Source organism: Aulonocara stuartgranti (assembly GCF_965226115.1).
Source record: "Aulonocara stuartgranti genome assembly, chromosome: 18".
Classification (NCBI taxonomy): Eukaryota; Metazoa; Chordata; class Actinopteri; order Cichliformes; family Cichlidae; genus Aulonocara; species Aulonocara stuartgranti.
Genome location: NC_138954.1, coordinates 31,537,688 through 31,681,866, shown reverse-complemented (window position 1 = coordinate 31,681,866; position 144,179 = coordinate 31,537,688). Strand labels below are relative to the sequence as shown.

At 42.1% G+C, this 144,179-nt stretch overlaps 3 protein-coding genes across 6 annotated transcripts in view; 2 read left to right on the top strand and 1 right to left on the bottom strand.

The window, feature by feature from the left end:
* The window catches only part of ca8 (carbonic anhydrase VIII), a 19,686-nt gene extending 2,229 nt beyond the window's left edge, over positions 1-17,457 (bottom strand). Inside the window, exons 1-8 of one of the 2 annotated variants that reach the window (XM_082513816.1) lie at positions 17,072-17,457; positions 11,209-11,400; positions 10,832-10,956; positions 9,571-9,666; positions 8,108-8,170; positions 7,951-7,999; positions 7,599-7,711; positions 3,924-4,132 (exon numbers count right to left, since the gene is read on the bottom strand). In XM_082513816.1, the coding sequence (XP_082369942.1) occupies positions 3,998-4,132; positions 7,599-7,711; positions 7,951-7,999; positions 8,108-8,170; positions 9,571-9,666; positions 10,832-10,956; positions 11,209-11,400; positions 17,072-17,144 (846 nt within the window). In that variant the 5' untranslated portion in view covers positions 17,145-17,457 and the 3' untranslated portion in view covers positions 3,924-3,997. The remainder of the gene's footprint in view (positions 1-3,923; positions 4,133-7,598; positions 7,712-7,950; positions 8,000-8,107; positions 8,171-9,570; positions 9,667-10,831; positions 10,957-11,208; positions 11,401-17,071) is intronic. The other variant, XM_082513815.1, reaches the window with a different exon arrangement.
* Positions 17,458-29,244: 11,787 nt separating this feature from the next.
* On the top strand, positions 29,245-58,433 carry rab2a (RAB2A, member RAS oncogene family). Its single transcript, XM_082512427.1, has 8 exons — positions 29,245-29,465; positions 39,416-39,487; positions 41,113-41,180; positions 42,881-42,963; positions 44,930-45,022; positions 46,368-46,479; positions 52,480-52,548; positions 57,438-58,433. Exons 1-8 carry the CDS (start codon positions 29,420-29,422, stop codon positions 57,531-57,533), a joined length of 639 nt encoding a protein of 212 aa, XP_082368553.1. The 5' UTR covers positions 29,245-29,419; the 3' UTR covers positions 57,534-58,433.
* An 8,898-nt stretch (positions 58,434-67,331) lies between these two features.
* On the top strand, positions 67,332-139,599 carry chd7 (chromodomain helicase DNA binding protein 7). 3 transcript variants are annotated; one of them, XM_082513534.1, is made up of 42 exons: positions 67,332-67,672; positions 85,038-86,618; positions 87,020-87,351; positions 96,638-97,092; positions 106,027-106,168; positions 107,988-108,119; positions 108,728-108,793; positions 109,794-109,849; positions 110,738-110,852; positions 111,146-111,229; positions 111,320-111,457; positions 113,127-113,248; positions 114,320-114,563; positions 115,509-115,685; positions 115,832-115,975; positions 116,058-116,156; positions 116,310-116,484; positions 116,565-116,781; positions 117,263-117,458; positions 117,596-117,763; positions 117,915-118,094; positions 118,183-118,293; positions 119,407-119,618; positions 121,475-121,674; positions 121,968-122,127; positions 124,583-124,672; positions 126,327-126,430; positions 128,070-128,199; positions 128,469-128,584; positions 130,304-130,504; positions 130,616-130,706; positions 130,818-131,026; positions 131,118-132,101; positions 132,461-132,627; positions 133,600-133,854; positions 134,028-134,198; positions 134,572-134,805; positions 134,905-135,120; positions 135,266-135,406; positions 135,512-135,616; positions 135,700-135,880; positions 135,982-139,599. In XM_082513534.1, exons 2-42 carry the CDS (start codon positions 85,157-85,159, stop codon positions 137,040-137,042), a joined length of 9,843 nt encoding a protein of 3,280 aa, XP_082369660.1. In that variant the 5' UTR covers positions 67,332-67,672; positions 85,038-85,156; the 3' UTR covers positions 137,043-139,599. The 3 variants fall into 3 exon arrangements, with proteins under 3 accessions (XP_082369660.1, XP_082369658.1, XP_082369659.1); XM_082513532.1 differs by having other exon boundaries at positions 130,304-130,706; XM_082513533.1 differs by lacking the exon at positions 67,332-67,672 and adding an exon at positions 75,625-75,758 and having other exon boundaries at positions 130,304-130,706.
* Positions 139,600-144,179: the final 4,580 nt, after the last annotated feature.

Genomic DNA, 144,179 nt, shown 5'->3' with positions numbered 1-144,179 from the left:
GCTGAGCTAGTGAGCCAAAAAGAGGCACATGTTGCAGCAGGGTGGGAAGAAAGTACATTGCCAAAGAGAATTCAGAACAACTTCATAGTGTTGGTCAAAAAAGAAAGAAATCTGGCTGCTAAAAGAGAACAAACAAACAAAATCATCTCTTGGTAGTCGAACATCAGTTTCAGAATGATATGAAATCGGTTGTTTGGTAGCGGATATGTACTATTGTCTTAACTCAGCTCCAGGGTTGCTTTGTTTTCACTGTTCTGACAAATGAAGTCAACTCAGAAGTTTGAAAATAATATTGTTCATGTCGCCCCAAAATCAGTTCAATTAAATTTTATCTACATAGCACCAAATCACAACAACAGCTGCCTCAAGGCGCTTCATATTTCAAGGTAACGACTGTACTGTTATTATTTAGTCTGATCCCCTACTATTTTCCTAAGATAGACAGGCTGCAAGGCAGGATCTTTATTTGCTCAACTAAATCTATTAAATACTTACTCCCATGCTGGTTCAGCATTGGTCTCTGTTTGCGTAGCTCTTTGATCACACAACTGAACAAAAATAACACAAACACAAAGAAGAGGAGGAATTCTGGCCCACTCGTTTTTGCAGAATTGTTTTGATTCTGCCACCTTGGAGCGTTTTTAGCATTGAAGGCCTGCTTAAAGTCATGCCAAAGTATCTCAATCTGGTGTGAGTCTGAACTTGACCGCAGAATTCCAAAACCTTCCTTTTTAGGCTCCTATATGACTCTCAGACCTGTCCAAGTATCCACTCCCTTGTGTTTATTTTACCTTTACCTGTCTCTGTCAAGCTGGTCTGGCTGATTCAAATTTTCACCCTCCGGACCTAACGGGCGATCGTGGCTCAAGAGTTGGGCGTTCGCCTTGTAATCGGAAGGTTGCCGGTTCGAGCCCCTGTACACAGTCTTGGTCGTTGTGTCCTTGGGCAAGACACTTCACCCGTTGCCTACTGGTGGTGGTCAGAGGGCCCGGTGGCGCCAGTGTCCGGCAGCCTCGCCTCTGTCAGTGCGCCCCAGGGTGGCTGTGGCTACAATGTAGCTTGCCATCACCAGTGTGTGAATGTGTGTGTGAATGGGTGGATGACTGGATATGTAAAGCGCTTTGGGGTCCTTAGGGACTAGTAAAGCGCTATATAAATACAGGCCATTTACCATTTACCTGCCTGCTCAGCCTCCCATTGATCAAATTTGAACAGCTCTGACCATTGGCTCCCCCACAGTTTGCTCGTCAACTCACAGCTGAAGAAATTACAACTCAATTGTAAATCAAAAACTCAAATCACCACTGTGCCACTCATCCATGCACCCATACTAAATTCCCTTGGAGAAACCTCCCTTTGTAACAATAAAACCTGTCAACTTTGAGCCGTTGTATCCCGTGAGCTTCTTTGGAGTCTGTTTCATGCTTACAGCTGTCATGGTGATAACAGAAGCACAATGACCACAGCTTCTGCACCAAAAATGCTGTTCCAGATGGTTCAGACCAACTCTAACCTCAACGCATACTCCTATGAATTATGCATGCATATGCATATGTTTTAGCCTCTTTCCTCTCTTTGCTTGTCGATGCTTAAAGACACATAGTGACATGAAACACAATGAACTTGAAGAAAGAAGCCTGTTTTGAGTACAGATATTTGTGTAGTAAAAATGCATAGATTAAAAGCAAAAAGTCATCAAAAAAATAAAAACCCAAGTACAGATACCTGAAAATCCTACTTACGTATAACACTTCATACAAATATTTTTTTAACTCCACCTCTGGGGCTCTATTTCCCCCAGGGGTTGTCTTTCCCATAGTCTGAACTCTTGTCTTAGGTGTGTTTTGCTGGTGGGACCAGATCAGTATCTGTTTACACCATAGACAATAGTCCTCTGTTGTTTCTTTCCATTTTCTTCCCTCTGCTCGCTCACTCCTCTTTCATCCCTCTGGCATTTTTACCTCCTTTCACCAAGTTACCCCTCTACTTCCTCGCTCTCAACAAGCCCTCACTTTTTTGTCCTCTGCTTCAGTTTTTACTCCGTCTGTTACTCTCGTCTGTGTCCTTTGACTTTGGCCTAAGTGGACGTCAGTTCAGATCTTCCACAGCATTCTATGGTATCACAGGGCTATAAGAGTTATATGACCCTGAAGAGCTCTACCGTGTAGCCTTCAGAGCGTAAACACTAGCTGGGAGTTCACTGTTAAGCTGTTACATCTGCAAAAATAGCTGTTTTGGGCAAAATGACTCAGTTCAAATGAAGCCAGTAAACTGACAGTTTTACTCATTATGTGATCACAATTCCCAAAACACCATGACTACATGGAAACACTCAGTTTTCCTCTGGACATTTAACGTGACACACCACTGATTTTACAGGTTAGCTCATGTAGAACTCTCTGTAGTATCATTCCATGTGGTTCTGCAGAAGGTTTTTCTGGCATTTCTTGGCTCGGCTTACAGGCTTTCTGTAAGCTGAGCCAAGCCCGGGACGTGGGCATGAGTCTTATCCATTCATGTAGGACTAACAAAAGTTGGAAGCTATTTAGCGGCATTATAATGTAAGATCCCACGCATGTGGCAAAGCATTACCCAGACTATGAACTCAAATTCAGCATGTTTTACTTTCTGATTTAAAAAGTTACAGACGCTACATCGATGTCAGATGAGATAATTTACTGCAAGGCAGACACTGTGTTCCTGTCCCTGACATTATGTTGCAAAAGGCTAACTGATAGTGTAGAGATGTGAGAAAAGGTTACTGCTTCTGCCCACCGTCGCTCATTTGTATTTAACACGAGGCACTTGTGCTCTTACCTTTAACACTGAGCCAGAATGAGGTCTGAAAAGCTACAAATATTCCTCTTTCTTCTTCTTCACAACTTCAAAACAGCGTAGAAACACCATAAGAATGAAGGAATGCAGACTCATAACCAATAACGCAAAAATGTTTATCTTCGAAAGTGAAGCATTTGTTTTGATCTAAACAGTACTAGGTGACCTCATCTGTAATTACGCAATGTTTGGGGAAAGTGACGTACCTGCTTAATATTCGTGTTTATTTCACATCAGCACATAAAAAATAGTAAACAAGGTTGTTTGTTTTAGCCTTACACTTTTACAGTCGTCGCATTTTTAAGCGTCCTGCTCTGTTCTGATGTCCTAAAGTTCTGCCCTGCCTTCCTCCTGCAGTGCTGCTGAGCTAAATCTGGGATCTCTCCATGCACTTTGTGCTGTATATAGGTTGGTCCCACATTAGTAACTAAACTGGGTTAGTTCTTCCAGGGCCTGATCTATTATGTGCCATGGATTCTGAGGGCCCAAATACCTCAGGGACAGTATGCCTAGTTCATTAAAATTCTGTCCCTCATGAGGAAATGTGCTGAACTGACTAAAAATACAAAGTGTTTGGTGGTAAGTAGAGCAAGTGATAGTTACTTTTTCAAATATCAGTCATCACATCTACAGATAATTATTGATTCCCCATCTACAGTGAGCTAAACAGCATTTTAGAGCTGTTCAGCTCACTGTTTCTGAGTTTAGTTACATCAGATTTGCTGTTGTAGTTTGATCTCACTGAGGGCATCAACAGCTGTTTGTCAGGGTTTTTTTACAGCAGTAGGGAGTTGTCAGAAAAATTCACTGTACAACAACACGCTCAGAGGCTCAGAGTTACAATGAGCGTAAATATCATCTTAAACCATCTTGATTAAAAAAAATTCCTAATAATACTTTGTATTTGCTATTGTACTGTCACTGTTTCCTAACAAACTGCTATTATCTGTCTTGAACCCTCTGCAAGAAAGGTGTACGATACCAGGCATGCGTTCCATTAATAGGTTTGACCTTATATGAAAAGACAAACCCTTTTCCTCAAAGTAGGACGTGACCACCTCAGAACACTGTATTGAAGTGTAACTCACTGTGACAATGCTACCTTCTTTGATTGTATCTGTAGATCCCACAGTTTGTCTGAGATGGCGGTGGAAAGTGGGAGTCACTGGAAGGCAGCGCGAACTGTCCGGTCACTGAGCGGCTGGGTGGGACGGAAGTTGTCCCCCAGCATCCCATCATTCCCTTCTGGCAGCTCCGCACCTTTGACGTGGGACCGTAGTCTCCGAAACTCCTCAATCTGCAATGACAAAGATGTTTACACAGAAACTGAGGGAGTCTGTTGAGGTCTTGGAGACACAGGGCTACTTTTTCACCAGAAAATCCTCCTTTCTGAATTTTAGAATTATCATTATTTACTTTAATTTAATTTAAAATGTTCTGATGTCTTACCCTGTAGTAGAATAGCAATCTTCTTTTTTTTCCTTCTTTTTACCACAACAAGAGGAGCACTGTGGTGATTGTGGGTTTAGGTTCCACTGTGCCTTCACTTTATATTGCATTGTGTCGCTGCAGGTATTTATTCATGTCTAAGGAAAAGAATCTGACAAACTGTCAGCTGTATAAAGTCTTCAGAGCCTCACTTTCACCTTCCTAAAAACAAGCTTGTGGGTATAAAAAGGAAGGACTAAAGTTATGTGTGATTCCTCATAACAGAGAAAGTGGAGGGGTTATTTCTGGTGATTTCACTATTTGCTTTGGTTTAGCATGTCAGATGGACAAACGAACCATTTTTACTCATCTCTGAATATAAAAGCTCGACAGGTCATCTACAAAAAAGAGCATTCTGGGCTTTTTATAATTCTCAGATCAGAATAATCTTTCACCTGACTTCCTGTTCATGAGAAAATGCTGCAAGTGCAGATATGATCTACACACACATACTGTGCAGGGGGTAGCAATATCAGGCAAAACAAATATGAGGCTTTTTATGCAGCCGTGCAGCTGTGTCACAGAGGAAAGCTTTATAGCACGCTGTCAAAGTGCATTACAACATACTAACAACATAGTAGGCATAGTAACTGCCTGATATGTATACACATTCACTGAGCACACACACACACACGCACGCACGCGCACACACACACACACACACACACACACACACACACAGAGTCAATAATAGCCGGATGTTTGAGGTGTGTATTCTAGGTAAGAAGGACCTGCTGTTTTAAAATACTTGCTGTGGTTACAGAACATGTTACAGAAAGAAGAACAGTAAAGTGCAGCACAGTACATGAGTAGGCATAAAAAACAGCATACAGGTCAGTGTGCTGGAGTTAACTGTGTTTTTTTACACTTTGCTTTTTTACTTTAAAGGGATGTAGAGAGAAGTGTAATGGAAAGGGTGGCAGGCAGAAGGTCGCATGTATAGCATAGTTAAAGGACTATATTATTCTAGTGTAACCCACTGCTTGGGCCTGCTTATCAACTGGTGAGAAACTAGAGCTGCTGTCTGAACTGCCTAACACTTGGCAGGTTTTATACTTACGCCCCTCATAAAACCAGAACCCAACTGAAGATTTTTCTGTTTTAGTGTTTGCTTTTAGGACTTCTATTTGTACGCTGCAAACAAGAAGCACTAATAGTTGCGGAAGGAGCCATAAAAATGGCTTAACTTAAAACTTTAAACACATACTATATACCACCTGTTTGCAGGATTGGCTTTGTTATCATCTAAAAATAAGAAAATTTATCATCTTTAACCCATTGATACTTTCCAGCTTTTATTATTCACAATAGGGCATGGCCTGAGGGAGCCTGAAGTCATCCTTTCTGTTGGCATTTCTGCAGGTTCAATGGAGCAGAAAGCAGGGAACATGAAAGCCTGAATTAAATGTCAGATGGTTACTGTCATCATCCTTTACATCAGGCTGCTGGAGTAAAGCATGAGAGACCCAAAGGCTAAATTCAAATAAAAATGTATCAAAAGAAACTCGACAGACTTATTGATTGGTAGTGAGTGTAAAGGTTTCCTGTACTGTGAGTAACTGCTAGAGAGCTGTGGACTAGCATTACTGTGCAATTTAAAAATACATACAGGGCTGACATATTGATCATATAAGACAGGATGTAGAAAATGAGAAACCCCCTCAAACATGAACAATACAGACACTGAACGCAGTAGAAGAGCCACGCCAGTAAAAGCAATGTAACTGATTGGCTTACACTTGCCATGGGTAGCCGTTACCATGTATGATTCATGGCCTATAATTTTGCTGATGTCTACTTTATTTTACTGCTGCAGCAGATATCTACAAGTTGTTTCATAAGAGAAATAAAATGTGTTTTGCCGATAAACAGACTATTCACTAGTAACAGAAATTTTGTATATCAGTGTTAGGCTAATATTCTTAATATTCACCACTTAATAGATCTTGATGCATGTTCAGCCATCCAGGTAAGGAAATACTAACAAGTTGATTCTGTTTATCTAGATGTGAAATTTTCAGTGAAAAATAAAAAATAAAAAAAAAGACAGGTTAGCCTTGTTAGACTGTGAGATTTCCATCAGTAATGGGGGACATTTAAAAGTTGGTGTGTACCGTAAACCTACGAATACAGATCAGTATTTAAGGTTTCATCATCCACTGCTGCACAAACTGGGTGTCATCAGGACGCTGCAACATAGAGGGAACACCATCCCAACAGACTCAGCAGCCAGCGAAGCAGAAGAACAGCGCTTCAAGAAGGCCCTGAGTAAATGTGGTTATCCCAGCTGGACATTTGTTAGAGCACCTAAAGAAAGCTCCAGCTGATCCAGGAGAGAAGGGCAACCGCTGCTTAAGCGAAAACCTGTGGTCATCCTGTATGTGTCAGGAGTATCGGAACAGCTGAGACGCATTTTCTCTAAACACTGCATCCGTGGCTTTTAAACCCCAAAACACGCTGAGCCAAAAATTGGTCCACCCCAAGGATCAGGTCCCCTGACACAAACAGAGTAATATACTGTACGCTGTTAAGGAGGATTGCCAGGATTTATACATTGGAGAAGCCAAACAACCTCTGGCTAAGATGGCACAACACAGAATAAGTAACTCGTCAGGCAAGGTCATTGATCAGTGGTTGTTGATCAATGGTCATGACAATTTGCTTACTAATGATCAAGAAACAGACCTCACAGCCCATTGTTCATTCAGTGGTGCTAGTTTAAGTCATTATGCAAATCTACTGTATATAAGGTTGGAAACCTGCAGTCAGCTGAGACTGAAGAAGTCACCTGGATCAGTGGCGAAACATTTCTCTCACTGAAAACGCTACGTCCAGATGACCAGAATCAACTTTTTGGGACCACTTTATAAAGTTCCTGAAATGCTTTTATTGTGAAATAGCAGCAGGGTTTTGCGGTTTTGCAGCTTTCTGCATCTAGGGTTTTTTTTCTTTTCTTCTTATTATGAAAGATTGACAATTATACATTAACCCTTTACTGTATTCACCATTATATTCTCCACTGATTTCTGGCAAAATATATCCGTCTCATCAGCAGCTAAACACTCCACTACCATCAGCAGCTGATGCTGTAGCTTCTTCTGAGAAAACAGCTGCCTGAGGACTTTGCCTGTCAGGAACCCAAAACACTGAGCTGAAAGGGCCTTTAAGGCTGAGATAATAATTCTGGGATTAAACAGAAGAAGAAAAATAAATAAAACAAAAAAAACCTTAAAAAGGCAGAGGATGCTTTACTTTGCCTGCTTTATTTGTTTTACCTGTAACTGTGAGATGGTGAGAGGGTAACGATAGAGAATCCAGGTCACATTCTCACTACAAGGTGGTGTAGTCAGAGATCCTTCATACACCCAGTAGTCTCTCAGTAATGGATCTGTGGGCAGGTTTTGTGGAAAAAGCAAACATCAGTTATACTTTGATGATATTGTTTCAGCTCTCAAGGCTGAACAAAAAACAATTTCTTCATCCCATCATGCAGTTGACTTTCTGAAATGAGGACATGATCTGCATTTTTTTTTCAACTTTATCTCACACCCACACAAAAATCGTATGGGTGTTATCAGGAGGCAATAGCTACAAATCTGCATCGGTGCTCAAGACATCCTTGCTTACCCGGTAACAGAGTGTTGGGATTAAAGCAGGGGATTATCTTGCTCTTCCCCTGGTGGCATTAACACAAAGATAATTATTCTCATTGTACATGCATCCTACAAATCCAGCATTTTAAAATGCTTTCATCTGCTCAGATTTTTTTTTAATTCAGTCACACCTTGTACTGCAGGTCCTGGAGAACTTCAGTGATGGCCTTCAGTCCCAGATGCTCTTTACCAATCTGATAAAAAAGTAAGCATGTTTGGTTTCACAACTGACAAAGTAGTCCTTATTTCAGCTTGAACTAGTTGATAACGATAATGCTACCAGTGATTGTGTTTAAGCAGGACTTTTATACTTTTATGTCTGCAGGAAGTAAACAGGGAATGAAGTAAGAATTCTGTTGAGAACAGGATGTGTGTAGTGTTAGGTCTGAGGTCAGGAATGTTTTGGGTTGAAGAAAGAGTGAGATAGCCACTGTTTTTTGTCAAGGTTTTTGAGCAGGTTTCTCAGCAGACTAGCTTTTCAAGAGGTCTACTGAGAGTTCTTGAAAACCCGGTCTCATTTCATGAGCTGAGGATTATTCCTTATGGAGTGCATTAAGCATGTAAATCAGGGGAATTTCACAGGAACGTGGCAAACAATACATTCCAAACTGACTCATTCTCAGGCCACACCAAGCATATCTAGAATTTATCTGATCAGTCATTTAGGAAAACAGCTTTTACAATGCTAGGAAGGAAAGTACATTAGGGCTGATAAAAGCAAATGTTTATAAAAATGCATGTCAAGACTAGACTTAAAACGGGCATTGTGGCTCAGTCCCAGTTTAGGGAGCCAGCATATAACTTAGAACTCCACAGAAAGACAGCACCTTTTACTTTGTGTTTAACTGAGCATTCACAGGCTGCATAAGATGTCACCAAACACTCTGTAGCTGGATCATATACATGGAAAATGGGACAGCCTTTTTAAATGGCACTTCCCCTGAGCTGCACTTAACAGGGAGAAATGGTGTGTTTAAGTGTCTTTTTTTAAGCATGGAGAAAAAAATGCATCTGTTTTATGAAGAAATGTATTTAAATTTATGTTATTATTTTTTTGGGGGGGGGGGTATCTGTATTTCTTTCTTTCTTTTAAAGTTCTTCAGTGGAAGCTTTACAGACATTTTCAAACATTTAAAAAATGCAATATATCAAGCAATAACTAGTTTTGACAATGTCTGTCACACTGGGGACAGTGTGATGATTTTCTGCTGGTAAGCCTCAGTTGCATTCATGTAGATGTTGCTTTGACCTGCCTAAACATTACTGCAGAACACGTATTTCTCTGTGGAGAAAGTATTCATTAATGCCACTGGTCTTTTTCAGTAGGATAATACACACAACACTTGACAAAGAGTTCAAAGTATTGGGCCCCCAGATTTCCCAGTTCACAATAACAAGTGTATGTGGAATGTGCAGGAAAAACAACTTCATTCCATGAATGCTCCACCTCCTAACTTCCAGGACTGAAAAGACACTGACTTTAACGATGTTTCTGACTGACATAGAAAATAGTTTCTTGGCTATGAATAAACAGACATTGTAAATCAATCCTTTATCAGGTCACTTTGCCAGCCTTTTGGCTCTGGATGCTTACCTGCACAAAAAGAGCTATGATAAGTACTCCATTCTTCTTCCCTAGAGCATCCTCCAATGTGTTAAACAGAGTGCTGTTCCAGTGAATCAGATGAAGCTGCACACAAAGAAACAACACATTGCAATCTGTGATTGAGTGGCATTTGCTGTAGAGAGGACAAGTTGTGAGTGAGTGAGAAACCATCAGCTTGTGGTGACTGAAGGCTTTTTGTAAGGGCTTTCACATAAACAAAGGGACGTGTACAAAGCTTCGACCCTGAAAGCAGTAAATACAAGACCAGACTGAAGTTACATACATGATAAGACTTACAGCTGCCATGCTATGTGTCTTATTATAACAGACACAGTGGAAAAAACATTAATGTATAATATCTTTGTGATCTCTGAGCTGCCTGTTTCATTATCAATAGCCTTCTGCACTGAGAACTGATAATGTGTTTTGTAAAAGGAAACATAAGCTATCGTAAAAGGGTAGTTCTGCTGCTACAAACAGGAATGGAAAGAGACACTGAGCTATACTGAGAATAATATCTGCAGTAGATTGAGCTCAGTACAATCGGCACAGTAAACTGTATTTACCACTGTCTTCAAATAAGCCAAGCTCTCTTCACACAATTTTCCCTTGTTGACTACGGACAAACACTAAAAATGGGAAAATGGGACATTTGTAGACCAGCAAGTCCAATGTTCTGTTGTCAGATTCATATATTTTTGGTGTCCTAATAATTAGGAATTTATTAGGTATTTACCTTGAGGTCCAGTAAAATGCCAGATATTATATTGTGCAGGAACGTTATCTAAGAAAGTTCACCAGAATTTATAACATTAGTGTTTGAAGATGGAGTCCAGTTTTGGGAAATGCAAAGTTGTTGTAGATGACAAGATAAAAATGGGATTGACCTAACGTGGAGTAAAAACCAAAGTAGAAACAGCTCACACATTTGTAAACAAAAAAAAAATGAAAATATAAATGTAGGTTTTTGGATGGAGTGGTACAGTTTCTTGATGAACTGTCAGAGAACGCACCGTAAAGATTTCACAGACACACGGAGTCACAGAATGTTTGATTATGACTGTGGAACAATGCTATTGATATCAAAGCAGATACTTTTCAAAGAAAAAAAAGATTTTGTCTTCAAGGACTCATCAAACTACAGTGTTAGCTGAAGACAAGTCTAAACAAATCAGTGCATTTCTTTGGTGTTTGGGGTGTGCTTCATGGTTATGGCCTTGCTTTTTTCTCTTTTTTCTCCTTGGTTTACCTCCATAGGGAAAGCCTTGAAGTTGACCGTGTGCTCCGATCCTCTTTGGTTCTCTTTGCCCCAGTGGAATCGAACCTCATGAAGCTCATACTCGTGATCGCTTGGCAGTGGACCTCCAGTAACCACTGTCACAGGAAACCAGAGGGTTTATGATCAAGCACGTACAGGAAGAAGGCTAAATAGGTCAGAATAATAGTCGGTGTGAGAGAAAGGGGTCATTTGTGATGCGATGCAACTTTTTTGCTTTTCCCTTGTGAGAAAAATATACATTAATCACCTCCTACCAAATCTCAAAAACTATTCATACATCCTGTTTCAAAGCAGTTTAGTCAACAATTTGTGTTTGCTGATATGATGTCATGGCTGCTGGGAGTTACCTGACTTGGACCTGAGAATAATACGGACAGTGTGTCCATCATTGATGACCTCGCAGTCTCGACACACCACGTAGTTTGGTGACAATCCAACATCCAGGAGTGACGGATCGTAGTGAGCCTCCCTGGAGTTTAGATTAATGGGAGACTGGTACTCGCCATTGGCTGCTGGGAAATGAAGTCCCCATTCTACACCTTTATGAGCAAAAATAGGCATAAAAATGCACATGAAATAGAGCATACATTCAGATTATTGTTGTAACATATAGGCTTACTAAGAACATGACCATTAAAAATGGTTGCACAGTTTTAAGTGTTCTGCCAAGTCACACTTAAAAGTAAAGGGAACTGTTGCACCAGCTGTTTCAAAGTTCAAACTTTGACTAGCTGTAATATGTTACCAAAGTCATCATCTACACTTAATTTAAACAATATACACCACATAAAACAGCTCTTATGAAGGGCTTGGTCATTGCTAAATAGGCGTCCATCCTGTGCCTCAAATCAAGTACTTCCCTAAGTACCATTTGAGGTAAATAATGGCTTTCACTGACAGCTTTATTCAGAGCAGTCATAAGCAGCATCAAATATTGTTTAAGGGTCAAAAAAATGAAAGCAGCATGGAAGTGGCTTAATCTGCATGCCATATGAAGGGTACGAGGTTGCAATAAGCCCTGCAACAGACTGGCGTCCAGGGTGTACCCTGCCTCTCAGATGAATGGATGGATGGATTGGATAGATATCTATGGTTACAAAAAGACTTCCGGTGAAGTCTAGAGGGAAAATCTGTAAAAACTTCCCAAATGAGTTCATGGAATCGGTCATAAAAATAGCAACACTATTTTTCTTCTTCGCTCAATGACATCAGTTTCTAACTTTCTGCAGTTTCGCTTCTGGATTTTTGGTGAAAGTTTGTACAATCTGTGATCAGATGCTGACAGCAGGCAGAAATCCAATCACAGTCAAAGGTTTCAAATGCCATACTCACAACTCAAGTTTTAATTGGTGAACATGCAATCAGTCTAAATTCATGTAGGAAGGAAATATGTTGTGTACTTAATGTTGTGTGCCAGTAACACAAGTATCCAAATTAAGATACACCTTTAGAGATTTATTTTACCAACAGCTGGTCCAACCCAATCACTGACCCTGAAACTTAACCATCAATTCAGCTGTCATTCACTTTGGTCTTTTTCCCATACCAGAAAAAATCCCCTTCATGTTGTTAGCCATGCTAACAAAGCTCACTTGCATGGCTAGTGCTTGCTCACTAGCCTCGCAAGTGAGCAAACATGTACTAGACAGGGAATTGTATGTTTAGAGTACAGTTACCAGTTAAGATTTCAACAAGTCATCCAACTTGACTGGTCATTTGCTCTTCCTACTGGAGGAACGTGGGGGGGCTGTTTTATATAAGAGGGGAGTCAGAAATGTTTTTTTATTAGCAAGTCTACAAGCAGTAAAGTCATAACCTGTAATTATTATAATAAATATGGCAATGGTAGCCTAGTAACAATGAAAGCACATTTTATGGTACCATAAGTGGCACAACACAGACAACTGTTTGATTAGTATGAAGATGGATGGATAGTTATTTACTGGAGTTTGCTGCTCTCTCTCTCTCATATATATATATATATATATATATATATATATATATATATATATATATATATATATATATATATATTAGGGGTGCAACGATATTCGTATCGATATTGAACCGGTACGCATATGTATCGAACAATACAACATTTGTAATTTATTTTATCAACTTTCCTTCTGACGATGCTGTCTGTGTTGAGCGCTCAGTGAATCTGCATTCGACTACTCCGCCTAGGCTGCACTGTCGAGCGCAGATCCACTGAGTGCTCAACACAGACAGCATAGTCAGAAGGAAGAGCGCAGGGCAAGCTAGCAAGACAGAAGTTAAGCTCTCCAGATCTGGCGTTTGGAATTATTTTGGTTTTCATGTGACGTATGACCCTGAAGGTAAGCGAGTCATGGACTAAAGTAAAACAGTATGTTGGATGTGCCATGCAATGCTCAATTACATGGGTGGGAGCTAGTGTGTTAGCGCAGTTAGCTCGTTAACGTGTTGGCCGTCTAGCCCCATGCACGGGGCGATCGGCGGTAGCTCGTTAACGGAGATTTGCCGTGTTGTGGCGTTAAGGTCATTTCAACGAGATTAACCTGAAATCACTAGTGGGAACACAACGAATATGACTGCACATTTACACCGACATCATCCTAGTGCAAAGACAAAAACAACAAGCATGCTACTAACTTTAGCCGAGTCATTTAGACAGCTGTTAGCACATGATTCTCCTTATGCTGCTGAGAATATAGCCCAGAAGAAGCGGATAGTATAGCTTTTATTTTGGAAAGAGACATTTCTCTGTAATAAACTCTCTTTTCCAAAGATGAGTGATTCCTCAATCAGATACAGGGCTTGCAATATCGCTAGCCCGACGTCCTGGGGCTAGCTATTTTTTTCAGTCGGGCTACCAAAATCTATCTCTTCCCTGCCCGTCGGGCTATTGTAGGAAGAAAAATATATGTCAATGCTTTTGCATTCTTTCAGAAATGTAGCTGGGTAATTATGTCATTGGCATCGGTGAGCCACTGTCAATATGTGACATATTGAAATCGCGTTTGAATTTGCGCTTGTTTTTTTGCTTTCACTTTGCAATCGCGCGAACTGTGTATAGAGAGCGACAGCACTGATCTGTGAGTGATGAAAATTTGTGCACCAATTCCTCTGACATCGTCTTATTAATCGTTAGCTCACTATGCAAACATGACAAGTGAAATCTCCCGCAGCAAGCTTAAACATGTGAGAGGTTGAGGATATATATTTCATTTCTTCTGAGCCAAATAAGACAGGTCAGGGTGAAGAAGTGACAGCCAAAGAAAAGCTTACCACAAAACGGAGAAGTTATGACAAATCAGACTATAAGGCAAAAAGAAAGTGCAGCTTCATGGTTTCATGGACAAAAGAATTTCTGTGGCTGCAATATGACGAGCTAAATAACCAGGGCTGCACATAAGTGGTCCGCAGGTGCGCATTCGCTGTCAAAATAAAAAACGCGCACAAGGGTTAGGGTTAAATTTAAAAACTGTACTTTTGAGTTAAAATATATATTTATAATTGTAATAAATGACAAATTAAAAAGGCATGAACATTTTTTTGTATCGAAAAAATATCGAACCGTGACACCAAAGTATCGAACCGAACCGAACCGTGAATTTTGTGTATCGTTGCACCCCTAATATATATATATATATATATATATATATATATATATATATATCCAAACTCCAATAAATAACTATCCATCCATCTTCATACTAATCAAACAGTTTAAATAGTAGTTGTGGTTTAAATTGGGGTTTGTCGCCACAAAATCAAAGTCAAATAATATCACCTGAAGTGATATAAACAGATCTGGGTGTGTGCTTGAGAGGAAAACGGTGGTTTCAGAAGAACGTGTGGGGACACGAGACTGGCTAAAACTGGTCTTAAGTCCCTCTTCCTCTTTGCCTTGTCCTCATTCTGGTCCTGAGTTTCTTTCTGCTTCCTCTCAGTGTCTAGTAAACAGGACTTCTTGCAGTGAGTGTGACAATGAGATTACTGTTCATAAAAACAAAATTAAGCAGACTGCAGTTGTAAAAACAGGGCAAATCTGTCCTAAATGAGACAGATCACCTGTTCACAGCACAACACTAGTAAGGCCTTTGCTATCAGTTTAATAGAGTGTGAAGATAAACAAGTGTAGAGAAAGTGATCCCACTGAAAGACAGAATTTGCTTCACTTTTCAGCTGACTGCAACAGTAAGAGATGTGTACAATGTGCACAACCTGCTGTGTTTTTAGAAAAAGGAAATACACACTGGCAGTATCGTGTTCATGGAAAGTCCAGTACACCCATCTGCCTCCAAGACAAGGAGCTCAGGCCTCACAGTGTGCCTTTCTGTTGGGACTGCAGATAGACGGTCCTCACTGGCTGACTACTCACACCATAGCAAAGAAGCATGGGGCAGTGGTCACATTCTCGCTTTCCTCAGCAACTAAAGCCTTAACAACAGTTTACTAAAGGCAGTGAGAATTTCAGTGGCACTACTAAATTGCGGATTGTTGCTTTAATGACCTCAAATTAAGGACTTAGCTTTGTGAGTAATTACGGTTTTTTTGCTTCAGCCATTGGAAAAGAATTTGGTGTTGTTAACTTTAGTGTTAGATGATATCATTCTTATGTGTAAGCTAATCAAGAAATGACTGTGCCAGCTTGTTAGCCACACAGGCGTTAGTTGGTGGCCATCTGATAGCCACCACTCAGCAGGGAAAATGTGCACCTTCAGTGGTTGTTGGAGGTTCTGGCAGGCTCTGTGAAACCAACTGATCAAATCGCAGACCAGTTAGTCAGTGACCTTGTAATTCACTGGTTGCAGCAGAAAGATGTGCTTTCTTTAACTGGTTGTGGGTGGTTGCTGGAAGTTGCTGGCTGTTGTTATCAAGAAAGTGTTTGCAAGCAGATGTAAAGTGGTACACCAAAACCCTTCTTTGAGAAACCCCCTTTGCTTTACTTGATAGCAGGCTGCCACCTTTGCAGCAGTTTATATGGAAGATGCTGAAATTTCTGTAAACACTTGCAAACTACTCACCAACTGTTAGTGAAACTAAGAGTGACGAAAATGAGAAATTGAGAGCAGTCAGAGTAAAAGTTAGGGTTAGCCCTAACCCTAACCCAATTTATACTGCACTTGTTCCACTTTGACTAAAGCTTGTGGCGTAAATGACAACTCGTTGTAGAAAAGTCTGTCTTCAATGCAAACTGCAGGTGACCAAAGCTATCACAAGCAGATTCTTGGTGTAGCTGATTTCACCTGGCAATAGCAGCAACAATTTGCCAGCAACATTTTTCCCTGGTGACCAGAGGTTGTCAGGGGGTCAACCAACCTCTAGGTCTATGTGACTGACACCTTAGCTAAGTCCTAAGAAAGGAAACTTTTGCTTATTACACAGCAGTGAGCTCTGTCAGCTCATGGCAAGGAAGTTCTGTACTTGTGCTTATAAATTAAGATGAAGAATTTCCTGTGGGAACCTCTCATCTCCTCTTAGCTAACCAGGTATTTGCATGTCAAATATTAGTGTCTTAGATATACATGGTATTCCATATAATTTAGTATACTTACAGTAAGAATTTCACAGTTCAGTGTGACAGTATATCCCTCGATGCTCAGTAAAAGCAGCATTAGCAGAAAGACAAAGTGAACACATAACTACATGACATACTGAAAGTATGACAGTAATGTTTGTAACCTATGTTCAAGTGTTTATGTGCTTTATTCAGTTTCTCTGTAGACAAAGATATATGAGTGATATATGAGTGACAGCTCTTAATGCCAAGTCATTTTTGAGTTTTATTGTATGAATTGTAGAGTCCAAGGAAATCTTTGCTCTGCTGTAAGTCTCTGACCAACAACTGTCTGTTGCAAGTCTCCTATACTTTTAGCAGTGCAGTGATAAACAGCTGTTTGCTGGCAACTTGATATTGTTGCCAGCAAAAAGTGATATTGTTCTTGTGATATTTTTCTATATGACTGACTGTAAATCATGCCGTTCGAGCAACCTACAGCATAGGAGATGAGAGAGTAAAACCATTAGTGGTGTTTTAAAAACATATTGGTCTGACAGATGTTGTACAGTGTATAACCCAAATCCAACTAAAGAATCAAATTGCATTTTTTTTAAATGTTTTGAAAAAGTGTAAAGTTTTGGGTTGTCCCCCTTAAAACTCCTCCTGATCCTTAGCTTTTCACACATCTCCAGCATCCCTTCACATGCTGAGAGAGCCCAGCCTACCTTCCTCATAGCCCCAGTCCAGCTCATCTTTCCCCGGAGTATAATCCGACTCCTCATTCACATTGTCAGCCATGGTGCTTTGCAGTCTACTCCCTGTGGCTAGAAACCAGTCTGTCCTCCCACTCACGGCTCCCCGTCACTCTGGTTTTAACTGGTTTTGGACACAAACTGAAGTCTGCTGGATGGATTCCCTGCTCAACAACAACTCTCTCTTTTCTTTGATGCAGTTTCTCTTTTCTTCCTTTTTTCCGTCTGTCTCTTCTTAACCCACTTTCTTACTCTCTCTTGCTCTCGTCCTCCTAAAGAGACAAGCTGATGATGTGTGCAGACTGCTCTGCCTCTGTGAGCAGCTCTTTACTCTGTGTTGCTCCACCTCTTTTCTCTCGCTACTTTGCTCTACTCTTATCTCTCTCTCTTCCCCTCTCTCTCTCTTCCTTTCTGTGTCTCTGCAGGTGTGCTTGCTCACCCTGCCATAAAATGTCAGAACAGTGTTTCTTTTTCATCTCCCTGCCCTGTATGCTCCCTGTGTTCAGAGGTGAAAATAAACTGTAAAGCATATCGGCTTTAATTATTTTTTCTTTCTTGATTTATTTGTTATGATCGTTTACCCTTTCTGCTGTTTTCGGAACCACAGTGGTTGTGTGTATGTGTGTGTGCTGGAATGCTGGCAGGAAGGTCGAGCTGGCGTTTCTGTTGGAGGTCACAGATCCACCCTTGGGTGAAGGAAACAGCAGTGGTTGAGAAAACATGCAAAAAGTAGCATGAGGGTGAAAGTGAAAGGCCAACTCTACTTCAGACTTGATGACTTCAAGATGGACAAAGAAAATGGCTCTCAAACACCCACAGAAACCTTTGGCTACAACTTCATGGCCTATCACAAATGAGTTTGAACACTGAACAGTGCTTTATATTTCACCCTGTTATACATTCTTTAATTACCAGTTGTTGTCATTTGTAAGTTAACTATATATTTTTCAATTTTACTGTATTTTGGGAGGTGGAGTCTCAAATGGGACAAATAATTCATAGTATTGACATTTTTTCCTTTGTTCATTCCCTGCTTTCCTAATCCATATCCTCCAGGCTGCTCTCGTTAATTACCCTACATTCTTTATCAGGAAACTGTCCTTGGAAACTGTCCTCAGAGCAAGCTAAATGAAGAAGAGCTCCCTTGATATGCAGGAGCATCAGCATTTAAAGAACAGCCAACAGGAGTGTCCTCCCGATCTGAAATTCCCAAAGTTACCAAATCATGGGATTTGCTAGATTTTCCAAGAGCCAAGAGGAAGTGCAGAAGTCTAATTTGCACTCAAATTTTTAAATTACACAACATATCATTTTACTTAAGTAACAGAACAGGTTGTTACCCTCTGACTCCCAAAAACCTTATAGGAGTTCATGCTGAAATGACATATGAGCGTTCTTAAACTGTAATAGTATCACCCAGGAAGAGCAACTGAATCTCTGTTTGGAGACGGAACGTGTGGTGGTTGTGTAATCAAACACAAGACCTTAAGCTATGAGCGGAGGTTTTTCTTTAGGTAGGAACACTGTTGCATACTACTTTGAGTTTTGTTTCCTTTACCTTTTATTAATAATTAAAGCAGTCAGTGGCTGCATGCCTTCCACCGCCTTGTAAGTCGGAAGATGAAGAACCCCTCTGATATATTCTACTTCAGATGTAAAGAAATGACGACAAACTAATCGAATGTAGAAATTTCATAGATTATAATCTATGTGATTACCGAACAAGTTTTAATCTCTATTCACCTTTGTGCTGCTAAAGGTTATAACAAAACTTTGATCTTGTTGTGCTTTACAAAGTTTTACCAAAAGAATTCACAGTCACTTTCTTGTGGTGATACTCAAATACAATGAAACTGCTGAGATATTACTCAAAACCAGCAGAATTTAGCCTATAATTATTCTATTTAATACTGGCATTTCAATCAACCTGATGGACTTACCTAGTGACACCTATTCACATCTTTATTGTATGTTCTTTATCAATGCCAATGTCTTCTCCTGTCCAGAGTGATTTCCTCCTGTTGTTTTCTGCCATCAAACACATCACATTCTGTCAGATTACTTTGCTCTGTAAGAAACAATTAGTTACTACAGCTCAGCATGTCAATAATGAGTATTTAATTAGCTTTTTGGAAAAATCTTTTCATGCTTTGCATTTACCTGCTTGCTTGCTGCCACCAAGTGGTATTGTGTTATATTTACCCACACAGCAAAGAAGATAGAGAGCCTTGGATCTTTTTTCTTTTTCTTTTCTCAGTTTTGCAAGTGTCATCATAGCTGTATCAAAAAAAGCAAATCCTCTGACATATGACAATGTTTGTTTTGTTTTTTTTATTAAAATAAGCTAACATTAACACTTTGAGCCTAGCGACAGTTAAAATTCAATATAGATTCAAAAAATTAAAAATGTATTTCTTGTCGTCAGTAGCAACAATCTGTGATTGTGCCAGAACATATTTTGAATCACCATCATGGGCATTTCAGATTCAGCACAGGTGGCTGATTGTTACACTCTGGAAATTGAATGAAGGTGAGTGTCATAACCCAATAAATCATAAAAAAAAACAACTACCTTTTGGTGAAAAACTTGGTCATGACAGTGCAGATTCCTGACATTTTGTAAGCATGTAACAGTTTGATTATTTTCTAACGCAAGAATGTGAAACTGAAATTAGAAAAACTGTATTTCCAACTGATCCACCTCATGTTGTGTAGTATTCTGGATTTTATATTTATTGAGCTACATCTTTATTTAATCAAAATGCACATTTTTTATGTAACGGAAATGTTTTATTATTTGGCCTAAAGCCAATAAGAAGGTTACTGACCATGTTTATATGAAACATGTGTATACTTACTGCATTTGGTGTATTTTAAGCATATCTAATAAATATTACAGAATGTAACACCTGCACATTGATTTTGCCACCCCATGGGATTTCCACCCTCACATCATCCCTAGGACTATTTCTCTAGATCCACCCCTGCACGTCAGGGCTTACTGGCTAGAACTGAAGGTAGATCCTATTCTATGTTTCTTTTTTACTCTGACTGGGGGCATAATAATATCATAAATGAGCACTGTGTTCTATTTATTAAAGCTTTACTTACAATCTTAAGTATAACTGAGGTTACAGATTAAAAAAGTGAAAGGCCATTTTCCTTACACTTATCTACAATTAGAGGAGTCGCCCTCTGCTGGCCCGGTGCTAAAAAGAATCCAGGTTTAAGGCACTACAAAGAGCCACTGCTCTTCTGTGCAGTGAATAATGGTCACAGAGTTTCCTTTCAGGCTTTTACATGGTTGAATATTTGTTTTCTACAATACAATGATCCATTTAAAGTTCAAGGACTAGGACATCACTGCTTTTAAAATGTCCACCTGTAACCGGTTGGTTTAACTCTTGAATACATGGTGTAAACACAGCTGTCTGTTGAGCTTGGAACTTAGATGTGGGCTGGAATCAAAGGTAACATTGTTTTCATTGTGTGACTTTAGTTTTTTGTTTGAGTCAAATTTATTTTCTGTGTCCCACTGTGAGGACATACAAAATGTCATGAGGGCAAAAGTAACTCTGAACATAAATTGTTACATTTTGGGATTACAAGTAGATAAAGACAGGTCTATCCAGAAAATGAATGTCCTAAAACATAACAGCTGTCAGCAGAATGGTGCACAATTTTGAGAGTCTGCAATTGAAATAAGGCTGGGTCTATTTTGTGGAAAATTGTGGCTTTTTGAATTTATTGAAAGAATAGCTGCATAAGATGATGCTTTTTATTTTCCAGCGGTTGCTTTTTACAAATGTGAAAAAATCACATTTGAATTAAAAAGAGATAACACTTTATTTCAAGATAATGTTAAATCAGAAAAATCCCATTTAAACTGATGTTAAAGCATTGTAAAACTATTCAAGGAGTAATGGCAAAGTAAATGGTTTTCTTACAAATGGATGTTTTGGGTTTGTTTGGGGGGGCGTTAAACTTACTTACTGTCATATTATTTCCAAGCCTTTCAGGCTGGTTTTCTGAACATATTGATAATTCTGTCTGCACAGATTTATGTTGTTTTGCTTTCTTTAGATTTATTTTTGTACGGTCTAATATTTTGCACTGATTTACTGTAATAACCCCTCCATCCATCACCATCTAATCATGTTCCCAAGACCTGTGTTGTCAACAGAAACTTTTTCTGGTGGACCTCCCAACACAAAATGGTCTTCAGCGGTGGGTTAGATTAAGTGTCATTCAAATGAGCACTGAGTGGCCGAGCCTTAGCCCACTGGGCCAGGTCAGGCCTACCCAGAACAAGATTCATGCGTCCACCCTCCTGTGTGGGCAGAGAGAGCTATAATGGTCTGGTGCTTTGTAGATCAAGTAGCAGTCAGTGGCTTTGGCAGCCACATCCCCAGCTGCCCAAGTTGACTTCAGGAACATAGAGACGAGTGAGGAGCTTGTTCATCTAGGATGACTCAGAGTAGAACATCTGACGAGGATGGATCCTGCATGTGTAACTGGGAGAGAACGTGCTGGAGAGATGACGACTCTCACTTGCCTTGGGAAAGCATTGGTGAAAAACATTTCTGCTGGATAACCTAGAGGCTATAGCCAGGTAAGAAGTGGGTCTAAGCATCTTTTCTTAGTCTGCTGCCTCATAAATGTCAAAAAAAATGGCCCTGGTCCTGAGCAAGATTATACATGAAAGCCAGGTCAAAGAAATCTGACAGCAGTCTGGCTGGACTCGCCTAATTCCTCACAATCTTCTCAGAACAGCACTGAAGCACTATCACATCCCAAACCATATCAAGGGAATAATCAGCAGTTACCTGAGAGGGTTCAAGCGTCACTTCAAGGCCAAAGACTACCTACAGAAAGAGATGGTCACCATTCCTGTTCGCTATGAGCATTAACTTCAACGTAACGTCACTATCATTGGAGCAGTGGAAAACGTAAGACAACTGGCAATAAGGGGCTTCATACCTTACAGTCACAACATCTTCCAACATGCAGCCAAGATGATTTCTAGGTTCTAGGTTAACATCGCTGACAAGTGCAATCTGAGAAAGTGGTATGACAATTCACCAAGCGACAGAAACAACATCCACAACACAAGAAGCAGCACAAGCAGAGGGACCATTGAAGGACACTGATAAATCTGACTACCGGGGAGGCTTAAGGCATGACTGTACCAACACAGCCTGCTCCCGAGGTAGATGTGACTCATCATAATATATGAAGTCTCACAGTGGACAGAGAAGAACTGAGATAAGAAACCTGGAGGAGGAACAGAGGAAGTTAGAAATGGTGGAGGTTGGATCCAAGCCGTGACTGCTGACCTGCCAGCAGGAGACTGTTAGAGCATCAAAACACAATCGTGGCCTCAGTCATAACATTTCAACCACTGTGGGCCTCAAAGTGGCTGTCCACATCTTATTGCCATTTTTTTTGTTTAATGTCATGACATTGTCTGTTTCATGCTTTATTTCTAACTATAGAGATATTAACATATTTGACTTACTCATAAACGTTGTCGTCCCAAGTCAATACTTGTGTGATGAATGGCTCCCAGGGGTCCAGGCCCAGGTTACCCTGTCCTTTCAGCTGACATGGACCTTGGGGAGTCTGTAAATTCATATATATGTCTTTTTGAAACTAAAAAAAAGCTCATGAAGCATGGTCTCACTTGAAACTTGAAAGGCATTTGCTATGGGGCATAGGTGAATTAAAACTGTTTTTTGGGGCTGCTCAAGCAATTGGGCTTCAGTGTTTGTTTACAGTACAGCTCCAAATCCATATGCCTTTTATTCACTGTAACATTTAAGTTTTAAGACTGAGAGAGGACAGAGAGGGAGAGAAAGAGAGAGCGCAGGGTGAAGACAGCAAAGAGAGAGAGCAAAAAGAAACTGGTGAGAGTGGACATGTAGTCAAATTCACCAAAGATTATGTAGCTGTAGCTTTACCACATTTATTGACTGTCGCAACACTTTTCAACCTCACACTGGATACGAATAAAATTCCCTCAGTATGGAAATCAGCTTTTGTTATTCCACTATTAAAAGGGGGCGACCCAGCAGTGTTAACTAATTACAGACCAATATCTAATCTATCTGTGCTGACCAAAGTTCTTGAAGCTCTTGTGTGTGAGCAGTTAAAGGAGTTTTTACACACCAATGCCATTTTATCTGAATATCAATCAGGCTTTAGGAAGAATCACAGTACTATCACAGCTGCAATTAGAGTGGTAAATGATATTACTATTGCACTTGATAAAAAACAATACTGTGCATCCCTTTTTATTGATTTGGCAAAAGCATTTGACACTGTTGATCATTGTATTTTAAAACTTAGACTCTTCCAGTCAGGACTTTCTGAGAGAGCAGTGGCATGGTTCTCAAACTACCTCAGTAACAGGACTCGGTGCAATAAATCTGACAGTCTATGTTCTGACTTTGTTACAGTGCACAACGGAGTGCCACAGGGTTCTGTATTAGGTCCCCTTCTATTTATCATTTACGTAAACAATCTTAGTCTACATGTGCCAGATGCAAACTTGCACTTCTATGCTGACGATACAGTTATTTACAGCTGTGGTTCAACTCTTGTCCAAGCCATTGACTCCTTGCAGAAAGCCTTTTTTGCTGTCCAGCACTCATTATTTCAGCTTAAACTTGTTCTCAACGCAAACAAAGCAAAGATCATGTTGTTTTCTAAATCAAGGAGACGAGCCCAAACAATCCCATCAGTAACCACTCTTGAAGGTAATAAAATAGAGTTGGTTCACACCTATAAATATCTAGGAATCTTAATTGATGACTCGCTTACCTTCAAACCACATGTAGAGAATCTTGTGAAAAACCTGAAGTTAAAACTGAGATTTTATTTTCAAAATAAGTTGTGTTTCTCTTTTAATACAAAGAAGCGGCTTGTTGCTGCAACATTCTTGCCTGTGCTGGATTATGGTGATATTCTATATATGAATGCTTCTGCTCAATGTCTTCGAATGGTTGATTCTGTGTGTCGTGCTTCTCTGAGGTTCATCACTAACCGTAAATTTCAGGCTCACTGATTGAGAGACTGGAATAATGTTGTGCATGTTTCTCGTCTTCTCTGCTTTGCCACAAATAATTCAGAAACGTCTTTAATGACTGAGCCTTTGGCTTGAGTTTAATAACTAAAGGCTTCACACTAAAATGGTTCTTTCTCTCACCCTCTCTCTCTCGCACTTTTTTTTCGCTTCACTCCGCATGCCAGCCTTGTGCTTTGCGCTGGGAAGAGGGGGGAGGGGCGGTAGTTGCACAGAAACAGAGTGGGAGGGAGAGACAGAGAAAGAGAGCCAGGGACAACAATGTCACATTAGAAAGGTATAGTAATCATCCACAACTGAAGGACTCAGAAAGTTTATTCATGCATGTGACAGAGAAGGTGCATCTTCTTGGGGACGATCGTGGCTCAAGAGTTGGGAGTTCGCCTTGTAATCGGAAGGTTACAAGGCTTGGACAGTCTCGGTCGTTGTGTCCTTGGGCAAGACACTTCACCCGTTGCCTACTGGTGGTGGTCAGAGGGCCCGGTGGCGCCAGTGTCCGGCAGCCTCGCCTCTGTCAGTGCGCCCCAGGGCAGCTGTGGCTACAATGTAGCTTGCCATCACCAGTGTGTGAATGTGTCTGTGAATGGGTGGATGACTGGATATGTAAAGCGCTTTGGGGTCCTTGGGGACTAGTAAAGCGCTATATAAATACAGGCCATTTACCATTTCTTTTTGTTTTCATATTTTAATTTATATTTAATTGTGTTGTGGTTTGCAGTGTTTTGTGTTGTTTCACTTTAAATGTATTTAAAAGAAGAAGCTGAAAATTGAAATAGTTAAAAGTGGAACGTGAATAGTTTGTTTTTGTATTATATGAGTTATTTATTACATTTTATGTGGAGTGAATAAATAAAAGTATATTTACGGTGGTCCCTAGAGACAAAGCACATACAAACTTCAAAACAGGTACGAACTCTGAAGCACGTATAAACCAATGACTGTATAAAAGATGGTCGATGCGACAGCACCCCAAAAATGAAGCCAAAACGTCTCTATCGCCCCCTGGTGTCTGACTGCAGTATATGTCATAAACCCCGCCTCCTCTATGTTAGCGGATGGGACTAGGGTCAGACTAAAATAAATTAATTCTCCTAAGATAAACTTTTTCCAAAGATTCTTTCTTTTGTTATCAATAGTTCTCACCACGCTGATTTATGTCCAAGGGGTCTCCTTTCCCATAAGTTTGATTCTAATTCCTACCGCGGTGATGTTAAATTGGGGTGTAACGTCATCATAACAGCTTTGACTGACAGCTGCAGTTACGGAGAAACTTGCGTATCTCTGTTCGGGAATAGCAGATAGAGCTTAGGCTCTGAGAGGACTGCCAGCGTTTACGTTACGAAAACACGCCTGATTGTTTTAACCTGACAGCCTGAGGTGTTTTTCAGTAAACTGGACTACCCGACCGACATAAGGACCCGAGGCCCCGCTGCACTTTTTCGGTAAGTTAAACGTGTTTGTAAGCTAATCCGTAACTACCGTCCTTAGCTAGGTCTCAGGACCTCGCTAGCTAAGATGAGCACTCGGCTGTCGGGGAAACTTGTTTTGTAAAGTTCGTTTAGCTAACCCGTGCAGGTGAATGAATTTACCCTGACTAAAGAAATCAAGAGAAACGTCAGTAACTAATTATCGTTACTGTACTTTCATTACAAGTGTTATACTGTAAAAGCAACAGGCTGCACTCTGCTTCAGCTCCTGTGCAGAGCTGATTATTAAATATGTGGAAACAACAGCATGTTTTCAGTCTCCACATGTGTTAAGACAGTAACACCATTTTTTAAAAAATTTTTAAGATTGTACCTCAGTAACTCCTCATTAATCTGTAACTGTGGATTAAACTGTAGAACTGAAAAAAAATGTAAGAGAAGAGCTAAAGATCCTGAGTGTGTGAGGACAGAAGGATCAGCTTTATTTCAGATTTAAGAGATAAATTTTATAATTCAGTTTGTGATGATTCTGTTCTATTTGTGATTACAGGAGCTGCCCTCAGATTCAGACCTCAGCACCACCCAATGACAGCAGACAGATCATCCAACATGTTCACATGTTAACTGCAAAATTAACTGATGAAAACAGTGCAAAGGTTAAAGTACCACATGTGCTGTAGTGAAAGCTGCAGCTGTTTTATTGATACATTTAAAGACAAAAAGTCAACAGGATTAATCACCCATGTAGCTGTGTCACTGTATATCAGCATTAACAGGACCTGTTTGGTGTTTCAGAGAGCTGCTGATCTCAGACCTGCACAGCTTCCATTTTAAACACTTTATGTACTCAGCTGCATGAAGAGCACGTTTGAGTTTCTCTGACACGATTAAATAAAACCTGATGAAGGTCAAAGGTCGTCACTTGTATGTTTAACTATAAACTTGTCATCTGGAATTCTTTCAGTTTTTTGCAGATAATGTGTTATTTACCATAAAGTGATTCAGAGTTATTCATACCAGAGTAATCAGAGAGGATAATATATTTTTAAATATATAACTTTCTACAGGACTGAATATAATATCTTTATGTAAAAGTCCGGAGACTCTGGAGAGTATCCGAGTATTTATAACGTTACACAAACCAAAGGTCTCCATCACAGTGTTCATGAAATGCTGGGTTTATCCATCTCCTGGGGCGGGCCTACAGAGGAGTGCTGACGATTTCCCTGTGAGGGAGCTGCTGGTGAAGATGATGAGTCCCGCTTGATCAATGCCATGAGCTTCGGTCTTCCTGGTGTTTCTTAAATGAAGACTCTCAGTTGGTCAACAGAATATCTGGCACAGGACAGCTGTGATGATGAAAGAAAGGAAAGACCTTTCTCCAAACCTCTGGTCCCAGAAACCCAGCTTAGTCCTCATGGTCTGCCTCACTAGTTTCTCTCCAGGGTGAATGTAGCTGTTGATATAATATAGACTATTATTATTAAATGAAAAGAACAAATTAGTTACTGAAATTACTGAAACCTTCTGCTGCTGTTTTTAGTTTCAATGTCACCTGACTGTAGACGGTTCTGAAGATTTAAACAGTTTTAGATCCATTACACTCATAGTCTTAAATGCTAAAATCTCAAAGGACAGCATTACATTTTTTTATATTAACAGTAACTCTGGGCCTCTGTGGAGTGTGTAGCTGATCTTATCGCTGTCTAAAAATGTATAACAAAACCTAAGGAGTGCTGAATCATTACATAATACAGACTAGAGTAACAGGTGTGTAGCATTGCTAACTACCCTGAAGCACGTACAAACTCCAAAATACGTAAAAACTGCAAAACACGTAAAAACTCAGAAGCACGTAAAAACTCCAAAACACCTACAAAAGACAACAAGAAGTGCTCCAGAATTCTAGGCACAGTGTTGAGCTTTTGTTACCTAGTGGCTACACAAGCCAGCAAGTACCAACGACTGGATTTGGTGTAGTAACAGGTAAATGAACTTTTTAAATTATTTGTATATATATGAGTGCTTGTGTATAAATACACAAACCATACAAGTATGCTTTCAATTGTGTAATTTAAGTGATCTAGGTAGCTGTGTTTTGGAGTTTGTACGTGCTTTGCCTCTAGGGGCCACCGTAAATATTTATATATAAACATATATAAATAAAACACTTTTTTTTTTACATTTTTTATATTCCTTTTGTGCATAATTTTATATTATTGTTAATTAAATTAGCAGCGGGAATGAGGATCAGCACCTCCAAATCTGAGGCCATGGTTCTCAGCCGGAAAAGGGTGGAGTGCCCACTCCGGGTCGGGGATGAGTTCCTGCCCCAAGTGGAGGAGTTCAAGTATCTCGGGGTCTTGTTCGCGAGTGATGGGAGAAGGGAGCCGGAGATCGACAGACGGATTGGGGCTGCAGCTGCAGTAATGCGGACGCTGCACCGGTCCGTCGTGGTGAAGAGGGAGCTGAGTGTAAAAGCGAAGCTCTCAATTTACCGGTCGATCTACGTCCCTACCCTCACCTATGGCCACGAGCTGTGGGTGGTGACCGAAAGAACGAGATCGCGGATACAAGCGGCAGAAATGAGCTTCCTCCGAAGGGTGGCTGGCCTCTCCCTTAGAGATAGGGTGAGAAGTTCGGCCATCCGGGAGGGGCTCAGAGTAGAGCAGCTGCTGCTCCACATCGAAAGGAGCCAGCTGAGGTGGTTCGGGCATCTGACAAGGATGCCCCCTGGGCGCCTCCTGGGTGAGGTGTTCCAGGCATGTCCCACCGGGAGGAGGTCCCGGGGCAGACCCAGGACACGCTGGAGAGATTATATCTCTCGGCTGGCCTGGGAACGCCTTGGTATTCCCCCGGATAAGCTGGAGGAGGTGGCTGGGGAGAGGGAGGTCTGGGCCTCTTTGCTTAGGCTGCTGCCCCCGCGACCCGGCCCTGGACAAAGCGGATGAAGATGGATGGATGGATGGATGGATGGATGTTAATTAAATTAAATTAATTAAAGCAACAAAACAACCTGAAGAGCCGGTTCGGAGCCAAAAGAACCGGCTCTTTTTAATGAGCCGAGCCGAAAGAGCCGGTTCTCTAAAAAGAGCCGGAAATCCCATCACTACTCTGAATTATTCTTTGACACTACAATTGATCATCCAATTATTAGGCTGCTTTTGAAGGTAAAATTGTAATGTTTATCCAGTCGAATAGAGGTTTGCAACTGTAAAAGGGGATTATTATATTTGTTGCAAACACCATATTCCATTAATACTAATTACACTGCATGCATGACATGATTGGGAGCTGAGTCCCCCTAAAGGTTTGAGCCTAGAATCGCCATTGCTATGTGGTACTGTTTATGGTATTATGCATACCGCTTCACGGTGTTGTGTCATTTACATTGTTTATCCTTGAATTTGTTTTATATGTTGTGAAGGTGGCAGCAGTGATCTCTGCTCCCTTTTTATTTCATTTTTTATTCATTTAATAACAAAGTGAAGTGATTCTAATACCTCCTGAAAAATTTGTTTGACTTTTTTTTTTTTAAAAAGGTGATTTTTTCCCCCCATCATTTCCACTAAGAGTGGAATTAGTGAAATGCATCGTAAATTTCCGAGCAGACCCTGAAGACCTCATTGTGTAGCGTGGCGAGGGCGGACCGTGTGACGTCGAGCCGAGGCTCTGGCTGTTTATTGTTCCTTCCTCAGCACGGACAGAGAGAAACGGGCTAACAGTCTGTCAGCCACTTTCTTCACACGGTAACGTTCGATTTTACGAAGGTGTAACGGGCTAGACAGCTAACTGCACAAACCAGGGGTCATGGCGTATGCGTACCTCTTCAAATACATCATCATCGGAGACACGGGTAAGTTACAACAAGTGCCAGTTAGACTGCCAGTTAGCATTTACCTAGCTCTTAGCCGCTAGCTAGCGGCGTATTTCCGCAGTGTTGGATAGTTCAATGACGTGGTAAAAGCAGAGACAGAAGGGGTGGGATGACAGCTCCAATCCTTCTCTATTAACATATTTAGATAACAATAAGCGACCCCTGGCAGTGTTAAAAATCTACAGAGGAATCTTTACACAAGCTGCCTTGGAGTAGCTTGTGTCAAGGTTGATAGCGGCTGATAAATGTTTGGGCCTTTTGTCCCTTTGCGTCGAGGGTGGGGGTGTTAGCCACAGCTTGCCAGCCCAGCTAAGTAGCTTTTCCACCAAATATTTAGCAACCGACTGTCACGACATCCAAATAATGCTTCACTCACTGCAGCTACATACGACAGACAACCACACTACCAATTTCTGTTGTTGTTCATGTCTTATAATTACTAAACATTAGCTTAGCTTCTTGTCAGAGAAGGCCAAGACGCCAAGCTGCACCTCTAATATTCCCTGAAATGGCGTAGAGCAGATCTAATTTCTGGCTACATATATCCATGCGATTTGGAGTCGTTGCATGGTTCCATGTTTTGCGCTTCATTTACCAAAATATAGGTTTGTATATCTTGTGCTGGAAACCGCTCAATTAGCCGGCGGTGTTGTCATCTGTTTACTTTTAGCAGGCTGTACTGATGAGGGGTACCGCTGTGTAGTTGCAGGTACATTTCTATATTATACTGTTACAGCACCAGTTTTAGAAAAGGCGGCAGGTCTTACTGTGAGGTACAACGAGAGCTTTAGTAAGATAAACTGCCAGCGATAGTAAGAGGCAGCTAGAAAATTTTCAGAGTAAATAGATATTGGGGAAAGACTCCCATTGTGCGGATATGTAGTTTTGTCTTAGATGATGTACACTGTGGTGGGTTTCATGTTTACTACACTGTTATTGCCAAGCAGGGTCACGTTCTGCCTGCTGCTGTTATGATTTCGTACAAGTATGTTGTTTATCTTCAGTAGTGAATGTTGAAAAGGTCCCAGCTTGATTACACAGATGTCTACACCAGAAATACTCCATCTGTGCGCCACTTACTTTTGCCTCAAGAGGCTTTTTTAAGCACACACGCGGGCATTGCAGTGCTAGCCTCGTTTTGTTTTTCAAGCATATTTCCAGGGGGAAATAGTATTTATTTTTTAACTAAAATATCTGGTGTCCAGGACATAACATGTAATTAATATTAGTGTCAAAAAAGCTGCTGGGCCAAATGTTCCATAGCTATCATCTTCTCATCATATGACATTACAAATTTAGCGTGGGGTGTTTGGGATCACTTTCAGGAATCCCTGGAAAGAAACCTAACATTAGTCTGCCAGGTGAAAATCTAATTGGCTCACTGATTTGTTGTTGTTGTGATCAGTAGAAAGGCTTCTAAATAGGTTTAGGGGCAGAGTAGTAGTAACTGTATACAACAGTAAATAATTGTAAAAACATCATTTTCTGCATGTAATATGTCATTTTAATACAACGTTACATAATCCCAATATATCTGACTGTTCTGTCTGGCTCAATTCATCTGGGGCTGAGAGATACATCAAGAGTGATTTTCAGAAGTAAAAACCTATCCAGCGATTGCTTGAGTAAAAAATATTTTCCAGCATTGTCAATGATGAGACTCAAAGGTGCAGGAGTCATGATGTTTACTTATACTAGGTCATGTGATTTCTGTCAACAGAAAGGTCAGCAGTTACACTTATGTATAGGAGACAGGTCATTTTAAGTAAGAAACTAGCCTGCAATGTTGTTATCATACTATGATGCAAGTCAGACTGATCAGATCATCTTAAACTAAGGTGGGTTGGGGAGAAGGGATTTAATCTTGCAAACAATGTATGTAGCACTGTTCATAAGCTACAATGCTTATTGCTAATTATGTAGCAGTGACTGGGAACAGCGAAGCTGCTTACGAGTTGCTGCATGTAGATGCAGGGAGAGAGGGGAAGGAGACAGTGGGGAGTTTATCTCTTGCTTACCAGCATACCAGCAGGATGGCACCCAATCATATTTATTCAATACAGAAATAAATGATTTAGCCTACCTTTATTAGTGAACATAAGTCAATAGATGTTAGCTGAACAGGTATAACAGTATGAAATATTTGTCTGGTTCTTTATTCCCTTGCTAAAATTGAAAATTTCTAGAGCTATATTTTATCTGTAAACAATGTTAATACCAGGCTATAGCTTAGGCAAAAAACAACAAAAAGCCCAGTGCAAGGCATGTAATTCAGTGGGTGAATCACTGGTATGAGTAGAACTTGCTAATTTTTGCCACCACCTAACTACTTAACTAACTAGTTAGACAACATCAGCTTGGCTTGTGGCAACTTTGTGGACAAAGTGTGGGGCGATTTGCCTGCCTTTGAATGTGAAAAGTGTGTCCGAAAGAGAAAGGGACATCTTCTGGAAGAACTCTTCTGTTTTCTGGAAGAACTCTTTTTGACTGTGATCGGTTTTTGTATTTTCATTAGGCGGTCAGTTTTTACACTTTTGTATGACTGTATTTAATAATTTTATTTTGGAATTATTTGTTTCTTCTATGTTTAATTTTATAGAATATAACACATCTTATCTTGGTCTTATCTTCACCCTAAAGGAGATATGATGGTTATTAAAATCTAAAACCAGTCATAGACTAGTAGTTGGACAAGTTTAACTTGGGTGTGTCATCTTGTTACCTTGTAACTGCTTTGCTGAGTCAAAGCAAATCCACAAGTTTAAACACCAGAAAAACCTCCGATCTCCAGGTTAATCAATGTTCAGTGAGGCTTTTATTGTGAAAAGTAATCATTAAGGCTTCCATCTTCCCCATGTGCCTAGTATGATGGTCAGTACCAGTAAGATTGGCAGTCTTTTAGTGCTGTAATCATTCATCTACACATGAAGACTGAGGAAGATGTATTTCCAGTCAGTGAGTTTTAGTTGGGTTTTAAGGTGTGATGCGTAGACATCATTTTAGTCTGAGGAAACATTCCCAGCTAATGTCTGTGAAGGTTCTCAGTCATCCAGGTCATCGTAGTCAAAGGAGCTTAGAACTGAAGAAGCTTCTCGGATGAGAGGTGAAACGTCTTCAAGCAACTTAAAGAAGTCCAGACGCTTTTCTTTGCAAGCTCCTTTGATTCCCAGCTAATACACTCATGCAGCTGGTGCTCTTAACCCCACCTGCCAGACATGTATTCAGAGTTGACACTTTTTTCCTTTGGTTGAACTCAATAGTTCAACTAGTTTCTCACAGAGATTTTTCTTTAAAATATTAACTATAATTAATACAGAAATACAGCTGCAGTGTATGACTTTCTAGGGGGAAAAACACACAGAGACAAGTCACTTTGTCCAGTGGCATCCTACCTTTTTTGGCATGTAGTATGTGTTTTGGTAGTTGTTCACCTTAGGTGTAGATTCATGGCCTGCTATTAATTTTCTTGACCTTTATCTAACTTGTCCATGTGTCATTTTAATTTGGCTTCTACCCATTGTTGCTCTAATGCCTGCATCCTTGCTGTGTTGCTGATGCTTTCTGAAATGTGACATTTGTCAAAACTTACCGAGGTGTTTTTTCTTTTATCAAACTGTTCTCCCACTAGGAGCTCAGTCTGAGTGGAGTTTTTTTTCTCCTCCTCTTACCTCATGTAGTGTATTTTCGTTGTTTTTTTTCCTATCAGCCTACCTTCTGACATGTCTGCCCAATGTGATGTTTGTGTAAAGTTGGTCAGAAGGTTCCTTTGTGAGTGCGCATGCGCCATTAGCGTGCTGCCTGCTGTAACCCCTAATTTCCCTCGGGATGAATAAAGTATTCTGATTCTGATTCTGATATCATTCCAGGTGTCATCACCTCTCTCTCCTCTTATTTTCTCTCAACCCTTCGTGGAGTGTTTGAGAGGAGATGCTTTGCTTTATGACTTAAAGGAGTAGCAGGGACTTGCACAGGCGAATAATGATAAATTGGATTGACTATTCTGAGACATAGGAAAAGGTTAATTCAGTGTTCACTGTCTCTCTGACCCATGGCCAGGCTGTCCTCAGATATAGCTTGCAGAAGACAAACTGCATCTGAACAGAAATTATAGCTTCAGTACAGATTGAATGTCCAAAAATAGGCTCTGTCCTACTGAACACAGCCTGTAGATCTCCAGCTTTTCAAATTTTAGAGTTTGACCCCATTCAGAGAATTTGAGGTTCATTGTTTCACAGCAGTTTTCATTATGAAAAGCACAGACAGATTTCAATATGCACAGCTATAGTTCGTTGGGATTTTTTATGCAATAATATCCGGTCTTTGGCTAAAATGAACAAATCCTTCATTCATGGACCTTTTGTTAAGTCCTGCGTGTGTATCTGCTTTGACTAAAGTTTTTTTTTACAGGTATCCTTGGGAACTTACAGTGGAGTTGTGGTAAATGTTTGTGTGTAGTTTTCCTGTCTAATAATTATGATTATTAGCTTTCCACAATTCACCCCCCCAACAAATGACGTCATTTTTTAAAACTCTTTAGATGTGTTCATGAGAAAGGCTGCAACTAACACATTTTCATTAGTTATTAATCACCTGAGTGTTTTGCTTCAAATATTTGGTCTATGAAACCTTTGATACCAAAGAAAATTGCTCAAGCAAACATTAGTAACATCTATGTTAGGTCATACAACCACCTAAAACTGTAACCAGGCAGAAACATAACTTAAACAGAAACTACCTGTCCTTGACTTGTTTTATCATTAATCTTTTTGCGGTATACAGAGTACGGTGTCCCATAAGCCCTAATTTAAAAGACCTCTTCGCAGTAATGACCAGACTGGAGTGTGAACTGAGCTAAAAAGTGTGTTATTCATAGTTGAGGTGGTTTTCTGATGACAGTAGTGTTTGAGGGATAACATTGCGTTCATGTGTGATTAAACTGGGTTAATGGGGGACCTATAACAGTAAATATTAACTATGTGAAATCTGCCTTGTCAGGATTGTGGGACTGCAATTTGACCAGGTTTGATTAACAAATAGTCCCACAACTTGGGATCTAATAATTATTGTTGTATATAGGGTCCGTCATTCAGAATAGAATGCTGATTGAGTTTAAGTTTTAAGGATCTCTAAAACTATAACTTCAGCTATTTTATATTGTTCTCAACTTCTGAAATCCCCTGCCGACAGCCTATGGGGATGACAGCTTCAGATCACACTTGAATGCACTTGAGTAATACTTAATGTGCAAAAAACTGTTCCCGTGGACAGTTCCTGTCAAATTCCTCAGCAGGGATTGTGGTGCAGTCTGCTGACCTAGCCAAGCTTCAAGTTACTGCTGTAAATGAGCAGAGCAACATCTCACTGGCTTGCTGGACACTCCTAACACATCGGCACCAACCATGTGCAACAAGGTTGTGTATTGTGCCTGCTTAATGTCAGCGTTTTCTTGTCTCATTTCAGACGAAATAGTAATTTTTTCGCTTGTGTTATACTTTAATTCTCAGCCCACATCATCTCTTCATAAAACGTAATTGCTACATTTCTGAGTGCTAGAGATGAAATGGTATCAACATTTGACGTTTTTAGTGACCAGAATAACAGTATCAGGAATAAGTGAGTAGGGCTGGGCCATATCATACCGTTCACGGTAATACCGGTATAATGTTGGGCAATGATAAGAAAATGAAATATTGCAATAGAATATGGGTAAAACGCGCATGCGCAGTGCCTTTGTTTTCATATGCACATGGAGGAAAAAGCGTGCCGGCGACAGAGAATGAGAAGGGCGAAAGAATGAAATGGATGAACCAGAACTGGTTTGTAAAAATGCTGCAACTTCAGTGGTGTGGAACTGGTTTAGCTTTTGTCCATCAGATACACAACAAAGCACTATTTTTGGTAGCGCATGCTAGCGGGCCGTCGTTATTACTGTGTTTTTTGGAAAATACGGCGCGCTTAAAATCAATCCTTTGATTTTTCTGAAAATCAACAGCGCCCCTTATAATCCCGTGTGCCTTATGTATGAACTCTGGTTGTGTTTACTGACCTCGAAACGATTTTATGTGGTACACAGCGCTCGAAAATCTGTCAGACGTCTTTGCTAAGCTACGAAGCCGCACCGCTTGATGGATTGTCGGAGCATTACGGCTATCGTAGGCAGGAGCCTCGCGGAGTGATACGTACTGTGCTTCAGCATAATATTACCATATTGTGTGTGTATAAGCTCTTTTTAAGTTTTGTGGGTATTATACATGGTTATGCTGAGGACATGTCGGCCAATTTCCACTGGAAATGCCTTTTGGTTAAACTGTCAGCGAGGAATTTGCACTGTTAAATTTTTATATAACTTTAATGCACATAAAAAAACAGCTGCTTGTTTAAGTGAAAATACATTGATGGTTTTTTTTTCACTAATAAAGTTGTGGAGTTGTAAAGTATTTTGTCTAGTGTCAATTATATCGTCAGTTATATCGTTATTGCAAATTTTCAAATGTATATCGTGATAAATAGTTTTGGTCATATCGCCCTGCTCTATAAGTGAGCATATTTACACATTTTCATGTGTTAGAGCCTCGACTTATTTTTCAGCAGATGAGGCCTGGAAAGGGATGTAATGCTCAATTTGTCCTGCCGGATTAACAGTTTCAACGGTTTTTGTCTGGAATGGGTAAGCAAAGACTGCAGTCATACTACATGTACAGCAGCACAACAGCATCCAATGTTTTTACATGAACAGTCACACAGAAAACTTCAGTTGTGATTATTGATAAGCTGTGAGCAAAATAAAAGGGAAAAGTCATTACATTTGACATTTCTCTGCTCTCACTATAATATTGTTTGTGGTGCTCACAAATCAGCTCACTTTCTGCATCCTCTGTATAAAACATGAACACAGACATCATGACGTCACTCGCTGATTTGTGCCCTGTTAATGTCTGTTATGGTTTTGTGTTGGTTGTGTCAGAAGACCTGACGTCATCAATGCCTCCTCACCGTTTATACTGGCACTGAGGCCATGCAGTCCTCCCGTGGACAATAGGTGTCACCACTGAAGCAAAACGTCAACTTCAACATCAATACTGATATAGGACTAGAAGTTGAAAGAGGAAGCACAGTGATTGCAGTATTTTTGTTTTTGTCTTTTTCAACGTTTTCTCCAGAACGTCTTACTCTTCAAGCCGTCCAATATCTCCTTCTGTACAGTCCAAGATCTCTGCACTTTAACTGGTGGTAAAAATGGACACAATCGTACACTCTTGTTTTCAACCTGGCCTCACCAACTGGCTGGGTTTACAAAAATTGAGTGGTACGTGACTGGCTGAAACCACACCACAGCGTGGTTCATACTAGCAGACTTGTCAGTCACAAGTTGTTAGTCAGTGACCATCTTTTTAGCCAGCACTGTTTTTTCCCTCTTTTTACAGTTAAAATGAACAGAATTTACAAATGTGCTATTCATACCCAAAATGAATGACTGAGCCCATAAACCCATAATCCCATTAGGAAAGTATTTACAGAGATGGAGTTCAAAGGCAGTTTTCACACAAACATCTGTAGGAACCAAAAGTCCTTTTGCAGTTGTCACCCCTGATGGCCATTAAAAAAAAGTATGTTGCATTATCCTCACTTTTCAAACCCTAAAGCGATGTCAGTCTTTTGTACTGTCTGGTTTTCAATCGATTTTGGTTGAAGTGTGTTAGCTGTGATTTATTGTAATTAAAAACAATTTGAAATAGGTATCAAATAAAGGTAAGAACTAGTTCAGTCTGGGAAATTGCCCCATGGTATGAGACAACTTGTGAGGTGCTCGGCCATGATGGACCTGTTACTATGACAACTGTTGAAGTGAGCTGGAAAAGGATACTTTTTTACAAGGTATCCTTGTCTAAAGAACAGGGCCGTGGTTTATGAATCATTTTGTCGAATGCATCCTTTTTTTTTTTTTTTTTTTTTTTTTAATGTTGCTAAAGGTCAAAGCTCCACTGTTCAGGCTTTTGTGAGAGATTTCCCATCAGTGTGTGAATGGGTGGATGGGTGGATGACAGGTTGTGTAAAGCACTTTGGGGTCCTTAGGGACTAGAAAAGCGCTATACAAATACAGGCCATTTACCATTTACCATCATTAAAGATTTTGTTATTTGCCACAACTATGGGAGGTGGATATTTTTACTTGTTAGTGGATCACATTTGTTGAGTCATACTGGTGTTTGCTCAAAAAGCGCAATTTAATTATTCCACCTGTCAGTAATCCAGTCAACATGTTCCTTTTGTTGTCTGACAACCCAGCATGTATGTCCAAATTTTCCTCTGTGTGACGAGATCTGGTGAGAGCTAGACTGTTTGAAAGCACATTCACAGAAACCTATCACAGTCACTAATTATGACTCCAATTGTAGCCATGCTCTGCATTTAAAGACACAGCATGCTTTGATTCTAGGCCCCTGTAGACAGGTTGCTTTTGCTCTGAGGTAACAAGAGGTAACAGCCATCAAGCTGTTACCTCTTGTCAGAAATGAAAGGTTCTGCTATGTTAAAATGTATGTTAATTGCATTGTGGCTAATTAGAAAGATTGCTATTACTGTTTTGTTGCTTTAGTAGTGCAAGAGTGGCTATGAGCAGGTGTCTGTTGACTGACGGAGGTAACAATGACTTCACTGTTACACCTTTATTTAACTTTCTCGAGATCCCTCCATCCCTTACTAGCAACAGCGTCATCGCACAGGCCCTGCTTAGCAACTTGTGACCCGTGGAAACCATGGAAGAGGAAGACCATGTCGCACCTCCTTGAGTTTCTGCCAGCTACTGTCTCCTTAACGTTCTCTTTTATTCTCCTGTGGTCATCCCTCCCCCACTTCCTCCTCCTGTTTTTCTTCTTACACACACATATGTTCACACACTCCCAAACCCTTTGACTCCAAAGCCTTACTTACCATATTTGCTGAGTAAATCATTCTATACCAGCATTCTCCATTTTCTTGAATGTTCCTGACACTCTTGGTCTTTTTATAAAAGGGTTAAAATGGTATCAGGTTGAGTTAAAGTTTCTTTGCTTTCAAATGCATCTCTTCACCAATAGGCATCGATATTCTTAAGGGATTCCTCACCGTAGCATATTAGCCTTGGGGGTGGCAATGGGTTCAAGGTGGCAGGAATTACGGCTGTATTTATTTATTTTTTTCTTTTGTTTCCTTGCTTTCGTAACTGCTCTTCACTAAAGGAAATTTTCTTTTTACTACACACTTACACACTTACACACACACATCTCAGTGACAAGTGACTAACTTTTTTTAAATGTTGTAGAAGTACTGTGGCACCAAACCTGTTGAGTGTGTTTGTCATGCTTCTAGATATTTGTGTTGAGGAAATAACAGCTCGCACTCTCTCTGAGAATCTGCTCACCATTTCCATCTGTAGTTTGTAATGCAGTTAAGTCAATGTGTCTTTGATTTAATGATTGCATTTGCAAACACCTGTCATCTGACTTCCTAACTCGCTGTTTCGCTTTGGGGTTTTTTTTCCAGTTGAGAATAAATTACCTAAAACAGAATTATGAACAATGAAAGTGTTGCTTTTGTAAGTGTTTGTGTATCTGTGGGAGTTTGCCACATTCAGAGCTGAAGGTATGTGTGGATTGCCATTGAAAATAGGCACGCTCATTAGTGCCCTTTTGGCTACATAAAAATTAGCCACCTTTTATAGCTCAGTTAGCTTGCTAATAGTTAACTGGAGCAAAGCTGATGAAATGGTGTGCTCCCTGCTGGGTCATTTGAACATGATGTTGACTCCAGTTGTCTTATATTAAAAATATAAGAGTTGTAACTTGGTGTTTTGCCAACCTACAAACAGCAGTGGCTCTGACTTGTAGTATTTTATTGTCAGCATATGAATGAATCCCCTTTAATTCTGTTTGTGTACTTTTTCTTTTCAGGTGTGGGAAAGTCATGTCTATTACTACAGTTCACAGACAAGAGGTTTCAGCCAGTTCACGACCTCACCATCGGTAAGACCACCTGCATCATTTATAATAAAAACATAAAGCATAATTAGATGACTTTTACTAATTAAACTTGATAGACTAGGTCAGACTAAAGTAAAGTAAAAGCAATATAGCTGATGCTATGTTAACAACATAAAAAACTAAGTAAAAAGTAATTAGATGCTGAGTTAACCAAAACCCTTCTGATATTCAGATAATTCAGATTTTACTGTGTACAACTCCAGTAGATTTGACAGAGAGGAGTAACCTCTTACAATTGCATCCGTTACAGAAAATTGCTTAATTACTTTGTGCAGTATGAATGGCCATAAAGCCAGCTCTCAGCTTTGCAGCCTCCAGTATTATTGAAATGCAGATGCTGCTCATTTTACGTTTTCGCTCGCTTCTTCATTTTTCCTCGACACACTTGTGTACCTGGTCTGTACCACCACAAAACGTCTGCCCCCTTCCTTCTTTCACACAGCCCTTCTTTGCATGTGATTGGCTGCACGGTGTGCCCATCAAAATAAAAACCCACCCCTGCCCTGTATGGATTCTCAGCAGTGCTGAGTTCCATAGTGCTGTTTAAATCCGAGTGGGTCAGCGGCCTAAGCCATATACTGGATCTCTTGCCAGCTCGTGTGATCTATGTACAATGAAAGAATGAGTTGGAAATCACATGCTTTGTAAAGCAGCTTCAGCCGCAACACCACCCCTGCTACAGGGGAGGAGCCACTGATAAATAAATAAATAAATAAAATATAAAGCCAATATTTACATCCAATTTTAGCCTTTGGCCTAAGAGCAGATATGTGATTTCAACTTCAAATTTGATCTTAAGCACAATGCAATGTATACTTTTTTGTGTCTGTGGGGCAATTTATGTTGGGCTCAAAACACAGATGACCCAGTAATTATAGCAGCTATAATCCTTATCAAGTGTTATGTCATGTAGAAATTCAAACCTCAGATTACACACATTATGCATACCACTTGCGATCACTGGTTGTGTGACAAGAACAGCATGAAGCCATCACACAAGCCCCACAGCCTCCATCAGCATTATTTAAGATTGTAGATAAGATTGATTAAGGTTGTGTTTACATTGTGGTACTCTTCATGGTCTGTATAAAGGTGGATCTGGAGAGTATGAGATAAGTCCAAGTGGGTCCATCTCCTCAGCTTTGCTCATATTTAAAATAAAATGTCTGGCATCAGACCTCTCCACAAATCTCTCTTCCTGTGAACTAGGCTGAGGGATCTATACGCTTGTGCAGAAAGAAAAGCATAGCTGGGTTTGACTTCTCCAACAGAAATTATAAATGGATTTTCATCATCTCGGTTAAAATCAACAAATGGCCGATCTGCAAAGCTTTTGAGGTGTTTCAAGTGCTTACTTGTCAAACTGTGATTATGTTAAGGACATTATCCATATCCTGCACATTGCCTGCAGGCAGATGATAATGGATATTATATAGAATCGACCTCTAGCTTGAATACAGACGCATGTCTTTTTAAAAGCATTTGATTGCTATCAGAATCCATCAACAGATAATTAACAGTTAAGAAAAAAGTCTTCTGTGTAAGATCTGTGTAGCTTTTATTTAGAAAGGGTTATTCACCCATCTTCTGTGATTGTGTCTATGCAGGTGTGGAATTCGGCGCGAGGATGATCACTATAGATGGCAAACAGATCAAATTGCAAATCTGGGATACGGTAATACATATACTGTTTTTCTACCTTTTTCTTTTTCAAACAGAAAATATAACTTGAATTTGTTTCCTCAACTGTAAGTGTATTTAAGTCTTATAAATGAAGGTTTCAAGCTTGTTAGTATAATGTGGCAGGAATGTATTGAATTTTGTTTGGCTTTTATTTTTTCCAAAAACTGCAACATTATTATTCTTTTATTATTATTTAACTTATGTGCAGCACTGCAGAGCAAGGACCCTTTTCGTTTGTTTATCTAAAATGCATGCCTGCATTATGGGACAGTCCCAGAAAATGATGTAACATTGTGACTTTTGGATTGGTGGACTGTGATTTTTCACAGCTTGCACTTACAGCTTTAACCAACAGATGGCGTTAGAGCTCTTTGAATACCTGTTCTCTGATCTTAAGGAAGCAGTGTGAGAAAAGGGACCAGCATTTCAGTCCTGGTTCTCTGGTCCCAGGATAGTGCATTTTGGGGGGCCCACCAGTGAGATTATTGTCTTTACCTGGTTTTCTGGGTTTGGCCAAAGTGAAAATCTCAGCAACAAATTTGGATTTGTATAGTACATAATCTCCGAATAGTTAGAGAAGCCACTTGGGTTATTGTGCAGGCTGCACTTGCCACATGTATGCTTGTGTGTTTCTTTATGCACGCCTGTGTGCCAGATGGCAGACAGGCACAGCGTTCCCTCTCTTTCACCCTTATTTATCATTTATTCACTAATAGCATTACTGGCTGGTTGACTGCTCCTTGAACATCTCGCAGACTGCTCTAGTGACCAGCTAACTTGGTGTTTGCTGCACTGGCTGACCAAACTTCTGAATGGCTTTCTATCTGGCTAACTTACCCAGCTTGTTGGCTGTCCTCACTAGTTTTCTGACTCACAAACCAACTGCTTCGCTGGGTGAGACGTTGACAGCCTGGTCCCCTGACTGGCTGAATGATTCACCTCCCTGTCTTTCTGACTGTCTGGTGTTCAGATGAGGTCAGAGCAGCATGGGACTTGCAGCTGCTAGGATAGAGTGTCGTTTTGTTTTCTGCTCGGGCTTGGACGAACACAGGCGACATTGTTACTGTACATTGAATAGCAAGAGAACATGAATAGATATTGCACTGGGGGGGGGTTGTAAGAATACCGGATGATGAAAATAATGAAGGAAAGATGTCTTTCTTCGATCACTTAAAAGATGAGTGATCGAAGAAAGACATCGAAAAAGTGAGATAACGAGGGGATGATAATAATGTAGTGGGGTTCACTGAACAAGGTGACCCAGAGAGCCAGCTTGACTAGCAGAGCTAGTCCTTCTGTTCATCATAAATATGGAGAAACAGCAAGGTTAGACATACAAGCAGAGAGAAAGAAAGGGATTGTGAAAGATAGATGGAGAATGAAAGAGAACTCTATTGTATCCGATTACAGGCTGTGCTCTGTCCTGTCCTCTCCCCAGCTGACTGAAAACCCAGAGCTGGACTCTGCTAGAGAATCAGGACTGATGTATAACATGTATTAGGACTAGACAACATGGGAGCTTGCAGAAGAGCTCAGCTGTTTGAATGAATTGCAGAGCTAAAAAAGCAGACCTGTGAAGCCAAAGTCTTTGTTGGGGCCCTTGAAAAACCGACAACTCTGCAGGTGTCTGCAGACATTTCAATTATTCAGCTTTCAATTTCTGTTTATTAATATATGCATGTGTTTCTCCAGGCTGGTCAGGAGTCGTTCCGGTCCATCACCAGGTCTTACTACAGAGGAGCGGCAGGAGCACTCCTAGTCTATGACATCACAAGGTAACAATCAGTCAGTCAATCATACACATGCTAGCTGAGTGTTTATAAGACACAATGCAATAGAGATGAACCGCAGTAGAACTACAGTCATGTTACAAGCATCCTTTCCTCACTATGGATAATCTCCACTTGTATGTTATGAGCATGTTGTGATATCATCGTAGACTCTATATAAATGTCTGGCGTCACCCATTAGTTGCTAGTGTTGAATGCTAACCATTGTCATCTGCTGGCTTACCAGCTATCCCTGAAAGTTAAATTACAGCACTGATAAATGGAAGTGACCTTAGCGAGCTAAGAAACTAGCAATGAGGCTAGATCAGATGTTGTTGAAAGAGGTATCCCTAATACTTAATTTATCCAAAAGTTATAAAGATACTAGTGTAAAAATCATCATGCTGCTGTTGAAAAAGAAAGGATGGCCAAAGTCAGTAGCGCATTTTAGCCGAGCTGTTTAAAACCCACCGGCAGTTCAACACTGTGAGCCATAGAAACATATATATTGTCATTTACTAGTTTAATTACCTTTAATTGTGATGATTGAGTTTCATATTCTTAAGGGGTTAAATGTTTTCTGTCCCATGACTTTTTGTCCAGGGTAATTCATTCAGGATTTCCACTCCACCAACTCATGATAATCCGTTTTCTTTGGAATATTTATGATCCCCAGTGGAAGAATCCTACCCTTCATAGCTCTGACATTCTATATGCAGTTGCAGTCAGTTGACTATGGAGTCAGCCCTTTTGTAGTCTTGAATTTTCTGTTACATAAACACATTTGCAATGGTAGACGCTCACATTAAACTGGCAAAAGTTTTGAGTAATGTTTGTGACAATATCCCTAATACACTCATCTCAGGCATATGTCCACCTGCTGTCCAAACCTAATGTTTACAAGGGTCAGTCAGAAAACAGTTGGCTTTAAGGGAGGGTGGCTGTAAAGGGGGAAGGGTTCAATGCTTGTTTTAGACAAAGAATGCACCAAGGCCTACTACAAGCTGAATAAGGATCATTTTGAATGTTGAGTCTCACAGAGTTGCTATAGTAGAGTGAAAAATAAAATGCTGGAAATGAGCAGAACAGATTTTGTTTTTCATTCAAGTATTATTAAGAACTGGGAAACTGGAGTCCACTGAAGAGACTTCAGACATCAGAGCTCGCAAAATCGCGAGCCCTGGAAATTATAGGATGAGCTGGGGAAAAAAGGCCAGTGTGGGGTCAGATATGTAATGACATCCTGTCAACTGTGATACAGTGATAAAGATTCATTATAGCAGTAGTTTATAGCTCACAGTCTTAGTGCCAGTTGTACTGTCTCGAAGTGTTTTTGTTTTTTTGTTTTTTTAAATCAGAACATTTTTATTATATATTAAGTTTTAATTCCAACCCTGTTGATTGCATGAATGAAATTTTCTGAAATTAAGAAAAGAAAATTCATTTATTAGGTGCACTGGTGTGTTTTAAAGGCCCTGACCATTAACTGCATTGTGTTTGAAACCAGCTGGCGAATCGAGCTTTGATGATCTGTCTCTCTTTCGTCTCTTGTTTCCTTTCATGTGTTTGCTGTAGATACTCTAATAAAAGCAGCAATCCTAGTGAATGACAATTCATCCGTTAGTGCTCAGGTATATGAAGAGTTGAAAACTGTCTGGAGATGTATTCCCATCACATTTGTCACCTGTAAGAAATTAAACTGAAGCAATAATTATTGCGATTAATGTGCATAAAGGAGTTACAGAGGTAGATGTATATTTTTCAGGATGAGGGAGTTTTCTGTTTAAATAGTTGGCATAATTGCAAGAGGAAGTGGCACACACATCAGTCACCAATTTAAAAGGAAACGGCAGATCTGTAAAATCAGTTATGTTTATGCGTCTGCGTGACAACAGCTGCTTTATCTGGCATGCTTTCAGTTTGATCTCAATGCAGTCATAGTGAAACCATCAATCTGTGCTCGTTTGAACAGAAGGGACACTTTCAACCACTTGACGACCTGGTTAGAGGATGCCCGCCAACATTCCAACTCCAATATGGTCATCATGCTCATTGGCAACAAGAGGTAACATGTTTTTTAGTTTGTTAGTTTGCCCCCCTCCCCCCTTCTACGGTGATGGCTGCCCACTGCCCTACATAACGCTGTACCATTAATAGTGTGTTTTACAACATGTTGCTGTGTAACGATGACTTGTCTGACTTTGTTTTTTATGGCTGAGGCTGGTCATAATTTTACACTGTCACTAAGTGTGTAATTCAGTCACTTCTGCTTTTCTCCCCCAGACACACTCTGTGCTCAAGCTTACATAACACACCACCATGTAAGAAACTTGTCACAACAAGTGACGTCCATTGCTAAATGTGCTTTAATATTTACAACTTACATGAGGAAGTTTCTTTCCACAGTTCTCTTCAGCTGGTATTGAACAAACTGCTTGCTCACTCATATTCTGTAAAATGACAGTTTCCAAAAAATGTAGCTTTTGATACAATTACAGACACATTGGCATTAACTCTGCCGTTTAAAAAGACATTTACTTTGTGTGATCTGAGGTGGAATTGTTGAATTTAGAAAACGGCAATCTACACTAAGCTAGCAGTAAGTTAGCCACCTAAAAGCAGAAGGCATTACTCTCTTACTCTCTGCTGCTAGACATTTCCCAGTCAAGACCTTAAAGTAGCTTCATGATATCATGAAGTAGCAATTCAATTCAATTTTATTTATATAGTCCCAAACCACAACATCAGTCACCTCAACGAGCTTGAGGATAAGTTTTCAAACAAGAAAATGTTAATTTGATATATGTTATATGTCCGGTTTTGCCGTGTGTTTAAAAAATAAAATAAAATCCTTCCAAAATGTCTTGGATCTTTATCCAGATCAACTCCAAAATCTAATCACTTCTGAGTTGTTGGGCTAATCCCAGTGTCTGGTAAAATGTTTGTGTAAATCCATCCATGACGTTCTAAATAATCCCACTAGTAAACAGACAAGCCAAATGTAGGTACAGATTTCTTGGGATTTACAAAGAGAGCATAAAATGTTTAATTTGTTTTTGTTTAATTTATATTTCTCATCATTTTGATGCAGAATGGAAATAATGGCTTTAATTTTTCTTAAATGAGTAGTTACCAGAAGTACACAAAATACAAGCCCCTGACAAGAATGGACCCAGAGAAAATTCAGTTGCACGCTATAGTTGTAATGAGTTTGGCTACAAGGGTGCTTCATTTTTAAAAAACATAGTTTAAAGTGATCTTCTGCAATTTCTACCAAAACTGCTTTTGTAAAATCAGTAATCCTGTAGCAAATAAGGATACACGTGACCAACACTGAACTGCCTAGCAATTTAGTTTGTAATTCATGGCTTGCTACATCATTTTATAATTGATTGTATCTATTGTTTTAGTGACCTGGAGTCAAGGAGAGAGGTGAAGAAAGAGGAAGGTGAAGCATTTGCCAGAGAACATGGACTCATATTCATGGAGACCTCAGCTAAGACTGCCTCTAATGTAGAGGAGGTAATTCCATACACGCAACCCTACCAGCTTTCACCACCTATTTATCTGAATTAGGAATTTGCCTTGGAGGTCAGCATTATATTTGAATATATTTTAGGAAGTCTTTATAATCACAGTCAGCTGGTTGTGATGGTAGTTCATCTGAAGATGGTGATAGCCCTGCTAAATATCTGCTTATTGTGAGTATGTTATCACATAAGCGCTGCCATAGGCTCATAGACGAAACACATGGACTGTATATAAAAAATCAGCATAACTTGCTGGTGAGGCCAACATGGAGGGTCTTTAACTTGCTTTCTTTTTAATCGCCAGCAGGGGGAGAGTTCTTTCTTTCCTTTTTTTTTTTTTTTTTTAAAGGAGTTTAGTTTTATAGAAATATATTTTTAAAAAATGGCCCCCAGCTTCCTCAATCTGGTCTAGATTCTGATCTTTTTGTGTACACCATACTTGTTGTTTTGTATCACATTTAGTTAAAAGGGAGAGGAAGGATATGATTTAGGGTGGACCTACCTTGTTACTGATTCTTGGGTGTGCTGTGTCCCTCAATTTCTGAGTCAGAACCCACCCTTTGCTCAGTGTCCAGACACCAAGACTTTAACTGCCAAAACACTCACATTGCAGCACTGCAACAGGACTAGCTACAGGATTGCAACGAATAGCTACAGCCATCTTGTATATACAGTCTATGCATTCAGCCCAGTTTGGGAATTTTCATGCATAATCATATATTCCTTTCTCAGATATATAAAATCTCCAAAGTAACAATATGGATGGAAAAATATTTTGTCCATTGAATTAGTAAGATTTGTAATTTATTAGCCAAGTTGCAGCTGTGTTTCTGAAGCAAACATACAGACAAAACAAATTTTCCTTCAGGTTTAATTTGTATTCAAGATTACTATTTAGGTCAGATAAATGCTGAAAACCAACCTATAAAGAATTCATAGACTTCATGCTGTTTGTGGAACACATTAATCAAGCACAATTCATCTTTGTCCTTTTATAGGTCCAAAGTACATTGTAAGTTTCTAACGTAAATCTTCTAGTTAAGTTAGTTTTTCCATTCTTACACAAACTGAATTTTAAATGCTTGTTATTTTTAAAAGATGTGCAAATATGTCTAAAAATATAACGGTACCCCTTCATTTTCTTACACGCCCCTGATATTCCTGTATTTACCATTCAGTGCATTAGCTTTAACAAATTACCTGTAAAAAGTTTTATTGGGGCTCAGAAACACAGTAACACAAAATCAACTTTGTGTCTAACTTGCAAACTCACACTCACAGTCTTCCTCGTCAGTTGGTTTCTGGCCTGAAAAGCCTCAACATTTGTAATGTTGCCACATTCATCGTCTGCAGCCAGAAAAGACCATATTTTGACAGTAGGGCCAAATGCAAAGTTATCAGCTAACAATGGCAATCTTGGTTAGAGAACTGCATACAAAAACTGTATGGATGCAACATGTAGACACAGAAACCTGATCAACAAAATGTACAGAAACTGGAGTACAAGATGTTTGAATGTCTCAAGCGGCAGGCCTGAGGATTTGTCTGATAATTCGCCACCAGAGGTCATGACTAATAGACCACAATCAGGTGGCTGTGTTGCCACAACTCTAACTTTAAAGCTTAAAAAACATGTAAGATACTTTTTAGCGATTGCGAGATTGTTTATAAAATAGAAAACTGGAACTGCCTATAAAAAGTTTTCGGCAGTTCCACGATAGCTTAATTTACCAGCCCTGGATTTGGCGACTTGTTTACTGCCAATAGCCTTAAACACTACATAACTTTTTTTTTTTTTTAATGACCAGCAATAACTGTTGTTCCAATAAGACTTGTGGTTTTATAGAAGTCTGTCAGAAAACAACCCTCTGCTCTGACCTTCACAAACCCTTTCCTTCATAGTCTCAGTCATGCAAGCCCATGGTGTAAGTGTGAAGTATTTTAAAAGTTAGACAAGAGAAGATTGTCCAGGATGTTATCATTGTGATTGAAAAGTTGTTACCCAAATAGCGTGGTTTCTCAGTTAGACACACCCCTGGCTCGTCACATCTGGCTTCAGGACACCAAAAAAACACCATGTAAATGATTTTCCACTCTCTGTGAAGAAGACGCTCAGTCGAGGCTTCAAACCTGCACTTTACAATCCATTGGGTGACATCCATCTTTCATATACCTGTCTATGCCAACAACACATGTATTTCAGAATCAGAATACTTTATTGATCCCTGGGGGAAATTATTTATTTTTTTGTTACAGTGCTCCATTATAAACAAACATTGACAAGACAGACAATAGGCTAACTAAGAATAGTACAATATATATATTTCACTTATTAATAAATAGCTGAAAAGAAACATGTGTAGTTGTAGCAGCAAACAGTGTGTTAAGTGGATGGATTGTACAGGGAGATGGCCACAGGCAGGAAAGATTTCCTGTGTCGTTCAGTGGTGCTTTTCGGTACTCTGTCTCTCACTGAACGTGCTCCTGTGACTGACCAGCATGTCATGGAGTGGGTGGGAGGTGTTATCCAACATTGTCTTTATTTTGGACAACATCCGCCTCTCCGACACCACCTTGAGGGAGTCCAGCTCCATCCCCACAACATTACTGGCCTTACGGATTGGTTTATTGAGTCTGTTGGCATTTGTTTTTACATGTTCCATGATAAACAAGTCTGTGCACATTTTGGATCAGTAGTAAAAGTCAACACACATTTTTTTTCTTGTTATAATGTTCTGTGTCACAGATTTAACATTTGACTAAATTCCACATCAGACTCAAACCTCCTGATTAACCAGCAGTGTCAAGGATCACAATGGTGGTGTATAACCTTACCAGCCTCACAGTAGTATCACAAACTCCAGTTGGCACACTGAGCATCCTTCTCCACCCCTGAGAGAGAGACACCCCTGGTGATGTTGTGTGTAATGAATGCATGGCGTCGTCTTCTGGGACCCCTCTCTCACTTATCCAATCACATAAATCCTATCCTACACAGTGCAGCATGCAAGCTAGGAGCACGGCGCTGTATGTTCATGTGTGGGTGGGTGTCAGTGGTGATTTGGTTTTGGGGTTTTTTGGGTGTGTGTCTTGTTTTGCTTTTATTTCCCCCCAATCTCTCCTTCATACCGTCTTACGCCTGGCCTATATCATGCAAACACATACACCAACACCACTGATGAGTCGAGTCCTTTCTTGGGTTAAGATAAGGGGGAGGTGTGCGTGTGCGTGCATGCGCGCGTGTGTGGTATGATTAATTTGTCTCATTAGTGTCCTCTGAATCCTCCTGATACCACTCCTCTCCACCCTTCCCTTCATCTCTCCTCGCTCCATCCCTCCTCATCCCTTGACGTCCATCATTTGCTCTTTAGCTCTCCTCCTTTACCTCCCCCATCCTGCTCCACGATTCCTTTCTTCCTCCCCCCTCCTCCAACGTGTCTTCCTGCCCTTTTTTATTCATTTTATCCTCCCCCAATTCCCTCCTCTCCTGCTCTTCAACCCATCGCCTCCCCTCCTCTCTCGAGCAGTATATCAACCGGTTATAGTTCATACATATTCATAACCTCCACCCCGCCTCCCCTCACAGCGACATTCAGCAGCCAATCAGCATGCTGGGTTTGTCGTCAGGGTCTGTGGGTGGACATTGAGGCTGATAGGATGGTCCTTACAGATAGATGGAGAGAAATTGCTGTAAGCACCTTTTCATCATCTCTTCTGCCCACCCTTCCTTCACTAAGATCCTAACCTTAACCTCTGCTCGCTTCTGTTCTTGTTCACCAGTCTTTCTTCTTATATTTCTTCACCTCTGCTGGTTTTTTTTTTTTTTTTTTTTTTTTGCCCACTGATTAATTGCTTGTTTACTGTATTTAATTTTTTTTTAAATATTTTTTTCCCAGTATTCTGTTATCAGCCATGTAATGGTTTTTCACTCTCTATTCTTTGCCCTATCACCATCTATAAATCTTCTGTAGTCACCTCAGTTTTCTCCCTCTTGTTTTCACTTTCTACACATATCTGCAGGTCCATTAGTTTAACTCAAAAAAAGAAAGTCTAAGTACATTTGATGGTAAAGAGGGTGCAGTGATGAGTTGAAGAAGGGAAAGAGGACAGCATGAGGAGGACAGAGTACACTAGAGTGCACCCTTGGGCTCAGTCTATTTCCGACAGGGTGTCAGATAGAAGTTCAGGACATATTTTCAGTTCTTGAACATTCCTTTTTTTCTGATGAGGCTTAGTTTTGACTGCCATTACTTATATGAGCCGGCATTGTTAGATCATTTCTACATAGAGTGAAGGTTATGACATCTGAGCTGGTGTCGCATTTCTAGTTATCCCAGCTGCTCTTGAGCTCGGACCCTTGAGACAGAAAGACTCCCCCTGGAGACGAATGCATCGATACCGTAGTCATAGGCTGGTCGCTCAGGGAGATTAATTCTACTTTATTCAATCATTTTTGATCCTTGCTGTGCTCTTAGTAAGCCCAAAGTAAGAGTGTGTGTGTGTGTGTGTGTGTGTGTGTGTGTGTGTGTGAGAGAGAGACAAACTTTGTATTGTCTGCTTGTGTGTTCTGCTCAGATCTCTCTTGCTGATCTGCTCAAAAGGGCAACTGCATCTTCTAACAAGGTCTTACGCCATATCGCCTTAACTTCTCAAAGCTGGCTTGAAGGGCTTGGATAGTATTTGCAGAACAATCATACTTCTCAGTAGTAGTGTACATCATAAGCTCTTTAAGCCTTAACAAAACACAATTTTGAGAACATCTTCCAAAGAGCTCAGGGGTGCCAAAAGCCCCAATTTTACTCTTCTTTCTTTCTGTCTATATAATTTGGTAAATTGCAAGTTATGATAAATGTGTAGCTCTGAAGTCAAATATGAGATATCTTTAACATGTTTGAGCTAATTTGTTCAAAGAATCAAAACACAAAAACACCAGACATAACTCCCGCTGAATTTACATGTGAGAAGCATAGACTGAATATAAAAGATGGACCTACATGCCTTCTAATGAGCTGTTAGAGGCTGCAGAGTTATACAACTGTGTGCTTACATGTTAGAAACATAGCTTGCAGAAGAAGCCTTTTAAACTTTTAAGTTTTGTTTCTTTTTCTGAGGGTTTATTTTATTAGATTGTCATTTTCTACATGCAGCTTTTATGTCGCATGCAGCATGATGTCACCTTTTTTTTTTTTTTTTTTTTTTTTAATCTTTCTTTAGGTTGACATTTTTTTTCTTTACTAATTTTAGGGTTAACTTAGCATGCAAATACTTAACATTATTTTAGAAGCATGACTAATCATACAACACTTTATGAAATGCATTTACTTAAGACTGATATTATCTGCTTGTGGATTCATTGGTGTTAGTGTGTTTGTTGTCCAATAAGTAACTTAAAGGTTTGAAAGGATTTGTTTGTGCTTTAAATAGAGAGCTGAAGTCAAGGTACGTCTGACCTAGCCTAGCAGTTAGCATTTTTTCCAGAGTAAGCACAGCTGCGCAGACATTTTATGCCTTTATCATGTGGAGACTGCACCATCGAACACAGATTTTTTGGTGACCGTTTTTGGTTATCATTTGCCTGCCAGGTGTGTTTTTCCACTCACACAAACTTGTGAATTTATTTGTGTTCAGCAGCCAATAATTAAATATAGATCGTCTGACTTTGTTACTTGCACTTGACACACCTATATGGAATATTTAACAGATCAGTTCATGCTTTGTGTCACTGATGTGAGAGAGGGCATAAAACTGGGAGTGGTAAGTTCACTGTGATGTCAAGTTTCAAAGTTCTGTGAGGTGTTTTTGAGCTGTGACGGGAAGCTCGGGCTGCAGCTGAACAGTAAATGGCTGAAAGTCAGAGCCTGGTTATGTTACTGAAACTTGAATTTGCTTTGCATTCCTAATGACATGAGGCTCATTTATAGGAGTCAGCATAAAAAGATGGTTTTAACCTTCCTGTCCTCTCTGTCTGTTTCACTTCCTGTCTCTACGGCAGGCTTTCATCAACACAGCCAAGGAGATCTATGAGAAGATCCAGGAGGGAGTGTTTGATATCAACAATGAGGTGAGATACTGTGTTCCTCCTGTGTTGGGTTTTTTTTCCTCCCTGAGCCGCCTTCTCTCTTCTTTGTTCTTCTCTTTCCTTCCCCTCTTCTTCCTCAGTGTGGTTTTGCAGCAGTGTGTGTGGTTTGCCATGCTCCCTCTCTTTCAAAAAGAAGGGGAAAAAAGCCCTCCACTCAGCTTCCTTTGACTGCAGCCAAGCAAAACTCCCAGTGTTCCTCCTCTCCTCTGCTCTATTTTCCACACACACTCTCTTCACTTCTTAGTTTGCGCTCTCTCCCTGTCTCAGTCTCCCTGTCTCACTCTCTCTGTCTCTCTCTCGGCATCTTGCCAGCTCATAAATTCCTCACATCCCACAAGGTCTCAGTCATTGGGCAAGAAAACAAACACTCAGCCAGCCAGTCAGACTGGAAGCTGCCCATCCAGCCAAATAGAAAGTTTGTGAACCAGACATTGAGATTCATATCATCATCTTAGTGAAAGACTAAGTGTAAGAAAGGCTAATTTCACATAAAGAGTGCAAAATCCAAACACTCGGAATCCATTCATTAAAATTCAGAGCACTATTATTTATACAGCGTGACAGGAGTGAACTCAAAGTGCTTTCCCAGTGTAGGAAAAAGGATTAACATTCCAAGTATTGAAAAACATACGGAATAGACTGTGACAGCACTGAATAGTGAGTTTAAAAGGAGAAGGATGTATACAGATTCAAATTGGGGGAAAATGAAATAAACAATTACAATAAATAATAAAAATGGCTAACTGTAATAGAAAAGCACTGACTGCAATTTTCTTGGCCAATTTGTGTTTTGGTTTTTGGTTTTTTTTGTGGGGGTTTTTCCTTCTTGTTCTCCCAGAAGTATAAGCTCCCTTGTCACAAGGGGTCACCACAGCGGGTAGCTCCGGATGTTTGATTTGGCAGAGTTTTACACCAGATGCCCTTCCTGACACAACCCCAAAGGGGATTTGTGTCTTCTGCCGATACCGATTTTAGCTGATTCACGTTTTCTATCTATGAGCTCTGACAGCATATACAGACTAAATAATTACATAATATTTTTTTTCTTGATAAAAGAAATCCCTCAATTTTACAGAAAAATGCAAGTTATAGTTACTCATTGTGGTTAAAGTCAGGACCTGTTAACACAAATATCATTGTAGGTTTAAGATCTTTTTCCACATTATTAAACATATTTAGTTATAAACTTAAACATGACACAAGCTTTTGTAACATCCACAGTTGATAATACTGCCTACAATGCTCTGATTGGCTGTGATAATAATGCAACCCCATGATGAATCTCTGAAGGTGAATCTCCATCGAGAGGCTAATATCAAGTTCACTGTGGACGTGCACCAAGTTGGCTATCCAGTCCAGATGGTTATCTCCAAATTGTGAAGCACATAAATGTGTTTCCTGTAGTCACATGATGTAAGTCGTGTAATGGTTCTCAAACACACACACATATGCAGAGTGCCAGAGTTTGGTGCCTGTCAGGCTCGCCAGCCCTCAAGTACAGGCAGTGGGCAGGCAGAGCTGGAGGAAGCCAGCCACAGAGTGTTTTTGTTATTAGTAACAGTAAGACGGAGCGAAGGCAGGCCGGCCGGCCAAACCACATCAGCTGACTGGCTGCGAGAGAGAGGGAAGCCCCACCAGAAATGTTGGCAGTCACTATGAGAAAACACACTCACTCTCACACACACATGGCCTTAGCTCAATAAATGTGATTTAAAGGCATACAGGGTTTCCCAGAGGCACTACTGCTACTGAATGTAGGAGGGGGGGTTACAGTGAGAGGAGGAGATAAATATATACAGAGGCAGAGAGCGAGGGAGGCTGAGACTGTGCTACAGCCACACAGAGAGAGACATGATGAAACACAGAGGGAAAGTGAGCACTACAGTACAGAGAGAGGGAGGGAGAGATGAAAGTGTCTCCCTACCACCCACCTGCCTCTCTTTTTCCTCGTTTCTTTTCTTTTACAAGTGCTTTTCTTTTTTTCCCCCAGCGTCCTTGAGTGCTGCTGGTGTTTCCTTTTCTTTTGTGCTACGCAGCAGCACCTGTTGCTTCCTCTGTGATGAGATCTAATAGGAGCTCCCACAGGCACGGTTCAGTGTTAATCTCACCATGAAAGCTATAACACAGTCATTCTGAGGTGGCTTTATTTAGTCCAATACTGCGACTGCACTTTTTTGTTATAGCTGGGCCTGTTTTTCCATTTCATTGAGCTATACAGTATATGACTGTTTTTGTGTTTTTAAAAAAACGAAAAGAGAAGAAATCTATGATGCGAATTAGATATTTGTTAATCTAACTGTGTCTAGACACCGATAGTAATCCTACAGTTTCATTGTACATGTACAATGACAATAAAGGGCTATTCTATTCTGTAACTTTAGCTACACTGTGAATGATGCTATGATGCTATTAGTTGGATGAATAAAGTGGACATCAAGGCATTGGTTTGAAGCCTTATCCTGTTAAACATACTTCACCACGGGACTACATTCAGACCCAAAAAAGTTTTCTGGTTAACTTTGTTACTGCCGACAGTTGCCAGCTTGCATAGCTCACTGAGCTCAGCTGCATGTTCACACGCCGCCTTCTCCTAGCTTTAGCACACCTGTTGTTTGATAGGGGCCTGGTCCCACTATGGGCACAGTGAGAGACATCGAAAAGTCTGCGAAGGAGTGTTTGCTTAAACTCTCTTACAGGAATTTAAAGCTGTTACCTGAATGTTGCAGTAACATGAACCTTTAAGAATAATATAAACTGGTCTGCCTTGTTTTACGTGACATCTTACAGACTGGAAAATGTCACAGGTAACTGGGTAAAGTGGTACCAGGACCAACACTGTCATGTCTCCGAAATGGCAAATAGGTCAATAAAATGGGTAACAACAACAGCAAACAAAAAAAAAGGACAAAAATCCCTGCTTATTTTAAAATATATTTCCTAATAGTGCCGATAGAAATACCTGCTCTTACCTTCCAAACTGTTTACTTTGTTGGACATCAGCTGTTGCTTTCCGTCCCTCCCCTCCAGACTCCAGGTTCAGTTAGTAATTGCTTTAGCACTTTTCTACTCTGAGCACTTAAAGACTCAAAGATGAATTGATGCTGTGGTCTCTCACGCTGTCAATGCCTCTTTCGTGGGACACTTTATGTTCTACTCGTGTCTGATTATTTTTATAGCTGCAACGAAAGCACTGTGCGCTAGGGCTGGGCCATATCATACCGTTCACAGTAATACCGGTATAACGTTGGGCAACAATAAGAAAATGAAATATCGCGATAGAATATGGGTAAAACGCGCATGCACAGTGCCTTTGTTTTTGTACGCACATGGCGTTTTTCCACCATGCTTTTTCGCATGGTGGTGACGGAGAATGAGAAGGGCGAAAGCGGATCGTTGGATGAAACTGATGAACCAGAACTGGTTTGTAAAAATGCTGCAACTTCAGTGGTGTGGAACTGGTTTAGCTTTCGTCCGTCAGATACACAACAAAGCACTATTTTTGGTAGCGCATGCTAGCGGGCCGTCGTTATTACTGTGTTTTTTTGGAAAATACGGCGCACTTAAAATCAATCCTTTGATTTTTCTGAAAATCAACAGCGCCCCTTATAATCCCGTGTGCCTTATGTATGAACTCTGGTTGTGTTTACTGACCTCGAACCGATTTTATGTGGCGCTCGAAAATCTGTCAAATGTTTTAGTAAGACTTTGCTAAGCTACGAACCCGCACCGCTTGATGGATTGTCGGAGCATTACAGCTATCGTAGGCAGCCTCGCGGAGTGATACGTGCTGTGCTTCAGCATAATATTACCGTACTGTGTGTGTATAAGCTCTTTTTACGTTTTGTGGATATTATACATGGTTATGCTGAGGACATGTCGACCAATTTCCACTGGAAATGCCTTTTGGTTAAACTGTCAGCAAGGAATTTGCATTTGCACTGTTAAATTTTTATATAACTTTAATGCACGTAAAAAACAGCTGCTTGTTTAAGTGAAAATACATTGATGGGTTTTTTTGCACTAATAAAGTTGTGGAGTTGTAAAGCATTTTGTCTAGTGTCAATTATATCGTCAGTTATATTGTTATCACAAATTTTCAAATGTATATCATGATAAATATTTTTGGTCATTTCGCCCTGCTCTACTATGTGCTTGACTGAAAGGTGATGTCTGTGGCCTGATTTTGACTATATTTACAAGTTAAATGGTCACTCAAAGAAAGACAGAGGTGTCTTTACTTTCTTCTGCCACACTGCTGCTCTCACTCTGAGGCCTCACTGATAAACACAGCAAACACTGTGGTGCTAGATACCACTGTGAAGTAGGAAACTTTATGTGGATTTTATTTAGCTGTGGGCTAAAATCCACTAATAGGGTTTGACAAAGGAGACACAGTACAGTGTTTTCACATGCTGAACAAGCAGAGTTCCCAATTCTCAAAAATTAAAATCCAATGCCTGCCCAAGCGATGACTATTAGAATCACTGAATATTTGGCTAAATCATTAGTGGATTTACAACCATGACTTATTATTCATGCTTGCAAATTAGTTTGTGATTATTTTAGTGAATCCAACTTTTGTATAGGAACAGGTCTGTGTTATGTGTGAGAAGAGGTAGTGAGTAAAACACTAAAAATAGTCCATCTAGTATTTAAATTGGGTGTAGAGTCATGGTTCTCATGTTTTATGTAGACCGGAGAGAAAATAAGTGACCAGCTTGAACTAAACAGACAGGTGTCAGTATGAAATGTACAAAGAAATAATGAGGCCTCCCACAAGCATGTAATGGTGACATGGAGGCTTTATTCTGTTCTTGTTCAGATGAGATTTTTTATTTACCTTTGGTCTCTTTGTGTTTGTGTCCACCCAGGCTAACGGTATTAAGATTGGACCCCAGCATCCCACCACCAACTCCACACTGTCCAATACCCAGGGAGGCCACCAGGCTGGAGGGGGCTGCTGCTGAAGCCCCAGAACGCGCCTCCTTAACCTCCAGCCTCGACCCTTCCTCCTCCTCGCCTGCTCCGACCCTCTTGCATTTCTACAGAAATGTCCAGGCTCTCTTAACAGTTTAACCTCTCTCTCTCTCTCTCTCTCTCTCTGTCTCTCTCCTGCTGCATTTTTTTCGCTGCATCTCATCTCCCCCGAGTCTCTTAACCATTTTCATGAGGTCTAGGAGCTGCACCCCAACCAGTCATCCTGCAGGTTTACGAGGACAGAGTCCGCCTCACCTGCAGATGTGCCCACCTAATTTGTAGTTTTTCCTCAGTAGATTTTGGTTAGACACCTATCGGAGTGTTATTCCAGCAGTTCCTCTGAATTCTTTTGGGTGTTGTTGGGATGATTCAGTGCCGCAGGATTGCAAAGCTCTGCGGTGAGTCGACTTTGTCAAGATGGAGACATGACCGAGGGTAGACGTGAAACACTCTTAACTGGCTGGTTATATGGAATAAAGCGGGCGCTGTGTTTTGTCTATACACACATCTGTACATGTTTTTAAAGACCGTGTTGATAGCAGGACATGTTTAAACATGCTGAGTCAGTTTTCATTCTGTGCCTGTGTGTATAGGGATGATACAAGTATTCCACTGTCAGTCTGTGAGGTGGGGGAGGCTCCAAGTCGTTCTGTATTTTGTCCATAAAAAAATGTGCAAATCATGTCCTTTTTGTCCTTCCTTTTCCCTGCTTTTTGTCCTTGTTCTCTCTCTGTCCTTGTGCCCTTTTTGTTCATTTGCAGATGATTTGTATTACTGAACACTAAAAACTGCTTACAGTGTTTTAAACCACATGGAGAGAGAATAAAAGACCAAACTGTTGAGCGTGAACACGGATTCTTTGGGAGAGATGTAAAAAAAGAAAAGAAAAACAGGAAAGTTGAAATGATAAAGGGATGTCGAGAGCAGTGGTTACCATGATGAAGTTATGAAGTTTTAGGAAAAATGAATTGGTAATTTAGGATTTTGGGGGGGGGGGGGGGGTGTTTTTCTTATTTTTCTATATTTATCAGGCGCTTTTTTTTGTGTGTGTGTATATATAGATCTTTAGATTTCTGTGGCTTTTTTTGAGCTGAAGCTTGGCATGTTGTTGTGGTCTAGTTATTTCTACACCATGCGATGGAATAAAAGAGCCTTCAAGCAGCTTTTTAGCGTTTTAAACAATTCTCATTTAAACCCAAAGGTACCGAGCTGCCCTGTTATATTAGGGTCGATGGTGTCCTTTCTTTTAAATGACAAGTATGAATGATAACAAGCTGTTAACAGGGGTGCACAGAGGCATTCACAGTCCCTGGTGGAGAACGGACTCCAGCTGAAAATGTCAAAGTGAGCTAAGATTTCCACCCAGAGTTAGCCTGCAGATATATAATGTATACTGTTTAGAGCTTGATCGATGGCTGCTGCAATGTTTTTTTTTGTTTTGTTTTGGGGGTTTTTTTGGCTTCAAGATCCCAGATGGAATGGCACCGTTTTACTGTTATGATCATGCTGTACTGCTTCAGTCGTTCACTCCTTTCCCCTCTTTCTCAAACTGTTTGGTAACAATACCACTCTACCAGTTTTTAATGCCAAATGATCGTGTTTACCTGTGTTTCTCATCAAACAAAGGATGAAGAAAAAATAAATCTGACCCAAAATCAGCTGTCTGCCTTAACTCCACCCCCCTGAGAGATTTGGACAGCTGCTAAAAAGAGCAACCCTTTTATCTGCAGATAGGCATTTGACCACTAATTAGCTAGAGTCACATACACAGTGAGAGACGTGCACATTTAGAGACCGTGATATGACTTGGAGAGAAGCCCAGTTTGAATCGGGGCATTTAAAATGAATCTAAACCCACATTTAGGTTTTTGTTTTTCTTCTTCGCTTCTCGTCCACCCTGCACACACACGCACCCACAAATTCATATGTATGCAAAGGTAGATGGTGCATACATATATTCCCTTCTATCTAACCTCGCTGTGTTTGCTCTCCTGGCTAACCGTACAACTGTTTTGGGTTTCACGGCAGTGCGAGTGAATCTGTGTTCTTATTTTACTTTCTTTTTTAAAGTACTAGATATATTCAGACAGTTATTAATCTTCTTCTGATGATGAATATTCTTTGTAAAGCAACGTGTAGTGTGTGTGTGTGTGTGTGTGTGTGTGTGTGTGTGTGTGTGGACCCAGAGGGGTTACAGGGGGAGGATCAAGCCAAACCTACCTGATGCGTCTATCTGCCTACTTATCTATCTTATCTATGTGGCCCTCCTCTCACTCTTCCCTCTTCTACCTGCCTCTCCTCCCCTTCCCCTCAACGTTATTTGCTGTGTTTGTTCTTTGGAAAAAAGAAAACCTTGAAAAAAAAGAAGGGGAAAAAAAGAAAATGCTATCACAATAAACTATAATAAAACATTCTAAACTCTAAAAATGTCATTTTGATGGTTATGTGGAGATGGAAAAATACAGTGTTAAAAAAAAAGTTGTATTTTCTATCATTTTATTTTATTTTCGAGTGCCACTTCTCACTGATAAGTCGTACTGCGTCCACATTTTGTTTTTCTGTGTCTGATTTATCCATTAAACTGAGCAAGCAGGGACGTGTGCACCCTTGGATCTGTGCTGTTTGACCTTGAGGCATCATGGAGGGTTGGTCCAATCCAGGGCCACTTAAAAAATAAGACTACATACATGTGTGACTTTTATATCAGAGTCCTCAGACTATCTTAGCAAATAACACGCACATTTAATATTTAGGTACTTTATAAGTTTCACATTTTTACTCTATTTTACACCAGCATCAGTTAGCATGCATAGTTCAGCTATAAGGGAGAGGATCATGGTGGCAGGTTCGTGAAGAAAAGATGCCATTCGTATTCTCCATATGGGTTTTCATTATGAGTCATAATGTAACCGTACAAAGTAGTTATGTGAAACCTGGTTTCTCGTAGAAACTACAAGGCTGCGTGATATCAAGCTTATTTTATTTAACTGAAGCATTTCACTCACAGAAGAACCGTTCTGCCTGCAGTCTTCTAAATTGAAACGGCAATGTCTGTGATTGGTGGAGGTTACCGCCACCATTGAATGATTTAAACCTGCAAACAGGTTGCTGACACTTGTTTTGTGGGACTGTAGTTGTGTGTAGGCCTACATCAACGGGTTTTCAACCTAAGCAAACAAGCTCCCGTCCACTGGAGATCGTATGCTGATTGGTTGACAAGTGGGCCAGAACAAGGAAGAGTGTGACACTGCTCTGTGTGTTACCATGAACACGACTAGTGTGAACAAAAACGTTGAAGATCAAAATTATTTCAAACAATTATTACACATCAATGTGATCATGAAAAGGACAAGAAGGAGAATGATTCTAGTCCTGTTATTCAGAAATAGTCATGGCTAGCTTATAATTGAGTTACACTCAGGAGGTAGATGTACAGTAAGCTATATAACAAACATGCACAAAGCAGCTACAAAAGGGTTTCAAGTTTTGGTAATGGATTCCTAACAAGTCACTTTTCTCAGTCAGCAGCATTACTAGTATATTATTACAAGAATCATCACTCAGCGTGCATGAGCCCAATGTCAGACTCCTTCATTTACAGGAATATAGAACATGTTTGGGATATTAGTGTAAGTTAACTCATTAGAAAAAAAAACTACCAAGGTTAGCTGCTAATATTTAACAAAATACATGAAATAGCACAGGCAGGGGGGAAAGTGCTGACATCAGGATAATGAGTCGTAAGGGTGTGTGAGTGCATGAGTGGATAGCATGGTGTTGAATGCATTGCGTGACATGAAACAAAGATGCACGTGAAAGAAGAACTCCCAAAGGTCTGAGGAAAGGTTGGGTTTTATTGGGGAAATACTGGGCCGCTGCTTCTCCAATTAACCTGATGAATCTGCTCCATCCGTCTACTACAGCGGAAAACAGAACATTCAGACAAGTTAGGCAAGCAAGCAGTCATCGCACTGACAGCCGATGATGACATACAACTGATAAGACTCATTATCCTAACCAACAAATAAAAAATTCAGAGAATAGTCCCTATTGCACATCAAAAAAATCCACATTTAATTTGGGTTTTTCTCTACCTGAAAGCCACCTCATGGATCTCTACCTCACTTCCTTGCTGTTTTTAGATTGCTCCCTGGAAGTCTCTTTCTGCCACAAAGCAAAACCTGCAGCAATTCCAGGATGCAGGGTTTCATAATCCATATCATTCACTTTACCTGATAGTAGCTGTAACATGATGGCTGACTGGTGACAGATATGGGATCATGAAACACAACAGAAAACTAGAAGATGGACCCAAAGTTGTTCTCCTCATTTGTCACAACACGGTTATTTTAACTGGATTGTGCCATGTTCATTATCTCCAGTAGTGACAGGATATTTAATAATTAAGCCTGCCCCAGTCAGCACTTTTCAGTGTCCATCTGTTTGGAATCTTAAGGGACACTTGGGAAATACATCATGCAAGTGGGCACCTGACTGCCAGTTGGGCTGCAGGTGTAGTGCCTGAGTCAGAAAGTATGCAGTCTACTTTTCACCCAATGATGGTGTAAAATCCAAAGCCATGATTAACCAAAAGGCACCAGACTTCATCTTAAGAGTGGTAAGTGCTTCTGCAGTACGTGTGAACGTCACGGTGGGATCTAAGGGAAACTTACAACATCAGGATCAGTGAACAGTGTGTGCAAACCACATTGCTATACATGGTACACTTATGTGACCTGTGATGTATTGTTTATTTAAGCAAATGGTGAAACATTCATACATCCTGTTCTCCAAGCTTTATGCCAATGGCAGTTGAACCATTGTCAGCAATAATCACTCTTCCTTTATAATAGTGAGGTTTTTCTTACATGCTGCAGCTGATTGGGTAATACCTCTGACGCACCCACCACACAGAATAAACCCTCCTCAAGTCCACACCCTTACACACTTTAAAGGAGCCATCCCTCATGTTCAAGGATTCAGCGGTTTTTGTTTTTCATTCCAGCGCATGTTTTCACATGAGGTGAAATTTTATTCTTCATTAAGGTCACATTAGTATTTGGGGGAGTGGGGCTGCATTGCAAAGTATCCTAATCTCCTTTGATAATTCCTAGTTTTGGAAGGGGCAACAGTGAAGATGTTGGTTTGGAGAAAATTGTAAAAAAAAAAAAATTATTTCAGAAATGGTAAATGGCCTGCATTTGTATAGCGCTTTTCTAGTCCATAGGACCCCAAAGCGCTTTACACTACATTCAGTCATTCACCCATTCGCGATAGCAAGCTACATTGTAGCCACAGCTGCCCTGGGGCGCACTGACAGAGGCGAGGCTGCCGGACATAGGCGCCACCAGGCCCTCTGACCACCACCAGTAGGCAAACATGGGGTTAGTATCTTGCCCAAGGATATTTGACATGCAGCCAGGATGCAGCCTGGGATCGAACCACCGACCTTCTGATTAGTGGCTGACCTGCTCTGCCACCTGAGCTACAGCCACCCCATATAAAGTTATAGTCTTTCAGCATATAATTAAAAAGCATAATTGTAAAATGTGTACTGCGTACTGTCTCAAAATTACCCTGAAGGTACTTGTATTAGTTTTAAAAAAGGTCGTTAGTTATTTGTTTCTAGTTGTTCTGCTGTACCGATTTGGAAGTGCTCTTTGAAGTCTTGAGCTAGTTTGGTTAAAATGTAACCAATATCAATAGGACAATCTCAGAAAATATTCAATTTGGAATGGGCCTTTTTTTAAAAAAAAGATAAGATGTTTTCCTGGTATTATTGTCAAATAAATTATTTTAAAATTCCTGTTTTGCTGTGCATTTTTGTCCCAGCTTTTTTTTTTTTGAGAAATGGGATTGTAGATGTCCAAGGTCAAACAGGCTTTGAGAATATTATGTATTTCACACAGAAATAATTCTTCCCTACACAACACTGCACATGTGGTAAATGGTGCGAAGACAGAGAGAAAAAAGTAATTTGTCACTCATAACCTCCTAATGAGCTACATTATTTTCATCCCACACACCTATTTATACTCATATACCCAGATCAGCTCAGATTTGTTTCTGATGCTACTTTTGTTCCTTAAAGTGATTCTCCTCTGTGCTTCACTCTGGCATTTACTGGGCTGCTAGTATACCTTGTTTTAATGCTTTATAACAGCCATCATTCACCTCCAAGCCTGAATCAACTAATAATATAAAAATATCTCTGCGGCAAAAATGAACTTGAACTTTCTTTCCTAAATTTACCCCCAAAATAAGTCCTTTTCATCCCAACAACTTCATTCATGTTCTACCTTTCCTTAGTTCAGTTCAGGAAATCTTTATTAATGTAAAAGAAAATACAAAATCTAATTCCCGTCTTATTTTATATCGTCATTTAAGTGGGGGGCAAATGTATGTGTAAGGCGTGCTCTGCTTCTCCCCTGAAATCCACATTTATGGCTGTGACTATATTAACCACAGACACCGTGTTCACGGTGACTCAAGCAACTTTCAAGTCTCTGCATGTTGAATTTCAAAATGTACTGAGAGGAAGCCTGAAAGGAAGGTGAAGTATGTTCAGATATCTCTGGAAATCAGCCAGCAGAGTGCAAAACATGTAGAATATATACAAAATGGTTGATGAAGGACAGACTAGGGGAAGAAAAAACAGCATATATGTGTGGAAATTAATTTAGAAGCCGTGTTTTCTGGTGAACAAAGTACAGCGTGTTCTCTGCAGTTTTGCTGAATGCGACTTCCAAACTACGTCAGCATGTTAGGGACTTTGTGACCTTTTAACCAGAAAGGTGGAAGTTGTAGAGATTGGAGACCTAAGAAAGTGCATTTACATGAATAAGTGTTTGTGTGTGAGCATGTGTGCTTCTCTACTGAGGACTAGATTGTTATGATAAGCAAATTACAAGTTGTTGCCACATTACTGCTGGTTCCTCATATTTTAGGTCATTTGCTGGCTTAAAATAAAAGTACCATGTAATACAAACAGGGTGGTCTCCTGCACTTGACTGAGTGTGGTGAGTTTCTTTTAATCTCCTATAGAGCCGTGCATCATTAAAACACCATGAAATCCTCTGCAATAGGTCTTGGCTGCTGGGGGATTCTCATGATGCATTGAGTCTTCAGTCACCTTTTTCATTCACCAAGTGTTTATAGGGAGGTCCTTTTCCATTAGGTGGAGAGCAGCTAAAAAAATATAAATAAATGAACGGGTACGGGAGCCAAGAAGTTCAAAACTCATTTAGAAGATGCATTAAATAACATTGAGTTACAATATATGCACAGGTGCAGCAGTCTTGAAATGGATGTTCTAGCACCAACCATCACAGAAATCCCTCTTTTCACTGGTTGTGTCTCGCTGAAAAAGGCCTTCTTACTGCATACAACTCCTCCGCCATATCCGTCAACCGGTTCTACGGACAATTCCAGGGCCAGTCTCTTTGGAGTCTGTCTTTCTCGATCCCGTTGGTCTGCCGAAGCTCTGCAGTCATCATGCTTGTGCCAGTTGTGTACATGCTCCATGACTCCTCTCCTCTGACTGCTCTCACCTCCCTACTTTTATGCAGCGTGAGCAGGTCTGGAGAATTCCTTTGATAAGGTGTGGGTTGGAAGTAAAAAAATACTTCGAGATAAAAGCATGCAAAATATATTCAAACATGTATAAAACCATACTATAACACCAAACCAATAAAAGACAGAACAAAGCATTAAAACTACTTCTTCCCCAAAACACATACACGTCTGCATTTAATTATTAGTTATACTGGCTTTCTTCAGAGCATGTTTTTGTCCTGTCTTCCTCCCCTAACTCTACGCTTGGTTCTGCTGGAGGTTTCTTCCTGTTAAAAGGGAGTTTTTCCTTCCCACTGTGGCCAAAGCGCTTGCTCATAGAGGTCATCTGATGGTTGGGTTTTCTCTGTTTTCTTTGTATTATTGAAGGATGTTTACCTTACAATATAAAGCACCTCGAGGCGACTGCTGTTGTGATTCGGCACTATATGAATAAAACTGAATTGAATTGAACTCTTAGCATGTCCCTGCTGCAACTTGCAGTCTTTTACTGCAATCAAAGTTTTTATTATCTAATATGTGCATGATTGTTTCAAGAGATTGGATGCTGTATAAAATGTAAGAATATAATAGTCCTTGTTTATCATGTAGAAAGAGCAGCCCAAATGTTTTCCCCACATGTACTACAATTACTAAACTTTCTAGACATCGCCTCATCAGGCATTAAACATTAACCTGCCAGCTCCATGTTACAAATTTAGCATCTGGCATATCTGATTGCACTCATGTGAGAACAGAACAGGTAACTCTCTGGTAAGTTCACGCTGAATGAGCGCACGTCATGTGTCCTGCCCACTGTGTGCTGTACCCAGGCAGCACCCACTCCTAGACCAAATACAGTATTTTCAGTAGTTCTAACATATCTGAGGATGGCTCTTGTCACACACTACATGTCAACTTAACAATGATCAAGAAAATAATACCCAATTCAGAATACAGGCAACAGAATAGTCTGATCCTAAAGACATGTGGTGTTGGGGCCGGGCATTAAAATGGATGTTTTTAAACCTATTTACTGTCACAATATCTGAAACACTTTGGAATTCCTGACAAAAAGGCTAACATATAAGATACTGATTTTCCCTTTTCACTGATTTGATGAAGTAATACAGAAAGACAACTTGCACTGCCTTCTTGGTGAGACCCATCAACAAGTGCAGTTTTGTGAGGCTTTCTCCAAATCAGTGTCATACCAACAACTCCCTGATGCTCAGTCACAAATAGATGTTCAGTCTATCATGGCCTCTGGACAACAGGTTATGTGTATTCATGAAATCTGACTGTCTGATTGTGCAGTGAGAGCTAAGATAAAATAAAATAACATAAGAAAAGATAAGATAAGAAAACTTATAGTTTGTTTATCCCAGATTTGGGAAATTGTGAGACGCTATCTTTAGCTTTATCACCAATTAAACACCAGACTCTGGTACGGCAGTTGACTCAAGACAGACAAACAAGATGCAGCAGGAAAACACACACACACGTTTTGCTTTTCATTACAATTATAGAGATATATGTTCAATAATGTGCAGCTCAAAGACTATTTCAAATGATTTCATACTGTTGGATGTCAGTCCTGATTCACACATATGCACAATCGTGGACATTAAGTCTGTTTGATCTGGTGACTGAATAGTATCTAACAAAGCATGCAATAGATTGTGGCCTGTCTACAGTTATCTGTATCACTCTTATCCAATGGATGATTGTGTCCCTAATCAATAGTTTGTGAGTCCCTGATGTGTAAAATATGAGGAGCATTTGCTTGCCTAGATCCCTCACCCAGAACAGGGAGATGAAGAAATTGTGAATGTGTAAAAATAATATAAATAAGTCTGTAAAGATTACAGCAATACACATATACATTCAGGTATTTTTCTAACCTACACCTTCACCTAAATATTATATAAATGATTAGAAGAATTTAAAGTTGTTCACAATGATAAACATTAGGGCACATACCCCAAAACCTTCTAATTTTTTTAGAATCTTATCTTAGGTTTCTAACCGAGTTTATGCTTTCCATTGTTTGTTTGTTTTAAATAAAAATGCATTTAAAATATATATTTAAAAATACGCCTAATTTCTACGGTTTTATTCAGAAGCTCCTTTTCTAAATGACGCCCCAGTTATTTTTTTCCATCCCCTAATGAGAACTTACGGGCACGGCCGGGTCAGTGACCGCGCACGCTGCCTGTTTATCTGTATGAGAGGTCCTCGGGAGCGCGCCCCCCCTGGCCGAGGAAGGTGAGCGAGTGTCTGGAGGGGAGGACTCGGGAGCGCGACCAGCCGAGGGATCGATCGGATTAAACTCGATTTGAGTGAAATTAACACAAAGGAGAGAAGAGCAACGCACAGTAGTCGGCGAGGTCGCGGATGCGAGATACGCCGGAGAAATAATTCATGAAAAACACGAAACTTGAACTTTTTTCCCTCTGTTTATTTATATTTCAAACTGAAAAGGACCACCGTGGATTTTTTTCAAGCAAGCGGAGATACTAACCCTACTAACGAGGAGTTGATTTGATAAAGAGCCCGAAGTGACCGAGCTTGTTGGGTAAGCTAACAAATGTCCCTTTTCACTGAGTGCATTTAAGAAAAAATTCGAACAGATTTTGGCACAAGTGCAATGCTTCCATAATAACACAGGGTCCTGAATTAAAATCGTTTATATTCTTTCTGAATAGCAAGTTTTCCATACTTTTTCAGCACAATCGGACTCTTTAATCCGCCCAGTGAGTTGTGGTTTTTAGACCGACGAGCATTTCTTTCAGGGCAAACTCGCGGGGAAGGTTCTGTTTTAGACTGCAGGTTTATTTCGCATCTGTTTTATTTTTTTCTTTCAGTAGAAAGTCATTGAAGGTCCGTGTAGCTGCCATGCCGACATGCTAACAATAGCAAGTTTAGCTTTGCCACCCGCAGCATCGCTCACTCACACAGACGCACAACAGTCCCATTAGTTAGTTGAAAAGTGGAAAGAAAAATGTCCAGCACAACACTGAGAGCCTCGTAGTTTCTGAGTCAGTTCCTCAGACAACTTATCGTCCTGTGTAATATAAAACTTGAACTTAGTTCATTTTTAAAGTGTGAGTGTTAGCCCTGTTAGCTAATTGTGTTGAAGCTTCTAGGAGACACGAGGTGGCTCGAGCGTAGAGGTGAGTCACTAGCCGACTGAATGAGCGGAGCACCGAGGGAGATTCCCAGCGGAGAATACTTGGCAGAAATCTCCAAAAACGCCGCACACTGGCTCAATTGCACCATTTAACAATGAAAGTATAAATAATAGTTTGATTTCAATAGAATTGTAGTGTTTTGTGGTTAAGGGGACAGTGTTAAGAATGTGTAGTAGTCGGTAGTTTTATTGGACGAAAGGGACAGAGCAGTGGAGGAGAGGAGGGGGGAAGCTGTGAGGCCAGGCGGTCATTCCATACAACCGTGTTTTTCTTGTTGTTTTTACCATGCCTTGTGTTATCAAAACACTTTGGAATGTGCTGAAAAAATTGTCCTACTCGTGTACAGCTTTGGAGTGGCGGAGAAAGTATTTTACTTTAACAAAAAAAACGAGATGAGCGAATCGTTCCCTGGTCCGAAACGACGTGCGAAATACCGCTGATAGGCTAATTAGCTTTGCTAGCCGCTGGAGGTTGGCCCAGCGCTAGGACACAGAAGTTCAGCTAGCCTGCTAGCCAGCTCTCATCCTCATTGTGTACGGGCAAAGACCACTTATTAGCCCCACCGGGCTAGCTACTAACCTGCTCGAAACGGTTATCGATCAGTGCATAGCTCTTGGGCAAGGGAATTAACTTTGCCTCTTTTTTCACTTCACTTTTTGACGAGGTAAAAATGCAAAGTTACATTACAGATCCTCCTTAGGTCTTTCCGCCTTTCGGCTTTTGTTAGGAGGACTTGTTTGTTGTGTTACATTGTATCCGGCGACCGAAGTTTGGTTACACTTACGATTACACTTGTTACTCGATGTGGAAGGGGGGAAAGGCAGTCCTAAACACCTGCCCTTGTAGTTCCACTGACACATCTTTACCATATACTAAAACCGTATTTTTTTTCTTTGTACAGTCTTAACTTAATTGCGTGTGTTTCTTGCGCTATCCTGTTCTCTTTCCCCATTATGTGTTCTGTAATCGGCCAACTTGCATAATGGTCACCCTGCCGCTCTCACGCAACTCTGGCACTAAATCTCTGGAAAATAACCGAGCTTGGTCCCCCCTCAGAAACACGCGCTCGTTTTCTATTCGTTTTTACTTTGTGGTTTTAGTCAGTGCGACACATTTCAGTAGATTTGTGCTGGGTCTTTATGTTTTTTCCTCCCGTTTCCCATAGAGGCAGGAGCTGCTATACCCCCACCACTACCACCTTGTGTCTTTGAGCCAAGATGGCAGCTAGTCATGTTTAGCGGGCCACAGAGGGAGAGATAAGAGGCCCTGACCACACACACACACACACAACAGATGCTCAGCACTATTTGGTCTCTCTCCCCTCTCTCTCACTGCCCTTTTTTGTGGTAAAATTTGAGCCCCCCTCCCAGCTGCAAGGCTGACTTAGTTTGCTAGAGACAGTTAGTCTTGGCTAACCTGAGACTTTTACATAAAGTTAGATTCCCCTCCCTTTGACAACGTGTGCAGAGGTGAATGTTTTAATTTTGCACATATTTAGATTGATTTACTAAAGTAGACACAATGGTTGTTGTTTTTTTAGAGTAGCCCTTTCCCCCCGTTTAAATAGTTCTGACTTAAGTTTGAAGTATGTGGAAGTCATGCTGATTACCCTCGAGTTGTCTTAATTTTGGCTGGTGAGTGTGCATTATTCACTCAAAGAGCCAAATAATACAACCATTAACATTTGAAACTTCATGAAGCAAGTTGCCGGTAAATCTGTTTGTCGCGTTGTCATAAACTCTTTGTTCCACTAAAAACACAAAGCAGAATCTGCCCTCTTGTCTCATTTTTAACTCTAAAAGATGGGGATTCTGTGAGATTGAGGAGTTTTTCTGTTTCCTATTTTTGGTGGTGGTCCCAGCATGGCCACATCTAGGGAAATCCCTGCCACCTTACAGTGGGGCTAAGATTGGGGCATACACCACACATACAGTGAAATGCAATTTTAAGATAGCTCTGCTCAGAATGATGCAATCAAATTTCCGTGCTTATAGCTGTACACTGATGCTCATTGTCGCCATGTATGCCCTCCCCCATTATCTATATTCAGTGATTTTTAATGAACATCTGTCTGTGCAACTTTACCCTGATCCATTATTTTAACTTTGACACTTTCTTTGGAGCAGGTGCCCATCAGTTTGTCATGATTTTGAATAAGCCTACTCCCTGTTGTTGTGGTCTATGAATCATTAGTGTGGTCAGTGTTGGTTATCTGGACATTTCACTTTTGGTGTGCAGTCATCTGATGACCTTTTCACCAGCTCTTGCTACTTTCATGCTGTGAAGAATAGTTCAGATTAATATGGCTAAACTTACACAAGTGTACGCAAAAATGACAGATGAGGAGAAACTAAAGACAAACGAGAGGAGAAATCAGAAGTAAACTTGTTGGCATGTGGGAGAACACTGACATTTTTGTATTATGCTGGTTAAAGTGACATTTGTTAACATGTTGGGCCTTCCTCTCTCAGTTTAATGTACACATGATTATTGAGAGGATGGGAAATCTGGATGTAACAAGTTCATAATTTCTCAGCCTCATTTCTCAAAATGCTAAAAAGCAACTTTAATATCAAAGGCGCATTTTCACTTTCAGCATTGCACCTACTGCCCCGAAGTGATTTTTGTGTCTGACTTAATGCATTAGCACCCACTCTCTTGGTCTGTCGAAGTGTTGAAGTTATCTTACACACTCAGTGGGGTTAACAGTGCAAATAAAGTATTGACCACAAAAAGGAAGTGCTAGATTCTTGCCTGTGTTGCAATTAAATCTGAGTGCGAAGCAGAGTGACTTGTCTGGAGGGTGATCTTGATTTGGCACGTGGGGTGCTCTTCAGTGGTTAGGCTCTTTAAAAGCTCTGTAAATGCATTTTAGTGTGAACGTTCCTCCCTGTCTTGATTTGTGTTCACCTGCCTGCAGGTTGGCCAGGTGATCTATGAAGCTGCCTCTGCAGACTCACTCGTCCCACACTCACAGACTCCCATTGTAACCAGTAACTGGTTTATCTAAGCCTCTTTTCCACTAGTACTGCCTCGACTCTACTCGGTTTTTGGTTGTTTTCCACTTCAGTAGAGTACCACCTAACGTGGTCTATGCAGCTGAAAGTTCCAAGATGCCATTTGTCACATTTTCCGATCTACTCAGCTCACTTGGAACCCCAGCAAAGCAGGTACTAAAAAAGTACCTGGTACCAGGTAATACTACCAAATGGAAAACCACAATAGCTGACTAGGTACTAGTGAGAAAGGGCTCCTAGTGAACTGAAAATGTTTTAAGGGACTCACTGGAGAGGCAGCCGAATGACAGAAAGGACCAGGCCAGCTTGAAGGTAGGGAAACATCAGATAGCGTGGGCTTAGCTGGTTAGCAGCACCTGAACTTTAAAAACAGAATACTTCATAAATAAATTATAGTGAGATACAAAAACACAGATTTCAAACAGAAGATGGAATGGTGTGCAGAGAATAGTATCAAGTAGACCAGCATCATAAAAGATGTTTTAGTGGGAGATATGCAAGTCACTCCAGTTGGTCAGCACTTTCAGAATAAAATCAGTAAATAGTGGAAGCAGAAATTTGTCATTTGCCACCTTTAGTCCTGAGATAAGTTGTAATGCCCCAGCTGATGTTTTTCTGGACAGTAGTGTTAAATGGAATAATAATGAGAAATCAAAAAGAAAATTGTTACATTATTTTAAGAGAGCTGACTTGCAGTTAGTAAACAATGGGTCCTGAAACCTTCTAAAATGTTTCTTCTGGATTTTAACCTATGCTCGCAGGAGACGCTCCATGAGGAGCTAGTCTTTCTGTAAGTTTCAGTGAACAGCCTCTAGTTAAGCTCTATAGACACGCTGCGTAGTACAGATAACCTCTGGTTGAACTGTAACAAAAGAAAAATGTATACAATGTTTCTGATGTAGATATGATTTATAACTGAAGATAGGTTATCTTCACAACGTCTTTGTAGAAGTGGAGCTTACGAGAAAAATAACTTTTTCTCATGTATTAAAGAACAGCTGCTTGTTTATGGGAACGTCTGTGGCGTTAAGAGCTGATGCATTGCAGGCATTTTTGAAATCCATTTGAGGTCAGTGGAGGTTTCGCTGTAGTTATGTAGTTGAAAGTAATGATGAAAAGCACTCACTCTCTCTCACTGGACACACAAGCGCACATAAGATGGATGACACTGATTGCCCGGCCAAAACTGAACTGAGTGGATTGTCTGCAGGTTAGCTAGCAGCAGGTAATGCAGCGCACTGGACAATCTGGTGCTGAAAGGTTGCTGTTGGGTGTCTGAATCAGATTACTGTTGTTTGTTAGGGGGGCCATTTTGTCTCCTATCATCATGTGTCATAGATGGCACTTCTGTTAGTGGGGATGAGAAGTGGTGCTGTTGTTTGCCTCCATCTCTTTCATCTTCGCTATCTATTGCTCCACCTCCACCCCTCAGCCACCCACCCACTCCCTTTCTGCCCCCCTCTGCATAAGCCTACCTCCTTTTTTTTCTAGTCTTCTTTCTCACCCTTTGCATCTCTCTTTCTCACTCTCCATCTTTGCCTGGCTGTCTGTTTTCTCCCCCGCCCTCCGTCCAGCGCTCTCATTTCCAGCCAAAAGGTTAGCGGGGGTCTTTAGCACTGTGGTGACATTCAAAACTGAGTGTCATCACTGTGTCTACTGCTTTCTCTCATCCTTCCCTCTCACCTGTCTCTCCCTCTGCCCCCTCCTTCTCTTCTGCGCCTGCCTCCCCCATCCTCCTCCTGCAGCGAGGGCCTTCTGGACCAAGTGCTGTGCCTAGGAGAGAGGCTGGCATTAATACAGCTCTCAAGTGTTTGTGTGTGGGCTGTATGTGTGTTCTGTATGTGCTGGAGGAGACGGCCTGTCAAGTATGGGCCTTTTAGTCTGTTGTTGACCTCTGCTGCTGTATATACTTTTGGAATATCCCGTTTCCCCTCTTCAGCTCTTTGCTAACATGGGAAGAAAATAAGCAAAGCTAAATCCAAGGCCTTTCCACTGGTAATATGTATTTTGTGTCATCAGCTGCTGATGAATCCTATTGCTGAAAAGCTCCGTCAGCGCCATGCAAAAATCTCATCAGTTTCCCGGCGCTTGCTGTGGTTTAATGGCACTCTTGTGGCATCCACGCATCCTTCTTGCTCATCTTCGATCACCATTTCTCCTCGGTGATTCACGTTGCTGATGAAAGATTAAGTGCTGCTTGCTTTTGGAATCAGCATCCAGTTAGGGAGATGGAATGAAAACAGGATGATGTTAACTACACGTGAAAGAGATTTCAACCAGTAAAGACACTTTCGTAAGAGGTACATAGATCTTTGTTTTTGGCAGATAATATTGGAATTTCCTGAACATGTAAATGACTGATCCTCCGTGAGCCTGGAGGTTTCTTCTTCTTAGAAGGGAGTTCTTCACTGTTGCAAAGTGCTAATCGTAGGACATCATCAGATTGTAGGAGTTCACCTTTTATATGTAGGGTCTTGAACTTTTATAAATATAGATTATAAACCACCCTGACACATTACTGTTGTTGACTAGTTCCATCTACTGTTGGAGTAGGAGTTGGAGTAGACTCTGGAAGTCTTAGCACCTGGGCAGGTGGGGCAAGAAGTGTAGCTATCCAGGCTCAGGGGATTTGGTTCAGACCTGGCTGTCCCATTGGTTGAAAAGGACATGTCGATAGCAGTGACTGACTGAGCAGCAGTGGGGGTTGCATTCTGGAGAGCCTGTTTATCATCAGTGTGTGAGCCTTCCTGTTTGCTCTTGCATAAAGGGATACCTAAGCATTTTGACTTTCATGGGGAATTCACCATGAAAGCCTTTCTTTGGAAGCCTGTGTATTCATGTTTTCTACAAAAATGAAAATCTAGACCGAGAGTCAGGAAAGTACTGCCTGTGATGTTCTTGTTGCTCAGAAGTATTTCCAAAGCTTCGTTTTTTGTTTTTTTTTTTGTTTTTTTTTTTGGTCTGAACAGGTATGACAAATCTCTCAACAGCCCCAAAACCACTGGTGGTTTTCTTTCAGCAAGCTGATCTGACTCCCTGCTACTGACAAATCCTGTAGTTTTTGAAAAGACTACTGCTTTTGAACACTTGCAGGGTTTTCCCCAAAGCCTGTAATAGTGGCAGTGTAACACTATGATAAGTCATTTGCATTACCAAGCTACAATTTCCCCCTCACCTGCAGCCGTTTGATCTCCGAACTTCATATCAGCTTATGCCTGCTGCTCTGACTTTCTGATCAAGATTCAAACAACACTGGAATATTCATATTAATGAAGTGGTTTGTTTTAGACACAGGGGACGCCTGTCTCCTTCGGCTCTGAATGCCTACAGCTACAGACTCTGAGGGGTGGTAGGGGAAATACCAGCATTAACTACAGCGCTCATCCTGAAAGCGTCGGTACATGTCGTCTGACTGGGCATTGTGACCTGCCTCCTGATCTGAACTCAATGTGGGTCAGATGCTACAAGTCAAATATTAGTTCAGCCTACTGTATGTATTAAGGTCAGATAAGATACTTAATCTGGTCCCAGTCTATGGCAGAAGTTTTGGAAACTCATTCATCCCTAGAGTTTTAGTACTGCAGAGGACAGGCTGTAGAGTACTTTTAGGAGCTGCAGAGATCTTTTAAAGATGCATCCCTCTGGCTTAATTTATAAATTTGAGACATTTGCTTTATAGGAAAAAAGATACTCCAATGACCTTATTGCATGTGAGGGCCTATCACAATTTAAACCAGCATAAGTCTTTCTTGATTTGCATAAGCTCTTTCCACAGATTCTAAATGCATTCTACAACCATATATATCCAGTGACCTTCTAAGTAGATGAGTGGAGGAAACCCGTCAGCTAAGCACAAATGAAACATTCAGGTTCTTAGGAAGCATTTCTCAGCAGTCTGTTGAAAAAGATTCAAGTCTTTGTCTAAACCTTTGTTCTTGGTTGTGTTTTCCTGTTTGTAGTAAGTGACACAAAGTGTAGAAAAGAAGACTGAGAATCAGTCTAGTCTATTTTGACATCCTACATTTGACATTTGGTTTTGATTTGCTTCACTCTGCTGTTGAGTTTTGATGACTAGAATCTACAGAATTTAGGAATGCCAGTTTCTGTTCAGAAGAAATGTTAACATATAATTACCAATGACTGATACTTGTTGTAAACAGTGTTTTGTACTCATGTAATGGAGTATTATCTCACTATCAGCTGAGATAATGCTAATCGCTAATTCCGCAGTGACACAGACAGAACAGCTTGTGTGTAGCGCTGTGCACGGGAACAGAGAGGAGGGAGCTGGGACGACACACTGTCAAATTTATTTCCTAGCTCCAGCATGAAGAGAAAGTAATGCATGTAACAGATGGAGAACAAATCATACTTAACCTCATTTACATACACCAATGAATGATTGAGACTCGCCGAATCAGTGAGCACAAATGGATGGATATAAGCTGAACAGGTAAACCGGCACTGAGTCATAGCATTTGCCTGCTTCTTCAGTCCTGTTTTTTAACTTACAAAAATGTCTTTTTAATGCCTTAAAAGGGATTAACAGGAGCTTCAGGGCGATATATAAGGGTTGCAGGGTTAGGTACTTATTTGTTGCGAAGCCAGTACCGTGTTTGTCTCCACCCTTCAGCTCTTACTAGTGGTTGATGTTCATGACTCATAACAACACGTTGTAAGGAGTTCAAAGAGGTCGGTAGAGTTCTCGTTTCAGCAACATTACAGTATTAAACAGTTCTCATAAATGTTAACCTGGCTATTGATTATTTAATTCTCAAATCAGGAGAACCGTGTAAGATATGTTACCTAAATCAATGGTTGGAACTTTTGAGCTGACCATCAGTGTGATGGTTCCCCACCCTGGTAATGTGCTGGCAGAAACCCTGGTATTGGCAACAGATTGGTGTCTCGAAAAATTTGGAAGCTTCAGTTATAGCTTTGGTTTAAAGAACTCAAAAATCCTGTTTAGGCCCGAAAACCTACTAAACCCACTAGAATCTTTAAACTATTTGGCCAATATTTCTGGGCATATATGTGTCACTTTTTAAATAGGCTTGCTTAAACCAGTGATTTTCAGGGAGCATATAGCTTTACAAACCACATGACAGGTTCTTTAGCTCAGTGAGCACAGAGACATGCACTCTTTCTCTCTTAGCAGGTTCCTTGGCTACCCCCTGTGGCCTACTTCTTTCTCTCCCTCCCTCTCCTGTGTCTGTCTCTCAGCCTCTGTCTTCTGGGATCAGACTGAGAGCCGGCCAGTGGTTTTTCCTACCACATGGTAAAGGCAGGGAACAGATTGGATAAACACAGCCCTTTCCTGCTGACCCACCGCCACCACCCACCCCCTTCTCCAGTCTCTCTCACACACACAAACGCAAACCAACACACACAGTGTCCATTAACAAAGCAGCCGTGCGTAAAATAACCAGATTTTCTTTAGCTTCACTGCTTCTTTCTCTTTTCGCCTTGCTCTCTTGGCCCCCCTCATCGCCACCCCGTCAACCCCCACCTCCTCTTCTTTCTTCCTTCCTTCCGGCCCTCAAATCCCAGCCCCAAACACACGGCCATGCATCCCCTCACTTGAGCGTAATTACACACACAGCTAGCCAGCTCTTGCACGCTGTCCTCCATTTGGGAACAAAGGTATAAATTATAGTGGCTTAGATCCTGGTGGTAATGGGAGGTGGGTGGGTGCACACGTGTCCTGCAGATGAAGAGGGAGATCATTTGCTTTTTAAAAAAAAAAAAAATCCCCCCCACCCCGGAGGTGTTTAGTGAAGTTGCGCTTGCTAAGGCACTGGTGTAGTTTACTCTTTGGCTTGGTTTTATTTGTCTGTACCTGTCTGTGCCTCAGAGGAAACATGGTGTTGTTGACATGGCAGAGATTTCCTGTAGTAAAGCCTGGAGGCTACAGACAGTTTAGCTGCCAAACTGTCGACGGCACAGACAGAACTGTATTGAGCCGCTGTTGGCTAATCTCCCTCCCTCACACCCCTCCTTCACCGCAGGCTGACGCTGCATGCACCAAGTGATTTGCAGTCATTTTGGTCAAGTGTAATAGATGTTAACAAATAAAAACCAGCAAGTGTCTATAATAGTGGAGAGGAAAAAGAGTAGAGGAAACCACTAAAATGAGGCCTGTGGATCGAGAAGGTGACAGCCCCATGCAAATCGTCAACATCTCGAGATTTCTCTGGAGTGTTTAAAATGACAACTTCAATAGGTGTTCAGAAATGTTTACAGAGCAGGAAAAAGGTGAGGTGTGCCTGCTGCCTGCGGGTTTTCATTCCAGCCCAGTTTACACCAGGTGACGTCACTCCCAAACATGCCTTCACGCCGACGGGAAGAACATATCAGTTAGATCACCTGACGTGGGTGATTGTCTGCACTGAAAACTTGGAGACTTGTCACGCTGTGTTTTGTTAAATGGCCAACAGATATATGATATGTGTAAAATGCTCAATATACAGAAATTGTAAAAAATAAAGTGGGCATTTCTGATTGGGCCTGGCTGCCAGTCTTTTCTTAGAGTTCCTGTTTGGGGTTGTTGTTAAATGAAAGCCCATCTCTAATGCATTACAGTGAAAGGCTGTGTAATGCCTCCGGCAGCCAGAGAAGGCCATTCAGTTGCACTAACTTGGCAGTGATATTCTGCGGTTTCGGCTTGGCTGAATGGGTGGCCTCAATAATTGTGGTTTGACAGAGCTGCACAGTCAGTGTGAATTCCTGAGCCTGGCTGGTGATTGCATGTGTATTTTTCAAGTTGGCTGAAACTCATGCATGTATAGTTGGTTAAAACTATACGTACACGAGCCTTTCAGTTGTGTTTTCAGGTGAGGTGGAGCTGGTAATTACGTTATTTGCCTCACAGGCCCGTGCACTCCTCTGACAGTGCCCGAACCAAACCCTTTTCATATTGCTTCTAGCTGTGTGTAAACTGGAGAGTGTCTGCTGCTTCAAGGTCAGTGTCTTGATACAGTATCTTAGGTTTTATTTTGGGACACGGTTTGCTTGGAGTTGCAACACAAAGAAATGCAAAGGAAAGGCCCTTTCTCTCCCATCCTGACCCTGTCTTAGCTGCCTCCAGTGCTTTCTTTACACTGCACAGAAATTACTAATAAAACCCAGCATTTGTGTGCTGTAGATCATTTTTCACACAAGTTCTCATATTTGACAATGAATTGTTTTAATGACGACTGTTAGATTTGTTGATTTTGTAATTGTCCATTATAACTGTCAGTATGGTGAAATTAATCAAACATTAGCCAATATATATATAAAATTATAAATATATTTGCAGATAAACATCAGTTAATCTTGTGATAGTGGTAATCAGCCAGGCACATATCGGCTGATAGCGCATTTTGTTGTGCTCTTTTACGTCTCCTTCAGCATTTTATGTCATTTTGTAGATTTGACATTTATCCAAACGCGGTCGAGTTTATCCAGTTTTGATGCTGTTACGCCAGCACATCCTCCAACTCTATATATGAGCAATTAGTGACAGACTGGAGCTAAAATAACATATTTAAGCTGCTCAAAATAGATTTCCCCACTAGTTTCACTTGCCACTTTCTGCTCAGTATGTTTTGTAATTGTATTACTCTTGTAATATAATTGATTGATATTCTGGATTTTTGCAGTGTCTTGTGACATGAAAGTGGATCACTTTCTTGTCGTCTTTTTTTTTCCCATGAAATCTGTTACTGACATTTAATAACATGACAGCAACTAAAAAGGATGTTTACCTTGTTCATCACCATCAATGTTTTTGACTAATGTTTTTCTCTAATACTGAAGTTTTGTTTATCTGAGTCATCCGCCTTCAAACTGACCCCTGTTGTTAAAACCTACATTGACTGTCACCTCTGAAAATGCTGATAACCATCAGTGTGGTCGTGTGAAGCCACATTAAGTGAGCATGAGCTTTCGGCTGTGTTAGTACCTTTCTTTTTTTATGTCACTGGATGGCTGAGTAAATTTGTTGGATAGGAGGTTGAAGTGCCTACCATACTGCCGATAGCACACAGACTACTTATCAACAGCTTGCCCTGCATCATAAAAATGAGAGGTCTATGTTGTTGTATGTGAGCTGCTAAGGATACTTGCTGTTGAGGGTCAAGCATGAAGGCTCATCACATGCCAAGATACTGATTTGCATAGCTGGGAAGGGACAAAGTGTTTGCTGCTTCATGCTAAACATTGACTGGTATGTATTCAGTTGGCTCAGATGACAGCTTGCTTGTTTGTTTTTATGGGGTTTTTGTTGTTGTTGTTTTTTTAAACGGATACATCTGTGGTGTTCAGTATGGATATATCTGAATTTCTACTTGGCTCCTCAGCATAAGTGTGGTCCGGCAGGAGGAGCATAGGGGCCTAAAAGCCTCATCCTTTGATGAGATTTGGCATTTAAAGTGGCACACTGGTCGCTCACCTAATTCCCTGTGCAATGACAGCTGGGCCAAACTGTGCACGTGTTTTCATATATGTATGTCACTGTGTGATCTCTGCAAGAACTCAAGTTTGGGCTAAAACTGCAAAGAAAGTGGTACAGAAAGTTTAAATCAAGAGAACAAGGAGTTTGTCTTTTCCATGACTGAAGCAGGTTTCACAGAGGGATGAACAGATACGCTAGAGAGATGGAGGATGAAATAAAGAGCAAGATGAAGTGTATCCTGCTCCATCCACTCGTTGCAGACGAGTGTTATCTTGTGGGAGGGTAAGTTCTAAATGCCAGACAAGAAATGAGGAGGATGAGTGGAGCAAAGGAGCCTCGAGACACACACACACGTGCAACTGCGCTGTTCTCTCACACACACATAGATGGCTCAAGTAAGTGCTTATATAGCTACATTTATTTAGTAATGTGGGATTCACTCATATGTAGAGTGTGTGTGACAGGAAATCAGTTACCCTCACACTAGTTTGCTGCAAAGGATGTGACATTACACTCAATTACTCTCACCTGAGACACAGACACAAGTAGAAACCTTTCCTTCCTGTAGTGACTGAAATGCACTGCGTTTCCGAGCTGCTGTATTCTTGGTAATCTAGTAGCTGAACACAATTTTTTTTTTTTTCTTCTTCTAATGCAACACTTGATGTGCTGCTTTAAGAACACGCAGCACATTGGCCTTAGCTGCCATGCAATGTTTGAATGACTTATACAAAAGCAACTAGACATGGCATAATATCTTTTCCTTATTTTCTGTCATAGTGTTACATTGGTGGAGACTCATTTTAAACACGGCCAATTTTTCAAAGGAGTTTAATCTATGTACAATTAATCCTAGTGAGTCAGATGCTTATGATTCACACTGCTCTCCTCAGAGGAGATATCCTACTTTGGTCTTCTCAGGCACACAGCCCTGCCCCTCTTAAACTTGCGGTTTAAGAGGGGCAGCCAATCAAATGTTGACTTGAAGTGTACGAAGCTGTAGAGGTTGCTTCCCAAATATGAAATGAATAAGGATCATTTTGACCTGTGTATCATGCATAGCTAACGGTTCAAGAACAAAATTGGACACACAAATGTACGTTCACTCTCTGGTTATTGAGTTTGAAGTTTGAACCTGCTGAACTTCAGTGTGCACCAGCAGGCATGTCCATGTTTACTGTTTATAGTAATGCCCTACTGGAGCTAGCAAAAATATAGCTGACCGAGTGAAAAGCTTTTATAGGTGTTTCTACTTCTTTATGGAAACACATCTCAACCAGGGATCTTAAAAAGGGGCAAAGGGCGTGTCTGAGTTTTGTGCAAAGTTAGCAAATTCTACAAGAAAAGTGCTGTCAGCTTGACACAAACAGTATCAGATCTCCTTTATAGACCAAGGTCAGTGAATTCCCCATTTATCATTGGTCCTGTCCAGTATATGATACTGATAACCTGTGTGCCCTAGCTGATGTGTATTTAGAATCAAGTTTCCAAGTTCTTATTTGTAATCCAGAGGCCCTGTCTCAACACATGCATGTCAAATTTATTTTCATTCCTGTTCCCTCTGACTAACACTCTGCTGTGTAAGTCACAACTGTACAGTTTTGCCATTAGGACAACGTGCAGATATTTGGAGACTCCATCCAGGTGTGGCAGAATAAGTTGCGTTACTGGCAGAAGAGTGAAATAATTAATTCAGATGAATTGTTATCCTTGTAAATTAAATTCACATGTTCAGAAGTCTAAATGACCAATTAGTGATTTTTAATTGATGATTAAACTAGTTTTCAGGAACACGGGGAAAAAACACATTACATCAACACTGCATGAAAAGTCAACTGTGCTTGAGACGAGCTTAAATGTGCTTATTTTATATATAGTTATAGAAATATATAGCTATAATTTCAGAAGAGGAGGAGACTCGGATTGTAAACAAACATGTTACTGTCTGTAAAGCCATTCAGGTGTTAGCAGCTCTCCTCCCTGCAATTCAGTCACTTAATACTAAAAACCAACTGACCAAGACTAACAGATTTCCTGCTTTACAGGACAGATATAGTATTTTTGTCACTGGCGACTGGCACTTTGTCAGAAATGGCTCCAGGTAAAGCAGTGAAAATGTTCTCAATATAAAGTTAAACTCTTGTTGACGAAACTACCACTAGTTTAAGTCTTGGATGCCTTTGCATTTTGCCGTAATAAGCTCTTTGTTCGTACAGGCAGCTTGTTTACGGCTCATAGGTATGGAGGAAAGGACTCTTAATGCTATTTACACAACAAGAGTGGATGCTCCCAGCTGGCATCTTGGAGTTTTGCAACAGAAAGGCTCAAGGCTTAAAGGAGAGCTTTTTCACTGTAGCGCTGTGTCATGCTAATGTCATGTTACTTAGTGAATGGCTTTAGTTTATAAGGGTATTGTCACCCAAAAAGCAGACATTAAAGAGTATGCAAAGAGACTTTGAGGAATCACATCTGGTTACAAATAACTTGTGCTTGTTAGTCTCAAACGTTAACTTTTAGATTCTTGAAACTTTTCAAACAAAAAAAGTCTTGGATTAGTTTAAAAGTATCACTTTGACTTCTGTGTTTTAACTGAGTAGAACGTGGTAGTTTTTACAGCATTCAGAGTTTCTGGCAATAGCAGATGGTGGGAGCAGTGAAAGGATGTTGGACCAATCAGTTCTAACAGTTTTATCCTCTCGAGTAAAGCTGAAGAGAAAACATCTGCCTGGTGACAGGAAGCAGCAGGCTTTATGTGAAGTGTGGTCATATTTTTGACAAAACAGTAGCAGAAGTGCTGCTTCTCTGCCATGCAGACTGCACCAAATGTAGGCCCAGCTCTGTGATAGGCACGTGAGCCAGTCCAGGATGCACCCCATGCTGTGATAGACCTCAGCAGGCTGTATGCTCAGACCTAGTTAGCCCGCAGTGAGAGGTGCTTCACTAAATCTGACGATTTGGAATGTCAGTTGCCTACTTTGATTATTTGTGTGGGCACGAGGAGTTTTACAGTGCCAAATATTTATTAAGAAGGAAAACTTGCTAATGCTTGTGTGCTACTTTACGTGAGTGGAAATAATGACACGTTTTATCCCCGATACCTGCCGAGCTCTATAATGAACCAATATGTGGGAGGGAGGAGTGGAGGAGGATAGAAATGGGGCGAAGGAGTTTGGGGGGGTGGGGAACTCTGTAGCGGCTGGCTGTTGGTTTTTGCAGCGCATAGAAGCAACAAGCAAACCTCCCCCAGTCCTCTCTATCTCCACTACACACACACACACACACACACACACACACACACTTCAAGCATGCTCAGATCCACCTACCTCCATCCTCTCACTCACACTCACTCGCTTGTTACATTGGCCTCTAAGCTTCTCAGATTCCTAATTTTATCACACAAATAATGCTGAGTTCTTAGCAATAAGTTTCCCATACGCATTTTAATCTAGTTTTTTATACAGAGGGAAAGGGAAGCCCACAGGTAGCAGGTGGCTAATTCCCGTACCTTCAAACATCTGCCAGGACTGACTGGTTAGTTAGCCAGCTGAATGAGTTGCTGACTGAAAAGCTAACCACTGACTGACTGGTGTATGGGCAGGCTCTGTGGCCTGTTGGCTTGCTGTTTTCTGGCTGGCTGAATGGCAGCTGCTGCTGTTCAAACAGAGCTGCATCTGCTGGGTCCTTTGTTCTAACACACACACACACACACACACACACACACACACTCAATGACTCCAAGTGTGTGTTGGAAAAGAAAGAAGTTCTTTGTTTAGTAAAAATGGAGGTGGGGGATGGTCTCTTGGGGGTGGGGTGATATAGAAAAGTTTGATTCAGTGGTTGCCTTTTAAAAAAAAATAATTTTTAACATCTTCGTGTTTTACCTCACCGGATAAACAAATCTTTACGAGTGAGGCCATCATACCATAGTTAATAAAGATGGCAGTTCAGTTCTGCATGCAGAAGAAAAGCATTTTCTAAGAATGGAAAAAGAATCAAAATAAATTGTGTTCTTGGCTTTTACTCCTGAATTCAAAAAGCTACCTTTGTAGAAAATGTCCCTACAAGAAATGTCTAACTTTATACGATACCAACCACGGAGGAGAAAAAATGGTTTTCATGCTCATCTGATTACCCGTTGCTGATCAATACATCTTAGATGCTAGCTTAAACTAAACTGTGTTGTCTCTTTGTACAGGTGATCAGCACCATCAGTACTCAGGTTTATGATATGATTATGTTGTTGCAAAAGTTACTGTAGTCTCAGGGGGTTGGGAAGCGTATCTGTAACCGGAAGGTCGCCGGTTCGATCCCTGGGCTCTCTGTCCTGGTCGTTGTGTCCTTGGGCAAGACACTTCACCCTACCGCCTACTGGTGTAGGCGATATGGCAGCCTCGCTTCTGTCAGTCTGCCCCAGGGCAGCTGTGGCTACAACCGTAGCTTGCCTCCACCAGTGTGTGAATGCGAGAGTGAATGAATAGTGGCATTGTAAAGCGCTTTGGGTGCCTTGAAAAAGCGCTATATAAATCCTTTTTTTTTTTTTATATATATATATATATATAAATCCAATCCATTATTATTATTATTATTATTATTAGTGTAACTAGCCTCTAAATCAGTTGCTTTTCCAGTGAGTCTCCACGTCCGTGTGTTGGACTGCAGCTGATGGCTGTACTCCTTGCTCTGCTCTCCACCCTCTGTGAGCTTGGTGTAGCTGAAAATGAACCAGCTCTCCACCTGTTGTAGGTTCTGCTTAGAGCTGCCCTGGAGCAGAGCAGAACAAGGGTTCGTTGACCAGCTGCAGCCTAATATAGTCTAGTTGGAGCAAACCAGATAAGATGCTCTCTAGGTGAGCTGCTGAAGGATGCTGGGGACTCTCACAGCTTTTTAGCAGTGACTAATCATTGGAAATAAGAGTGAGGAGGACTGAGTAATTGTGGATGAAGTCATTCGCTCATATTCATCAAAAAATGATAAAACAACTTGCTGAATATAAAGTTAATATGAGAAACTGGTATATTATATTGTTACTGGCATATGGAGTCCTATACCTGTTAATAGTATCACACTACATGAGTAGATTAAGTTAGGTGGCTGTGGATTTACTATGTAAACACTTTATTAATACAGAACTATTGAAGACTAGTTCTGTATCAATTAACAAAGGCAGCATGTGACAGTTCATCGGGGGACTGTTAAAGTAAATTATTTTCATAGTGAAGCATCCAGGAGCTCTTTGCCCTTCTCTGAATACCTGCATTAATTCCACTGTTTCTTTTTCTCTTCCTGTCTCACCAGAAACCTTCATGAGGACCATGGTGGAAAGCTTCAAATTAGCAGCTATCTGATTAGCTTCTCACCGCACAACAAATCTCCCTCCATCCAGTCCCCGCCATCTGTGGGGCCTCCATCCAGTCATGGCGGACCCTGGGATGTTGAGCTTATTCGGGGACGACCCAGGGCTGTTCTCAGATGGGTTAGATGGTTTAGGAGACTGCTTTCCTCAGCAGTCGGTCCCAGGCCAGTCTGCTCCTCTTGCCCAGCAGACAAATTCCGCTCTGAACCATGAACACCAGGGAAGCAGGGGATACCACCAGGGGATGATGCATGGGAGTGGGCCTACCCCAGCACAGCCTAAATTGGGGCAAATGTACGACCATGGCCCGTATACAGGCTATGATCAAGCCGGCACCCCTGGAGGACGAATGATGGCTCAGAATGGCCCCAGCCAAGGTCCCCCAAATGTGAACACGGCTATGAATGGCATGACCTCCCACTACCACAGTAACCCAGCTAACGCTAGCAACCCCCACCATGGGTACCAGGGTGATACTGGAGGAGGAGGAGGAGGTGGGGGAGTTTGGAGCCAGCAGCAGCAGCAGACCAGACCAGCTTATCCACAGGCTCCAGCACAACCAGGGGCTACTCCCAACCAGATGGGAAGCTACCAAATGTCTCAAGGCAATTATGGTGGGATTCAAGGTCCACCCACATCTAATGCAGCCCGCATGAATCAACACTACCCTCCACAGAGCATGGCACCCCCTCCTGCTCAGGACACATCTCACTACTTGGGACATGTTGGAATCGGGGGTAACCAGATGAGACACCCTCAGCCTCAGGCACAATCCCAAGGCTATCCCAATATGGGACACACATCCCGATATCCACACTCCCCATCCAGACAGCCGCCGCACCCCCACCACCAACAAGGCATGGGAGGGTTTGGGGGTACTCAGTACTCTGGCTATCAGCCCCAGTATGGTGCCATAGGACCTGGGATGGGCCAGGCTCCTAATACTAATGTCAGTGCTAATGCCAGCCAGCCCATGGGATCAGGGCAGCTTGGCCAGAGGTTTAACCAGGGAACAGGCCCGGCAGCAGGGCAGCAGGGACAACGATACCCCCCTGGACCACCACACCAAGCCCATCAGACTCATTCTGCCCCGATGCAGCAGCAGGCAGGGCAGCAGAGCCAGCCTATGCACCCCCTAAACCACCCGCAAAATATGTCCCAACCCCAAAACCAAGCCCAGTCCCATCTTGCCCCCCCAGCTCAGGGAACCTACTCCTCTCCTTCATCCATGTCCCCAATGCGGGTTTTGGGAGCCCCGACCCCTCCTCCCGCCCAACAGGGCAGACCTCCTAGCACAGGGCTAGCTGGGCCCCCAGAGGTTGCAGGATACACAGCAATGCATTCTCCACCCAGTGCTATGGCCCATCCACAGAGGACTCCACAAACCCCGCTGCCTGCCCCACACCCCCAACACCAGCAACCCCATAGCATGGCCCCCAGTGCGGGGCAGATGTATCCTGGTATGGGGCCACAGCGTGGTGCACAAATGGGACCAAACAGGCCTCAGCTCCAGCAGCAGCAGGGTAAGCAGTGTTCTGTTCACGGGCTTCACTTTGATCCTTTATTGGCGATCAAGATCAGTTTCTTCAATTTACAAAAGGACAGAACTAGAAACTAAAGCCATCTCCATCATGGTTGTATTGGCTAAATACTGAGTAAAGCTTAAACAGGCACATGATTTGATGCCATGATACTTGAAATGTGACTTTTGTTTAAGAGAAATGATCAAAATATGGAAAAGTAAGAGTATGTCCACATCTGTTTGGGGGGGGGCATCAAAGTGTTCAGATGAATTTCATTATTAAACACAGGGTAAAAAGGAATACTGCCTTGATTCCATCTAAATAATTGACAAGGGTGACACGACGATAATGATTCTTTTTTTTGTTTGTTTTTTCCTTTTTTGTCCTGTCGCTTTATCCAGGGCACGAAGCCCCCGCAAGCCAGGGCGGAGACCAGCGTCTACTCCAGACCCAGCAGCAGGCCTCTCGAAGTGGGCAGCATATGCAGCCGGCACCCATGAGTTTTCAGGGACCGCCTGTTGGTCAACATGGAATCCCGGCTCCAAACCAGGGCCTTGGGCCACCCACTCAGAGCCCTCAGACGCAGCACACACACCTGCCCTCACACCCTCATCACTTGCAGAGCACGCCCCCTCCCCCCAACCAGGCCTCCCACCCGTGGGCACCTCCACCTTCTGCCTCCCACCCACTCTCCTCACCCCCTCTTACCCCACAGAAAGTGCCTCACATACAGGTGAGTCTCCGTCAAACAGACACTTTGATGTGGTAGCAAGGCTGAGTATGTGTGAGTGAGATCAAGACTATGTGCATTTGTTTTCATGTGTGGGTGTATTTTATGTGAATGTTTATTTTTCATGTGGGTGGGGGAATGTGTGTATTTGGAGTGTAAGGGAAGTGTGTATGTGTGTGTGCAGGAGTGTGTGTGTGTCTGTACATGACATTTGAGAACACAGCGGTGCATTGGGCACTGGCTCACTGGGGTTTTGTGTATGTTTGTTCATGGTTTTTTTTTTTTTTTCCTTTTGTGTGTTCTGCTGCGGGCCTTGTGCACGGTGGTTGTGTTTCCGTGTGTGTGGTGGGGGGAGGGGGTATGGATTTTTGCAGCCGCTTATTTCCTGTGAGCTGCATATCCTGCGACACGCGTGCACACGCATGCACAGAGGCGCCACTAGCATAATTTCTCCTCCCCCTTGCTTCCACTATCCCCCTCCTCTGTAGAGGAAACCTCCCTTCCTGTCTCTCTCCTCCCAGTCTCCTCTCTTTCCGCTCTCCCTGTCTGTCTTACTATTTGTCCTCTCCTTTTCAGGGGTGCCATCATTAAGTTAATGTTGTGTAGCCGGATGTGCAGAGAGACAGTTTGGACAACAGGGAGACCGTGAGGATGGGGTGTGATTAAGTGATTTGGAGTGAGAGAAAAAAAACATTAAGAGGAAAGAAGTGAAAAACCGAAAGAAAATCTCAAGTGAAGGGAGGACAGGAATGGTGGGAAGACATTCTCAGTGGCGACCAGCACGTTTGTGGGTTTGAGTGCCGCCTGCCACCATTGCCGCCTGCGTCACGTGTCCTCGCCTTCCATTAGCTTGTTTTGTTGCTCAAAGCCCCCTTTCTCCACTGACCCATTCACACACAATAGCAGCCCTATGGACATACACACCCAAAGATCCAGTCCCCATTTTCTCTTCCACCCCCACGCCTCCCCACCTCCCCACTTCCAAGCCTACATCGCTGTGTTCAGTGGTTGACATTTCAGCCGTCACACTTAATTTATCCAGCACTCCTGACCTACATGCCAGGTTGACTGGTGAGCCTTGCTCCTCACTGGGGCATGCACTGCATGTGCCGTTCTGCCATTCTGGCTCTAGCTGCAGGCCCAGCAGCCCCCGTCATTACACACACACCAACGGTGCTCTGGAACGGAATAGTGAATGTGCCTTGAGAAATAGGATAGCCTAACTAGAGGAGTTAGAGTAGCGTGTGCATGTGGCCCGGGAAGCAAGGTTTCTGTGCGCCTCATGATGCACTTGTTAGAAAGAGCCCCACACACAGACACACACACCAAGCTGGTCAGTCAGTCATGATGACTGCATGTCTGGTACTCTAAGCTCCATCTGTTCACTAAGCATGGTTATTACACATGCACGCACACATGCACGCGTGCCTTCGTCAGCAGCTCAAGGTCAAAGCTCTGGCAGAGTGCTGGGGTGTGACCTTTATTCTACATCTCACGCACACTATGTTGTGTGCAGCACTCTAGTTGACATATAACGCGCCTGTCTTACCCCTCCCCCTGCTCTGCTATACATCTAGCTTACTGGGGTTCTGTAGCTTTGAGGAAATGCTGCTTTGATATGAAGACGCCGGGTGCTCGTTTTTTCGAAGTTCGGCGAATGAAAATATTCTGCAGCTGACTGCTTACTCAACACACGAGCACAGTTCATTTTTCATTGATTTTTCTCTTGGTAAAGTTGAAATTTATCCCATCTGAACTGTCTGTCTATAATAATAGATGGATGCTGGGATGGACACTTGTCTTCTGGATTCACTGGACACACAAAGTCAAACTAAGTGAAAATGATCAATGGAGATTGACAGCAGATAGTATGACTTTGTACTTGTTACATATATATATGTCTATACAAGTTATAGGCATATATACTTTATAACAACATAGACATGTTAGAGGTTAAGGAAAAAAGTGTTTTGTTCTAGTACCTCTTCGGGCAGTACAGTTGTTCCTGATATCTCCTCATTGGTGCTTTGATTATGTTGTTGGATAGCACTGCCTTACATGACAGTCCAAAGTCTCCTAAAGCTGTTTATCTGTGTTATACTGGTGACTGAGAAGGCCACAGTATATGATTCACATCCTTTTTATACTCATAAAACCAGTGAGTCAGTGAGCCCTTGTGCTATAGGTGGGAACCGGTTCCACCAGGATAGAAATTTGTTTGTATTGAATCTTCTCTCTAAAAAGAACATGTTCCCCATCTTACACATAAAGTGTCAACAAAAGCAAGCAAAGTTTATGTTATTAGAATAATATAACAAAGTGGTGTGCAGTATTTATCCCCTCAGCATATGGCTCACTTGACCTTTGCTTAAGTTGTCAAACTCAGGACTATGTTTTAAGTGTAAGCATCCAGGTTTTCTTGCATTATATTTTAAACTGAAATTTCCAGATCACCAGTGTTCATATCTGTGAAAGAAATGCACCATTTTTTTTTTTTTTAAGGAATTTCTGGTGTTAAAAATTCCTTAAACCTCCTAAAACCCAAACTCTTCCACGGCATGCATTTTTAATTTCTTTGATATTTGGGCTGATTGGGACCTGATGAATGTAAAAACAAAGAATTACTAATTTATTTATTTATTTATTTATTTATTTTTACCTAATTTTTGTTTCTGAGAAAAATGAGAGCCACTTATGAGGATAGTCGTTTAAAATTTCGATAGAACAGTAGCAGTATAATGTCCTCGTAAGTGGATATCAGGCCCTTGTAGAGCAAAATTGAGTATTTTGGTCTAAATAACCCAAAATGTGATATCCACATATGTGGACGCCAGGTCCTAGGAGGTTAAGAAGCATGTGTCCTTTTAGAGGCATTGACACCATCTTAGCCACAGTCACCTTGTCCCAAAAGGTGACAATTCAGGCTGAGAGTTGCTAACATTTGCAAATTTTTACATTATAGTCTAGTGCAGGGGTGGGCAATCTCAGTCCACGAGGGCCGGTGTCCCTGCAGGTTTTAGATCTCACCTTGGGGTCAACACACCTGAATCACATGATTAGTTCGTTACCAGGCCTCTGGAGAACTTCAGGACATGTTGAGGAGCTAATTTAGCCATTTAAATCGGCTGTGTTGGTTCGAGGACACATCTAAAACCTGCAGGGACACCAGTCCTCGTGGACTGAGATTGCCCACCCCTGGTCTAGTGACTGCCATTGATCTAACCAATTAGATATGATTAGGGCTGGGCTATATGGCCTAAAATCCATATTGTGGTATAATTTGAAACATGCTCCGGTGCGCCTTATGTATGAATTCTGGTTGTGCTTACTGACCTTGAACCGATTTTATGTGGTGCACGGCGCTCAAAAATCTGTCAAAATGTTTTAGTATGACTTTGGTAAGCTACGAAGCCGCACCGCTTGATGGATTGTTGGAGCATTACGGCTACTGTAGTCAGGAGCCTCGCGGAGTAATCTGGGTGCAAAACTCCGTCTGCTTCAGGTCCTAAAGTGAAACGATCACTGTGGCATCACTGAGAGTTAAAAACTGCCTAAATTCGTTCATCTTTAATAAAATGATCAGTGTTGCTGCTTTACCAGGTTTAACAATTAAGTTTAACATCCAGACATCCATGAAAACAGAATTTATTAAATTTAACCGAGTTAATAGTTAGCACGAAGTTAGCTCGCTAGTTTCCACCTGAACATGACATACCATGTTCTGACCAGTGTTGGTCAAGTTACTTGAAAAAAGTAATCAGTAACTAATTACTGATTACTTTCCCAAAAAAGTAATCCCGTTACTTTACTGATTACTTATTTTCAAAAGTAATTAATTACTTAGTTACTTTTAAAAACACGATTTACAACCTGAATAGGTGATAAAGCGATAGATCTTTCAACCCAATTCTACTTTTTCTGCATAATCCATCATACAAAATGTAATCAAATGGAAAAGTCTCTCTTTTTTTTTTTTTAAACTTGTTTTATCAGTTTTAATCTTTTAACTTTATGCGTCAAGCAAAAATTAAATTATATGCACCATTCTCTGACTTGAAGAAATTAGTTTAACATTTAAACCTATTTTCTGCACGTTCCAGCACATAAAATAAAATATTTTTTGTGTTTACACTCAGTCTTTCAAATAGATGCAAGTAAAACACAGCAGAAAGTAAATAAAATCAAAGACTAGCAGTCCTGTTGCTCTATTTTCACCTGTAAAGCAGGAGTGGGGTAGGTGGAGGTGTGCTCTAGTGCAGGTGTGGCGCAGCGGTCAGTGGAAGAATCCGCGAGTTTCTCTGTGAATTTCCCATTACGTCGTTGCGCACTCGGAGCTTGTTTAGGGGTTTTTTTTGGGGGGGGGGGGGGGTTTCGGAGTAAAAATAAGTTTTCTTCCCACACACAACGGACACTAATGTTTTTGTCACTTTTTATGGAATCAAACTCAAAGGTCAGTACTTCCACGCTTTAAACGCTGCATGCTCATATATGATCCATTGTTGATCTGCAGACAGCTGTTGTCACGAACGTCGCACTCGCTTACGTCACTGTCGTGAGACATTCTCGCAAAAAAATCACGGTTTTAGTAACGCAGTAACGCAGCGTTCCTACGGGAAAGTAACGGTAATCTAATTACCGTTTTTGCAATAGTAATCCCTTACTTTACTCGTTACTTGAAAAAAGTAATCAGATTACAGTAACACGTTACTGCCCATCTCTGGTTCTGACTGAGAGATTTCTGAAAAATTCAAACGTACAGCTCTGCTATCACTTCCAACATGAATGAAGACCGAAAATAAAGAGCAGTGACTTTTGTAGGGTTACTGAAGTTGGACTAGCTGGTATATAATGATGTGCTACGTAATCGCTAGCGACACAGCTATGTTAGCATAAGCTGAAGGATGAATGCTAACTTTTTTCCACTTGATAAAAGTTAACGTGAGGGTTCCCGATGGTTAGGGACAAATGCAATCGCATGGCAGGATGCTGTAAAAGGACCAAACTTCAGTCAGGAGAATAACTGAGATAATCCATCCATAATACGAGGTTAGTCATTAATATACTGCAACAACATGGGAATAGAGCAGCTGCCAGAGAATTCAACATTAGTCAGTGGTACGGAAGTAGAGGAAGCGCAGTTTTCGGCTTTCCTCATATTCCAGAACATGCTTTTCTCTTCACTATTACTGTCGCCCGACATAATTTGCAGATGATATTGCTTGCAGCTGCTGCAATGCTTTCGACCAAAACGGGCGCAGCTTGATGACACCATCAACATGCGCTATCGCGGTGGAGCGGTATAGTCTAAATCTCTACCATTGGCCAAATTCATATTGTTTCTACCATATACCGTTTATACCGCCCAATCCTAGATATGATATAGAGATATAGATACAGATATAATTAGAATGTGAATCCTTTCTCCCCTTTTTAACCAGTTGGGCCGATTCTCTTGAGTTAATCAGGTGAATCTGGGATTTGTTCAGAAATTTACATTTTAATAAAGATTCTCAGATTCTAAAAAGTTAACCTCATACCCAGTACATTAAGCTTACGCAACCATTTCTGTGTGAGAACTAACTGATCAAAGCTTGTGCTTCAATGTTGCTCTAATAATTATCAGAATATAATCACTGTGATTAAATTTTGATCTTGTAATTTCTGTTTTATACCATAGTCACAAAACGTGACAAATGTTGGACACTGTTCAGTTTTCTTCTGATATTTTGACTTATTACTGACGAGTTGTCAATGAGGTCAATTAGAACAAAGTTGGCTTAATGGAGAATGAGCTTAAACTGTTTTAGATGGAGGATAAATGGAGGGGCTGCACCACATCCCAGGATATTATAACCGATTTTCCAGGATTCTTTCAGTTGTTAATCAAATGTGTAGTCTGCCACAGTGTGATAAAGATTTTGAACTGTGAATCAAGAAGTGCAGCTTTAGTGGAGTCAAACAATAAAAACATGGAGCAAGATGTGAGCGTAATAGGTGTATATTAAGTGCTTCTGCCTGGTTGATTTAACCATGGCACTATTCTCTCCTCTCACTCACCTTCATCCTCACACTCTCCCCTCCTGTCCTCCCCTCTGTTCGCTGAGAGCTGACACTTGACGCTCTTCACCTACTGAATCTGTTACATTAGCCATGCAGCTCTTCTGTTGGTGGTCTTTTAAGGATTTTCCCCCCTTTTATGAAATCCAATTATTGGGTATGATATTACAATCTGTTTTGGAAGTGAATGGAGATCATGTCTCAGAAAAGAACAATAAAACGTTCCATTGTTGATGGAAACACTGGATTTAAACCAGTACCTGTGGAAATGGCAGATGAATTCACCCTGCAGAACGCCAAACCTGACGCAGCACTCGAACATGTGTGTTTGTGTACACACTGTGTGTGTCTCCATTGTCATTCCTGTGATTGATTATCTAGGAAGCTTGGCAGGAGGACAGATTTATCTCTTGGCACCACATCCCCCCTCGCCATCTCTCCCTCTTTCTCTCGATCCCTCACTCCCCTCCTGTTTGTGTGCCTAAAAGGCTCAGTTTACGTGTGTGTCAGCAGGTGTTTGTGTGCATGTGTGTAGAGGTTTGTGTGATGTGACCTTGCAGTAGTTAGGTGTGTGTGTGTGTGTGTGTGTGTGTGTGTGTGTGTGTGTGTGTGTGTGTGTGTGTGTGTGTGTCCCCGCACACACATATTTGCATTCTCCTGATGGAAGTGGACTTGCAGTGATAGCAAGCGCTTCCTCCTCCAAGTGAACAAGCTGTGTGTGTGCGCTGCTGAGGCATTTTGCTGTAAACTTGCTGATGCTCATACACTTCATTGAAACACACACAACTGCACACATGTGTTACACATGCACGCACAAACACACACTCTCAAAGGCTTGGTCTCTTGCTCTCATATGACACACACACACACGCTCCCTCGCTGCGCCTTTTTGAAGTATGGAGATAATTTATTCGTGTCATGATGCCTGATTTCCCATCTGCTACTGGGACCCTGAGCAGCTGGAGGGAGAGAAAGGGGGGAGGGATGGAAGAGAGAGGGAGAAAGAGGAGAGGCAGTTGGAAAGGCTCCCAACAGCTGGTAACCAGTTTCCTGTCACAGAAAGCTTACTTGGGAGCAAAGAAGAGGTGGTGGTGGAGGGGAGAAGGAGCAAGGAGATGGGATTTAGTCTGCTGGAGACAGGAGGAAAGATGAAGTGTCAGCCAGTTTGTTTACTAAGGTTAGGCTGCTGGAGTCGAGGCAGGAGGGGGCGGAAGCTGCAGCAACAGGGAGTTGAAGGGAGGGAGGAGGTGGCAACCGTGTTCATGGATAGATGATTGAGTCCCTTCTCCCCCTCTGCTCTGGTCTGCCATTACTGACAGATTCATACCCCACCCTGCAGAATTTATATCAGTATTGATTGACAGGTGAACCAGCAGTGAAGCCAGTCCGCATTTGAGATTATTTGTTTTAGAGTTTAAATGATTAGTAGATTTATAATCAGTAATCCAAAAATAATAAATTGTTTTTTTTTTGTTTTTGTTTTTTTTCCGCCTGTCCCATTTGGTTCTTTAGCCATCAGAACTGTTGTCTGAAGACCAACAAGGATACCCAATGGATTTACTTTGCCAAATGGATCATCGTGGCATTGCCGTATTGGTCCATTTGGTCGATCTTTGTTTTTATTATTTATTATATTTTATTTCCAGATGTTACAGACGGGACAGACATGAGTGAGAGATAGGAAAGGGAGAAAGAAAGAGGAAGGAAAGGAAAAACAGAAGGGGAGAGGGAGAGTGAGAAAGGGGGGGAGAAAAATAAAAATCTCCTGGATCACCTGTTGAGAGAAGAATAGAAAACAAGCAAAAAAAGACAAAAAAAAAAGAAACAAAGCAACATACTAAACACAACACCATCGCATTAATCTAGCTAAGTGTAAACAGCAGTAAATACTAAATATTCAATGTTGTTGTGCAGCACGCAGGACAGATGTGCTTCGAAGTAGCAGCCAAGAAAGGTGTAATTTGGGTCTACGAGCAGTGAACACCCGTGTGCATACCTGTGTGGATCAGCGCGCTTGTATTCCAAAGGTTTCTCCATGTAACGATCTGCTAGGGAGTGTGAGGGGGCCACAGCCCCGTGACCGAGCCCCAGGCCGAGAGGCCGGGGGCACCCCACCCCCGAAGGGGCCCGAGCGAGCCCCAGGCTCCAGGCCCCGATAAGCGGCCGCCAAGGAGTGAGCCGGTGTGTACCTGGACGCCCACCCCCAGACACAAAGAACCACCAACGCACCGACACCTGAGGGAGTCCGCCACCGGCAGGGGAAGTGGTGGTGGGTGGAGATAGGCCTCCAAACCTTGGAGGGCCTGAGGTGTCCCCAGAGAGGTGGCGTCTGATACCCAACCTGACATATAGACACAGACATACAGGCACACACAGACACAAACATCCATTCCCCCCCTCATGCTCTCATATGCACTCACTCCACACTCAACCAACGTGGAGACAGACATAAAGAGACGTTGTACACACGATCACACTCCCCAAGCGTACTCTACAAACCGGGTCTAGGTACCCTTGCCCCTGGAGGGGGGAACTGCACCCAGACCCAGGTGGTGTTACCCTTTTCCCTGCGGTGGGGAGAGGCAGACCACCCCGACTCCGTAGCAGCAGGGAGGCCCCACACTCCAGACCGCAGTCGGACGGCCAACTCCACCTAGCCCTCCCACTCCAGCAGGCCGCAGAGAATGGGGGTGGGAGAAGACTCCAAACCTCCCTCCACCCGCTCATTGTAGTGTTGATGCATGTGTGTTCTAAGGTGCAATTAAAACCCAGGAGGGCTTGGAGCTACCTGCCAGAGAGCAGCAGGTAAGCGCATAGTCCCTCCTGCTGCCCTCAATGTCTAAGTGTATTTAAAATTGAGAGGTGGGCAACGACGCCAGGGGTGGGGTGTACACCCTGATGGTAATTTGGACTCCGTGATTGTGCCCACCCCCAAGATCCTATATGTATGTGTAGTGAGAGTGTGAATAATGTGAATGTCTAAGTTGTAGGATAAAATTGAGGCAGAGGCAGCCAGAAGGGGACAGAGGGGGGGGGGTAGCCTCCTCTGCATCTTGTTTGCATTGAGATCAGCTGATCTCCTGGCAGCGGCTTTGCACCATTCCTGGACTGTCTACATTAATGCTATGTTCAGTTTCTCTGTAATTTGTTATAGTAAATGTATGTATTATTCTCTCAGTGCCTCTAATTTTCAATTGACGAGTAACTTGCATGTCTTTCTCCTTCCTGTTAGCATTCCCCCACGGACCCGTCAGGTGACGTTTTGATGGCGGTTCCTGACAGGCCAACAGTTGGTGCCGGTGCCCCCGGTCAGCCTATCAGCACAGAGAAGCCCAACGACCAGGAGACCAAGCCAAAAAAGAAGAAGAAGAAGAAGGCAAAAGTAGTGGATGGAGAGGAAGAAGGTACAGGGAAGAAAGCGGGAGAAGGACGCGAGGAAGACGTAAAGTCTGAATTTCCAGGAACAGGAAGTGATGGTGGTGAACACATTACTGGCACAGAACTTTTAGAGGGAAGTTCACCACCGGTGGAAGAGAAGAAAAAACGGAAAAAGAAACCAAAGGAGAAGACTGAGGGCAAAGAGCCCAAGACCCCGAAGACGCCCAAAACACCCAAGACCCCCAAAGAGCCCAAGGAGAAGAAGGCCAAGAGCTCCACACCCAAGCCCAAGACTCCCAAAAAAACCAGGTAGGACTAATGCACTATTACGGTCACTGTGTGTGTCATAGTTGGTGTTGAGTGGGACGTCACTGTAGTAAACCAGATTAAAGTGTCAGGTAACAGGTGAAAGGGCTTATTTCTCATCAGCTGTAAAGAGCTCATGTCCAGAGCGTCCCAACGGTGCATTTGGCACCATTAACCACTAAGTGGAACTGTGAAGATTTCAGTTCCACATGAAAACAGAAGCGGATCAATTTGAGGAGGGTAGCTCGGGCAGTCTCGGGTCATGTGGGTAACATTTCAAGTGCTGAAGTTCAGCATGCTGGAGATATCTCGATTTTAATGTCAAATGCTGAAGCTGTCTTGAGTGTAGATGCAATGCACAAAAATAGTATGTGCAGATAGACAGACATCTCTAGGCCCATCATGGGCAAGCACGGGGAACCAAAAGGGTCACAACTCCTGAGCAGTGAGCCGCTGCACCCTGTGTACAAGTGTGAGTTAGTGATCAAAGGCCTGCTAACGGGCACATCTGAGGATCAGTTGCATTTACCGCTAATATTAAAACAGAGTCAGGCTTCGTTTTTAAACAAAGAGAAGAGCCAAGAACTCGTTTTTGGTTTTTAGTCGAAAGTCTCTGAAGAACAACACGAATAACATTTTTGTTAATGTTATTAATAAAAATTAAACTGCCACCGTTTTTAACATTCAGTATTACACATTTAATTCTGGAGGAAGAGTGAGGGCCTGTTTAAACTTCCTGTACAAGGTTATAGATGAGTAACTTCCAGCACCTATCAGCGATTGCCGATATCACCTTCAGTTCACTTTGTTTACTCTGTAGTCTTATCCCTGCCTTTTCACACCCTTCCTCTCTCATTTATCACATCCCCTTTTTCACTTTCCCTAAGAAATACACGTTTAAACAGCTGTTTTTCTGAATCGGTGGCTACTCTTTCCCTTGGTTTCTTCCAGTCAGTCAGAGAGCCTTCCTGGGCAAGAAGAGCTCAGGGTGTTTGCGTATGAGAGTATCAGCAGCGGTTTCATTGTGAAGGTGGAAACTCGATCGGTCTGAGGAATGTGTCAGGATGGCCCCCCATTTCTCTCTCCTTCTTCCGTAGTCCGTGGCCCATCTCTCTTTCCTCTTGGAGTCTTTTATCCCAAGGAAGAGGGAGGGCCAAAGCAGCAAGTGGGGTCAACACTGGGGGAGGTGTGTGTGCATGCACCGGCCACTGGAAAAGAGTTTGGGCGTGTGGAAAGAGGGGGGAGGCAGCTGGAGCGAGTGTGTGTGTAATGTGGGGGTGGTGGGCAGTGTGTGTGTGTGTGTGTGTGTGTGTGGGCGAATGCATGTGTTGGGGGAGGGGCCATTGCTAATCTTTGTGGCAGAAAATTGCGTCTAATGGTAATGAAGGCCATGCTGCTGACCAATCCACACCCTGAGCTCAACACTGTGTGAGTGTGAGGGCAGTGGGAAATGTGGGGGTGAGGAGTCCATTCTCAACTCTCTGTGTGTGTGTGTGTGTGTGTGTGTGTTGGTAAACTAGCTCTTATCTGTTGTCAGGCTTTCCTCCATCTTGAGTGGCGGCCTGGAGCTCCCAGGTTAATTTAGCATAATAATGGCTGCCGGCCATTCACTGCTGCTCTAAAATGGTGGACCTCTGCAATCACCCAACTATCTTCTGTTTTATTCTTTCTTCTCGTTTCCCTTCTCCTCCCTCCAGTCCCACCCCTTCCTGACAAAGAGGAGTGTATCCTTTCATCTTTTCCTCTTCACTGCCCTCCCCTTGTTCCCCCTTCCTTTGTCTTTCTAATTTAAGCCGAGGACTGAGGAGTGAAGTTTTGAGCACATGAGCAAGGCAACAGTAAATCTCCATATTTTGAGAAGAAGTTTGTCATTGCTTTCATTAAGTTGAGCTCTTCACAAGTCATGGTTTCTTGCAAACCATGACTTGTGAACATGGTTTTTGCAACTCAAAGTGTCTATTAGAAAATTTGTATTATGAGTTCCTGAAAGAAATGGGTCTTGCTGACTAGATGCTGGTCCTGTAGGTGCTTTTCCGAAAGCAAGCACTTCTTCCTTTGGTCTGAAAAGAATGATACCTTCATTTGCATGTTACCTTTATACAGTTATTACCCAACTCCTACTGCATTTCTTATCAGTGAAATACATCTTGTACATGTATTTTTTCCGGTGCTTGTATATGTCGTCCTTCTGCTGCGTCTAAGGCTATACGAGAAGACTTGTGGGCGCATGCTGCCCCCTTCAGTTATCAAAGACTGGCTGATACAGCGGTATGAGGCAGCGTATTTAAAAAAGTAAAAATAGTACCTTTTGTTTTACGGATTGAAAGGTATTGTAAGCATTAGTTCTGGTGACATCCCTAGAATCCTTCAAATATAATTTTGCGCCACCTGAGTGGTAAGCTAAGGTTAGCCAGCTCGCTGCCAGCTGTGGATAAAATCATATCTACAATTATCTAATCACCTGGGGCTTGCTGGCTTGCTGTCAGTTGTTTTGAAATTAAAAAAAGTTAATGCTATGAGTTAACTGTCACTAGTTACCCACAGCAAAATGTAACTAGCCATCTGGGGTGGGTGAGTGGGCCGTCAGTGGATTGATCCTCATCAGTCAGATTGAACTGAGTGTGAGTGGATTTGAAGAATGAGACTTGTACAAGAAAGAGCTTTGAGTGCTTAAATTGAGTGGAAAAGCAATATATACCACTCCATTTACCATTCACCTAACCATATCTTGTCTGCTAAAGTTATCTCCAGCAAAACTGCCTGCCTGTTTATTTCAACAGACGTATTATAATTTTTAACAATCAGTAAATTATTTAATGATGAGGAGCAAAGATGTGTAACAAGGCTTTCTGTAGTAGTTATTGGATCAGCCAGCTGGCTGTAATGTAAGTATATAGCTTGTATTGATTGTCACTGAGGAGTTTTACACTGGTCTCTCACTTGTTGTATCACAGTTGTATCTATATGACAAGTAGATACAACTGTGCAACATACCATTAATTTTAATGGTATGTTTTTAATTGCAATCTAATCTTAAGGCTTTTATAAATTTGAGCTTTCATTTTTTTTTTGTGTGTTGTCTTTTTCAAGGGGCTGGAATTCCTTTCTAAACCTGATGAAATGTACCCATTAGTGCTAAACTTTTTGATCTAAAGCCAACTTTGACAAGGCTCTGCAAGGCCACTAGCACATATGTTCCGTTACATTTTGGGGGGATTTATGTGAGATTTCCACCAGTGGGTAGAGAAATAATCTTCAAAGCTCAAGGGTTTTTCTTGTGGCCCATACCATACTACAGTATGTTTTCTCTCTGCTGTGTGTATTTGCATCTCCTTACGAACAAATAAACCACCACAGGAGCAGACTGAAGTCTTTGCTTAATCAGTGTAACCAAGATGTTCCGCTGTGCTGTTTAACCCTTTGAACACAAGTGGTTTTCATTTGGTTCTTGCTCTTTTATTTACAGGTTTGTGGCATTGTCACAAGCTGTGCCTATACGTTAGGCTCATGATGCTTGCCAGCATCTTACATTGATGGATAGATACTCGGTTGTAAGCTAAATTGAGTTTAGTTAGGCAAGTTTTATCCTGTATTAGATGATTGCAGTACCTGTTGACACAAGTTTTTTTTTTTTTTTTTTTTTTGCTGGATATCTTGATGGTTATTCAGTTTTTAACACCGGAGAGCATGAATAAGTTCCTCCAATTGCAGCTGTTTTGCTTGAAAAGGTTAAAAATTTGCCCCACAAATTTGTGCAGGCCAACTGGATCCTAATGAGCAGACAAAATAAATGAAAATTGAAGATTGTCTCAGCTGTTCAGGACGGTCTGAGTGTGTGCTTATGTGAGCGAAGCCGGGAGAATCAGGTGGTTTACTCGTCCAGTCAGCTCACTCCTCTCCTTTGACCTTGCCTTGTCTCTCCATCCTCTTTTTCCCTTGCTCGCATGCGCTCCCTCTCTGAGGAAGTACATCTATAAATAACACAGCTCTCAGCGCCACACCCTTCCCTCGATGTGTGTGCATATATGCGTGTACGTGTGCATGCACAAGGGTGATTTGTTTGCTGTACACACAAAGAAGGCAGACATGCATGCAGACACCTTGTGTGCAAATACAGCACTTCTGAACACACACAGAAGCGTATGTGCATTGCCTTCTGGACTTTTTGTGTGGATCTGTGTATGGGGGTTCAGTGGTATGACTCATCACAGCAGCAGGTGTCTGTTCCACTCCGCCCTTCTTCTTCGGTTTCGTTTTGTATCCCAATATTTTACGCCACTGCTCGGCTTCCTGTCTTTCCTTTATCCCGGTCTGAAAGGAGCATATTAGCTCCTCACTGACACACACAGCAGGTTACTTCAGTGAAGGTGTGCATAAGTAAATTACCACATTATTTACAAAAACAAAACCCTAACAGTGTTTTACGTTACTTTTATTAAGTAAACCTAAAATGATGGACGACATTGCAGTCTATTAATGTAATCTTCAGGTGACTACAATTTGTGCAGTGTTGTAAGCATAGATAGGGCTGATGAACTTGGTTAGGCCAAGTTTGAATGTGAACTCTTCAGTGATAATCTGTTGTGAATCATGCCCAAAACAAGGGTGGTTGTTGCCATTTGTTCCCATGTTTTGTCTCCATTGGCCCATGGTAACGGCACATCATACAAACAAGTCTGCCGCCACAACAACTACTTTGTTGCAATCCCAAACAATTTGTTTTATATTGTATTTTCCTTCTTTGTTTTTGGTTTTTTGTTTGTTTTGTTTGTTTGTTTCTTTTTGTTTTCAGCAAATTAACAGTGTAATTTCATGCTTCATTCTTATCGGTTAGCCAGTAGACACAGCTCATAGCAGCAGTCCCATTGTGAGATTTGTGGCACTGTTGGTCTTATCACAGGCTGTCGTTGGTGGAGCCCTGACCAAATACATCACCACAGTTCTTTCATGTTGGTTTTATTTGCTTTGGGGGGGGGAAAGCATACATTTTGTATAAAATATATTCCACATTATGGGGACAACAAAACCATTGTGGGTGCCTGAAATGGAAATTTAAAAAATGAGGAAAGTGGTAAATGAAAACAGAATTGATATTGTTGGCTTAAAAATTACTCAAATAACTCAAAAAAACAAACAAACCCCTAGATAAAATATTGGAAGTGCCTGAAGTTCTAGTCTTTGTTACTTCCAGACGGATGTGAGGCTTTCCGATTCATATTTGACTTGTAATGTCTCTTCTGAATATCCTGAACGTTTCCCCTGATGAATGGCCTCCATATTGTAATAATTGAAGATACTAACTTTCATAACTAATAAAACACATTTCAAACAAAATGAACTAAAAACCACTTTTGCAACTAACTGCGCTAATAACGAAGTGAAAACAAAAACTAAAAAAACAAATACAAAACTATTAATAACTGCCCTCGGTTTCAGTGTCAGATCTAATTATTGCTCACTTGAGGCTTCAAAATGCCAAAGCCTAGATTACACTCTGTTGTGGAAATGGACGGCTGGAGGCCTGATGGCCATGTATTCCTTCCTGTTATACTTTGTTTTGGATTTTTGTTTTTTGTTTTTTTGGAGTCTGCGTACTTGGTGCGTTGCAACGTCCTCTTGCTAACCAGTGAATGACGTAACCGTAGCTGCGTGAATCTTTTATGTTAGGTTTATGCTGTAATAGGTGGCTTAGGTCAAGTTCCTTAAAGAGATGAGTTGATAACAGAGTGTCTTGTTTGCAGCCAGCGGGAGCAGGCAGGGATATAGAAGCAAGAAAAGAATCTACACTATCTTACAAGATTTGTTTGACTCATTTATTCCTTTTTAGGAACTTGATGGGTTTTGTTCATGTAAACACAGTTGTAGCGATGTCATAATGCATTCAAGTATATGCTTGCACCACAGGCATACTGGAATAGTAGAGTACACTATATTCTAAAGTCACATTTTCAGGTAAACATTTGTTTCAAGCAAAAGTTGCTTTAGCCCTTTTATAAAGTAAATGTTGATATATATTCTTTGCTAATTAAACTGGACAGAAAATCAGATCTTTAGAAGAGTGTTGAAACGATGAAAGACGATGGATTGAGCATGAAAAGCTGCAGAGAGGTGAGGGTGCGATTAAGAAGTGGGGCCGTGACGAAGCTAGGAGGAAGAGAGAGAAGGCAGCCAAGTGGAGAAGTGTGTTTGTGTGCGTGCTTGTGTGTGTGGCCAGATGGCTCCAGCGTGTGGCGACCAGCCAGAGGAACAGGTGCAGGTCACATGACCAGCCGTTACCACGGAGATGGTGATTGCTCTTGGCGTGAGGATGAAAGGAGAAGGGCCCCAGGGACAGAGAGGGGTTGAGAGATGTAGAGGGAGGGTGAGTGAGCGAGCAGGAGGGAAGGAGGGAGAGAGGCACCAAGCAGGAAAGGGGACGAGCGACACAGGCACAGAGCAGAGAAAGGAGATCGGCCATACACTACAGGCAGCAACACAAATGGTTATGTTCTGTTTCATAGTAGGTTAGTTAGTGGAACAAATTGCTGTTGCCTGATGGCCTGACATAACTTTTACTCTGAAATAAATCAACATGTTGTAAAGTGGAGTGTAAAGCTTGGTTTAGATAGTCAGTTTGATTGTGGATCCAGTTCCATGTTTGCAAATTAGCTGGATTTGCTAATCCCCGCTGCCAGCTAATCACTTATGAAACCTTTTAACAGTACTTTTTTTGTCTTTTATCAACATGCAGTGTCCTTAGCCTTCAAATTTTTGCCAGCATTGACTTTTTATTTAAAATCATGGATTCCATCTGTAGCCAGTTATTTCAAAAGTAACTTTTATGTAACAACATATTTTAAAAAAAACAACTATCCACTGCAAAGTTCTCTTTGCAGGCAGGTGTCAGCCACTTTGTCATAGAATACCATTGTACATTTCCATTGCTGCAGATTGTAACTTGTGGGTCAAGTCTTCCAGTAACTGTTAATTGAAGCTTTATGAAGTATTTCTGATTGTTTGCTCTATATAAGCCATGTAGTGTCTCAAAGGTGAGGTCTCAAGTGGAGTGATGAAAGCAATCTAAGAAGATAACGTTGTTCACTCTGTGTTTATCGTGAAAAGTATAAAATTATGCACCTACCAAGAATCAGGTGATCCTGATCCTGTTTGAAACAAGTATGAATGATACCTCCTAGGTTTCTAGCAAATAAAGTTGCTGTAGTTTTGTTTGTTTGTTTTTTCGGACTGTTTCAAAACCCACAAATATTCAACCCTAAGTCAGTCGTGGGACCATTTTCCTTCCAAAGTACTACTGAAGACCTAAATTATTGCTTGCAATTTTCATGCAAAAATAAATGGCACACTCTTGCTGCCTACAAATTAGTTTTTTTTGTAATATATGATGGATTCAGATGAAACTAGGTCTTCTCACAACTGATAAAATCCCAAAATGCAGAATGATGCAGAAGCCTGGCGAGCGGCAAAAAGTTGAAAATACTTTGACCCTGTGCTCAAAGTATTGTTAGATCATGTTGGAGTTACACTACCAAACTTATGTGTGTGTTGTGTTACAGACATTTGTTCATAGTTTCAGATGCCCAAACAGTATTTCAACTTTGAGTGTTGTCTCACTTTTAGACTTTTCTCCCATTCAATAAACTAGTAAAGTAGTTGCCAGGAAAACACCATCACTGGGTAGTGTACAACAATGTTTATTACACAGCTTCAAAGTATTTCCAACTTTGTGTCACTCAACAGCCATTTGCATCAGTGTGCGTCTTTGCATTTTATCAACTATGAGGAGAAAATGCATTTTGTTTTCATCTGAACCCTTCATTAGGATTCCACAGTGGGTGTAAAAGTGAAATCTGTGGTGATGCTTTAGGTTACATTAACACGAAAACTATGTGATCATGACCAGAGTTGCTTTGTGTTTCTGAGTGTTTTTGGTGCGCACAGCTGTAAAAAGTAAGGTGTGATACTGTTTTCTCAGTATTCTGTCATCTGATTTTTAGATTGCAGGTGCAGAGTAGTTAAAGGCTAATAAGCTCGGACTGGTTTGAAAGATTGGGCTTTTCGTTGTCAGATTTTCAGAATACATCTAGTTTTGAAACTGAAACCCAGAAAGGAAAAAATTAACATTTGAAAATTAACTAGTCAGTAGTGTGATCCCTGCCTCAGTATGACCTCTCCATTGTTGTACAAGGTCTCTGTACCTGCTAAAATAAAACAGTTTACTGGGCTCAGCTCAACAGCCTCCAGGCTCTGTTGAAGAAAGGACAACTTTTTGGGGGTGTTGGATGGGATTCCCGCATATCTTATGTGAATTCATAGTCTTTGGCACTTTAGAGATGAATGGTTCAGACAGAGGTGTCACTCAACCTGCATCGTACAAACATCTGCCGTTTGGAAGGGGTAGAAATGCGAGGCTGCGTGCCAGACAGAAGGATGCCGAGTGTCCTCTCACCTCTGTGGTGTGAATGCACACAAGCTCTCAGACAGAGCCAGCTCCTCTTTCTTTCCATGCCATAGATTGGAAGAAGCCTGGGGGCCCCTCAGCCCCTCCCCCTTCCTCTCACAGGCCTTGCTCTCCCCCTCCCTCTCTCTTTCTGTCTGCCTGTCTCTCTCTCCCTCCCTCCCTCCTTTTGGGTCTTTCTTTCTGCCCTCCACCCCACCCCCTCTCTTTCTTGCTCCCTCTCTCCCTGTGCCTCCATGCAGTCTTTCATCACATTAACCCCCTGTGTGCCAGAGCCTGAGGCACACTAATGATTTCTAAATGGGTAAATCAAACATGGCGATTGCCTTGGGGACAGACAAGGGCGCGCACATGTAAAAGAGGTAGTACTTTGAATAATGGCTTTATTTTGTGGTTAGACACTTTTTTCTTTTTTTTTGATGAGCTCATTCTAACTTGGGTTTTTTCTCTCTCTCTCTTCTTTCCATTGTATCCTGTAACAGTAAAAAAGTGGAGTCAGAGGGTGGGGCCAGTGCTGCTAAGAAGGATTCAAAGAGAAAGAGAGAGTTCTCGGTCAACGATGATGCTGAGGTGAAGTCTCCACCTCTGTCTCCACCCGAGGAAGAGGATGATGATGGCGTACAGGTATGAAAAGGAAAGCTGTCGTAGAAAGTTTTGCAATGCCATAAAAGCAGGACTAAAACACATGTACAGAGTAATTTAAAAAAGCAGGAGGTCATGAAAACCTTTGCAGATCTGTGTCACGGCCTGTAGAGATAGACGGCACTGAGCCAGCAGGTGTCTGCTGTTTGTGTTGTAAACCAGCCATGTTGACAGACCAAGCAGATAAGCCCTCCTGTCAAGTTGACATCATGCATCATCAGCAACTTTTCAGCTGCTGCATTCATTTTCTTTTTTCTTTTTTTTTTTTTTAATTTTACATTTCAAGTGTGGTGTAGTTTCTCTACCAGGCTGCAGAGAATAGTTGAAAATATACTTTTAAGTACTGGTTTAGAATTTGGAACGCGTCCATGAACCCATAAACAGATTCATGAAATTATGTGCAGATATAATTATGTGGATCTTGAAGAGAGTAGCATCTAGCTGTATGAAGAGTTGTAGCTCTAATTCAAACAGGAAAGCACTTTAGCAGCTGTATGTCCCCTTAAACATGTCCTCTCCAGGCTGCTACCCTAGTTTGTTTTCGCACTCTTATGTTGAAACATTCTGAGCCCCTTGAATTGTAAAGGTTTTGGTTTTTTAAATATGGATAACATGCTGGGCGATATGGTACAGAATAGTGAATAATAAATAATAATGCCTGGTGAATGATGACGTACAGCCCTTCATTTTCCGCTTACCAGTGCAGATTTGGTAGGATATTATATTCATCCCAAAAGTTGGGATAGCAGCCTAAATGCAGCCAGTAAACGCATACAACAACAATGAAATCTGTGTTATATGTCTAAGAAAGTAGAATAGAATTAAATTAGTGAAGTAGAAAAATATTCTGCACAATAAATAATAAATTAAAAGACTAAAAAGAACCACAATAAAATGCTAAATAAAAATGTAATAAATGTACAAAGCAAAATCGAATCAAAAAATGACACTAAAACAAAACGGCTGGATAAAATAAGTAAAATAGGTGAAGTCCCCACCTGTCTCCACCTGAGGAAGAGGAGTAAATATAGTAGAACCACTACAGCAAGTGGCAGTGAAGTGGCTCACTTTGTACAGCATGTAGTAAAGTGTAGTGAAGCATAGAAAAAGGAGGAAATATACAATACAATGAGTGTCATCAGAATTTTTAAGTTAATTTGCTGTACAGTTAGTGGAAGGAGGAAGGCAAAAATCACTGAGATCTCGCAGATGACTAAGGCTACACACTGCAGGCGAAAGTGCATCAAATCCGACTTTGCTATGACAGTTTGAACAGCACAAATCCAATATTTTCAAATCTGACCTGGGTCACTTTCGTATGTGTTACTGAATCCGATACATACTGATGTTTTCGAAAGTGACTGCTGTTTTTTTGCTCTTTTACGTCACTGACATAAGACAGATGCCAATTATCAGCACCGGAGAAGACAAACAAGAAAGCATGGTGGCCATTGTTAAAGCACGGGCTCTCTTTTTTCTCAGTGTCCTTTCTCTAATTAATTTGTCAAAATTCTGTCGGTTACGACTGTGCAGAAATTGATAGACTGCTGCAACAACACCTACTAGCTCTGTAGCCGCCATTTTTTTTCTTCCGTAAACACGCTTTGTGTGTGACGTCTTCTTTTGCGCATGTGGGCTGCTTTGAGAGCCGTGAACCGTTCACCCTAGAGCGCGTTTACTGTCACATTTTATTTGTAGTGTGAACAAACAGACAAAAATAAATCAGATTTGATCAAAAATAGCATTAAGACGTCCAGTGTGAACGTAGCCTAAATGTTCTTACTCTCCCTCTGTTTATCAGAAGCGTCGGTCTAGCCGTCAGGTGAAGAGGAAGAGGTACACAGAGGATCTGGAGTTCAGGATCTCTGAAGACGATGACAGCGGAGACGACTCGCCATCGCCAAAGTCTCCATCGTCCTCATCGCAGCAACAGGTGCAGCCAAGATTTCAGTTTTTGGTTTGTCTTCAGTGAACCACTTGTCAGAAGCTAAATGACGCGATTGAATGATGCTGTTTGTCATATTTGCCCGTTTGGAATAACATGTGTAAGGCTGCATTTGAACATTGATGTACTGAAATGTGGAACGAAGCTGGCAAGAGACACATGAAGTGAAATCATTGTAATCAAGTTGTTGACAATGTCCATGTACTTATGTTACCATAAGTGGAGTGATGAATATATTAAGAGTGAGCTTTGCATTCATCTCGAATCATTTGATTGGTTTGCAGCTAGTTCAACAACTACAGCAAATATAGGAAGTAAACGTTGTTGAAGCAGGCAGTTAGGAGGAAATGCATCCAAATTGACAACGCTTTGCTGTCAGCTTCCTTCATGTTGTGTTGGATTGCAACCAGTGCACTTCTGCTAACATGTGGTGTAGTAAACGCACAGCATTGAACATAACAGATTGGCCTGATGTAACTAATACCCGAGCTAGATTTTTATTATTTTTTTAAATCCAGATCAGACCAGTATCCAATCCAGACATCACATGAAACAATCCAGCACGGTGAATGAATTTGCTTGTTCTGTGTTTCCAGGATGTGGCTGAAGCTGAAGGACCAGTTGTAGAGAAGATCATGGGCATGCGCACCTCCAAAAAACAAGTGAGCTGCACAGATCCACACCCTAATGACACTAACACAATACACAGATCCACAGGGTGGCCAGAGTCGTGGTTTGCGTCATGTGATTAGCCTTCCCACAGTTGACATAAGCACATTACACATACATACGTTGCTTATGCAGCATGTTTTCACTTGGAAAGCAGATTCCTTATATTTCAGCATGTGTATGCTCTGAGCTCCGTGTGCGCCTGCGATTGACTGTGTGTAGGTGTCGGCCTTGCTTTGTTTTCTACGCCTTGTCTAAAGAGAGATCATCCCTGAGCCAACACAAGCGCACACACACAATCGCCAGCCAACTCTCCTTTGCTAGCCAGCTGCCAATGGGTTATCCCCCCCCCACCCCCTCGCCCACCACCACAACACACTCCCGTGCACAAGCACACTCACACCACTCTTTTTCTCTTGCAGCTCTGTTCAGAGTTGACCTCGGGCTTGGCACACAGCCAAAACCGCAATACTAGCTACACCAGACGCCAAACTAGCGTTTCCTCAGGCAGGGTGTGTGTGTGATTGATGATTCATGGCATTACAGTAGTAGTAGCATGGTAGAGGGTGTGTGTGCAGTAGTAATGGTGAATGAAAGTGGACAGCCTTGCTTGAAAGAGCTACTGTTTTGGTATTTCCCCTTTTTATGCATTTATGAAACAAAATGCTCAGTCACACAGATTTTAGCAGTTGAATTTGTTCAAGTATTTCCTGTTAAAACCCATTAAAACTTCTTCAACAGCCTTATTTATTTTTGATCAGCATGTTGTAGCCAAAATGTTAAATAGGTGCAAGGCTGCTTACACATTACATGAAGGGCACCCCTTTCTCTCAGTTTGAGACAGTTTACTGTTGAATGACGTGTCAGAGTGAAACTCACGTGCAGGCTCCTTCACTACTTCGACCACATGTTGTATAATAATGTTGAGCCACTTCTGCAGCTGCTGTATTTGCTGTGATTATGATCCCTTTTTTGTATTGTTTTTCTTTTCAGCGGGAGTCGGGGGAGGAAGTGGAGGTGGAGGAGTTCTACGTCAAGTTCAAGGGCTTGTGAGTAGTAGCTTGGCTTTTTTTTTGGTTTTTTTGCTCTTTTTCTTTCACATCAGAGCTGCCTCGTTCTTCTTTTTTCTATTTATTTAAAGACCTATTTCAGTGAACACAGGGACATTTTTAAGTATGTGATCCAGATCCTCTCTCACATTATTAACAAAACTGGTGCAGGTGCATCCTATCACAATGAGAAGCACATGGAATGCTTTTCATTCATTAGATACCTGTGTCATTTCTGTCTCTTGCTGTGTGAAATGTAAAAATGCATTTTACAAAAACAATTTAAAGTTGCTTGTTCTCTAAGCAAATTTGACCCCAACATGCAAATAATGTAGTTTTCAGTCCCCCCAGCATTTAACATAAATAAAGTGTGCTTAATTCCTGATTCGCTTCAGCTTTGATTTTAGCAGCTGGCAGTTTAAAGAATTAACCCTCCTTTGGACAGGGATACAACTAATACTGGATCAATTATTTTCTCAATAATAATTAAGTCTATGATATGCCGGAAACAATACATTTTTCATGAGTTTGGAGAGCTTCTACTGTCTGATTCAGACTCCGAAATACTTTGAGCTCACAGCCATAGAAGGCAAGGAGAGCTGATATATGCAGACATTGAAGTAGATTTAATTTGGATGTTTGGGGGACACATCTGCACAAAAACACTGGTGTCAAATCGGAGGTGATGGACTTTACCAGACTTTTGACTAAGCAGTCCAGAACAGAGATACAAATGTCTTTAATCCGTGAGACACAGTTTCTGTAAGAAGTACTCTAGCTGATAGACTTGGAGATCTCCCTACGACATCACATACGATTTTCTTCCTCTAGTTTATAGCATCCAATTCTTTGAAATGACTGATGTGAAATTTATTTTGTGCTTCTCAGTTCATACCTCCACTGTCGCTGGGCTGACCTGGAGGAACTAGAAAAGGACAAGAGGATACACCAGAAGGTCAAGAGGTTTAAGGCCAAGCAACAACTCAACACCTTTATAACTGAGGTAAGACCAAAACGCTGCACCACAAACCAGACCTTCCGCTGCATGGAAGTAACCACTCACAAGGAGTGCTTCTGAATGGAATGTGTCAAGAAATGTTGCTGGCTATAAAATTGTTTTTTCCCCCCCAGAGTTTTGCTTTATACAGACACTGACTTGAGTTTCATATAGAGCTGTTAAATAGAAAAGCTGGGTAGATAAAACTAAGAACACATTTCATACAGAGGAGTTTACTCTGCAAGGCCTCATTATTTCATATTCAGTGTATCTTAAAACTCCACTTCTTTTCTCTGCAGATGGATGATGAGCCTTTTAACCCTGACTATGTGGAGGTGGACCGTGTCCTGGACGTTTCAGAGAGCACAGATGAAAATGGAGAGGTGCTTTGATCTCTTTCATTGGGCTTGAGCCTCTCTTTTTTTTTCTCTACACCCACACTCACCAAAGCGCCCTGTGTTTTATGTGTGCAGACGGTGACCTTATATCTGGTGAAGTGGTGCAGTCTGCCTTACGAAGACTCCACCTGGGAGCTGAAGGCCGACATCGACCAGTCCAAGATAGACGAATTTGAGCGTATCGGAGCACGCACGCCCAACACTAAGAGAGTGGTGAGTGGCTGTGCTTTGGGTGCTGTCTGTCTCCTAGTCTCCTCCTTATAGGCATGTTCGTGTGTATTGGCCTGCTGTCTGCTCCTTCCTCTTCCAGATTTACAGCTCCCTTAACTGCTCTCCACAGGGCCACGTTTTTGCGGTCTTACACACTCGCACACATACGCCCTGCTCTTGTGGCCAAGCCAAACCACTAACAGTGTGTTTAATGCTGAACAGAAGCAGCTGACTGGCTGTGGTCTCTCCTTCCATCACTCTTTCCTCAGCCTGCATCCATCTATTTTAACTCCTGCCTACTGTTTCTCCTTAAGGGCCGTGCTCGTAATGCTCCATCATATAGTGGCAGCATTGGGAGGCAGTTTTTAGCCTCATTTGCAGTGTGGACCAAGGGCCTTTTCCCCAGAGGATGAATTCCATCAATTTAGTTGGTCAAAAAATCCTTAATAACCCAACATCAGTTTCATTTGTAATATGTGGTTTAAAAAGTGAGGCATCCTAAGGCTGCTGACAGAAACCATGTGTGAAAGATATAACCCTTTCATTTATTAGAATGGATCCAGTCTGTCAGTGCAGCGGGGTACTAACACTGGGTTGTTTTTTTTTTTTTTTTTTGTCAGCAAGGTCTCCTGCCAAAAAACCCTGGGTCATCTAGCCAAAAAGTTGAATTAGGTTAAACTTTTCCTGCAATGTGACTTTGTCCTGCGAGCTAATCAAACACGTGTACAGCTCACTCGCTAAAATACCTGCCACCAATGGCTACAACCAGTTGTAAAGTTCTGTATTAAAAGCTGTGCAGTATTATCACATTAATTTGTCCAAGTGTGCATCCTGGATTGTATTTCATTGTCTCAACAGCACGGTGCTGCTAATGCCTTTAGCTAATTTGGGACTGAAACTTTACTTACCCGGAAAGGGGCGCTGTTTAGTGTAAACACAACTGAAATCAGGGTGTTATGTAACAGAAAACAAACACTGAATGTATTAAAAGAAAAGCTTGTCATGCTCATGACCAGTTGTCATGTTTTCCATACTGGCTGGCTCCTGTCTGGCCATCCCTGTTCTTTGGCTGGATTAAAGGATCTCCACCTGCAGTTGGATGCCTTCTAACATCTTGTCATCAGTGAGCCCAAGGGTCCGTGCAGACGTCCGCATACCTGTAGGCGTTTTTGTTTTTTCCATGACCAGCCATACTTGTTCATGGAGACTGCCAAGTAGCAGACTTGAGTAGATTACCAAGAAGTAAAACTGGAATGACTACTCTGCCGTCGTGTCTCCATCTACCTACACAATACAAGCAATGCTCAACTCCACCATTTTGGACTGTAGTTGTCATTCTGTTCTGAAGATGCTCTGCATAACTTCAAGACTGCAAAACAGAACAAGGGGCAGTATTGCCTTCAGTAGTTCTGGAGTTACACTCCCAGGACGAAGACTCACAGGAGAGGCAGTTGGGGTTCAGTTATTTGCCGCAAAGGGTTTGGGCGAAAAAAGTGTTTGCAAAGGAAAACTTGTGAAGGGTGAAAGCTTTTAGTGAGCAAAAGCACCCAGAGCAACACACATAATCCTAACCCCTCAAACACACAAACAGTATCTGCATCTTTATGAAACACTGCAGTCATTAACACTGACTGTTTTTTAATAACCCTATCTGTTTTATTGTTGTGTCCAGGATCGGCCTCCTGCAGCTGACTGGAAAAAGCTGGAGGGCTCCAGGGAATACAGGAACGGCAACGCACTCAGGGAATACCAGCTAGAAGGCCTCAACTGGCTAACTTTCAACTGGTACAACTCGTAAGTCACCATTAATTGCATTTTCTTTGAATTAGTCTCCTAACTGCTTCTGTCAGTCTGCACATGTGATATCACCTTACTTAATATTCTTAAGTGGGCATTAAAGTGAATATTAAATAGCCCTGTGGTGCACTGCTGTTTAAGCCTTCCCATTGGCGTCATCATCTGTGCCTGAAATCACACCGCCAAAGTGTTCAGGAAGGCAGCTCGACACAAATGGAATTGAAATGACTGTTTTAAACTGGAGCTGTTGTGTTCTTCATATTTTTCTGTGGTGCTCAATTCAGGGTTGTTGTTTTTTAATATAGCACCAAATCACAGCAACAGTTCCCTCAAGGCACTTTATACTTTTAAGCTAAAGAGTTCTCAGAACTCTACAGTGTTCTGGAGAAAACCCCGACAAACAATCCCCTATTAGCGAGCGTTTTGCGGTGCTGAGATAGAAGAACTCCCCTCCAGCAGAACCAGGCTCAGGGAGAGGCAGCAATGAGCAGTTGGTTAGGTCAAAGAGAAGAAGAGAGAGAGCATAGGGAGACAGATGATCACATCAGTGTATGCACACATAATCCCTGTCAGGTGAAAGCTTAGCCTCCAAACTGGTCAGGAAGTTCTGTTCGACACAGTTTTTCCTACTCTAGGCCCTGCACTCGGAAAGAGTAGTTATCTCTAATATGGAGGTCACAGGCACATCAAGAAGGGGAAAAACTGAGGGGCTGGATCAAAGACCAGTATAGCATAAAAGTTGATTATTGTGAGCTGTAGAGCACAAGAATAAATACTTTGAGCTAGAAATAAGCAGATCTCCTTTAGACCTCTGTTGTGCTTTTATGTGCACCAATGTGAATAATTGTCATTTCAGTCAAATCAGTCAAATCCAACAGGAGAGCTAACACCCAAATATTTTCCAGCTTTTTTTGTCATTAGAACACTGATTTGGAAAACAGATTTTCCAAAGGGGTGAAGCAATGTAATAAGCAAAGAGCTTATGGAAGACTGTTTAAGAAATTTGTGGTCAGTGTGCGCAAATACAGGTGATATAAAAGGCATCTGTCTGCCTTTGTCCCCCCACAGACGTAACTGTATCTTGGCTGATGAGATGGGTCTGGGGAAGACCATCCAGTCGATTACATTCCTCTATGAGATTTACATGAAGGGCATTGAAGGGCCGTTTCTGGTCATCGCACCGCTCTCCACCATTCCCAACTGGGAGAGAGAGTTCAGAACCTGGACTGAGCTCAACGTGGTGGTCTACCATGGCAGTCAGGCCAGCCGGAAGACCATCCAGGCCTATGAGATGTACTACAGAGATGCACAGGTGAGAGGGAATTAAACATTTAAATATCAAATACCTTTTCCCCTTTAATACATTTGCCTTGTACTATAAAGCAAACCTATTCAAACATATTCGGGGTATCCTCCTGAGCTGGATAAATGTTCACACACAGCTAGTTATCTATTCAATAAGTTATCCCCGGGTTTCCTCTGGGTTTGACATTAGGGGTGCAATTAACAGCATCATACCAGTAACAATTATGGAGACGTGTACTAGTAATAGAGTTGCTTATGTTTACCTTTAAATCTTTAAATCCTGCTTCATAGTATAGGCTTTAAAGTCAAATATTTCATTACGCAGCTAACATATTTGTGACAGCTTGTATGAGGAAAAATGAGAAGGATCATAGAGGTGTAGATTAGGGAGGCAGAAACAGGATGCTGCTGTGTGAGAAGGTCTCTAGGTCTGAACACCACCTCAGCTAGCTGGGGATGGACAGCGCTCCTCTGCTGCATAAGCTCTTTTAGTCCTCTAGCTTTAAGCCGGAAACTGTAAGCTCTTTTTGTGCAATGCTGCTAACAGCTTTTAGTGTAACCTGTGTCACAGCAAGCCTGCGAAGCAGCATTTTAGTGTGCTTGCCTAGCTTCTTGTTCATAATCCAGACTGGGGTAATCCTCAAGGTCGTGCGGAGCCTATCTGCTTTCTCACACGCACCAAATGCTTGGGACTTTTCCAGGTAGATCTTTACAGATTATGATAGCAAGAGGTGGTTTTGGGGCGTTTGACCTGGTTTGAATTAAAAGCTGCATAACAACTAGAAATACTCAAGAAACAACACCGAAACCAGATGCTCAGGTGAAGACATCAGAGCGTTAATGTCCAGACTTTTTCTGTTTCAAAGTCTGTCTTTGACTCGCGTTTGCAACAAATGGTGACTGTTTTGTTGACCTTCATGCTTTTCCTCTCTTTTTTTAATCACTTCTCCAGGGTAAAATAATAAAGGGAGTGTATCGGTTCCATGCGGTGATAACAACTTTCGAGATGATTCTGGCTGACTGTCCAGAGCTGCGCAGCATCCCGTGGCGCTGTGTGGTGATAGATGAAGCCCACCGTCTCAAAAACCGAAACTGCAAACTACTGGAGGGACTCAAAATGATGGACATGGTGAGTGGCAGATGTATGTGGTTGTAATTTTCTTTGATTCACAGGACCAAAGGACAAATGTGATTTTCTTCAGTGGGTTAAAGCTCTGTCAACATTTCCTGCTTGCATTTTTAGAAACTCTAAATCTTTCTTCACCGTCTCTCTAGGAGCACAAAGTTCTGTTGACAGGAACTCCTCTCCAGAATACTGTGGAGGAGCTCTTCAGCTTACTGAACTTTCTGGAGCCGGAGAGATTCCCATCTGAACAAACATTCATGACTGAATTTGGAGACCTTAAGACTGAAGAACAGGTAACGGGGATACTCTGCTGTAGGACGACTTTTCATGTTTGCTGAATTCTCACTGCAGTGACATGTCCTTTGTGTATATCAGGTTCAAAAACTGCAGGGCATTCTGAAGCCCATGATGCTCAGAAGACTGAAGGAGGATGTGGAAAAGAACCTGGCCCCGAAGGAGGAGACCATAATTGAGGTAGAACCCTTTTACCAGAACAGCAGTGATTCTGCAGTTGCTAAACAAAGCAAATATAATAAAAGGGGGGGAAACATTAAGCCCACTTCAGTCCTGGCAACACTGGAGTTTGGAATTAAAATGATTTGAATAAATGACTTTTTGTTTTGTTAGGTGGAGCTTACCAACATCCAGAAGAAATACTATCGGGCCATTCTGGAGAAGAACTTCTCTTTCCTGTCCAAAGGAGGGGCTGGAGGGGCTGGAGGCGGAGGAGCCAGTGTCCCCAACCTCCTCAACACCATGATGGAATTGAGGAAATGCTGCAACCACCCTTACCTCATTAATGGTACATACTCAGCTCCCCAAAATGAAAGAATGACTTTGTAATTCTCAATGTTTGTAACTGTAAACTTGTTTGTTGCACAGGAGCGGAAGAAAAAATCATTGAGGAGTTCAGGGACTCCCATAGTTGTGGGGCAGATATGCCAGACATGGCCCTCCAAGCCATGATTCAGGCTGCCGGAAAGCTGGTGCTCATTGACAAGCTGCTTCCCAAACTCAAAGCTGGCGGTCACAGAGTCCTGGTGTTCAGTCAGATGGTCCGCTGTCTGGACATCCTGGAGGACTACCTCATCCAGAAACGGTGAGAAGTTTGCGGAAGTTAAATATCAAGTTTTTGTCAGCATGGTTGTATCCAATACTCGATTTACCCAAAAGTAACTCACTGAACTAATTGCGGATGCTCGTGTTAAACATGACTAAAGTGTCAGATGATAAGGTTCGACTGCTCTAAGCACTCGTGTCATGCAGATATCTCTAACTTAATGAACTCGAGTACAGACATCTCGCTTTGACTCGTACTGGAATGCTCACATGTGCAGTGAAATGCAGACCGAGAAACAAAATGGAGCGTCACTTTTCAACATCAGCTTTCGGCAGAGCAGAACAAAGAGAGGATCTGCATTCCATCAGGTTTATTTTAGCTGCGATGAGCCATTAAAATATGGTCAGACTGGCATTGCAGGCCGCTTGAGACAACTTCTGCTTCTGCTACAAAACTTGTACTGCTGTGTGCAATTCCACTTTAACTGTAATTGTGACCGGTTGTCTTGCTCCGTGTCCAGATATCCATATGAACGTATAGATGGTAGAGTTCGTGGTAACCTGCGGCAGGCAGCCATCGACCGCTTCTCTAGACCAGACTCGGATCGTTTTGTCTTCCTGCTGTGCACGAGAGCTGGAGGACTCGGCATCAACTTGACTGCAGCAGATACCTGCATTATCTTTGACTCTGACTGGAATCCCCAGAATGACCTCCAGGTACACCCCCACCCCCGATGTGTGCTCTGAAATAAATCTGCGCTGCATCTTCAATCATCTCCAAATGAATAGTGTCCTTGAGAATCAACAGAAAAAAGCAGAAATGTGTTTACAACTCTAAATGCGTCTTCTTCCAGGCCCAGGCAAGGTGTCATCGTATTGGCCAGTCCAAGTCTGTCAAGATCTACCGCCTAATCACCAGGAACAGCTATGAGAGGGAGATGTTTGACAAGGCCAGCCTGAAGCTGGGACTTGACAAGGCCGTTCTCCAGAGCATGAGTGGACGAGAGAATGCCAACAGCGGGGTGAGACCTCACACCAGCGGATATATCCACACATAACAGCATCAGTCCACTTTAAAGTTCATCCTTCAGATTATCATATCCTTCTTCTTTGGGTTAAGCACCTGACCCTTTAGAAAGAGAGAGGAAATAAATATTTTCCGTCATTGTCCAGGTCCAGCAGTTGTCAAAGAAAGAAATCGAGGACCTGCTGAGAAAGGGAGCGTACGGAGCTCTTATGGACGAGGAAGACGAAGGCTCAAAATTCTGCGAGGAAGACATTGACCAGATCCTCCAGAGACGAACGCACACCATCACCATTGAGTCCGAGGGCAAGGGCTCCACTTTTGCTAAGGTGACAAAAAAAATTACTGTGAGGGCGGGGGGGAGAGAGAATCTGTATATGAAAAATAAATCGCTAACAAGTGTTCCTCTGTCTGCAGGCTAGTTTTGTTGCGACAGGCAACCGAACAGACATTTCCCTGGAGGATCCAGACTTCTGGCAGAAATGGGCAAAGAAGGCTGAGCTAGACTTGGATGCCATCAATGGACGGGTACTACACACATGTGGCAAACACAAGTACCTGGCGTCTAACACACCACACAGGAACATGCAGTGTAGCCATAAATCCACAGAGAACCGTCACACCATGTATCTAAATACTTCACAAAGTTGAGGACACAAACCTCTGGGCTGAGTTCTGTTATTTAAAGGGGGTTACAATAGTTATTGGTAGTTAAATAATGTGAGACGGCTGGAGAGTGAGACAGTCGGGACAGAAGGGAGGTACAGAGAGGGGGGAGAGAGATTAATATTGACAGTTGGGAATCTCCTCTCTTCCTTAATTACCCATGTTTCCCTGCTCGTGTGTGTGTGTGTTTGAGCGAGAGAGAGTAAGCTGCTTAGCTCCACTTAACAGAGCACAGATGCCTGGAGGGTACAGAGATATCACTTAGGCTCGTGCTCACACATACACGCACAGAGACACAACCTCCGTCACATTCTTGCACACACACACACTGAGCGCTCTGCTAACTGGCAGCTTTATATTCCTGCGTTCCTTCGCTCTCTATATCATTGGCCTTTTTTTTTTTTTTATTACACCCCCTTCCCCCTCGTGTGCGTTTCTCCCTCCTGACGACTTCTTCTCCGTGCTCCCTTACTGCCTCTCTTGTGGAGGACCCTCCACTGGAACACTTAATCCAGCTCTACGAGCATGAATACAGGCCTCTCCCCTGGGATTTCTTATTGTACCGTGTTAAAATGGAAATGACTGCAGCTCTGTGATAATTGTGGAACTAACTACTGCCCTGTTTGTGCATATTAATGGGATTGCAAGTGGGTGGGGGTGGTTCAAATTAATTGAACAAAAATGTAATTCATTAGACAACATAATTAATGCCAGTTTATGTTTGAGCTAGGCAGCAAATTTCTCAGTATCATGTATGAAACGTGGGGCCAAATATCCAATTATTCAGATTTGGTTCAGGGGGATGCCATGTATTCAGGAATTGGAGAAGTCGGAATATACACGAAATGTACAAATGGGGCCATTTTCATGGGAATAAAGCAGACAGTGCTCTTCATATTTCAGGCCAGCTGTAACTGAACATAGGTTTTTAATAAAGTGACAAAAATTATTCAAACAAAACTCTTTTGTCTCCAGAACACGCTGGTTATCGACACACCCAGAGTGAGGAAGCAGACACGGCACTTCAGCAGCGTCAAAGAGGAAGAGATGCTGGAGTTCTCAGAGTTGGAGAGCGATGAAGATGAGCCCAGCAAACCCTCATCCAAACCACGGCGGCCCCAAGACAAAACGCAGGGCTACCCTCGATCAGAGTGCTTCAGAGTGGAGAAGAACCTGCTGGTCTATGGGTCTGTCACATCTTCATGTTTCTTGTTGACTAAGTTCAATGGTAGCTGCTCTTTAGCGTTCTGTTAGCGCTCCCTGCTACACTGCTTTCACATAAATATGTAGTGGACCTTGGCACTCCCCTTGATCTAAAGCAAACAGCTTTAGCTTTTGGGTCCAAGTTTTTAGCAGCAACTAGTAGATTGCATATCCCTCTCTCTGTGACAGGAAATTGTAAAAAAAAAAAAAAGAACAATAACCAGGTTATTGTGGAGTATTGCTGAAAATAAATGGCTGGATGTAGGCTGTGTCAGCATAAACTGAGGCATAACCACATCTTGCATAGGGAAGGGAATAAGGGCTGCTTGAGTATACACTGCTGTGCAAACTAACCTTATCTTACGTGTGCGGTATTAAACAAGGCATAAAGTACCACACATGTCAGCAACATTTTAAATATGATTTGATGATGGTAGCTGTGGTTCATGAGGCAGAGCAGGTTGTCTGGTAATGCACATGGAGTGGAGAAGACAGAAATCAGTGAAGTCAAGGCCATTGGATCTGCTAATCAGTGCCACAAACAACCATGCACATACCAAACATTCTTATTCTGCTGCACACAGTGTCCTGTGTTCACTCAACTTTAACCTCAACTGTATTCAACAACGGTCTGTAAAGTCACATATATGAGAGCAGAATACTACACAGTGAGACTGACATACTTACCATGGAGACTGATTATCTGGCAAGCCCTTCCATTTTCATGCCTGACTTGAATAGTCAGTGTGTGTGCGTGCATGCAATGAACAGTGGTGCTAGTGAGATGTCAGCGTTGTTATTGTTACAGTCTAGTCTCGTGGCCTGAGGCTGTAGGACACACAAACACACTGTCTGACTGGGCCAGTCGTCTCTGCTCGCCGCTCTGTTGTCTTTTCCCATCATCCGTCTCTCTCGCTCGTTGTCACCCACCATTTTCCCTCTTTTTTTAAAAGGCTTCAGATGTAGGCTGGTGCACATGGTTCATTGAATATTGGGAAGCAGCAGCAGTGGAAAAAATTTTTTCAGTTGAGAATAAGAGTCTGAGCATTCCCGGCCACCACATCAGCCATTAGGTTGGTTCCACTGTGGAAGTGGGGGGAGATACACTGTGGTCCATGAAAACACTGTGATGTCTGCGTTACACTAGTTGGATGCCAGTAATGGTTAAGTAAGCAGAATGGTAGGAGGTACAGCATAACGGGAACCCAGCAGTCATTTGTGTGTGTTATGCTCAAATGGGAACCTTATAATTACTGCACTAAGCCCTGGGGGGGCAAAATTGAGGTCTCAATGGCTACAGGCTGCTTTTTGAGGGTTAAACCGTAGTGTTTGAATGAGGTTAGTGTAACACATTTGGGATGGTTAGGGTAAGGGGCTAGTGAAAATATGTCAACGAGTGCCTCCGCAGGGATAGTGGCTGTGTGACTGACAGAAGCGTGTTGAGGACTTGTCTGTACGTTGAATTCATGATGGATCGTGGGAGCCACAGAATAGTGTAGCACTTAATTATGAACGGTTTGAGTTTTAGTAAAAAACAAATGAAATAAAATTAAAATTCAACAAATGAACGTATTTATTTGCACTTAAATTTCTGACCAAATAAAAGTACCATTTTAAAAACGCTCAAGTTTCAATCAGTATTTTTTCATCCCATTGTTGGTGGGAGGGGTTGGTCTCCCCCAGAATACCTGCTCCCACATCCAAGAAGTCAAGTTCATTTTCACAGAGCAATAGTGATGTCTGCATTTAAACTAATGTTGGCCATTAAATATTGCATATGAAAGACTGGCATAGATACTGACAGAGTGGTGGCATTCATATTTCCCTTCAATGTCTCCAGTTGGGGTAGATGGAGCGACATTCTGGCTCACGGCCGCTTCAAGCGCCCGCTGAAGGAGAGCGATGTGGAAACAATCTGCAGAGCCCTCCTGGCCTACTGTCTGTTACATTACCGTGGAGATGAAAACATCAAAAGTTTCATCTGGGACCTGATCACTCCGAGCGAAGATGGGACCACAAGGACGCTTACCAACCACTCTGGTAACACACGCCTTACTCTCAGCCCTGATTGCACTAAATATACACTGTAGGCAGTTTTAGGGCCTGCTCGGTGGTTACTCGAGCGCCCTGAGAATTCAGGGCCTGGGAAAGGAGAAGGAAAAAGAGAGGCCAAGAACAACAAGTGGAAACAAACAGACTGCAGTTGCAAAATGCTGTCATGTTTTCTGTATGAAACTGTGCTGACTTGTTAACAATGTATCATAAAAGTTGAGAGGTCGTTATTTGTAGACGCCCCTGACTATTGCCTCACCATCTTCTGTCTTTCCCTTTAGGTCTCTCAACCCCTGTGCCCAGGGGCAGGAAGGGCAAAAAGGGGAAGCCCCAGGCCCCACCTCCACAGACTCCGCGTGCTGATTGGCTGGCTAGCTGTAATCCTGACCACTTACTGCAAGAGGATAGCTACAAGAGACACCTGAAACATCATTGTAACAAGTTAGTCCGTTTTTATGCTTGTCACATGACAACTTTCCACATCATATCCTGTGTTATGATGTTGACAGACACAATCTTTGTGGCGTGTCGGCTAGTCATGCACCTCTTGATTTTTGTAAGTTGATGGCACGGCCGTCGCTGCTGGGTTGAAGACACAAGTGTACGATGTGGCAAATGTTTGAAAACTAGAGTTTGTGGAAAGAACTTTGGGGGGGGGGAAAAAACACTGCTGCTCCTGATCAGTGCGTATGACGCAAAATGGTCAGAGCAGCAGCACCTATTGTTTAGGAGAATAGTGCAGAGGCTATAAATGGCTGCATCTATGCGATAATGAAGCGACCCCTGCGGAGGGTGTATTGGCACTTCCCAGACATCTAAAGGCACGTGGCACATCAGGGCAGCTAGTGGCCAACTTATGTTGCCAGCAGCACGAAGGCATTGTTGTGGGTAATGTTCATTTAGATGGAAAGTTAGTGGATGGTACTGTGGCTTTAAAAACAAGATGAAGATGAAAAACAAAACTTTAACGGATGTAGCAGTCTGATGACTTCCCCTGTCGCACACACACTGAGTCATTTGTGTGTGGTCAGCTCTCTCTCCTGTTGTCAGGGAGATATGCTTCCTTGGCCTCACGATTCAATTCCAAGGGTTTTTTTTTTTTTTTTTTTGGTCTACAGGGGAAGTTTGTGTGTGCATGTGCATGTGTGTGTTTTTCTGGCTGCATGCCAGGCCAGGTGCTAGGCAGGCAGACCTGTTGGAAGTGGGTGAAAGACACACATAAACACAGACACGCACACATACACACACTTGGGGGTGATTATGTGGTGCCATCTGCTAGGCTGGAGCACAGCGTTGTGTGGCTAATCAGACCTGGCACATTGATGGATGAGCACACACAGCCTGCCAACAAACACACACACTCTGCAACTTGTGATGCCATTGATGCACAAACACACAGACATGCTGCAGAATGAGTTGCAAATGACTGTCTTCATACACCAACCCCCCCCCCCCCCCCCCCCCCCCCACCACCACCACCACCACCACCACCACCACCACACCACACACACACACACTCACACACACTCTTCGCTGCCTCTCCAAACTTTGCGTTAACTCCCCTTTCAGCATTCCTCAGTCCTTTCAATCCATCTCCTCTCTGCACCAACCAACCTAACCTGGCTGTCCTCCCCTTGTGTCCTGCTCCAAACATCCTTACTGGCATTAAATCCTGGTGACAAATCTTGTGACAAATGTTTACAGTGAGCCAGATCTCCCAGATAGCAGCATTTCCAGTGTCAGGAGATCAAATCTGATTCACAGTGTTTGGCTAAACTGATTCATGTTACATGTTAAGGCGTTCAAAGCTAATTATCATACGGAACACGTTTCATTCTTTTCCAGAGATGACCATAATTATTTTGTCCTTAGTGGTAGCAAATGCATAGGAACTATATTTTATATTGAAACATTTGAATTGTATTTTCAAAAGAGAGAACATTGTAACGCAAAATGTGAACCATACTAAATCTCTTAAAAGATCCTTTATTTAATACCAGTTAACTACAGAAGATGATTCAGTTTAATTTCTTGATCTTATATGACATTGTCTTGTTCTTGTTTGTCACATATTTATTGCTTCTTTTCTAGGGTTTACATTATTTTTGTATCTGAAGCCTCACGTTCAGGAAAAACAAGCAATTTGAAAATGTCATGGGAAACTGAGGCATTGTGATGACATTTAATATGGTTGTTAATGGCTATTTAAAGTTTTGAAAATAAATCACTATCAGGCCAACTGAGTGTTGAGGTGATGGCTTTTTACTAGAAAATAGCACACAACAAAATGTATCTTCATCCATGCTCGGTTGGTGATGCACTTTTGGTGCACGCTGTCTTGGCTGCAGTGCTGTCTGTGCATTTAAATCCTCATTTTAAAGCTTTGTAGGCACATTGTCAATGCTGCCATGTATGTATTAGCTTAATGAAACCTCGCTAGCCACCATTTGGCAGATGTGCCATTCTATAATGATCCTTCACTTCACAGACCATCCAAAAATCTGCTGCCGTTTTAACTTGTTTAAAGAGTTTTTTGTTTTTTAAGTACTTACCATCTCATCTTTTGATAAACAAGCTTTTGTTGCCTCTCCACCTCTGATTAATGCCTGGATCCTATGTTTGCTTTCAGAGCTTGGGTTCACAGTGTCATTCACATCATATCATTGCATTGGGAGACTAGGAATATTGGTTGTTTATAACGGTCACTGGTGCCTCTGTTTGTTTTCCTTTAAAACTGAAGAAGCATTTGGATCCAGAAATCCCATCAAACACTTGAATAATGGAAAAAGCAATTAATAGAGGGTTTGAAAATGTTGCCTCATTACGAGTTTTTTTTTTTTTTCTCCACCAGTACGTCACAAAGCCTCATTGCTAACTCTGTCCTCCTCGTCCTCAGGGTCCTGCTGAGAGTGAGAATGCTGTATTATCTGCGACAGGAAGTCATAGGTGACCAGGCTGAGCGCATCCTGGAAGGTGCAGACTCCAGGTCAGTAGACTTTCTCAGTGCTATTTTCTAATTCTTCACTTTATTGGACAATATCTTTACACACTACAGAAGACTGATTTGCACGCACAAATCTTTGTTTTGTGTCTTTTGTTGCTCTCACGAGCCCGTTCTAAACTATTTTGGCATTGTAAATAGTCTCTCAAAAGTTCAGGGATCTTGAGCCTGATCCGTGATCAAATTTAATTAAAATGCTGTAATTGACATAAAAGACACACCCAAGGCCCTCTGCCTTTGTGAAATCTTGCTTTTCCTGCATTTTCTCATGAGGATGTTGGATGCGAGTCAAAGGAAATAAACACAATAAATACCCTGTGCATGAGAGTATTATTCCTTGAAGAACTTTGAGAGGAATGGAGAGGCTTCAAGTATTGGATGCATTATGAAAGTGAGATGAGAGGCGGATATTTATATGAACTTGTGATGAATTATTACTCAAGTATATTTCAGGCTGTTCTAGTGGCCTCTTTGGCAGGGTTCTTTCTATTCTGACAGACACAACACTCAGTTACTTTATCAGGGGACCGGTCCTTTTATCACACTTTGACCCATTTAGAAGTTTTTTGACAAGCTGTTGCCTATTATGATTTGGCACAAGGCCTCATGGTGCAGAGGTGTGGATGTGAAGGTTAGATATGCTGCTCACCTCAGCAGTCAGCTTCATCTTACTCTGACAGCTCCTTCATGGCTTCCTCCTTTCTTTTCTGTCATACTACCCTTTCCTTGCCATCTGTCCATCCCTGCCTTTTTCTGAAGTGCACTTTAGTCTCTCATCAGCTCCCATCCCCCTTCCATCACGCTGCCACCCAGATGTGAATGCATTTATAATGTGGAACACATGCACTCCATGTTGATCTCTCTCACCCCCTCTTCTCTGTCCCTCCCCCTTCAGTGGCTACTGTGACTACCGTGTGTGTGTGTTTGTGTGTATCAGCGCGTGCCAGACGTGAGCATACGGGGTGCCATCGTGCCAACATATGCCAGGGGGATTTAGCATGCCAGTCTTGGTGTGTGTGTGTGTGTGTGTGTGTGTGTGTGTGTGTGTTGCCAAGGCTGGGAATGCTGCTGTTTGCAGAGATAAGGGACCATTTCCCCAGGTTTTTTTTGTTTGTTTTTTTATATCCTCCTGTCATGCTCTGTCTTTCTGCTCCATTGTGTATTGTACCCTTTTCTCTCTGTAACTAGCTGGAAACGCCATTTTCTTTCCATAATGGATGCATTTTATTTATTTTTTGTTTTGGTGCTACAACATAGAAGAGCTAAGAGTAATTGAAAGTATTCAGCTTATTTACAGGCATGGACAAACCAGATGTCTCAGTCTGGTTGGGGGGGAAATGGATTTAACCCACCCCGCCCCCCTCGCATGGTCTAAGGCTGAGTTTAGGCACCGTGATGGTAGCATCAGTATGTTGTTGTTCAGTTGTATCAGGGTATCTTAGTTGAGTAAAATGAACCTACATACAGCTTTACTGTGTTTTAATGCCTGCTTACAGCTGATCGAGCTTCAATGGTCTATCGTCTCAACCTCAGCCTTTTTCTCATGCTCTGTTTAAAATTGAAATAAAGATTGATTCAGTACCAGATCAAACTAAGCCTGCAGAGTTTATTTAGTTGACATTGTTTATCTCTGCCACAGTGTTTTGGACATCTGGATCCCCCAGCCGTTTCATGCTGAGGTGCCGGCTGACTGGTGGGACAGTGAAGCTGACAAATCCCTGCTCATCGGCGTCTTCAAACACGGTAGCTTTTTTTCACGTTGCCTATACACACAGATCCACACCCTCCAACATGGCAGCCATGAGACTCTCAGATAACATGTCAGCACCTACAGACAAACTCCTGCTGCATCCAGGCACAGTGAGCATCACAGAAGCACACACGCGCATGCACGCACACAAACAAACACTACTGTCGAAAGTATTCGTCCCTCCCACTTCTGCTGCCACCAGTTGACTGGTGTTGCTATAGTGATAGCTGTACGCAGCTGGCCGGCTTGGTGTGCTGTTGGGAGTGTGATTGATGGCTACTTTCGCTACTGACTGTGTGTGTGTGTGTGTGTGTGTGTGTGTGTGTGTGTGCGCGCGCGTCTGCATGCTCTGTCTTAGTCTAGTTTTAGAGTTTCAATAAGAAAACCTCAGTTAACTGTGGAACTGGTTGTTTAGTGCATCATTAATTGACCAGTGGGCCAATGTTAGGTGCAGACTGCGTGTGTGAGTGTCAGAGACTGACGGGGAAGAGTTAAGCGTGTGTGCACGTTGTGGATGGAGACCCTCATTCATATTAATTTGGCATAATTCTCATAATTTTTCCATCATTGCCACCTTCTATGATTCAATTAGGACACTCACACACAGGAATACAAAAGGGCTCACCCGTAGTTAATCATAATCCTCATTCACTCAGGAGGGCCTTCGGGGGGGGGGGATGATATAAAACACACACAGGTTTGTATGCAGACACAGATTGTGCCACACAAGACAATGTTACACATATGCACAGAAAGAGTGATAGCCTATAAAGACCCCAATGATTAAGTTTGGCTGCGGGCACAGAGGTGTGTGTGTGACAGAGATTGGGAACAATGTGTGACATCTCTCCTAATTGAAATGTGGTGGAAAGAGAAGGAATAAGGGATAAGCGAAGAGGTGGTGCGGTTGTTACTGCAAGCCTCCTCTTCATGCTCCTCCCTCCCTCCCTCCCACCCTCCACCCCACTCTTCTGTATTTTCCTCTCATTCCTTCCATTTTTCTCACCCGTCTTTCTCTCTCCTTCCTGATGTGTCTCGGTAGGATCTGCACATTCTAATCTGTTCTGCCTGAACGCTCCTAACGGACAAACACGCACAGTTTCTCACACTCACTAGCTCACTTTCACAGACTCCACGACACACACACACACACACACACACTCTTCTCTCCTTTTCCTTTCCATCCCTCCTTGCTCCCCCCCCCCCCCCCCCCCCCCCCGTTTCCCCCTCTGACACAAATGAGCACCTGCAGGCTCACTTGGATAAGCACACACACACACGGGCAGAACATGGGCAAGTGTACGCACTCAGAAACATGCACACACGGACACACAGACTGTCTTGTCAGCAGCTGGCTCCTGGGGTCTGCCCTTCTGCTGCTGTTTTTGTCTATTCCTTCATTTAATATGAAGTGTGTGTGGGGGGCATTCTGCCTGTTTAGTATTGAGCTAGAAAGCACAACTTCTCTCTCACCCACCCTTGTAGGAGTTTGCCCGTAGCTGGGTGTGTCTTGAAGGGAAAACCTTTTAGTTATTCTTTTCCAGTTTTGACTATTCTAATCTCTATCCTCCCACACCTGCAGGCGTCGATTTCTGGTGTCTGTATTTCTCATGCCTTTCTCTTCCTCTTCAGGCTATGAGAAGTACAACTCAATGCGTGCTGACCCCGCCCTGTGTTTCTTGGAGCGAGTGGGCATGCCAGACGCCAAAGCCATTGCTGCTGAGCAGAGGGGCTCTGACATGATGGCAGATGGTGTTGAGGGGTAAGAAAGCAGGCTTCACTGACCAGCAGCTCTTTACTCTCCTGTCCTTGTAGTATTGTCTGTTTTAGTCCCCATCTCTGTGTTTCATTAGTCACATTGTAATGCCCTTTGAAGTTTGTCCAATTTCCCACTCTGTTGTAACACTTAAGCTTCTTCAAGTGGTGCTCAGAACTCCTGCACGGCCTGGAATGATCTGATTTAAAGTGACAAAGGAATGAATCCGTCTTCCAGAAGGTGAATTTCTAAGTTTTCCCTGTGACTTTCAACAGTGAGGATGAGGATCCCGAATACAAGCCGCTGCGGATGCCCTTTAAAGACGACATGGATGACTTCACCAACTCTCCACTTGATGACAAAGATGAGGGTGTAGAGGGAGAGAATGAAGGTAAACTCCATACAGACAAAGAGGGGAAGGGGTGAAAGGTGGCTTTAACGCACCTACTGATTAATTTAGTAGGTTCCCATCAGTTTATCGCAGGGGTGATTCTAGGATCAGAGCTTTGGGGGTGCTGAGCACCCAGAGAGCTGCCCATCCAGGCAAGGTAAACTTTACTCGTCACAATGAGACTTCTTCCCCATCTCTGTCAGTCCCTGCATCCTTAAATGTCTCCAGTTGTCCCGAGTTCCCTCTGACTGTCTCCTTGATGCATTTAAACCCCTGTTCCTCCCTGTTCTCATCGTCTGTTGTCTTCATCTCCATTATCAGTCATCATAATTTTACCCTCTAGTTAGTACCTTGGGTTCAATATCGGCACATATGACAAAATAACCAGTTTCTCTCATTACATTTCAAACAGGACAGTGGTAACAACAGCAGGCTACGGACAATGTTACGTTTTAGATTTTAAATAGGCTGTATACATTTCAATGGGAGCAACAGGACGGTCAAATGTCGCTGATTTTACTACAGAGCAGGACGAATTGTAGGGTAGCAAACATAGTCGGGAAACACGTTTTCAACACAGCAGGTTACCTGGTGTAATGTTTTTCAGCTAAAAAGAAACATGGTCTGACTCCTACCTAATTATATAAAGAGTAACTGAAGGTTAAATGCAGCTAATATGTCCTGTTTTAAGGCAGGCACGTACACCTCCGCTCCGCTGCGTCTCAGCCACTATTGCTCTGCCAGCAAGAGCGCTAGAGCCAGAGCAGGGGAGAGGCAAGCTGGAACAAACCATTTTGGGAGGGAGGAGGGGTTATCTATACTTTTGTTGTTAAAATGTTCCATCTCAATTCAGTACTGTATGCTTTTTATACTTTTAGTAGTGTGTCCCAAAAACAGCAAATATTGTCAAAAAAAGTAAGAACTCTTTGGGGGTGCTTTGATTCATTTTGCTGAAGCACCCCCAAAAATGGGCTAAAATCGCTCCTGGTTTATCGTAAGATCAGTTGACTTAAACCCTGTGGATCGTTTAATGGCGTTAATCTTCTTCCTCTTACCTTTTCACACATAAAAGCAGGTTGAAAAACCTAAAAAAAATGCTTCTTTTTTTCTAATGAATTAATGTCCAGAAAGATCGGAGGCGAGCAAAAATTGTTACTGTCCAAAAGTAGTTTTTGACAAAGTGCTGACTGACTGAAACCATTTGTCATGTGGTTTAATTTCAAAAAATGAATTTTCAAATGAAGCCGTATTTTATTGGAATAATCTATATTATTGTAGGGTTTTCACCTTACAGTCTAAAGTGCCTCGAGGGAACTGTTGGTGCTATTTAAATAAAACTGAACTGACTTGAATTCTCATGTGTCTTATGAGCATTGAAGCACCACCTCAATTCATCCTCTGTGTTTTAATTCCCCCTCATTTAACTCGACTTCATTCTGATTTGCTGCCTCTCCGGAGTAAAACGTTGCTGATATCACACATCCAAAAGTAGAAAAAAAAAAACGAGTGCATAGCAGACTGAAGCCTGAGCTTTTGGCTCACAGGGATTACTTGTACAAACTTTAACCATGTTCATTGAGACAGAATATTTATGACTGCAAAAAAAAGATATAAAGCACAGTGAGCTGCCATTACTGACTATTTATGGTACGCTTTGCCAGAAGCAGCACAGTATAGAACAACTATTCAGACGCTGAGATCATTTCTTCTCTCCGGTAGCAAAATCAGATGAAAACAGTCAGAGGGCTCCTGCTTCCAATGAGCGCCTCTACTGGCCAGCAGCCTCAGCTCTGACAGCTCGTCTGCGCCGCCTCATCACCGCCTACCAGCGCTCCAACCGGAGAGAGCAGCTTCGCCAGGAGGCACTCAACCGACCTGATGGCCGGCGACGAAGACGCAGGGAGTTCCTGCCTTCAGTTGGTATGGTTACTGAAACGGGAGGAGCAGCACCTTACATCCAAGATGGCGCAGGGATGTTCATGGCAGAAGGAAGCCCATATTTGGCTAAAGGAAGTGCTTATTTTGTCAAAGGTGGACAGTTTATGCCAGAGGCATCTCCAGTGTTGAACGCCAGCTCCCTGGTGTCTGAGGGAGCAATGTACTACAAGGAAAGAAGACAGAGGTAGCGTTTCATTTATTAGCAAGTTATTATTTATTGAATGCTTCTATGTTTAAAGAGACAGTGACTCCCTAACAACAGCCCCCAGTAATTTTCTTTACATTTCTTTTTCAGATGGACGCGTCGTGAAGAGGCCGACTTCTATCGCGTTGTTTCAACCTTTGGAGTCGTTTTTGATACCAAACGTCAGAAATTTGATTGGACGCAGTTCAGAGCCTTTGCTCGACTGGACAAGAAAACAGACGAGAGTTTGGAGAAGTACTACTATTCATTCATCGCCATGTGTAAACGGGTCTGCAGAATGCAAGTCAAGACTGAAACAGGTAAGGTGGACTTATGGACACGTTTCTTGAGATTGTTTAAACTTGAGTGATGTTTATTTTCCTAATTCTTGTTTGCCTTATTTGTCGTCAGAACTTCCAGACCCGACTCTGATCATTGACCCCATAACAGAGGAGCGTGCCTCTCGGACCCTCTACCGCATCGAGCTTCTCCGCCGCATCCGAGAGCAGGTCCTCCCTCACCCTCAGCTCTCTGAACGCCTCAAGCTCTGTCAGCCTTCCCCAGACCTTCCAGAGTGGTGGGAGTGTGGCCGCCACGACCGGGACCTCCTCCTGGGTGCTTCGAAACATGGTGTGAGCCGCACAGATTATCACATCTTGAACGACCCAACCTTGGCCTTCCTGGAGGCCCACCAACGCTTTACCAGCCAGCGAGGAGCCAACGTTAGCATAGGAGCCTCATTAGAGATCACCAAAGCTGGGATGGGAGGGGCAGAAAGTACCTCTGCTCCGCTCCTAACCCCTGCGGAACTGGCAAGTGCCACAGCTGCTGCCAAAATTGCTGTCAATGCAACAAAAGAGGAGGAGGTGGAAGAGAAGGCTGTAAAGATGGAGGACGAGAAAGCAGAAATGGTGGTCGAAATGGAGGAAGGGGATGCCAACAACATTCCGTGTGCTAAAATTGAAACTCCCGATGAACAGAAGGAACATGAGGGAGAGATCAGAGAAGATAAAGATGAGACCGCTGCATCACAAAGTAAGGAGATCAAGAAAGAAGAAGAGGTCCAGCCAAAGGCAGAAAATGAAGAGGAAGAAGTGCACAAAGAAGAGCAAAGTGGTGAAGAAGAGAAGCTAACCAATGACCAGGACAAAGACCTGACAGAAGAGAAAAACGGCACACTCGGTGACCAGAAGGACACACTCGCTGAACTCCAACACTCCTCTCCTAAAGTGCAACCAGCTCAAAAGACTGCAGAGGAGGAAGATGGAGAAGAAAAGGAGAACCCAGAGTCTCCTAAATCTCCAAAGTCTGCTGACACAGAGAAAAGCCCAGAGGAGGAAGAGGAGGAGAGGCTAGATGAAGATGACAAATCGGAGAAGTCTTCTCAGGCTGAAGGTATGAGTGAAGGCCGAGTTAGTGATCTGAGCAGGGATAATGTTGAACCATGAGTTCTTCGCCTCATCTCTGATAAAACAAATCTAACTGTAGCTTGCACAAATTTCTCTCATTTCACTTTTGTGTGTTATGACCCTTTTGCTACTGACTTTATTTGCCCTGGTTGTCAGTCACTGTTATTGCTGGGCCTACACTCGGTCACAGGCTCATTAAAACCCTGACGAGTCATGAGGGGAAACACCAGAAATAGGCCCGAGTTCCAGGGGCGAGAGGAAAAAATGAGTTTAGCTCCCTCGATAACAATTCAGAATGTCTTTTTAATTAAGGCTTGTAGCATGACTTTCCTTCTCTCGACACAGTGAGTGCTGCGTCAGAGCAGAAGAACTTTGACGAGGAGAGCATCGCATCTCTGAGCACTTCGGCCCGGGATGAAACCAGAGACGGCTTCTGCCCCGACGACCTGCCTGAAACCTCTGCATTGCAGGCTTTACAGGACCGAGCCTTTGGCTTCTCATTCTGGCCTAAGGTGAGTCTCAAATACTAGCCAGCGGATGCAAACAACGGAGGCTGGAATTACAATATAGTAATTTCTCACATGTTAAAGTGAACAGATTATTCGACTACAGCAGCTTTTCCTGACTCACATTTTACGATCCAGTTTAACTTTCTGCTCCAAGTTTTTAAAGCAGACCCTTTTCTGATTGGCCACTCCTTGGCATATTAGGCATATCTATACCCATGACGTCACATACCCAGTCTCCTTTAATTTCAGGAATTTCGATTTCTAAAGCAGTAATTCTGTCAGCACATGAATCACATCATGCACACAACACAGTAGCTCTGCTTTCTTTCTTTGCTTGGCTTGGCTGTTCCTATGCAGTCACAGTACTTAAACTCAACCCTTTGTATAAACATTCCACATTAAGTCTGAACTGTTAAGATTTGTCAAAAAAAAAATTTAATGTGCCCCCTCTTTTTTTTTTTTTTCTTTTTCTATTTATATATATATTACTTTTTTTTTTTTCATCATTAATCTTCCCATAATGAACTGAACTGTCCTCCAACTGAAACTGGACCTTGTAAAAACCTACAACTTAAAGTTTGAGGAATTCTTTATGCTATGTACTGATAGTTTTTAGGCCAAGAAATAATCAGAACCAGCCCTACATGAACTGCTTACCAGAAGGAGGATTATGCCTTTTGATCTACTGCAAGGCTTTTAATATGAAACATCTGTGCGGGAAGTGTTTACTTGACAGTAGCTCAGCAGCAATTGTAAAAACAGCGAGTGATTGGAAAGAATTACAGAAGAGAGAGAGTTTTCTGTTAGATAGATTTTTCCCCAAAATGTGCTGAAATATACTTTAGAAAACTGAAACATAGTCTGATTCTCAAGCAAAACCGTGGTTCTGAGAGATTTACAGTACGCAGGAAATGAAGCTGACAAAGGAACTGACAGAATGATCCATCACCTCACCCGGTTCTCTCTTCCACTCAGGATCGAGTGATGATCAACAGGATGGATAACATCTGCGAGGCCGTCCTGAAGGGCAAGTGGCCTGTCAACAGACGCCACGTATTCGACTTCCCTGGCAACCTCCTGCCAGGGCACGGCTCCTCAGCAACAACAGCGGCTGCAGCCATGGCGACCGAGAGCCCGCTCCAGAGGCGGAGCCTGGCTGAGCTGACAATGGCCGGCATCCATACACCATTTAGTGGGAGTGAAGATAAAACACTATCACCTCAGGTTCATGTGAGTGTTTGCACACATGTACACTAAACAAGTTCAACAAATGACGTTACCCATTAATAGTATTCTCAGTTTACCATCATCATGTTTTTGGAAATGACGACACTGTGCCGAGCTCATATGTGAAATGCAGTTTTGGAACAGAAGGAGGACTGAGTGCTGACCTATTATTGCAGGAGGAGACTCTGAGCCTGACGGTGCCTCGACAGAGAAGGAGGAGGAGGAAAAAGATTGAGATTGAGGCAGAGAGGGCAGCCAAGAGACGTAACCTGATGGAAATGGTGGCACAGCTGAGAGAGAGCCATGCTGCTGCCGAGTCCCAGAGCCAGGCTATAGACCTCACCAAGGTGCTCACTAACACGTTCAGTCTAGTTACTAGCTCTTAACGATTGAGTCTTACTGTTGTTAAACTAAATCACTTCAGTTTTGGCGGGCTACACAGTTGAGCTCAGTCAGCAGTCTTAGCACATCAGCTTGTCTCAGTTCCAGCCTACATCAGCTGATGAAGTCAGCAGCATTTCCTCTAATGTGTATGATGTTACACGCCTGCTGTATTTGGCCTCTTTAGCTTTTGTGTGCTACTACAGAGCCATAAAAATTACTTCAGAAGGAATGCCAGTCCTATTTTAACTGAACTGGTCCTGACAGAATTACAGATTTTGTATTAATGTTTAAAGTGTAAAAGTTGATGCATTACAACTGATCTGATCTGATCTTCAGGGTATGCCCCATCACCACAAGGCCTCTCCCTCACTGACCAGCTTCTCCAGTGCCCTGGTGACAAACTCCTCCCTCAAGGCGCAGATGGATTTGCTTCAGCAAGGCCCAGCGACTGGACACAGAGCCAACGGTTCGCTGGAGGCTGACCTGCCTGTCATTAAGAGGAGGCGTGGCCGCAGGAAAAATGTGGAGGGTTTGGAGCTGCTGTTCATGGGCAACAGACGAACAGAAGGGGTATGTAGGAGGGCAAATGTGGTCATTTGTGTCATGCACACAGATGTGATCCTTGTACAGATTGTCAAGGTAATCTTTCCTTCTGCGTCATTTTTTCAGGATCATGCAGATGGGCCAAAGGTCTCAGGTGTGGAGGGGCTTCAGGATGCTTCACGTGTCCACAAACCCCGCAATGTCTCTGAGCAGAGCCCCAGTGCAAGATCTCTCGCCTCAGGCAATCTGGAGGAAGAAGAGACGGCGGTTTCCAACAAGGAGCTCGGCGAATGGCTGAGGCAGCACCCAACGTACACCATGGATATGCCTGGCTTCACACCAGTAAGTCCTCTTGTTTTTTCTGCATTTTTATTTGATAATTACTGTGGATTAAAGCTCAAGCGAGATTATCACTTGATGGATGTTGTGCTGCGACTTGTGGACGCGTTTCTTAAATGTGCCCTGTGTTGTTTTCTTTGTGTTACAGAAGAATGAGGACATGCTGCTGTCTCCGTTCTCTAAGCCTAAGCAGAAGCGCCATCGTTGTCGAAACCCCAACAAGATAGACATCAACACACTGACGGGGGATGAGAGAGTGCCTGTGGTCAACAGAAGGAATGGACGCAAGGTAAGCTAACACTGCCGCACTATCACTGCCTCTCCAAGATCGTCTCTTTGTTTCAGAAAAATGACATTTTCAACACCAACCTCACTTCATTTTCCTGTTTTCTAGATGGGCGGAGCCATGGCTCCTCCAATGAAAGAGCTTCCCAGGTGGTTGCTGGAGAACCCAGAGTTTTCGATTGCTCCTGATTGGACAGATATTGTCAAACAGTCGGTGAGTAACGAAGGCACAACCTACACTTGGTGATAATGTAGTTAACTGAAGTTTTTACTTTAAAAAAATCCCTGTCTACACAGGGTTTCCTCCCTGAAGCGATGTTTGACCGCCTTCTGACCGGCCCTGTAGTCAGAGAGGAGGGCGTCCGCCGTCGGGGGCGTCGCCCCAAATCTGAGATCGCCAAGGCAGCTGCTGCTGCGCAGGCAGCTGCTGCAGCTCAGGCTGCACAGGCTTCACTGGCCACGGCTGCTTCATCAGCAGGTACGAACCAACCAACCGTCTGGCATGTGGATCAGGCAGGAGTGTGTCTCAGTAGACTGTGTGTTTGAACCCTCACTTACTGTATGTGTCTGTGTCTGCAGGAGGCATCAACCCTTTGCTGTTGAACAGTCTGTTTGGAGGGATGGACCTGTCTTCTCTCCAGAGCCTTCAGTCTCTCCAGTTGGCTGCAGGTCTGATGGCCTTCCCTCCTCCCACAGACCCCAAACAGGCCGCTGCCAATGCCGCCGCCGCTTCCATGCTGCCTCTCATGCTGCCCGGCATGGGAGGCCTTCCCAACATGGCCACCGCCCTACCCAACATGTTCAGCCTCGGCGGGCTCTTTGGTGGTAACCTGGCAACAGCCACAGCCGCTGCCCCAGCTCCACCCAACTCCACAGCCACCACCACAGCAGGCAAAACGAACGGAACAGCCGAAGGAGAGGGAGGAGACTGTGGCGAAACGGCAACAACAAAGAGGAAGAGGGAGGGAGAGGAGAGAGACGAAGCAGAAAACCGCAATGAGGCGGGAGAGGACGAGGAGGCAGCTGAGGGAAACGATGAAGGAGTGAAGAAGGCAAAGAGGAAGAAGATGGAGAAAGAGGATGGGGCAGAGAAAACTGAGGCATCCCTCAGCGAAGACGCCGTGGCGCCTCAGATCCCAGCTGCCGATTCGTCAGCAGAGGCAACCATCAACGGTGACGCTGCCACCCTGCTGGCTGCGGCTGGCATGTCTGCTAACACCCTGGCATTCAACCCCTTTCTTCTCTCCACCATGGCCCCTGGTCTCCTCTACCCGTCTATGTTCCTACCTCCAGGCCTTGGAGGGCTCAGCCTACCGGGCTTCCCCACCGCCTCCAACCTTGCTGAACTACAGAATGCAATGGCTGGAGCGCTGGGGGGCAGTGCTGGGACTCCAAATGTCCTAAGAGACCAAGAGAAGGAGGACAAGAAGGCAGATCTGAAAGCGGCAGCAGAAGAGGAGGAAGAAGAGGAAGAGGATGAAGAGGGAGGAGGAGAGAGTGACTTAGCTGAGGAGAAGGAGGGGGAGATGAGAAGTGAGGCTGATTATTCAGCTTTAGAGGATGGAGGGATGGGCGAGGAGGAGGAAGAGGCGGCGGCAGAGGAAGCAGCAGCATCTTCACAGAAGGACAAGAGTGACTGAACTAAAATACAAAACTGACTGGCCTTGGACATTTCTTCACCTCCTCCACCCACCACGTTTACACGCCTCCACCAGAAATATCCAAACTATTATAAATTCTTTTTTTTTTTTTTCTTTGCATTGTTGTTGATGATTTACTTTCACTTTGTTGTTTTTTTGGCCAGTTATATTTCCTATGCGTCAGAGAGAACGAGGTTTGTGCGTGTTAAGTTAAATCTTTCTGATCGATAGTGTAGTCAGGGAAAATCCTCACAGCCGCTCGCCGAGTGCTCGGCTGCTCTTCAAAGACTGTTTCTTTTTGTTTGGTTGGCCTGTGTGCGCACACTGTGAACGGTGCACCCACGCTTCCCTCCCACAATCCCTCAAACAAGACTTCACAAGGGTTCCAGTAGTACTACTATTATTATTATTATTATTATTATTATTGTTATTATTATTATTGCTGCTTTCAGCTCTCAAATGTCTTTTTTTCTTTGCCTCCTCCTTTTTTCCTTTGTTTTTTCGTCTGGACTGTTTTGTTGTTGTCGGCAGCATCTCATCAAAACGAGAAGCATCCCCTGCCAACACTTTTTCCAGCGTTTAAGGGGTGTACTGCGAAGTTGGAAGAGCCTAAAGCCAGAAACTACACTGTTTTAGGAAGTCTGACACAGAATATTCAGTCAGTGAGATTCTTTTAATTATTTTGCATTGGTGTCAAAACCTTAATGCAGATTTATCATGTTTAAATTGATTGGTTTGAGGTTTATCATCTCTAATGTGTAGCCATCACCTGAGTGGTAGAATAACTACTTAACTGACTGTACATTAAGACGGATCACATTTTTGATCACTCACACAGCCTTAAGCAGAAAGGGTCATGGAAGAGTTGAACCGTCTCATTCAGGGTTTGAGGTTGCTTTGCAGTGCACCCCCGTGAGCTCAAAAGAAAAGGAAAACAGCATTACAGCTAACCCGACTGTCTGTCTGACAAAGCTGCTGCAAAAGGAATTGTGGGTAATGGAGTTGAGCTGTTCTGAGTAAGAACAGATTTTAAGTTCTCACATATCAGACCAGGTAGATGTGGAGGAGGAAACAAAACCAGACTGGCCTAAAGGAAGAAGAAGGAAAAAAGAAAAAAGCTCAGTCTCACACACTGACTTCCACAACACACACATCCAACACGTACTTGATCATTAGCTGCACACGCTCTTTCAGGTGTCCACCACTACACACTCACACTAACCCCTTTCTCTGTCATGTGACTGTTTCTGGGAGGACTGTTTCTCTTTGAGTGTACGTGTGTGTGCTTGTGTGCACACTGAACCAATACTGTTAAACCCAGTCCCACACTGAATACCAGTCTCCGGTCTTTCCATTGCCACATCTCAAAACCTTCCTCCCGCTTCAAGGCGCCTGGTTTTGGCTCAGGGGGTGACGAGCGGGCTGGGTCTGACACCAATCAGGTTTTCTGATTGGTCCACTTCGAGCTGCTTAATCCAGGCGTCCTCATTTGGGAGGCTTCTGTAAATGGATTTTAGAGAAGTGGTCTACAACGGGATGCGATGCTTCAGGTTTATTCTTTAAAGGGGGGCAGCATGTTATAAATGCTTTGTTTTTGTTCTCTTCACCTCCTCCCAGTAGTTCCAGGCCAAGTGCTGCTCCCTGGCGACCTTCACTTTAAAGACTGTTGCTTTAGTCACACACTGACACCAGGCCTGGCCAACGCAGGACTGAGACACATTTTTCAGCAGAGTTGGAAAATTGCATTTTCTATATGAAGTTCAACTCTTCTCACTGAGTATGTTTGAAATACTTGAAAAAGCGCAAGCGGTGCTTGATTTTCCGTTCCCCCCCTGAGGCCAGTTCAAGTGTCTGATATGAATCAAGTGCTGCGAGTGGTTCAGATATTTGAGAGTACATTCAAAGACACACACTGTGGCCAGGTCTTGTTTTTTTTTTTTTTTTTAATTATTATTATTATTAAACATTTGCTCTCACAGCCAGCCCAGCAGATGCAGAGAGAGGGAAGTGGGTTAGAGGTGAGGGGAACACCTTCCCCATCAAAGATCCCCGTTCTCCTCTCTAACGCTGAGACAGCAATAACCAAGGCAGCTTTTGAATGTTCCAGCATCACTCTCCCAACACACACACACACTATAAATAACCACAAGTGTCGTATGAATAGAAAAACAAAACTAAAACTGTAAATGATGACAAATAAGTACTGCAATCAATTTTGTCTCACGCTGTTCCTGTTGATGCACTGGTGTTAAAGAGTTAAAATAATCAGGTACCTTTATTACTTAGCTACTTTTCTTGAAAAAAGGACTTTTTGTTACTTTTAGCCAGCAAGCTGAAGAGCATTACCTCAATTCTTATCTAGCCTTGAAGTTTACAGACATACCATGTAAATGTTTTTTCCTCTTTTTTTTTTTTTTGTAATTTTTTTTTTTTTTTTTGGTGTGTGTCTTTTGTTTTTTGTTTTTATTTCTTTTGTTTTTTGAGACATCATGTATGATGAATTGTAGCTATGATGCTTTTAATAAAAGTGAATCATGATATTCGCCTAGGAAACCAATCCTCAGCCTGTGTCTCATCATTTGCCTCCCTGCACTTGAATAAATGTTCAGGGTTTTTTTTTTTGTTTCTTTCTTTTCTTTTTCTTTTTTTTGTCTTTTATAAGAGCTTGTGTGAAGAAACTAATCTCTGGGAGTCATTACAGGAAGTTTTGTTTTTCCTTTACAAATGTTAAAAGCTATAGTGTTGACCTTTGAGAAAAATTAAAGTTGGTACCAAAAAGGGCCTCACTTATAAAAAGTTAGACATGTTTTTGTTTTTTGAGGACTTAAATGAAAGCTGAAGGGACCAAAATATAAGATTAAAGTTTGTGGGGTTTCTTGGTTTTTTTAAATGGGACTCTTGTGAACACGCCACCAGACTGAGGACCTGTCCAGGGTGTGCCTGGCCCGACAGCTGGTGTAGGCTCCAGTCCAGTGACCACGGATTGGTTAAATGTAAGAAGATGGATGTGAAAGCCACTATAGTAGACTCACAGAAAATTAGCGCTTTAATAAAAGTCCTGATTTCTAGCACATAAAGTTGAATCTAAAGTAGAATTCCCTTTGCAAAACTGATTGATGCTACTGAGATCATCATCCATCCAGCTGCAGCCTTTGGCCTTTTTTGTCAAACTAAGGCCCGGTGAGCAATTCTCTCATTTTGATCTCATCTCACCATAATTTTATCATCTGCTCAACTCTAACCGTTGCAGCTGATGCTAATTCTCTGACCAGCAGACTGCTTGGATATTAGATGAAATATACGTACAGTACCATGAGTGTGAATACAGTTTGTACAGTGTGTCACTAAAGCCTTAGAAACCTCTTAGTTGCCCCTAGAGGATCCAGTGGTCATTACACACGAGTGGAACAGATCAGAGAGGTCAGACCTTTGGTTGGATGAAGATGCTGGGATCATACAGGAGTGTGAGTGCAGAGTGTGACACCATAAATGAGGAAAATACTAAAAGTTTAACATTTCAGGTCAAGTGGAGGTGAAATAAAGGAACAGGAAACTCTAGCTGTGTGTCTGGGTGTGTGTACCACTCCGGCCAGGCATCAAAAATGGCCTCTCTCCCACTGGAGCTGCTGACAAAACACAAACCGACAGCAAGACCCAACTGTCTCCCTCTGTGCGTGTGTGTGTCTGTGTTTCAGTTAATGGACAATAACATGTAATGTTTTGGCTGTTCTTTTTCATGCTGTGAAATTAGGCATTTATTACTACACTGCATTTCAGTTCTCTCTTATGGTGATAGCACAGCTAAAGCACAATGTGTTTAATAAAGTCAAATAAATGCTAATACGGTTAAAAGCTCTCCGGCCATCAGTTGCAGGTCTGCTTTAACCCTTTTCTACTAAATTTCCTACTAAATTCAACTCATATAAATGTACCGCAGTTTTTTGACAAAAGTAAAACCACTTATTAGTGGTATTGTACTATCCAGAGAGGGTAAACCATATGTTTTTGCTCTCGCCTAAATACAGAGATGAGAGGAGAAATAATGTCTGTCTCCTGAATCCAAACTGGGAGCTGGTTCCACAGAAGAGGAGCCTGAAAGCATCAACTACAGCTGCCTGTGTTGACACACCCGTTGATGAAAGCATCTTTAATTGAAAGCCTTAAAAAATCTAATTGGATTAGTTATTTAAAAAAACACACACACAACCAGTCATGAAAGCTAAACTATCCACAGCAGCTGTTCATACTATGCCGTAAATACACTATTTAATGCTGTTAAACTGGAGATTTTGACATGAGGGTCTGTGGGGATTGAATGGCTTTTGGAGCCAGCCTCAAGTGGCCACGAGTAGAAACTACAGTTTTTTCACTTTTCAGCCACTTGATTAAAATTTTAGCGACAATATGATTTTTGATGCGACCTTTACGGTAAACATCAGTACTTCCATACCAATATCTCAGAGTTAATACTGACATAATCAAAATCACTCATGCAATTCTTTAAAAAGTTGTCCAGACTGGATTGAATGAAAGTCAACAGGATATCATCACATTTTTAGTTAAGCAAACATAAGTGTGTAAGCGAGGGTGTGTTTACTCTAGCAGAGGGTAGAGAGAGGTGGGTCTCTCACTCGCTCTCCTCTCTCTCTGTGTGACAGACGTCTGGCTTAATCGCCTTGCAGGAGGAAGTGGGACGTGAAATCCACCAGCCGTCCCATGCCCCCTGCCCCTCTCACACACACACTGAATTACCAACTCAGCATGCAGTCTTGTCTTCTTTCCTCATTTCTCCTTCCAGGAAATCGGGGGGAAGTGTTTTATTTTCTGTCCACTTACTGAAGGTCATTGTTAAAATATGAAAATTATCAAGCAGGGTTTTAAGATAAAAATAAAGTCTTTTGATGCATGTGGCATGTACTCTACTGTATACATATATCACATTTCAAGCTTTGATGAAATAACTTTACTTGCTGCTTTCTGACTCTGCTTCTTTACATTATCAATAAACACAACAACTGAGGAAATCCCCACTTTAAGCAGTGATTTCAGAGGGATCTACAGCCTGAAGCAGCTCTGCTGTCATTGTGGCTCTGTCTCAATTTATATCACTTGTCATTGTCTTGCCAGGTTCTGCTCTGCCAGCAAATTTCCTGTGAATTTGCCCAGATTACCGAATATCCGTCTAACATACTGCGCAACATGCTAGTCATAATCCAGATATCAAATCAGGAGGGAAAAGCGAAACAAAAACAAGACAAAAAATGTTCTTTTCTTTTTTTTTATGTTAGGATGTAGGATCGAGGGTTGTTGGAGGGCGAGAGGTGATGTCCCCATATGTGGACGCCAGGTCCTAGGAGGTTAAGGTGAATGGCTGGTTTCTCTCCTGTCCACAAAATGCTTAACCAGAATGTAGGGAAAAATATATTTAATGCGCATGCAGTAGAATTTCAGCAACATCCACAATCACGTAAAGTCTGTGCTCGGACCGTTGTCGTGGTTGTAGCCGGGTATTGTGTACAGCAACCGTGGAGAATAAAAGATGAAGCTGAAAAGCATGAAAATGTGGACGGGTCTGCCATGTGATGATTACAGTCTGAGATTTTTTTCTTGTTCAGCTCTGTACAAGAAATGAATTTAGATTTTTGCATAAAATTGCAAAATCCACAAAAGCGAAGTGAGGACAAGTAGATGGTGTGCTTCCATTTCAGTTTTTCTCAAAGTGATGGAAGAGAAAAAAACAAGGAAACAAGCAAAAACTCAATAGAGACAATATTAATAGAGGCAAGGTGAGGTTTAAAATTGAACTCCACGTGCTTACCGTACTCAGTTAAAGGATGAATCCTTCGCTCTCCCCAACCGGTTGGGGAGCCTGGGGAGCCCTCCCTGAGCCTGGTTCTGACGGAGGTTTTTTCCTGTTAAAAGGGAGTTTTTCCTTCCCACTATCGCCAAAGTGCTTGCTCATAGGGGGTCATATGATTGTTGGGTTTTTCTCTGTATCTACTGTTGTAGGATCCACCTTACAACATAAAGCACCTTGAGGCGACTGTTGTTGTGATTTGGCGCTGTATAGATAAAACTGAGTTGAATTGAAAGTCAAAGCTCTTGTTTGCACAGCTGGCAACCCCAAAGCAATAATTTTAAAGAAAAAGTTCCTGCTTTGTCCTTCTTCAGCTTAATACTTTCTATCACGTAGGACTTTCCTTTTTGTGTTGTGAAGCAGTGAAAACTAAAAACATTTTGAAATGTTAGAGAAGAAGCATTTCTGAAAAGCACGACACTCTGAAGATCCAGAAATGATCCAGTTTGATTCAGCTCTACAGATTCCATTTCTGTGAAGCCCACGATGCAAAACTAACTGACTATTCATTATCTAAGAGAAAAAAAGATCAAAGTTTGTCATTGGGGTATTGTGACCATTATATGCTGATTTTACACTTGAAAGTTTACCCGAAAAGATCCTTTTCGGGTAAACTTTTTTTTTTCCACTGAATTGTCAAAAAGGATATCAATAGATGTTCCTCTAAGTCAGACGCATTACTCTGACAGATTTTGCTGTTGAAACTGATACTGATGCTCAAAAATATAGAAAGAAATCACTGAATAAGATATTGTGTGTGAGGGGTATGGTGAGAACTCTTCTCAGATTTGACTGATCTTACGGACTGACACTGTTTAATTTCCAATTTCAAAGAAGTGGGGGATAGTGAGCATTTAAAACCAGCATTGTCATCAATTTTATACTACTAAAAGTAAATAAAGTAAAAAAAATCAGAACAAATACACTTGAGAAGCCACGGACTGGAAGCTTCCTGTCCTGGCCCTTTTATTTTTCTTACTCTTTCATGTGTGAGTGTGCCCTGTCCAGATGAATCTCTCTCCACTCGGCTGGATGTGTCACTTCCTGCTCTCTGCGGTTGTCATGGAGAGGCCAGGCCTCCAGCGATAAAGAGCCATCTGCCGTCAGCATGACCACCTACAGCCCAACCGCCATCACAGCAACCGTGATTGATAGCCCCCAGAGAGTGACAGAGTGAGTGGAGAGAGGATAAGATAAAAAGGGAGGAGAGAGAAGTGAGGAAGGCAGGGAGGAGGGGGAGAAAAGAAGTGGAAGACAGAGTGGGTGTGAGAGAGGAGGAG

Excerpts from the sequence above, each read along its gene's own strand:
- rab2a (XM_082512427.1), top strand. The coding sequence starts at position 29,420 with ATGGCGTATGCGTACCTCTTCAAATACATCATCATCGGAGACACGG. Across the intron at positions 41,181-42,880 it reads AATTGCAAATCTGGGATACG|GCTGGTCAGGAGTCGTTCCG; the intron begins GTAATACATATA and ends GTGTTTCTCCAG. Across the intron at positions 45,023-46,367 it reads ATGCTCATTGGCAACAAGAG|TGACCTGGAGTCAAGGAGAG; the intron begins GTAACATGTTTT and ends CTATTGTTTTAG.
- chd7 (XM_082513532.1), top strand. The coding sequence starts at position 85,157 with ATGGCGGACCCTGGGATGTTGAGCTTATTCGGGGACGACCCAGGGCTG. Across the intron at positions 122,128-124,582 it reads CTGAAACATCATTGTAACAA|GGTCCTGCTGAGAGTGAGAA; the intron begins GTTAGTCCGTTT and ends CCTCGTCCTCAG. Across the intron at positions 126,431-128,069 it reads CATCGGCGTCTTCAAACACG|GCTATGAGAAGTACAACTCA; the intron begins GTAGCTTTTTTT and ends CTTCCTCTTCAG.